Source organism: Pholis gunnellus (genome assembly GCF_910591455.1).
Source record: "Pholis gunnellus genome assembly, chromosome: 9".
NCBI classification, from domain to species: Eukaryota; Metazoa; Chordata; class Actinopteri; order Perciformes; family Pholidae; genus Pholis; species Pholis gunnellus.
Window position 1 is genome coordinate 5,366,923 of NC_136535.1, and position 138,617 is coordinate 5,505,539.

A 138,617-nucleotide genomic window follows, 5' to 3' on the forward strand; every position below is an offset into this window, starting at 1 on the left:
TCCATCCGTCATCCTCACTTCTTCACGCAGACTCAACATCCTTCAGATGGAATTCCCTGATCTCAAACCAAGAGTGAGTTGAGTGAAAAAGCGTCAGACAGCAGTGGCGTTCACTGATGTCAGTCTTTTCCAGTGTTGTTTATATGAACACACTTGTTGGGGTGGCGTGGAGACTTTGGAAAGCTTGGGGTAGAATTGGTTCCCATTGATATATTTGGTGAACAGCTGCTGAGGTGAATCCAGGTGTGAAGTGGAGGGATTTCATCAGTGGGCTCCACTCCAGACAAGGAGAACGGACAAACAGTGTCGGACAGGATGAGTCAAGAGACAAGTGAGACAAGAATAAAAAGTGTAGAAAGTGTGTGAAGATTGTTTACACTAGTGGTGCAACGAATCATAAAACTCACGCTGCTGATCGGATAAAAAATCGGATCAGCACAAAAGATATTAATTGATATATTGGCAGATACAGATCCCGTTGTTTGATTATAGCAGCTGGCCTACAAGGATCCAGGCTTTTTTGCCATCGTCCCAAAAATCATTTCAACCACTCTGAAGTCAGTCAACCATCAAACATTATAAATATTATCCTTTTACTTTGTTGAAGTCATTTATTTTTCATAAAGGCACACAATGCAAATGATTAAGAAAAAGAAGATTGCATTTTCTTTGATTAAAACAAATATGGTCATTAGTAGTTGATGTATAATAATCTGTTTAGAGCTAGTGTAAACAGCTCATAATTCATCTCTAATATCTATTTATGTTGCTGTGAAAACGTCTCCTTCAAACAACTGGATTTATTCAAGTTTCTCACCAACACTACATTTTACGAGATCATACGTGAACACATCATGATAACGTTATAATTTACCTTCGCCCAATAATCCTTTTCACTGAACAGAGCCTGAACGCATCATAATGTAACAGAAAGGAACCATTTGTCCATTAGCCACTTTATTAGCTCTCCTCCTTTTTAACCACGGACTGGTTGCTTACAATGTCACGTTATCAGAGATCGGCGAACAGAAAGCATGAATACAGATGTCCTGATTGCATATTTTACTGAATATCGTCGTCAGTACAACTTTATTTCACACTGTGTAGTTAACGTTAAATTGTGTAATTAATCCACGGTTCACATGCGTGCCATGAGGGGGGGATCCTTACGATCCGTTACACAACTAATATACACGATGTGTCTCCATTGTTTTGTGTACAGAGTGCATGTTTTAGAACTGCTCAGTGTCGGAGTATGTTTTTTCTGTAAATGGTTGCTGGCTTCACGTGAAACAAGCTGACAGTGAATGTGAATCTTTCCTTTACATTTCTGTGGGCTTGTAAGTTGGTTATAAAGCTGTAACACCATCCTATCTATGATGGTCTATATCTGGACAGTTATATATGCGCAAATAACTGGAGATGGAAGGGAAGTTGGGAAAGGTGAGAGCTAGAAACAGAGGCAATGGAGGGAGGTGAGGTAGTGCTGCAGTGTGGCCCCACAGATGCACTCAAAGAGAAACAGGAATGGACACAACCACAAACAGAAAATAGGCTTGTATGCACCCAAGGATCGACTGCAGCGGACTCGCGTGCATAGCTGTGATTCCCTGACTGAGGAGCTATTTGACCTTGGCCTCGGGACTACAAACCGCCTTTAGAACAGAATACAATAGCAAAATCACTCAGAAGACAGAGCTAACACGCAGCCCGGCCTTCACTTTTCTTCCTCTGCTGCTTCCTCCTTTTGCAACCTATTCATGCTCTGATTTCACATCCGCTTTCACATTGTAGTCATTCAGCGGATGCTCTTATCCAGAGTGACTCATGGTACAGTGAGCTCACAGGTACTATCAGCATCTGTTCCTGATAATGTAAGTAGATGGTTTATAACATCCTGGCAATATTATAACTCTGGACTGATATTTTACTCGGTGAGGAAAAAAGCAGTGAAGGTTACGATATTGTAACCCTAGCTCTTTAAGCGCAAGCCCTCTACTGGACTCCATTGGTAATAATCTACTACGAATCGTTAGACTGGAGAAGTTTCGATTCTACTTGGTACTGGGTTATTGTGGATGGTACCTGAAAGGTATCGAGTACCGATACCCAGCCCTCATGGGGATGAAGTTGTGGAAAGACTGTGATGTCACAGGGTTGTTTTCAACCAATCAACGAAAGGCTGAGCGACTTCAGCTCTGATTAAAGAAGGAAGTTCAATCATTCGATCGATTAGATCAAAGTTAAATTCTCTCTGATGGTAGCGCCACAATAATCCCAACAGAAACAGAGACAACAGTGCGTAATAGCTTCACACAGGACTTTGTATTGTACCAAATATAAGACGACCCCGATGTTTTTGGTAACGGTTTGAAGAAAAACACTTTGAACAATATAGGCTGATCAACCTTATTTCAAGTAAATCTTTTTTGCATGATTAATACAAATACAATTCAAAGCACTCTGCATTATAAAAAAACATTTAACAAACAGAAACAGACAAAAGGGAGAAAAGAGCATGAGAGAGCACTAAAAATAGCAGAGACAAAGAAGAGAATATGGAGGAATAACAAGGAGATATTTAACATATTTTCTCGTCGCGTTGACGCAAGAATAGACTAAATCAATAATAAATACATAAATGTAGTTGCTAAAATGAGGTGAACTAAACTGGACAAACATCCTGGGGAGAGAGAAGCTTTCAGACTTTTCTCGATCCACGTTTTGAGTCACACACTCACCCCCCCTCCTGTCAAGCTCTCAGAGCAGTTCTGTGACCACAGAAAGATTTTCTCTTTGGGTCGGGGAATTCTAACAGGCCATTCTTTGTCTCTCTGCACTGTCGACTGACACTGATTGTCTCCTCCAAGAGAACACAGCTCGCCAGGCATAAAGAAAATGATTGTTGAGAGACCAATTTGCTTCCTGATTTAGCCCCTATGTATCCTAATGAGAGTTTGTGTAGATGAGGCAGAGAGTTGAAAAGAGAGTTTAGCCTCCCTTTGTTATTTGTGTTCCATCATGTGAGGCTTCGCCCCAGTGGACACTGGGAGCACCTCAGACTGATGGCAGAGAGATCAACATAATGTTTACCAGTGGTGGAAGAAGTACTCAGATCTTTTACTTGCAGTAATTCCCGGGAGGTCTTCTTTTTCTTCTTCTTTCATCTGTTCCCTTTAGGGGTTGCCACAGCGGATCATCTATTTCCATCTAGCCTCCACCGGTCCATATTTGATTCGGCGCATACGTTTTAGTAGAGTTACTTAGGAACCATTGGAGTTTGATCTGAGAGCCATGGACAGGAAGTCAGAAAGTATTGAGAGACATACTGTACAGACACATTTTTAAAAGACCATGGCCAGCTTTATCCTTTCAGCTTTCCCCCCCAACGTGTTTTTCATAGTAACCCATGTTAAGCCACCTGTGTCTGATGGCAGAAATAGTTATTAAAGCAGGAGTCAGCAACACCATCATTGCATTTAGGAATGGCAGAAACATACATTGCGATATAAAAATTCCATAAATGGCGGTAGAAGCATAACCATTGGAATAAATGGATGTCAATGTCAATAGAATTCATGACAATGAAAATGGAGATGAATCCAGATGCAGTGGTTGGTGTTTACATCATAAGAACAGCTAGCGTACACATGAATATGCGCATGTCTCGTCTGCACTTGAGGTCTATGAGACAAACAGAGAGAGAGGCTGCACTGTAGTGTTGAACGCAAAGGCAGGAGGAGAAACACTGGGAGCAGGTAAAAGATGAGGCAGGGAGAGAGTTCAAGGTGCTGTGGCTCTGCACTACGCAATCAAATTACAAACTGAGTTTAATTAAAATGTCAAATTGAATGCAACAACATGCTTCAGGGACTTCTATTCAACACCCAGACTTAAAATGTGGGTTGAATGACAGTACAAGCACATGTACTTGAAAAATACGTATAGATTGCAGTTTTCAAACAAACTGCCTCATTTTGTGTTTTTCAGTACGGCCTTTGGCATTTTTAACTAGAAGTGTGAGCATCAATCTCTGGAGTGCCAGACAATTAACAATGAATCCAGTGAAACGGTGGGTCCCATCAGAACTAATGTCTCACATAGTGATTGGACCCTCATTGGACCTCACAGGATGATGAATGGGAAAGTGAAAGCACATGCAACCAGGCAGAATTCATCACATTGGTCAACACTACAACTGTCATTCTATTGGTTGGGGATTTTCTGACAGAGTTATTGTACAAAAGAAATTCCAAGAGCAGAGGAGAAATCGGAGAGCCAAGGAGAAAGAAGAAGCAGCCTGAACTGTGGGGAGAAGGGCTGGAGCTGGAGCGTAGGAAATCTGTGCAAGCAATAACATATCTGAGTGCAAGCATTCAGTTTTACCAAAAAACAGAGCAAATCCAAGCGCAAGCAGGGAACATTTGAGTGTGAGGACAGGGTTTTGAGGGAAAGCATTACAAAATCTGAAGTGCAATCAATGAGTCATGTTCTCAAATGGAAAGAATGCACTCTTGAATAAAGATAGGAAAAAAGCTCCATATGGTTGGTGCTGGAGGTGGAACTGTGAACTCTCCTCTTTTTTCAATCGTTCCCAATGAGGAGCGAGTGCATGCAACCTTTTTTTCTGAGCACTTCGCTGTTTTTTGGATTCTAATTTAATATCTCTGGTGACATCACTGTAGCAAATGGAGGAAGAGCTTGTTTTTGCCGTGTCTGTCTATCCTGAGCTTTATATGCCGGACAGACACGACCTTAAGAAAGAATGAAAGGCATTGTGGTGGAAGATCGGCCGGGGCAGACACTGACTGTTGCAGCTGAGTGTCGGGCTTTTATCGCCTCGTTATGGCTCTCCGATTGAGAGGGGGAAAGCTCATCCATAAAAAGTATAAAGCAAGTGTGCCCCAGTTGGTTCTCAGGATGAAAGAAACAATGTCAAATAGATAGATAATAAAAAGCAAAGTGGCGATGCTAGTCCATTATATATTAGAGGTTAGAGTGGGGATATGTGCTCCAGATATTGTTTTTATTGTTTAAGTGCTCAGAGCACTTTTTTTGACAGGATGCTGGGATGAAGCCCTCCCCATCTTTTCTACCAGGAATTGATGCTTTATGGACAATGGCCCTTACTCTCATCCCGTGATAAGTGGAATCTGACTTCTTCTACACTTTCAGTTTGTACTTGTAGCATCCGTCGTCTGACACGCAAACAAAAGAAGCAAAACGACGGTGGGGGCGGTGTTATTGTGTATTCCTGAACACTGAGTACTGCGGCAGGACTAAATCCTACATTCATATGTCAGCTTTTTCAAAGAAATGACTCAACGCTGACTGTACATTCTCTGTTTACTGGTAGCTGCCACGTCTGTGTGAATAAATCATGTTGTGAATGTCTTTCCAAATTCAGGAGTGGCCTTGGTTGTTCTGTTAAATCCTCCAATGCAGCCCATCCACGAGTTCTGTTTGATTCTAGTTTATTGATGCACTCAGCGGAGGTTCTGTGTCAAAGTGTTTTAGCGATCAAAGCAGCACGCTGCGTAATGCTCTCTTCATTAGTTCGAGAGGGAAACATCATAAAAGCAGTTTTCTCAGATTGTATTTAGTTTATCATCCACTGTTTTGTAAGTGTGTGTGTGTGTGTGTGTGTGTGTGTGTGTGTGTGTGTGTGTGTGTGTGTGTGTGTGTGTGTGTGTGTGTCTGTGTGTGTCTGTGTGTGTACCCACTGAGTGTTGCTCAGCAGCGACGTGTCGTTGCCAAAGTGTTGTTTGTCTTGTGCCTTTTGTGAGTTCCCACGAGAGAAAGAGAGATCTGGATAGAGACAAGATTGGTAAAGAGAGAATTAGACAGTGACACACACACACACACACACAGCTGGGTTTGTCTATTGTCTAATTATCTGATTGGTTTGTTCTCAGATGCATGAGCACAGTGGATAAAAACAATAACAGCTCACAGTCACATAACAGGTGCTCACTACACACACACACACACACGTTTATCTTCTTTGGAAAATGATGTATAAGGTGGTAATAAGAGATGTCACAAGCCTTAAAGGGGAACGATCATTTATAAACATTTTGCAAGGTGTCGGAAAGGTGGCAACGTCATCACGAATTTCAACGAACAATTTGCAATATAAATGAATATGCGGTCACTTTGTGAATGTATTTTATGTTAACAATAATAAGACAGGGAAAGTGTGTCATAGCTTTCTGATTTATTTTGTCTTCCAGTAGTTATAGTTTAAGCAAGTGCTGTCCACTGGAGTGGAGGGATGGATGGGACACAGAATGGTAATTGTGTGTAGATGTATGACGGACCGGACATGAAGTGTGTTGCTGTTTGAAAGAGAAATATCTCGACTGAGCATTTTACACCGTTGGAACACTGCTATTAATTAAATAGAGGATCTGATCTTACATATTGTTAAAGAATAATTATGGTTTCTATTCATAGCTTTGGGGTCCAGAGAGGTTGTTATTAAGCAAACAGTTTAGCCAAAATGTCTAAATCCCTTTATTTGGAGGTCAAACTGAAAGTGAGCTCACCCAAAATGTCAGTGCTCAGTGAAACACCAAGTAAACTGATGGATGTGAAAACAGTCTGGATATTGATTTTTACCATTCATCTTAATTACATTTTTCAAATATATTTGTCCCAAGCTTTTACAGCTATTTGGAAACCCCTAACCAAACCTTATGGCACCTCAGGGAACGCAACAATTGTCATATGAGTCATTTTTAGTGGTTTTGGAAATCAATCCACGACCCCGACCTCCACGCAGACACACTTTCTGCTTCATTATCGAAAGGACACGCACACTTTCTGCACTGGCACTAAACTTTGGCACCGGATGCAAGTCATGGATTGTAGAGTCGTCAGGTATGGGCGTAATTCCTACAGATCAGAGAGGTTGCACACACACACACACACACACCAGGAAAGATTGTGAAGCAACTTCATTATTAGTTTACATTAGTTATCATGTATTTGAGAATGTCTAAAGCTTCTTAATGTTTGTAGTTTCGCAAAATGTCTAGTTGCCTGAAGTTAACTGATTAAGTAACATGACTTTATTAACTTACATTAATTAGTAACTGACATCAAATGTACTTTCGCTCTGGTGGTGGTTTGTTCTGCTGTCTCTGGTGTCTTCGGACCTGGTGGTCTTCTTCGTGGATGTTCGATGTTGTTATCATCCCCTTTCTAGCTGCAGGGGTCATTATGGTATCTTTGCAAGATGTGTTTATTTTAAAGCCTTTTCTCTGAAGAGAAAAAGTCTCTTTTTCTTAATAATTGCTGGACATTCCAATATTCATCTTTCTGTGATCATCCGTGTCATCATTGGCTACATCTCTCTAATGTTTCCCCCCTGGCAAGTCAACAGCAGATGGTGTTATATTCACATGTACACACAGGTACACACTGGGATGTTGCTGTTTTTCCTCCCTCCATGTACAGGCGCTGAATCACACATGAACGTCCCCGACAGCCGGGTTTCATAGTCGCCCTCTTGAGAAACACTTCATAATCACTCGCTCCTAGAATTAGTGTCATCAAAATTTAGAGCAGCAAAAGCTCATCACTCCTCCGCCAGCTGGCTGCAGCTGATATTCCGGAGGTGTCTGATGAAGGGCAAACACTCATCAAATTTCCTTTAACTTGATATATGGGACGCGAGAGTGGGCACAGAGGGAGGATGTGGTGTGGAAAAGGAAAACAGATACTGCATTCATACTGTCATCCTCCATTTCCAGGGAATTCTAAAGGCTCCTGAAATAACAGAAAACAATAAAGTGAAAGTCTCGGTTCAACTATTGCGCCAGTGGTGGAATGAAACTAAGTAAGTTTACTATACTTAACTACACATTGATGGTACTTGTACTTTACAAGAGTACTTCCATTTAATGCACCTGTATACCAGAGACAGTTTAGAAAGAAACCCCCCCAATGAGAGTCAGTTCCCTGGATCTGTCTCACATGGGTTTGGCCCTTTAGGAGACTGGTGGCAGGTCCGGAGACTATTAACTCCAATGGGAGGAGTGAACACAAACACAGATTATTACCGCTCCATTATTCGACCCATTTTTCACATATCTTCAGAACATTCTGTCACTAAAATGAACAAACGCCCTAGCTAACTCATTTGTGCAATGCTAAATGTGGCTGTTAGCTCTGTAAATATCTAATATTAGCAAAGAAAATATAATTACATCATGCAAATATAATCCAATGTGCTATCAACATTTTTGCTTGAATCTACTTACATCAAAGATCCTCTGAGCAGCAGCTGAATAAGAACAGAAGAAAACAGCAGTCATTGGAGAAAGAAACTGGAAGCTTAACATCAAAATGTGAGCAGATTTCAAACAGGAAGAGCTTCCTGTTTCAGTGTCAAGTGTTTAGAACAAGCTGGAATATCAACAGGCAACGTGTTGCTTTATCAAAGCTCTTCTTCAAACTTCACAGTAGAAACAGAAGGTTAGTCTAGAGTTAGCACTGTTGAACATCAGCTGAACTAATCCCAGTTTAAACCTCACTGACGCTTTTCTGAAGTGGAAAACAAATTCAATATCCAAATTCAAGAGTTTTCTCCTGCTGACATGGTGTAACAGACTGTTGTCGATCCGTGATCCGTACGCCCCCCTCACGGTTCGGATTAATTACACAGTTAATGTTACATTATGAACAACCAATCAGTGTTTAAATCAACAGGAGAGCTGGTAACCATGGCAGCGCCGAAAATGGTCAACAACAGAAGGCTCTTTCAGTTACATTATGATGCGTTCAGGCTCTGTTCAGTGTTCAGTGTTCACATGTTCACATCTGGTAAAATGTAGTGTTGGTGAGAAACTTGAATAAATACAGTTGTTTGAAGGAGACGTTTCCCTGACAAATAGATATTAGAGAGGAAACTATGTGCTGTTTGCAACACATCTAAGCAGCTTATAATACATCATTAAAACTACTATTGACAATATTTATTTAATCTATAAAAATACAATATTTTATTTGCTTATCATTTGAATTGTGTGTTTTTATGAAGAAAAGAACCCACTATAGATGACTATAACAAGTCCATCCTGTCTATGTCTCTTCATCGTGCACTCACAAATGGCAAAATAGAATTTGATAATATTTGGATGAGGACTTTTTTTGTGTGACAGTAAAATGACCTCCTGCCAGCTGAAGGACAGTTTCGCGGGCACATTGTAGCCAATTTGCACAGTTGGAACGCTTTGTGTTTGTGAGCAACAGAAGAGAACAAACACAGATAGAGAGTGACAGGCTGAAAGGGAGCAAGAGGACAGAAATAGGCTGAGGAAAAAAAACCTCTCCCTTCAAAAGTGTGATGCTGCCACAGCTAATGCTGTCTGCCTTTCAAAGGAGCAGAGGCGAGGCTTTTAGTCTGCTACCTCGGAGCGGCAGGAGTCCTTGAGTCACTGCTCTTTAGAAAAGCAGCATTGGTCATTTGTTGAAACGCTTGAAATAACCAACATTTATTGTTTTGTCACAAATAAACCTCCACTGGTGGTGCAGATAATGACGGGAGAGATCCTCTCTCTGTAGCAAAGGTGGATGTCGTGATATTGTGATAGCGTGATATTGTACCTACAGTCGGATTGAGTTGCTATAGATTTCATTCTGGATGCTGTTGGTCATAGAACTTTTTTCAAGTTTCAGGTTTATTTAATTTATATCGCACTTTAAAAAGCAAAGAGGTTTTGCACCAAAGTGTTTAACAAAGACAGATATACTTGCTTACACATACAAGTATTGAGACATGTATGTGCATAGATGTTGAAATATATAAAACAAGATTAAAATAGAATTCAAACCCAGGTTTAAAACAAGTTAAAGACAATTAAAACACAGAATAAAACTGGGTCCAAAGGTGTATCTTGAAAGCATCAACAGACTCAGCCTGTCCAAAGGCCGCCGGCAGGCTTTTCTAGGGAAGCTCTGAGATGTAGGGACCTGATCATACAAGTTCATATTTTTCTTTAAGCCCCTTTTGTGTGTAACCATAGCAACAGCAGCGGTAGTCACCTTCCTTGTGCTGATTCTTGAAGGCTAATTAATGGTTCTGTGTCCAAATGTCAATGTAGCTATGAATTAGGTTCAGCAGGAAGTTGCATGCTGCTAATCATTACACACGGAAACATCGGTTTCATTAGTTCTTGGAACTGTGTGTTAAGTACACTGACAGCAACTTAAAACTGGAATCAAATTCCTCGTGTGTGTGCGTGTCCACAACTCTCTGGCCAATCAGACAGACCCTTTGGTGTTAGACATCGTCTCAAGCATAGGAGTGAGCTTTATTATACTGTTGCTGTCATTCTACGCTGCATGGTTGAAGGAGGAAAGTGTGACAAGAGGAGTGCAGATGTAAGTGGGAATGCCAGAGAGGAACTAGCGCCTAAAAGTTACAACAACACATCATCCATCTGGCATTTTGTATTCAAGGAGAGACAACGACTGAGTCAAGAACTGAGTGCACTTTAATGCTAGGGTTGGTAATCTTTAGAAACTAGCAAGAGTACGCTAGATTCTAAAAATTATCCAACCATAAAAAACTAGCCCAGTGTTTACAACTCTTCCAATAAAAGTAGCTAGCAGCAGTAACTCCAAAAGCTGTTAAATCTAGCAAGTAAGTCACAAAGTAGGCAACACTGAAAGTCCGTCCCTTCAGGCCTCCCTCCAAAGCCACTCCCCCAAAAATTATCAAAATGAACGTTAACAACAAACATGGCTGTTGTTAGCACTCACAGCTGGTAAGGTAGCATGTGGAAGACTCCGGTGACGAATAATGAGCATGCAGACAGATAGGAAAGGTGGACAGGCAGGTAGGCTGTCCAATCATTACATTTGGGACCAGGCGGCAACCTCCGGTTCTGTCGAGTGAAGCCGATACCTAAGTGTCTTAAAACCTTCATTCTCTCTACTGACCAGCAGGGGGCGACTCCTCTGGTTGCAAAAAGAAGTCTAATTGTCTATGAGAAAATGACTTTACTTCTCACTTGATTTATTCCCTCAGTAAACATTGCAAACACGAGTTTCAAGTCTTCTTCAATACAGCATGAAGTTGATTTACTAAATGATGGTCCTTACAGTAAAATAGAAAATAAAGCAGAGTGTGCTTTAGGGCGGGCTTACTGTGATTGGCACGTCGCTGCCACTACCAGAGACGTATACGGTGTCTCTACGTCACTCTTCCGTATTCCAAATATGGTCACTTCTGTTCATTGGTTGCAAAAAAGCCAAGATGGCGACGGCGGAATCGTCAAACTAGAGGCTTCATAACAGCAGTCCACAAACCAATGGCAGAGATGGGCATTATTTCTATTACTTGTAATTGAAATACGTATTTCAATTACTTTTGAGTATTTTGTAATTTGTATTTGATAAGGCCGATTAAAAATCTAACGTAATTTGTAACAAAATACATTAGAGTGGAGTAATTTTGTATTTAAAATACTCAAAATACTTTCTCCACGAATCAAAAAACAGTTCACGAGTTCAGTCTTCAGATCTTCAAGTTCAACGGATTGTCTGTCAAGTAAAATATTGTAGCCTATTGTATATACATGGTGATGGTTATAATATCAAGCTAGCGATCGATGCTAACATGCTAGCGATCGATGCTAATATGCTAATGACGCTAGCATGCTGTCTAGGCTAGTGCATAGCCAGTGTTTAGCAAGTTAACTTATCAGTCGAGTAGCTAGCTATTTAAGCAAAGCAACTTCACGTGGAGAATCTCCAGAAACTGAGCAGAGTGGATCTGCTTCTGTGTTGAAGGCATAATGATATGAAATGTTCTTATTGTAGAACATATGATGTGTCTTTTTCCTGCTCGCTCGCGAGTAGTTTTTCTTTTTGACAGTAAGTGGGCGGACCCAGTCTCCCTTGTATCTCTACATATAATTGGTTACAAACCTCGTCTTTGGATAAACCGGATATCACTCTGACTTTTCAGATTTTCAGATTGCACTACAGGTCAGGGGCAAATAATGTACATTTTACTGCACGGGTACTTTTACTTTCTGCACATAAAGTACATTTTGCTGATAATAACATACTTGACTAAGGTTTCGATTGCAGGTATTTTAATCATAGTGGATTATTGTTTCATCAGTATGTTATTAGTACGTTTACTGCAGTGAGGATCTGAATACTTTTTCATCCACTAATTACTTGTTAGTGATTTAAGTTGGGTAAACAGTTAATATACAAATAGTGGTCCCTAATCTCGGCTCCAGATCCTTGAGCGGGTCCAAATTGTTGCTCATATTATATCTCTTAACTTCTGTAAACACAACAGTATGATTAAATATGATCATCATGTTTTAATCAATTAAGATCAAAAAGTGTCTTTGAGCTGTTTGTCACAAGAGGTTTGACTATCAAACACACATTGTCTGTAATAGAATGATGGAGTGAATTTAAACCAATCTGAGCAACTTGACTTTAACACATTTTGTATTTAATAACGCTATTAAATTGAATTGAAAACCACCTCTATCAGACCTAGCATCTGCGTCAGAGTGATATCTTTTGCTCGCGCGAGACGGACTTTTGCTCGCGGAGTGATATAGTGCTCGTCAAAGTAAAATACGCTCGCGGCTGTTTGATTTTCGCGCGCGCATGTATCTCATTCGCACTCTCGGATTTTGACAGTGATTTGCCTTCATATGCGACGTGTGGTGTTCAATGTATGGCTCGAGAAGGTCTTGTAAATAAATGATTCCGTGTCGGCAGAATCGATAGCGCTCGTACAGGAAGTCATCATGATGTGATAACGGATCTTGGCGATCTCGAAGAACTCTCTCCTAAGTCAAAATGAAATAAATAAGTGAACAACAATGTGACTACATCCTGTATGGGTCACATTCTTCCCCATATATACATTTCCCCAGATATTAGTTTACATCACCGCAAATATGAATACAAAGCACATCACATGTATTTTACAGCATCCAAAATATGCTTTGCAGGTCAGATCAGAGTTGAATCACTGAATCCATGGAAATATTATAATGCATGTTTGATTCCTATATTTAAAAATGTTTGAAAATTATCATCCCACAAATATGAGTTGCTCTCAAGTGCACCTTTAAAATTTTAAAGTGATATTCAGAGATTAATTTAGGGTTGTAATTGTTTTAGCCTGAACACATTGGTCAATTGTTATTGGGGTGGATATGTATAGATATGTTAATTTATTATAATCTTCTAATAAATTAAGTATATGTACGTATGTATATGTACGTATATGTATATGTACGTATGTATATGTATGTAATATATGGGTGAAGGGGTCAGTTTGTGTTTTCTTCAGGATTTAGTTTGGTTCATTTAAAATGATCAAGATTAAATAACATTTACAATGCACCACCAGTAAACAACATTTTCCTTTATAATGTATCAAATCTGGAGTCGGTTGTTTTAAAACAGTTATGTGAATAGCTCTGAAATGTAATAGTGTAGTTAGTTATGTTAGCAGGTTGTAATTAAGTTATTTTTAAACCTTTGTTCTAATTCTAACTGATGTAAAAAGAATGACTGAAAATACAGGTGGATGGACCATAATAAAACCAACAATAACAACTTAAAGTTAAAAGGAATTGTATTCACAATGTAATACAGTTCAACATAACATGTAACAATATGTTAGAAAATGAACAAGTATTCAGCATTGTACATTCAGCATTATAGATGAGCATTCTACACTTTACATGTGTTTTAAAATAGTTTACACGTGTATAGTAAAGTATGCTCATCTATTTTAATGTTGAAATGTTTACATTATTGTAAATTATGCTGTGAAATGCCGAGCCGACAAGCTCCGCTCCGCCGAGTCTCCAAGTTCAGATGCAAAGTGACAATCTGAGGTCCGCTGACCTTTTATAGCGTCGTGGTCGTGTCGTTTCCATGACATTTACTGAGGCACTCGTGTTAATTTAAGCACAGCAAATGTGTAAACCATTCGCCGTCAAGTCAAGGTTCCGCTCCGCCGTCAACTGCCGACAGGCTCGGCTCCGCTCGGCTCCGCTCCGCCCCGCCGTCAACTGCCGACAGGCTCCGCCCCGCTCCGCTCCGCGCCACGCCGCCCCGCTCCGCTCCGCCGTCAACTGCCGACAGGCTCTGCTCCGCCCCGCTCCGCCCCGCTCCGCCGTCAACTGCCGACAGGCTCCGTCCCGCTCCGCTCCGCCGTCAACTGCCGACAGGCTCCGCTCCGCCCCGCTCCGCCGTCAACTGCCAGGCTCCGCTCCGCTCCTGCCGTCAACTGCCGACAAGCTCCGCCCCGCCCCGTCCCGCTCCGCCCCGCCCTGCCACGCTTCGGCCCGCCTTCAAGTGCAGACAGACTCGACGGGCTCCGCTCCGCCGTCTAGGGCCGACAGGCACGCGAAAAGCCGCCAAGCTCCGCCGAGCCACAAGCTCCGCCAGCACAGGCTGCACCGAGCAGACAACCTCCGCCAATGCCAACAAACTCCGCCGAATCCGACAAACTCCGCCGATGCCGACAGTCTCCTCCGATGCCGACAGGCTCCGCCAATGCCGACAAGCTCCACCGAGCCGACAGTTTCAGGAGACTGTCGGATCGGCGGTGCTGCTCCGCCGAGGCTAACGCTCGGCGGAACCTGTCGGATCGGCGGAGCCTGTCGGACGTTCGGCGGATACTGTCGGATCGGCGGTGCCGCTCCGCCGAGCCTGACTCGGCGGAACCTGTCGGATCGGTGGAGCTGCTCCGCCGAGCGACAGGCTCGGCGGAGCCATTAAGGCAAGGCTCCGGCGTCGGGGCTCAAGGCTCCGCCGTCAAGGATCTGGCTTCGCCGTCTACACGCCATGAAGGCAAGGCTCCAGCGTCAAGGCACAAGGCTTCGCCGTCAAGGCTCAGGGCTCCGCTCCGCCGTCGAGTCAAGGCTCTGCTCCGCCGTCGAGTCAAGGCTCAAGGCTCCGCTCCGCTCGCTATACCGCCGTGGCGTTGACGTTTCCATGACATTTACTGACGTATGCGCGTCCGTTGTCATGCACCCGATAGCAACAGAGACTCTGTTTTTATTTAAAAATCTAGAATCATAGAAATGCTCATCAAAGCACTGAACTTCAAGCACTCTAATAAGAAAGAGTAAATTCTAGAATCATAGAAATGCTCATCAAAGCACTGAACTTCAAGCACTCTAATAAGAAAGAGTAACTTCTCCTCCTAGAACATGATTTATCTGACCAAATAAGTGCTTCCCATGATACTGTGTTTTTAGTGGCAGCAGATGCAGTCCTGTATGTCTGTCCATTTACAGTCAGTGAATGTGTAACATAAATGATGCTAATTGTGAAATCTTTGTGCATGGATGACTTAAGTCCCTCGAGTATAAGATCAGCTTTCTTTAAAGAACCAATGTTCACAGGGTAGGCATTGCCGACATTGTATTTTGTATTACAGTATATATCTGTATAGGAAGAGGGAGATTGGGAGCTTGTATGTCATATGTGATGAATATTTTCTTGTTGATACAACGCCAAAGTTTATGGGCTGTTAAGTCCCATTAATAAAAATATATATATACATAATCAATCAAGTTGTTGTCTTGTAATAGCTTTGCTTAGTTACACTGACATTCCGTGACTGTTCTTCCTTTTTGTGGGGTTCACCAGAGCTTTGTGTACATTATAGCCCAAACCTGAATGCTCTGCTATACCAAATTGTGAGAAAACAGAAAATCCAGAAAAAAGTATTTCCTATATTTTAAATTCAAAATACATGTATTTTGTTACATTTTCTGGCACCAGGATTTTGTATTTTGTATTTTGTTGTAATACATTTATTTGGGGGTATTTTGTATTTTGTATCAAAATACATTTTGATGTATTTTTGCCCATCTCTGACCAATGGGTGACGTCACGATGACTACGTCCACTTCTAATATACAGTCTATGGATTTACCACACTGACAGTGATTATTCACCTTAAAATATCTCATATCTCCTTAGTTATTAATACGGTGGTTTCACTCATGCCTCTTCCTTATCAGTTATTTTGTTATAACAGGCTTAGTACAGTCCACAAACACCAGATTTCTTTTTTTTCTGTCAGAGCATTTGATTAATTGATAGCTGTAGGAATGTGATGAGAATTATGACAAAGAAATATAAAAAATATCTGTTAATGTTTAACAAGTTATATTGTTATTGCGTTATTCAACCGCGTTGACGCATGTTTTCCTCATATAGTGCAGCACTTAGAAGTGTACCGCTGCACGTGTTTCTGTCGCCTTGTGTTGATCCTCAGCAGTGCAGCAGGTCCCTCGTTGCACAGTCCAGCCTGTGATATCGTGGGCCAGAGTACACCAGCTAGCCTCGAGGGCCGACACATAGCTGCACACACAGCTTAGGCACAGTGCGTGTGTGCGTGGGTGGTTGAATGGATGGGTGGATGCACAGAAGACGCATTTCCTTTAGCACATAAAGTGACTCCCTCTGGCGCTGCATAACGCACCAGCTATTACGGTAATAGCTTTAAAACACACCTTTCTTCCCGGTAACCACCAAAAGGAATTAATAGGAACAGAGCTACCAGCAACCGTTGTTTAATGCACTGCTTCAATGGCTGTTTGATGAGCGGCAGATTACAGTCAGAGGCTAATGAAGGCACTTACTGTAATGCGGATGATGGGAGAGCAGAGATCAGATAAACAGGGTGAGCGGGAGAGTCAGCGACAGAGATGAGAGAGGGAGGAGGAATGAAATAGAAGCAGAAGAGTGTGTGATTATATGTGTGTAAAGGGTGTAATGTAATATTGCACAGGCAGACAGCTAATCTAAGCGAATGATCACTCCTCGATTACTTTGTATTCCATCATACAAGCAAAGAAAGTGAATCAATTGGGTCCCACTGAAACCTGGAGCTTAACATTGTTCGCTTCCCTCTGGTGGAATCAGAAAGTTTTATTTTTATGAGAGTCTGAGATTTGTTTCTTTGACCAACTACAATGGAGGTGAATAATACAAATCCTAAATCCCCTCAACAATCTTTGCTGCGATTCATTTTTGGCAGAGCTTTATTTTTCAGGTGATGTCTGAATAACGTCATGATTTCCTGGAAAGAACCGTTTAATGTTACCAGTTGTGGGGAAAATAGATCCGAGGTTTATGTTTGGTACACAATTAGTAACTTGTTTCTAGTGAAACAGTCAGTGCACAATAGTGGAAATATCTAGTTTCTAAAGCCACGTCCACATTACTCAGTTTCCATTAGAAAACGCATATGTTTTGCTACGTTTACACTGAGCGTCCACACTACGCCAGAGTTCCAGAGCACCGAAAAACGGATACGTTTGAAAACTCTGGGGTTGCGGACTAGTATGGACGGTCGGAAACGAATCAATTTGGAAACGATGAAGTAGACACCCACGTTCACTACTTGATTGGTTCTTAGCAGTCACGACGTGTTCTTCCCTGATTCGTCACGCCCCTATCACGTGACCCTTTCCCGGAAATCACAGCCTTGATTATTTCTGCAGAGGAAGCAGCTGTGATTGGAGCGATTAGTGAGCGGCCCTATGGAGCGAACGTCTGAAGTCGCGTTTCGCGGCTTTGAGGATGGACACAAAATGGAGGACTTTCCTTTTTAATGCTTATTTTGTTCTGCACAACTATTGTGAAGTTCACACACAAACTATAAAGGAACAAAAATACTGGCTCAAACCAACTAAAAGCCCACAGGTCCTCTATTGGTACAGGTGGCGGTGAATAACAGACTGAGACAGGATTCCCCCAAGATTACGAAGTTTATTACATTAAATACTTTAAACAGGGTATTAAAATTACAGGAAAGTAATACTGGGACAGAGTACTCGCCACGCAACGGTGCCCCACACACACACACAGCAACAAAAATCTACTATTTAATTTCTTGAGGGAAAGGAAAGAGCACCACGAGGGCAACTGAATTAACTAGCACTAACAAAGATTAAAGAGGAACAAACAGAACAAAAACCAAACAAAACAGCATCTCTCCTGCCCGATCGCCAAGCAACCCCAATCCGGAAAGCGAGGGTTGTGATCGAGTCGGACCCATGCACTGCACAGCACAGCACAGGCACAACCTGTCACACCACGGATCAGAGTTCATCAGTACAGCTTATATAGTGACAAACAAATTGAGAACCAGGAAGTAGGAGGGGCCAAGGCCTACCCAGCCCTACGGTAGCCAAGGAGAGACATTTCAGTACCGGCTACATAAGCAACCAATCTACTTCCTGTTTACATCGGCACTCACCCGCATGCCCAGTGTACGTGAAGCGGCGACTTAAAACCAAGTGCTCTTACTTGGCAGGCGAATTAACATCGTTCGCTCACTCACTTTTTTTTACAAGTACTGGCATGAACGGGGGAATATCGCTGTCTTTCACAATGTGCTTTATCATTTAGTCATTCATTCATCATGATGACTATTAAAACAACAATCTATTGTTCAGCCCTTGTGTGTGTGTGTGTGTGTGTGTGTGTGTGTATGTGTGTCCTCTCTGTCTCTCTCTCTCCCTCCCTCTCTCTCGCTCTCTCTCTCTCTCTCTCAGTCTCTCTCTCTCTCTCTCTCCCACCTCAGCACACACCTCTGGTGATTGATTGTCCCACCCAACCTCTCCCCTGGTCTCCAAGGCAACACCGTGTGCCTGTACCCTGAAAGGCAACTATAAAACATGTTTAGGACTTCCGTCCCACATCGTTCCTGCAATCCTCCCCTTTTTTTATCCTCTCCTCCAGGCTTCCTCTCATTTGTGACTTATTATCCCTCCCTTTGCGCCTCCACCCGTCACCCCTCCTTTTACTCCTTTTTTCACTTGAGTCACTTCTTCTTGTTATTCCTGTCTTTCCTCCTTTGTGTCTTCTGTCCCTCCTATAGCACTCCTTTTATCCTACCGTCCTTTCCCTCAATCCAACTGCCCTCTGCTTTACTTATTTAATCCCATCGTTTAGTAATTTAACCAGGCGTTAAGCCGATGCGGAAGTGTTTTAAAACCTGCATTCTCTGTAATGTCCACCAGGGGGCGACTCCTCTGATTGTATAGAAGTCTATGAGAAAATGACTCTACTTCTCTCCTGATTTATTCCCTCAGTAAACATTGTAAACATTAGTTTATGGTCTCAATCTCTAGTTTCAAGTCTTCTTCAACACAGCATGATGTTCATTTAGTAAATGATGCTCCATTTAGAGTCAAATAGACCATAAAGCAGAGTATGCTTTAGGGCGGGGCTAACTGTCTCAACGTCACTCCTCCGCATTCCAAATATGGTCACTTCCGTTTATCGATTGCAAAAATCAACAACATGGTGACGGCTGTAATCCATGGATTACCACACTGATAGTGATTATTCACATTATATGTCTCAAATCTCCTTGGTTATTAATACGGGGGTTTCCTCTTCTCTTCTCCCATCTATTCCTTGTCCTTCTCTCTTCTTCCGGTTCTCCTGATTAAACTCTACCCTCATCTATCACTCCTACCACATTATATTTCTTTCCTCACCGCTGTTTGGAAAATAAAAATAGATACGATAAAACAGAGGACATGAGAAATACAGTTTATTATTCTTATACATAGACTCGTGAAAATGTCCTTTTGATTATGTGACTCTTGTTTGATGAGGTTGTTCGTCGCTTGTCTCCGCCGATACATCAGTTGAATTGATAACTTCTTTCAAATTGTATTTTCATGGAAAGGGAAATAAATGCAGCAGTCGAGCTGAGTTAATCAAAATCAACTAAACGTAATGCAATTCTGCTGGTGAATGTGAGAATCACAGCGGAGTCCATTAGTCTCCCCACTCATCTTCCCTGTTTCCTTTTCAATTTGGACGCTGTGGCAGCTCCACGGAGACGCTTTGAGAGATGATGAGATGAAATTAATGAAACACCTACATGTTGCTAAACACATTTTTTAAACACCTTAACATCACCGGCACCTCCGCACTCTCCGCTCTATGGGGAATGTCAAATAATTCAAACCTAATATCTGAGGTTCTCTGTGTTTATAAAAGGTCGAAAGAAATGGAAGGAATGTTCTTTGTTCTTTTTTCATTTTGTCTTTCTTTAGAAATTCTCTCTGTATTGTTATGATTCTGTAGCACCTGGAGTTGAAGTTGACCTGCACAAACAAATAAAAGATGTCAGGAACTCCCTCTCACCATCTTTCACCAACCTTTAATCAAGCACAGGTATACAGCAGAACCATTGTTCTGTTTTCAAAATGACTACAAAGGACGACAAAAAGACACAAATCAACAACAAACAGAAGCAAAATGGCCACAAAGAGTCACGTAACGGCTATGAAAAGACACAAAAGGACAACATCGACATGCGAAATGACAAAAAATGACAACAATGACGACTAAATGATACCACAAACACCGTCCTACTTCTTTTTTTTAAATGAAACTATATGGGATATTTCTAAAGATTTATATCGTTAGGAGGATTAATTGTGCAGCTGCCGCAGCTACAACCATTATATTTACTCTTAATTATATTGTTGGTTCATTTCATCCTTTCATTTGAATTCATTCTCATTAGGGGTCTAAGAAAATATGAAAAATATTGGGAGTGCACGATCACGGCCAAAATGATTATCAAGATCATTTTGGCTCAATATTAAGATCAGGATTATTCATTGATTTTAGGGACAAAACATTTCATTGCCCTTTCACATTTACATTACAGAGCACTGCTTTCACTTCCATGGTGTGCCACATTCCTGCTAATTAACAAACCTTTGCATTCAAATAAGACTCGAAATAAGATTCTTCTTCACCTGAATTCATGTGCAGTATCCAGAAGCTCCCCAAAAGTAAAGCCAAAACATCTGGATTGCCCATCTGGCTGTTAGTTTAGGATGCGTCTGATTGGACATGCAGCACAGTTTTGCTATGAGTGGAGCATTTTAAATCGATTGTGTCCATTTAACTGAGGGAAGCCCAAACGGTGATGGCAATTCATACTCCATTAACTATGCAGCCCTGGGAAATAGAATTGTTTTTGTCATACTGTATCAATTTCAAAACTGATTTTTAGATCATTTACATGTAAAGATTAAACAATACTTAAGCTATAACAGCTACGCCTCCTCTCAAAGTAGTGCTATGATGTGGGATGTTCCAGGGACTGTGACAGATGCAGATCCCACTGTTCTGATTGCAGAAACCACCTCAGCTGATAATTGGAGTGCAACGTGAGCCGTTACAATAGTTCAACAGAAGCCTGGAGCTTCTCATCAGATCTTTTTTTCTTTCTGGGCTGACGATGATTCTCAGTTCGTTCCCATCGTGTTTGTTGGCAGACCCCGTCTGCAGCCCGTGGCGTCCTGTTGGCTCACAGGAGAGTAAACATGTTGTCTAGGTTACACAAATCCAAACGGAAACCTGTCGTGTTTGTCGTGTCAGCATGTTTACCGTCTCCGCTTTTGTTGTTGGGCTTATCACATTTGAAGAGGCCGACCTTGGGTTTATTTACTGTGTGAACAGGAATTGTTATAACACGGCAACAGGAAGCTTCTGTTGTTTCTTCTTCTGGGGAGCAGAAGGAAAAGAAAGAAAAAGGCAACGGATGAAATCGTTTGATGTGACGATAAACTGAGATTAGCTGAGGTGTGTTTTTAAGACAGAAGGTGAGAACAGGTGCTTTCGTCCTCACGAACGGACCGAAGCGTGACAGGAAGAGAGCGGTAGAAAGATTATCGTACCGTATAGGAAAACAGGGTTCGGTCCATCTGTCCATCCTTTGGTTTCACGCTGAGGTTTAAATCTCACCAGTTGGCAGACGCATTCTTGCATACTCTAACACACACATACACACACACATACTATGCATCACTTGCAACCGCTATCTGGCCCGTCTTGAGGTGCGATCCACAAAAGACATTGCGATAATTAGAGTGCAAACACGCACATGAAGTTTGAGCAATGTGCCATTCTTTTGCGTCTGATTGCAATAATCCATGTGGCAGAGTATAAATGTTGCATTTGGGACAAGATTAGAGTAGATAGAACAATGGCAGAGAGAAAAAGAAAATTGAAATTTTGGTCCCGACCGACGAGGCGCAAAGGCATTCGTCAACACTTCAGGCGTGGAATTTTTGTCTTAAAACTTACATTCTCTCTACTGACCAGCAGGGGGCGACTCCTCTGGTTGCAAAAAGAAGTCTGGTTGTATAGAGGTCTATGAGAAAATTTCTCTCTTGATTTATTACCTCAATAAACATTAGTTTATGGTCTCAATCTCTAGTTTCAAGTCTTCTTCAATACAGCATGATGTTAATTTAGATAATTATGGTCCATTTAGAGTCAAACAGACCATAAAGCAGGGTATGCTTTAGGGCGGGCTTACTGTGATTGACAGGTCGCTGCTGCTACCAGAGACGTATACGGTGTCTCAATGTGACTCCTCCACATTCCAAATATGGTAACTTACGTTCATTGGTTGCGACGGCCGGGATTCAAGATGGCGACGGCGAAACCACTGAACTTGCGGCTTCATAACGGTCGTGCACAAACCAATGGGCGACGTCACGATGAACTACGTCCACTTCTTATATACAGTCTATGTGCATGTAACGGCCGTAGGTTTGTTAGCGGCTGCTGGAACAAACAATTTAGCATTTAGACATTCGATAGACTTCTGAATGTCTAAATGTGCATTCTACATTTTTGCAGTGAGGGTCATTTACAGAAATAGGGGCACATTTTTGCGCCAAATGTCTGCATCTCATCTTACTTAAATGTTCAAAGAGCACAGGAGTACTGCGATGCTAATTTCCTTGGCAGCGCAGTAAGAGGTGCATTTCACCCTCTGCGGGTGTTTGAGAATTGCAAAGTCTCTCGTCATCTTATTTGTGCAGGTTTAGCAGCAACAAAAGCTGCGCTCAGTTCTTTTTTTCTCTCTCTTTCCCGTCTCTTTTTTCTCTCTGTGCATGTCGTTTGTTGATCTTCCTCCCTTGTTCTCACCTTTCGCTCCAGGTTCCTCTCTCCCACTCTTTTCTTTTTCTTCATCTCCCTCCCTGTGGTATTTATTCCTTCCATCTAAATTTCCGTCCCACCTACCAATATCTTTATTTCTAATCTCTCTCTGATTATCTTTCTCTGTATCTGCCCTCCATCTCTCTGTCGTTTCTTTGTCTCCTCTTTGACGACCTTCACTTTTCCACATCCATCGACCTCCATCCGTCTCTTCCCTCTTCCACATCTTCGTCCTCGTGCTCTTCATCTCCTTCTCATAACCTCCTGCTCTATCTTTCTAGCCCCGCCTTTCTTTCTTCTCTGCCACTTTTGTAGTTTCCTGTGTGACTCACTGTAGAAGCACAGTAGGGATTTCTGACATATGGAGAAGGCTGAAGCCTGAAGCAACACTTGTAGTACAACTTTATTGCCTCAAAAACTTTATTGTATTTTGCTTGTGGCCTTCATCGGGGTAGTGGTGACTCACCACCATGGCGAGAGTGTGTCGGGGCCTTTCATCTTCTCAGAAGTTTGTGTTGAAGTTGAATGCCTAAATACACCCACTTGAGTTGTTACTTAGTGTTCAAGGACCCTCCGCCCAGGTATGAGCCGTGGAAAACATCATCTGAATGGATGTTTATGTCAATAGATGAGTCAGGACTCTTTCTGGTAAACATGGGCACCGTCTTAAAATGGAATTGACATTGAAAAGAAAAAAAAGGGAAAGAGTTGGATGTGAATGGATTTGCAAACAAGTGGATATACTGACGCAGATCAATTTATTGTGTCATTTTTTTATGCATTTCCCTTTAAAAGCAGAGCTGCAGAGAAATGTTTCGAGTTCCTCTTTTTTCAATCACTTTTCTTTATCTGAAACCAGGAACAGTAGCCAGGATGTGGGTGCGTCCTGGAATTTTTAACTTAAGTACGAATTTTAGGCACTTGTACTTTACTTTAGCATTTCCATTTTATTTAACTTTATACTTCTAATCCACTACGTCTCAGTGGGAAATGCGCAGAAGAGAGCCAGCCAGCCCGGCCATTGAGTGTAAAAATATTTTCGGTTCATTATAAAACTGTGGCGGGACGAAATAGACTTGGCGTGGACTGCGTGCCGTCACAGTCCAGGTAATAAATTAAAAACACTGGCTCATGTCCAGTGCTGTTATGTTTGTGCTAAAAAGGTTTGAGTTTCTGTTGCCGGCTCCATAGGTTCTTTGGGTTTGACCTAATTATTTTGAAGTTCATATTTGCTACAATTGATATGTCAATTGTACAGATGTTACATATCGACCGCACGTGTGTCTGTGAGTTAAGACTTTATCTCCTTTTTCCTCTTGTGTCGGCACGATCGTGAAACGTGAGTAAACACGGCTTCAGGATAACATTCTCAGTCTCAGGTGGACATGTCTGGGCCTCAACTCTCTCCATAGAGTCTGCTTTGTGTCCGCTCCTCTAGAATGTGCCCGAGGATTTTAAAGGTGTCTTCAGTGTGACGGCCCTGAGGGATTGTGGGCTTCTTTTCCCCTGGCACACCTTGTGCTATGTTGGATATTTCATTTGTTGTGTACTTTATTTTAACATTACCTCAGTTGACTTGGCAGTATGTTCCCTGCCAGCATCATTTATTAGAATTCACATTTTGGTTACATTTGGTTAACTGGTTTCAATCTTTGTTAAATAAAAGTCTTTATTTAGTTAATCTCTTGCATGTGTTTCCATACTTTGCTATGGTCCTAGAGCCGGACCATAGCATCAGTTTGTCACAAAACCTCATTTCTCTTTTTGTTCTCTTTCTCTCCCCCCTCTAGGTGAGCTAGTCGCACCGCCTTCAGCTCTACGCAGCATCTCCCCCCTCCCACCTCCCTCTTCCTCAGCCTAATCCCGCCGTCCTCCTGCCTCACCTTTTTCCATCCCACTTCTCGTGGGAACCACACACAGCCAAGCCATGTCTCTCTTGGCCTCCCCCGCCCCCTGCCTCCTCCTCTTCCTCCTCCTCCTCCTCCCGCTGCCTCCCTGCCAGCCGGAGTCCAAGCGCGGCGACCCCGGCAGCGAGCCCAGCACGGGCCCCAGGTCCCGAGCGGTCACGCCCTCCATGTTCCCCTCCTCATTCCCCCCGTCCGCGTCCTACGCCAACAGCACCGCGCCGGGCAAAAAGGAGAAGTGCAAGGAAGTGTCGGAGTGCAGGCCCGGCATCATACTGCCCGTCTGGCAGCCCAACCGGCCCGGGCTCGGCGACCAGATCGCCAGAGCGGTGGTCTACTTTGCGTCGCTCATGTACATGTTCCTGGGAGTGTCCATCATCGCGGACCGCTTCATGGCGTCCATAGAGGTCATCACGTCCCAGGTGAGAACGAGTGAATGGAGGGGATATATGCGTGGGACATGATGGAAACTAAATGTTATAAATTCATTTGATGATGGTAAATACAATTTAAAAAAAGCTTGCATGTCTCCAGATAGGGCTGCAATTTACTTTTATTTTTTTTATATCCATTCATGACTTGATTATTTATTTAAAGAATGGTTTAGTCCATAAAATATCTTGCAATTTATGAAACTTGCACAAAGTCCAAAGTCTCAGGAAGCTTTGGACTTTGTGCAAAATAGTTTCAGGAAGCACCTGTCATCATCGACACAGTATGAAAGCACCGGTACATCCGTCAAATCTGTACATTATTTGGGACAAACAGGATCGTTGCCAAGAGGAGAAATAATCATCCTGTAATTCTTACATCCTATTTTGTATCTATATTCTTCAACTGTCTTCATCGTTCTGAAACCATGACACAAAAGATATATTGAGGATGAATACATTGGAAATACATGGCTCAAGTGTCCAGTGCTGTTATGTTTCTGCTCAAAAAGGGTTTGAGTTTCTCCGCAGGTTCTTTGGGTTTGACCAGATTTATTTTTTAAGTCCATAATTTGCCACAGTCGATATGTCAGTTGTACAGATGTTACTCTCTGTAAGTTAGAAAAACAGCATTACTAATCTTGAAACCTTTGTCACAAATGACACAAACATATGTTTATGTATTTTATGTCTATGGGCTTTTTAGATGTTGCCTGTTGATACCATTCTTTCACAAACACAGCCTCTAATATTCCCCCCCGTTCATATAGCACAGGCTTACATCCACAGAGCTAATGGTGCATTCACCATTAGCTCTCAAACTTCTCCGTAATCGGTGGCAGTTGGACAAGAACCATGCTGCCCGACTAAAAATAGTCTTATTGTATATGAACCCATTTATCAGGCGGCGCATGCATATTTAATCACTCTTAAGTGCTTGTTGTGCTCAAGGTTAGTGTGTTTGCGTCATCATGTCCTTGTTTCTTTACTGTCTGATCAGTTCCCTTAATGGAGATTCATTTAGATTTGCCTCTCCTTCCATGCATCCTCTGTATAGTTAACACGACCCTCTGCTGTTTTCAGAGGCAGAGAGAATCATAAAGTGTATCTGTTTAGCTGAACACAGCAGGAACTGCTGAGGTGTAGTCTACTCTCAGTATATAGTTGGGTTGGGGCTGTTTTTTTAATGCAAATATTTATAATTACAAATTTTGAATGTTTGTATCAAACAGCCATATCTAAACCTCTCGGTGTCATTGCGTTGGCCAGGACACTCTCATGTTCCTTTGTGTAGTAACAGTGCCGTTTTCATCAGATGTAATGTTTCCATTTCAAACGTACAGTCGGTTCAGAGACCAGAACGACCTGTTTTGTTTGGATCCTCAGAAGGTTCTATTTTTCAGGTGACTGCCCAAAGTCGCTTTCTTTAACCTTTATTTAACATGTGCAGCTGAACAGATTGGTATTTAACATACAAATACAAAATGTTCAGCCATTCAGATGACTCATTTTGATACTTTCAGTATGTTAAGACATGAAACCAGATTAAACTCCCTCTCACCATAATGTACACTATGGCGAACAAGGACAGTCTATTATCACATGGCTCCTGCCACGCCCTCCTCTCCTCACTGGAAGTGATCACCCATAAGAGCTCATTCACACGCCCACCTGCTTAAAGGTCGACTCCATCTGCGTTCCTTTCTGGGGGTTTTCAAATAACAAAAGCAGTGACGTAGGTTTCCAAAGTAACGAATCATAAGGTTATGAATAATGTGAATGCAAGCACTAGCTGAGTCAACGTTAGCTGAGCTAAGTTTGGAATTAACTGAACTTTTTGATGCAGGGCTGCATGATTAGTCCCGTGTTCTGCAAGGTAGAATTACTGTTTTTGTCAATGGAGTCCTGTGACCTCGGAGAGAAGGATATAATATATACAATATAATATAATGCTTCCTGTTAGAAAGAAAAAGAAAAGTCAGTATCAGTTTAAGTGAATGCTATATGTTTTAACAGCTGTAATTAGTAATTCCATTGCAGTTTGTGAGTATGAAACACACTGTTAGCTCGAGGATTAAGATACATTCTCAATTAAGTATTTTGACTTCAGCAACACCACGAATCACGTGACATTTTACAAGTCACATGCTTTCTGTATTTGTGTATTCTGTGTGAGACGGCACAGTAAAACAGCCTCAGAAGAATCCACGCAAGTAGGTGGGTATTCAGATTTCCTTTGAAAAATGCTAAGCTGATGCACAAACGGTGATATACGAGTTGTAAGTCAGAGACATAGATATAGATACAGATTTGCAGATTGTGTTTGTGAATACGTATGAGACAGTTTTAACACTATAAAGGCAACCTTTCAGTTGAAATGAAAGACGTATTTTAGTTCAAGCTAGAGATGACAATCTTAAGTAACTAGCAAGTGTACGCTAGATTATTATTTTTTTTAAATGATCCAACCGGGAAACCCAGCCCAGTGTTGCCAATCTTTTCCAATGAAAGTATCTAGCAGCACTCGCTCCAGAAGTCACTCGTAGTTCAGTTGGTCTTTAGAGGGGTATTCAGTTGGTTGCAATTTGTAACCTCACCACTAGATGTCTCTAAATCTTACACACTGCTCCTTTAACCTGAGTGGTGTGTGTATGTGTGTGTGTGTGTGTGTGTGTGTGTGTGTGTGTGTGTGTGTGTGTGTGTGTGTGTGTGTGTGTGTGTGTGTGTGTGTACGTGTGTGTGTGTACGTGTGTGTGTTCAGACTGTTTCATCCTCCTCCTCACTCTCCAGTTAGCTTGGAACAAAATGAATCTAGTGACCTGACATACACACCTGCATAGTTTGGACCCAACCTTCAACCTGACTAAAAGGTTGCAATCAGCCAAAATAACTGGACACATCTGTGGGTGTGTGAAGGGAGTTCATCCAGTGAATTAATGTAGTTAGTCAAAAAAAAACGACATTTGTGTGTTTTGGGCCAACAGGAGAAGGAGGTGACCATCACCATGCCTAACGGGGAAACGTCGGTGGCGACGGTTCGAATCTGGAATGAAACGGTGTCCAATCTGACACTCATGGCTCTCGGTTCCAGCGCTCCGGAGATACTGCTATCTGTTATAGAGGTACACACCCGCACACACACACACACACACACACACACACACAATACTGTATCTCTATCACAGGGAGTTATGTGGATTCATTGATGCCGCCGGCACTCTCTTCGTGCTCCTTTTTCTCGCTCCATCGGTCTTAATCATCTTTCATTTCTTTGTTCCAAAGTAAAATATTCCTTTTCAGTTGTATCTGTATAACTATAATATATTCTGCATGTTGTTATGTCAAAATGCTCTCGCGATAAACTTCAGACTGCTTAATCATTTTCAAGACTGCTCAGTCGGCCAAACGAGCCATGTTGTTCAGGGGTGTTTGAAAAGTAACTCTGTGTCTTGAGTTTGTTTCTACGCTCGTCATTGGTTCTCTGTCTCTCGTCACCCCGTCCCTCCCAGGTGTGCGGTCACAATTTCCATGCCGGTGAGCTGGGCCCGGGGACCATCGTCGGCAGCGCCGCCTTCAACATGTTCGCGATCATCGGGATCTGCGTGTGGGCGATCCCCGAGGGCGAGACCCGCAAGATCAAGCACCTGCGGGTGTTCTTCATCACCGCCTTCTGGAGCATCTTCGCCTACATCTGGCTCTTCCTCATCCTGTACGTCATTTCGCCGGGCGTCGTGGAGGTGAGACAGACTCAGAAAGAGCGGCACTGTTCGTCAGCGCAGACACAAAGGCAGCGGACATTTTTGTATGTAAATAGTTTGAGGGGGGGTAATTTGGTCCCAAATGAACCCTCTTAGATACAGGTGGTTGAAGTGATGCAATACATACAGATCAGGTGGCAGCTACCAGGAGGCATAATGGCTCTTGTTTTGGCATTAATCACTTTTTGTTGTGTTGGAAACCTAAAATGCTCTTAGACACGTATTTTAAATTTAAATTGTCTCTGATAGGGATTGAGGTTGACGGTGAAGGTGGAAATGTAGGAAATTAATATTTTTGGAGACATGACTCAATCAACATGTCTCCCTCCTTGGATGTTCATGAATAAGCATCTGCATGCAACCTATTTAATGAATGAAAGGCTTTGTCTTGGTCCAGGCTTTGAGACATCCGTCTCTGAGGTTGAGTTGACCTTTTGAAGAAAAAAAAAAAAGGAAACAGACTGTAAAAATGGAAATAGGTTTTGCTTTGCCTTAGTGTGATGCATTGATGTAGATTAAACTAGCTAACAGGATATTAAGGAGTTAATAACATCTACAGCAGTAAAATGCAACATACACATTAATACAGCAGTAATATTAGTCCAGAAACATTATATACAATAGTAAAACACTGAGGGAACACTACATTGCACTGTACTTTTACTGTATGTACTTTCATTTTGCTGATAATACTTACATACTTGTAATGGAGTATTTTCACAGTGTGGTATTAATACTTGTACTGAGGTAAAGGATCTGAATACTTCTTCAACTACTGCTGAAAAGTAACTTCACCTCCAAAAGAAGGCTGTATTTCAATTTTGAATAACGTTGTCCTCATGACGCTCCATCCTCTCTCTCAGTTTGTGCCACATTGCACCAGAATCACACCACCCAACAATTGGACCTGAGCCCAGTTTCCGGAGTTGTGTGCCCAAAGGGAGGAAGCGATGTCGTAACGGTGATCGCTGAGATATTTAGGAGAATCTGTGTGTTTCAGGTATGGGAGGCTCTGGTCACCCTGCTCTACTTCCCGGTGTGTGTCATCCTGGCCTGGATCGCCGACCGCCGCCTGCTCTTCTACAAGTACATGGGCAAGCGCTACCGTGCCGACAAGCGCCACGGCATCGTCGTGGAAACCGAGGGAGACCTGACCCCCAACAAGGGCGGCATGGAGATGATGACAGACGGCAAGTTCCCGCCGCGGGGGGGCGCCGTGGTGCCTGCCGAGAACTGCGGGGGCGGGACCCAGGACGGCACGGCGGGGGCCGTGGCCAAAAACGTCGGCGCGGGGGGCAACCTGCCCAACTCCAACAGCACGATGGTCAATGTGGAGAGCAGCAAGGAGCTGGACGAGAGCCGCAAAGAGGTGAGACACGGAGACGTTGACAGCTTTAGGAATCTGTATTTCTACTAATCTATATTTTGACGTAACATGACGATTTGACATAAGACACTACAGATTGCCGCCAGACATTCTTGCAAAAATCTCCAAATATCAAAAGTTTATGATACCAAACCACAGCATGACTTTAGCTGTGGTGTTCCTCAAGGGCTTGTAGCATCTCCTGTTGACCTGCCATCTCCCCCTGAAGATCTTGATACTCCCCTTTTGTCAACCTATAAAGAACTCAAAATGTCCCTGAAACGCACCACTGGTTGGTGCTGAACATCTTATCGACATTTTTAAATATGGGATTGTTCACAGAGAGGGTGAAATGACAAAGAGAGCGAAGAAAGTTCTAAATTCACACATAGGCTGTAAGACGCTGTTATTCCTGCAGATTGTGCTCTGTTATGAGTCTCATCTCATTTCACAGGTTTTTGTGTCGCTGAAAAATGCAGTTAATATAGAAAACAGGATTTCTACTGTTACGATTATGACATGATCGGAGTGCAAAACAATGGATCGTTTGCCTGCAGGAGACAGTAAAAATGTCCGTAAAAGCTGCAATGAATGGTTCTAGTTACGATTTCCATTTCCCATCAATGCATGCTTAGTTCTGTGTTTCGCGATACCAGTATTTATGTAAACCCTGTTCCTCTCGACTTTATAATTCAGTTCACACGGAAAACACCGTCTCAAGCTGATGCAGAGGGAATGAAGATTAAATGATCCACATTTAAACCTGACAAGGGATGAGTTGTCTCACCGTTGAGGAGAAGAAGGAGAAGAAATGAGGGTTGGAGAGGTAGTGAGAAGGAGAGGTGTGAGGACGGACAAAGACAAAAATACCGTGATGAGGGTCAGAGAGGTCGAGGAGAAAGGAGACACAGAGGGTGAAACATTCCCAGAAGGAAAGTGAGGAGGACGGAATGAAAGACGAAAAGATCAGTCAGCTTGTAGCCTGTGTGGACACAAGCTGCAGATCTTTAATTTGGCCATTTTCTGAAAATGTAGTGAAGATACGCATTACATTTAGAACACAGAACTTCTTTTTTAGCCTGCATACAGGAATACCAGCCCGTTCTCAGTCCTCTAAAACGGCAGCGTGGTCAGTGGCCCTACGCGTCAAACTGTGGTGCTCTAGGTAAGTTATGGTGGGAGTATAAGGAGGAGGCCAAGTTACGCAGTATAAAGAGCGATGAAGTCTGCGTAGGGAGGAGAGCCTTGGTGAAGGTTGGAGATTCACCGAATCCATTGATGGATCCTATTCATTTTCTGTGGCGAGCAGGAGGTCATGATGGAGGCGGCTCTGCGAGTGGACCGACCATTCGGCGTATCTGAATTTGCACAGTCAGGACTCAACCTCAACTTTATGCAAACGAGGTCCGAAGATCGCAAAATCGGGTTCCGCCACGTCTTTCCGTTGTTTGGTCGGATTTTGTGTATCTCCGAAACGATACGCTCTCTGCCATCATTGCGGTTGTTGTTGATTCAATCCTCCTGCAGCTTTCATTTCATTTTCAATCATAGAACGTGACGTTTGCATCCCGCCATGTGGTGCATTAACTGCTGCAGGGCTCCACACTAACGTTTAAAGCTTGGTTGCCAGGCTGGCATCAGCTTTTGTTTGCAAGAACTGAAAATATGGTTTCCATTTTTAGCCACCAAATATTTTTTCACAGTTACTATAAAGTTATTCGACAGCTTACTAATACAAATGGCACATGTCTTCATGTCATGTGTATGTAGTACATGCTTTGCAGTATAATTTTCCGTCCAGCTCAAAGATACTACTACTCTCGTGATGTCGACGGGTTAGTCGAACTTTTGCCCCCGCCGTTAAACAACTTTTCATCATCGTCTCTAAAACAGACACACAACAACACACGCGCAGCAATATTTCAATATCACTAATGCAACAAATAACAAAATGTGTTTATTTTGGGATGCACATTTAGTTTCTTTTCCTGTTTTTTTATATGTTAAATAGTGTTTGCCACTGATAACAACCAAAGGCCAAGAATCAGTTGTTCATTTCTCAAAATGGTTGCCAATGGCGCCGTGTCAACCCTCACTGTGGAACCCTTATGAACTTGTATTTTCTGAATCCACTCAGCCTCTGAATGTCTTGGATGCAGTTAAACTTCGGCCTAACTCGTCTGGTTGGAGAGCAGTTCATTATATATTTTTTATTTAAGGATGGACATTTTCTTCCTTTTATCCAGTTAGAGGTCTGTATCTTAACATTTTGTAAATGTTTTCAACAGCTGATAAAGTTTGACTTTTTTTCTCCAACCCACACATGAAACCAAGCCGTCATTCAACGGAAGTTAAAACATGAAATTGATTAGAGGTTATTCACTAAAAGGAAATGCCTTTTGAAAGTTCAAGCGTCGTAGGAAGTTGTTGTTGAGCTGGAAGCCGAAGCATAAATTTCTCCAGCCTTCCTCCCCGCCACAGAGAAGTAAAGAAGCATCCATGCATGCCGTCAGTGTGTGTGTGTGTGTGTGTGTGTGTGTGTGTGTGTGTGTGTGTGTGAGTGTGGTTTAGATATTCTGATCATGAGTGCGTCCTCTCGTCTCGTCCTCCAGGTGATTCGTATCCTGAAGGAGCTGAAGCAGAAATATCCGGACAAAGAGCTGGACCAGCTGGTGGAGCTGGCCAACTACTACGCTATGCTGCACCAGCAGAAGAGCAGGGCCTTCTACCGCATACAGGTGTGACACACAAATACACACACACACACACACACACACACACACACACACACACACACACACACAATTTTCATAAATAGTCCCTGAGGTGAAAACAAGGTTGTCCAGACCTGTAGAAGGACATTAAGTAGTACTCATTTGTAGACTCTGCTCATGATGGAACTACAAATGGTTTATGAAAATCAATAAAATTATATAACTATTGTAACACTTTTCCGTATATAATGTAATAATGTAATGTAATCACGTTTGTCCAGGTCAAATTGATCACTTTAAGCGGATTATTATTATTACCAATTTATAACCAATCTTTTTAATTAATTAATTAATTAATTAATAATGCATATTACCGTCTGATTGAAATGTGTGTATTCATCACATGAATATAAAGCTATGAAATGAACAGCTGTTTACTGCTCCATCAGCTGTTTACTGAATTGTGTTCCAACTGTTTCAGAATCCAGCGCCGCTGTTTCAAACACTTTGTGATCACTATAAGCAGAGGATGATGTACATGAAAAGTCCAGATGTCACAAACAGTGGTGGAATGTAACTAAATACATTTACTCAAGTACTGTACTGAAGTACAAGTTTGAGCGACTTGAGTCTTTTCTTTTACTTCATACTTCCCTCCACTACATCTCATCTCTGGACAGCTTTGCTTACTTGAGTTGTGTTTTTCTGCACACAAAATATACAAAAGCTTGTAAAATATGGTGTTTTGTTACTAATGACTCAACATAACTGTGTTCAGAGGTACAGCTGAATGATTAGTCGATTTACAGAAAATGTACTGTTAAATATTGTGATTGTAATTTCTTATGTTAAAAAACATTTAATGGTTCCAGATTTGATGATTTACCGTTTAATGATGTTAATAATGTAAATGTATTCATGACATTGTTGAGGTTTGGACTGAACAAACATAGTGAAGGTGTCACTTTGTGCTCAGAGTCATTGTGAAGAACATTTGTCACTATTTTCACTATTTTTACAAATCAATCAATTAATGGAGAAAATAATCAGCACATTGATCAATAATGAAAAGAATCGTGAGTTAATAGTTCAAAATGAGCTTCAACAACTTCAACAGTAAAACCCTGCTTTACATGAATGCATGAGTAATAATAATCTCATGATAGAATATAAAATAGTAAAACAATTTTTATACTTTTGATACATTTTGCAAATGTTTCTCATTCTTCAGTTAACATCTTCAATGCAGGCTTTTACTTGTAGTGTATCTCTAGTGTGGTATTAGTACTTTTACTTCAGTTAAGGACCTGAATACTTCCTCCAGCACTGGTGACACATTACATTTAAGACATTTCCGTCTATTTCTTGATGTAAATGTTTGAGGAAGAATGATGTACTTTGTTTTATTCTATAACAACTGATCCTCCTCCTGTCTGTCTGTCTGTCTCCATCAAGGCGACCCGCATGATGATCGGAGCCGGTAACGTCCTGAAGAGGCACGCAGCCGACAACGCTCGCCGCTCGGCCGTGACCGACGAGGAGGCGCCCGAAGAGGAAGACCTGGGAGTGTGCAGCCGCATCTCGTTCGAAAGCGCCCACAGTCAGTGCATGGAGAACTGTGGCATCCTGACGCTGGCTGTAGTCTGCCAGGGTGGGTATTCTTCAAATGAACGCTCACATTTCAATGACATGTTTTTATCTGTCTTTGATCAGTTCAAATTTGATTTGCAATCGGAACTTGAAGCAACAAGCCATAATACATACCACACTTCCCCTTTAAGTAAAAGCAAAAGTCCTGCATTTAAGATCTTACTTGAGTTATTTATTCTAGGGTAGTTTATTCTACCGTGAGGTATTATACGTGTATGAGGTATTGTATTTTCTCAGATGATTTTCTAAGAAGGTTTGAATTAAAAATCGAAAGAAATAACGAGTAACTAGATCTGCCAGTTGAATGTAGTGAAGTTAAAGTATAAAGTAACAGACAATGGAAAGTACAAGTAGCTAAAAGAATATTGTACTGCAGTAAATGTACTTTTCACCTCTGGCTTAAAGACACAGTTTCACTATATTTTCACTCAGTGATGGACGTTGCTGCTTTATTTGTTTTTTGAAAGTAAAGCCCTATATTCAGGTCCAATCTGCACTACAGTGTTGAACTACATTCCATAACAAAGGAAACTTCTAGCAGTAATGTTGCAACGATAACACAAAGCACTTTCCTTGTAAATCAGAGTGTGAAAATACAACATTGTTTTACAATCTTCTCATTGCAGAAGAATCTCCTCATATAGCTGAACTGTAAACAGAACATATTATTTTAATAATTGTTCAACACAGGTGCATTCATTCTTTTTATATCAGATCCATTGACATGTTAAATGAAAGCGTGGCGGCGTTATTCTGTTTTTTATTCCTGGTGTTTAGGGGGTCTGGGAGAGAACACCTTCTACGTGGACTACAGGACGGAGGACGGGTCCGCCAACGCCGGATCGGATTACGAGTACAGCGAAGGAACGCTGGTGTTCAAACCCGGAGAGACCCGCAGAGAGATTAAGGTGAGTGAAGAGAAGAGGGACACGTAGACACAGTGAAACACTGAAACCACCACAAACCAAGTCAAGAAGTGAGAACGTCGGCTCCGGCCGGCGGGCGGTGCTTTGCTTTGGCTCGATGGTTTCAACATGACGGCCGGGTAACAAACTTTCTAATTTTACAGCTGAACAGTTCATTAAAAATATATTTCTTAAAACATTTGAGGGCGAGAAAAAGGCAATGCAGTAACTTGATTCATATTTGATGAGCGCTGTCTCGTTTGACAGTTTCCCGAGAGAGTCCTCGGCTCTGATTGGCTGTTTCTTGTGTGAAACCCATTTGGAGCGCTAAACGGAGGCAGAGCAACCTGGTTTTTTCTCCACAGAATATCCCTCTCATGTCCTGATGTCAGAATACAGTGACAGTTTGAGCAAATATGACAAAAGTTACTTTTTTGAAAAGTTTCCAACTGCAACTTTAATGGACGCCCTATTTGCAAGAGCGGATATTGTGGGAAACTAAATGAACACAGTGTCACCACAGATGGTTTCACAGAGGAGTGTTTCGCTACAAATCTACTCAAGTAGTAGTTTTAAGAGTAAATATTGTGCTGCATTAAAACTTCTCTGACACAAAGCAGTCACTTGAGTAACAGAGTCAATTTACTTGGTCCTTCATAATGTCCGGTTTGGGTTCAATTTACAGTAAGGGCACCACACTATTAAAACATTAACTCAAGTTTTTTGCAGATGAGATGTACATTATGAAACAGTATGTGTCATCCCAAAAGCTCTCAGCTCAAAGTTGTCTTTGTTGAAAGCTTGGCGATAGAAAGCTGATGCGTCTTGATCCCTGAACGTGAAGCACATCAGCGTCTGAAAAACACAGGAGACGGATTTACACACAATAAGGAGGAGCTCTGCACTGAGACGGTTTTACGTCACGGAGCTGCACAAACACGCTGCTGTGTGGCTGTAAAATCTGGAAAGATATCGGAGAGGATCAGAGCGAGGGGGTGTGAGTAACGAGAGCCGCAGCAGGAGAGACAGATGTTGAGGTTGAGGGAGAGGACAGAAGGATATCGCTATTACTCATCAAAGTACTTCTAATCTCTGCTGCTACTACGTTAGCTGGCATCTACTGGATGAACCAGAAAGGCCCCCGTGGGTGTGAAGCACAGCTTTTTGGGGATTTACAGGATATTCCTGAAAATCTGAGGGGAGCTGAAATTGTAAACATCTCCAGAATATTAAATAGAAATATTGAAGAAATCGTACTTTTCCAGCCTATTAATGATATTCAAGTTTGATCCTTTGATCTTTATTATCTTTTAATTAAAATGTGTCTTATTTTGTCTCTGAATGTATTTATTACTATATTTTAATATATTGTGTTCTACATTCCACCTTTAAATTTGGGTGTATTTGTTCCATTGTTTTACTGCTCATACTTCTACAGTTTGAACATATCTAATACTACCACAGTTAATTATTAGTTCGCTATGTGTTCCACCAGTAAAAGTACTCCTAATACTACTACCACTGCTACTATCTGCTAATCTGCTAGAAGGGAGAGTGGTGTAAGATAGTTATGATCGGCCTCGCTGCACACTATTATGACGGGTCACTAGTTATGAGGCATATTCACATCATCGTCTCCAACATCAACACACTTATCACCCAGCAATCCTCACCGCTTATGTATATATATGATATATATGTATATGACAAAAATACCAGAATAAGAAAATAGGCATACAATCACAACCACAACCACAGGGCCGGAATTCTAGTTTTAAAAACCTCAAACAGGACGTGATTAATGTAGCGCTTTTTAAATAATAGGAATCCTATGAGAAAAGATTACGATCAAAAACTCAAAGAAAAGTCTGGCACTTGAAATGATTCCAGCACTATTATCTGAAAAAAAAGCTACAGAGTTCGATGATCAGTCAAAGTGACCTGCTTCAAAGTTTGCCGTCTTGTATTACAGACCCTTTTTTTTTCTTCTGCAATCTGAAGTGAAGAAACCGAGAATATTACTTTTCCTAAAGGGCGCTGCGCCGTGTGAAGGGAAAGCATGCAGCCGGGTTATTGCACGAGGTAAGCCGGGAAATCGCTCCTCACATTCTAAGTTTGATGTAAGATCAAAAGAAGGGAAGAGAGTGATGCAAGAGCCCGAAGAGTCTCATAAAAGAAGCACGAAGAGGGCCGTACAGAAGCACACAGTGTAAATTAGCTCATCTACCATGAGCGATTGGATGAAGAGACGCTCAGTGAGTACATTAGAAAAGGTCAGTTGTCATCCGTATCAGCGGCACACCGGTGGATTTCATCCATCACGGTGCCAGAGGTGAGCAGCAGGGAAACCAATTAAACTTGTCTGTCTCACTCCGTTCCACTGTGCGACTCTATCCTCTACTGATTAGACAAAAAGTGATCGGGTCGACAGAACCAATCAAAGCCGGCACTCTGTGTTGTAACCAAGAGTCGTAATTCTTGGGACAAACACGCGTGTGACAGCTGACGTAAAAACACAGGACCGGGTCGGCCTCGATTGGCCCCCGATGCCGATCTTTGAGACCGGATTGTGACGCCCCTCCATGCAGTGCCTCGTGGTAAACAACAAAACGTCGCCTCATCAAAGTTGGCCATTTATGGAGGGCTGTGCATGAAATGAGAATTAAATTGATTGTCGCTACACGTCGACTGATGGAGTAAAGGTGTAAGTAGGAAGATTGACTCCATCGGTAACAGAGATGAGACAGACAATTATAAATAATAATGTTAATTTATAAGGATTTTAATTCATCTATGACATTTTAATAAAATATGAAAAAGATCTAATCACACACTTGTTTCGTCCAAAAGGTTAGAGACTCTGAGATGTTCAGAGAAGCATAAAAAGCATTACATCGTCACATTTGTTTGATTAAAATATATTGTAAACGATCAGCCAATTAGTACATTTGTTGTAGATTAATTTGCTGTTAATCATCTAATTGGTAAGCTACTAATTGATGTAGCACTAAATATACAAACAACAGTGTATGAAATGGCAATGTGAAAGGTGGTCGTAGGGATAAATCTACAGAGAATAATAAACACACGTTTATGATTCTTATGCGTTTTGTTCAGCTAGATAATCTTCACAAATGAACACCACTTTTATGATTTTTGAGGCATTAATGCAATCACCGTAAGTAAAAAGCTTAGTTTGTCAACTAAACGAACTATAACGCCACGGTCACATGACTTCACACCACCACCACTAAGCTACAGGCGGGCTAGTGCTCGGTGGGATGAGGTTTTGTCTCATTTAGTCCTTTTTTACTAATAAAAACTTCAGAAATGTACTAGAGGGGATTTTTCTGACATATTTTATATCGTAGAAAAAAACTATATATTATATAAATATCTTAAACTTGTGTTACCACAGACCTTATATCAGGTATGTAACCAAAAATCCATTGACTTCGAGACGAGGAAACCTGAAGGGCAAAAATGCTGACTCAGTCATTTACGAGTTTTAGGACAAGAGGCTAAATCATCTGTTATCCATCCTAACGTCAAACATTTACCAGGAATTTATATCATATTGCAAAAAGGAATCACATTTTCGCCTATTTCATCTCTGCATGTTGCATCAGTGCCAATACCAACCAGAATATGTTTAAGTCAGAACACACAGCCAGAACGTGGGCTGGCTCATTGGATTACAATGCCAGGCTAATCTGATTTGGGAGCGCCCACCTCTCGGTTAATGCGCGGTGGCATGATTGGATAACAATCTCATGTAGATGAGAGATGTAACCGGAGCCTCTGTTTATGAGCCTGCTGAGGGAGATGCTCCTTGCCCTGCCTCTTCTCTGTATTCAGCACCAGCATCCAGACCAGGATTGATGCCAATTCCCTTTGAATTCTTCAAATTAAACTGTAGTTCACATAATAATCACACAAGTCTGGGATCTTTTTATTCTGCTAGTGTCTTATATAGAAAACATTCAATATTGACTCCAGAGATCCGTGTCTTTACTAAAAGGATTCTGCATAAAACACACGTATATATTGTGCGTGCATACCAGCAAAACGGATATAATTGCATTTATCCATATCTGTTGTACTTGCTACATCATGAAACGCTTGAGTATGGGGTGAACTGACTACAAACAAACATAGATATTTTAAACACAGCTTCTGTTTTACAAGATTGCAACTTCCGGTTCTAAACAGTGAAGCAGATGCGGAAGTGCCTTCAACCTGCATTATATCTGATGGCCAGCAGGAGGCGACTCCTCCGGTTGAAAAAATAAGTCTGATTGTATAGAAGTCTATGAGAAGATGACTCTACTTCTCTCTTGATTTATTACCTCAGTAAACATTGTAAACAAGAGTTTATGGTCTCAATCTCTAGTTTCAAGTCTTCTTCAATACAGCATGATGTTCATTGGTCCATTTAGAGTCAAATAGACCATAAAGCAGAGTATGCTTTAGGGCGGGGCTACCTTGTGATTAACAGGTCGTTACAAGAGCCATATGGCGTCTCTACGTCACTCCTCCACTTTCCAAACAAGGTTACTTCCGTTCACTGGTTGCAAAAAAGACAGATGGCACGGCCAAAATCCAAGATGGCGACGGCCAAAATGCCGAACTAGAGACTTAAAAACCACAGTCCACAAGCCAATGGGTGACGTCACAATGGCTGCGTCCACTTCTTATATTCAGTTTATGTTTTACACACTCAGAAGGGTCCTGATATAGAAAGTACTGGACTCTCGGCGACGCAGCCTGTTTTATTCTAGGTGTCAAAGTAAAGATCAACTTGTGATCATTGGAGACTAAAGATAACGACCTGCCGTCTCTCGGCGTTCTCCAGGTCGGTATAATCGACGACGACATATTCGAAGAGGACGAGCACTTCTTCGTGCGCCTGCTGAATCTGCGCGTTGGCGACGCGGAGGGGATGTTCGAGAGCGACGAAGCTGGCGACGCACCCAAAGCCCGCCTGCTCGAGCCCCTGGTCGCCACGGTGACCATCCTGGACGACGACCACGCCGGCATCTTCACGTTCAGCGAGCGCATGGTGCGGGTGAGCGAGAGCGTGGGCACCATGGAGGTGACGGTGGTGCGCAACTCCGGTGCCCGCGGCACCGTCATCCTGCCGTACCGCACCGAGTCGGGCACCGCCAAGTCTGGCGAGGACTACGAGGACGCAGGAGGAGAGCTGGAGTTCTCCAACGACCAGACCACGTGAGTCGAGCTAGAATTATTGATATTTTTTTTACAGTTTTTACAGTTTTTACAGTTTTTTACAGTTTTTACATTTTCATACATTTGCATCTTGTAGAATCTCTGTACCACCTTCTTTGTCTCCTGCTGTCGGTTACAAAGCAGATGTGATGGAAATTCTTGCTCGATGGACAGAAACACGACTCCACTCGATGCTAATGTTGCTTTGTGACCGATGGACGTGTTGCAGGGGTGACGTATTTTCGTAGGCCAAACCCCAGAAGTTAGCATCGTTCTGGTTCGCTCAACAAAAAGCCAATGGGACTTTTTTTTTCATACGATTTTGGATTTATGCAGAAAATAGTCTGTGGCAAAGTTTATGACACATACGCGGTTTGTTCATATAATCTTGACAAACGAACACCTTTGTTTTATGATTTTCATTAATTGCTGTAACCATAAGTAGAAAGCTAATGTTAATGTATAAAGCAACTACAACACGCTTGAATGAGCGCAAGCACACAAAGATGCTACGAAGGGGCACCAGCCGGCCTGATGGTGTTTTGACGTCTCATTTGAGACACTTGTTTAGCAACCGCATTTTTTAAGACACTGTAAAGCTTCAAAATTCCACAGCTCGATATTTATCCGCAAATCCTATATCGTACAACAACATCTCTTTAGCTTGTGATAACCACAGACCTTATTTCTGACATCTAACCAAAACCCATTCATAAAACACAAATCAACTTTAAGAGGAGGAAACCGGAAGTGCAAAAACACTGAACCGTTTCAGGGTTTTAGGACTCATCCCTGCAACACCAACACATTGAAAATGAGCACCTATCTAAATCTGTATCATCATCCATCTCAAACCTTTTCTCAGGGAATCTCTTCTTTACTTTCCTTCTCTGCTCCCACCTCTCTGACTGAATTATTGATACCGTCTCTCTCTGCATTCGTCTTCCTTCTGCTGTGATTCACACAGCAGCTGGTCCTGATCAGAAAACAGGAGGGAGACCACCATGTGGGGCAGCTCTATGCTGTACTGTATATGTGTGTGTGTGTGTGTGTGTGAACATTACCTATTGATGAAATGCTTTAAGTGTGTGTGATGCTCCCCTGCATACATACTACTACTACTACTACATACTACTACTAAGTTTGTCGTTCATTTGTTTGTTTCTGTGCTTTTGTGTGTGTGTGTGTGTGTGTGTGTGGTGTGTGTGTGTGCGTGTGTGTGCAGTCAGACGTTCCAGGTGAGGATAATTGATGACGAAGAATACGAAAAACATGAAAACTTCTTCATCGTGTTGGAGGAGCCACGCTGGCTTAAGAGAGGAATCTCAGGTATATATAGCAAAACAGCATCAATATCAGTGTAATTGTGTGTTACATTTAGAATATTATAAAAACAAGGCAAGGTAAAGTTGTAAAAATATTCTAAATGTAGCGTCCACTTAAACTGATATTGATTTTGTTCAGGTGGCCATCTGCTGTAATAATAGAGTGACTATGGATAAATAACTCATTCAACCCCACTTCAAAAGAACTGAACTATCCCTAGAAGAGCAGGATTCCCAGTGAAGAAATGAAATATGTATTTGTCATCAGGAAGTAGTCCCAGTGTGAAACGTGTTGGATCTAAAGTAGTTATTATTAATAATAACTCACACATTCATGGTTCCATCCATTCACCCGTTAACTGTCACTGCAACGATACACATTTCTTTGTAATGTGGAGAGAGAGAGAGAGAGAGAGAGAGATAGAGAGAAAGACAGAGAGAAACATTTGTTTATTTGAATTTCAGAAGATTTTCTTAGAAGTCAGACACATTGCAGTAAGAAGCCGTCGCCGCAGTGTGTTATTAACTCAGAGATTAGAAAACGCCAGCAGCTGTCAGACGGCGGGATGAGAGGAGAGGCTTTTTGTTAATGGCAAACACTTACAGTGAAGCCGTGTATGCAGGAACTCTCTCCGAACCGTGAGTTTGTGTTAGTGCTTTCATCCGAGCGGAGCGTGGAGTTTGATGTGTTGTTATATGTTGCTGTCAGGCTCAATGTGTGCTATTACTCACTGCTCTTCCCTCTGTTCTCTCCACAGCTCTGCTGCTCAGCCAAGGTGAGACCATCTGATTATTCCTCCGAGTGGATTATTTTCATTATTTGTTGGACGTGTGTTCTGTAGAATGTCAGAAAAGGATGAAAAAGTCAAAGAAGATGTCTTCAGGTGTCTTGTTTGGTCATTATTGAGTTTCTAATGCAATAAAATGGTGAGAAGCAGCAAATCGTCATAACTCAGAAGCTGAAACTAACACGTTTGACGTCTTGTTCTTGAAAAATGATTTGATTACGAAATAATGGCGGATTAGTGAACTGCAGCTCTAGCTCGGAGGCTGATCTGAGCTTAACATTATCACAAACCCATTTTTCAACTGAGAGATTTTCGGAGCCGAAGCATCAGCACATTCACAAAGAGAATGATATATATTCAGCCTGACTCGGCGCTTTGCTTCCCGCTGATTTGCCAGAAAGAGAATCAAACATTAAAATGCACAACCCTTCTGCACAGCAGTTCAGCCTCTTAAACGTGCACATTTTATGGGAAGCAACCCATGTTCATACCGTCTCATCACTTGATGTTGCTTCATCAGTTTCTGGCCTGTAATCATCCAGAGAAGCTCGCTGAGTCTCACTCACTCAGTGGTCGTCCTTCGCCGGCGGGCCTCATTTACATAGTTTCTGTTAGTAATAACAGTGAGCCTTATTAAATACTTAATAGATGATTTCTAAAAACAGCAGGAGCGTTCTGGTGAAAGATAAATGTTTAAAAGCGCCATTCATTGGAAATTCCTTGGAAAGTCTTATTCGATGTCTTATTCACTCGGGTCAGCCTGCTTGGCCTGCTGCCACCGCAACCCGGCCCCGGATAAGCAGAGGAAAATGGATGGATGGATGGATGGAAGTCTTATTCGATGTTCCTGTGAATATCCTTATTGTCGAGGACAATGCGACCGTGTGACTTTCAGTCATTTCATTCCATTAGCAGTGCATCTGAACAGCGGCCTGGCTCACAGCTCTTGGCCTTGCTTCGGGGGGAGCGATGGGTGTTTGTTTGTTTACAGTTCTACAGTTGGCTCGCAGCAGAACTGAGCCCGCGGATTCTCTCAGCACAGTTTTAGAAAGAAACGCTTACAGATGAGTCGCCGCTCTGCACTCGGGGCTCGGTCTGCTTGCTGATGCAGAGTAGACGGCCGTGTTTTGACAGACCAAAGTGGAGCCGGGGCTGTGCTTTATCACACACGTCATATTATACTTTAATGTGGTATCGCTTTTCATTGCTATTTTGGAGCCTTGTGTGTGGGAGTATGACTGTAAAACCTGAGTTCGGGTGTGGTTATATGAAAAGTGCGCTTGGATTTAAAAGAATATGGAAGAGAACAGAAGAAGGAATGGAAGTAAACATTGAGTCTGGGATGTGTTTATTGATCTGAAATAGCATTATATATCATGTTCTCTGGTCAATAAATAGCCTATATAACACAACTACAAGGTTTTATATATAATACATGACAAATTAAAAGAAAATGATTATTTCCTCATTTAATTAAGAACTTAATGAAGAACTTTCAGATTAGGAATTTAGGAATTGTGATCACTTTAGACAATATAATTGTGTATTACAATATCACATATACGATTCCATATTGAATTATCGCCCGGCTCTAATTTGAAATAGAAATGCAGCTAAATCTAAATTAATAAGTAATCCTGCAAACTGACAACCGGTTTGAGATCCGTCTTTGAGCTGGAGCTTCTCTGAGCTCGGGACGAATCAAAATATACAAGTGTGTGTGTGTGTGTGTGTGTGTGTGTGTGTGTGTGTGTGTGTGTGTGAGTGTGTGTGTGTGTGTGTGTGTCTGTGACAGCTTGAAATAGTGTCAATGAATACTGCAGGGATGGTTGCCATATGCTGCTTTACTCCTAAAGTCTTTTCCTCATTAGACATGGGCCATCTTTGATGAGAGGGGGAGGGCTGTAATCACACACACACACACACACACACACACACACACACACACTGTCTCCATACCTCCTGGTCTCTTTATTTCCCGACTCGAAAAAATGCCACTCGCTCTGGCTAGTAGAAGTGTTTCTGAAGCTCTTGCTGGAAACAGCGGACTGTTACAACCCTTCTTTGAGGGGATTGAAATGTCTCTTGTCTTTACCGGTTATTTCTGTGAGATGAACTCCACTGTTGCTACATGCATGACAGGCGGATCAATGACTCCAACTAATCTGTTTGAAACCTCCTCCTCTTGCAAGTTGTTGGTAGCTCTCTATCTCAGTATGGAAGCCCACGAGGAGAGACTCAAGTGGATCGATAGTATCAATAGGCACACGGTTAAGCTTTGCGTAAACTCGTAACTTCACCTCACCTTGTTTTTAGCATTTCAAACCAGCTGCAGAGAGCTCATTAGCTCATTTACAACCCTGTCTCCTACTAAATGAAGTTCCCATTCAACTAAGCTGCAATCTCAAATACGTTTTGAGGGAAACACGTGGTTAACGTTGTATACGAAAAAAAAAAAAAAAAAGTACTTGGTTAGGTTTAGTAAAAACTTTACAGTTTGGCTGAAGATAAATATGTTTGTTACGTTTTTTTAAAGCTACTACGGGGAACTTTCATTTTGTGTTGATTTCAGCGGCCCCTGTGGACGGAAGCGGTAGTGTTTCAGAATCATTTTACTGAGTCTGCCCCGCTCAGTCCTGGTTCTGGTTCTCCCGCGCCTCCCTTCCCTCCAGCGGGCTCAGCGATACGGCCTGTGTCTCCAGCAGCGCGGTGTCGGTGTTGGACACAAACAGTCCCCAACCTCCTCAATACGTGGACATTTATTAGAAATATATTTGTGATACAGCAAAAAAACAAATCTAATCAGTGAGAAAATCCCTCTAAACGTATTGACTGTGCAGTCTTGTTGTCTGGGGAACGTGAGAGCCAGAGCCCAGGCTGTCATTTCTAGCAAAGTGAGTTGTGTTTGTTTTTAGCAGACAGGAGAAGAAGCCGTGCCATGCAACGTTTAGGTCTGATGCTGGATTACATCATATGTAGCTTAGCTAACTGACCCAGCAGGAGGCCCCCACTATGTAGATTTTCCATTTGTCAGCACCAGCCATACAGTGAAGCAAAAATGAACAATCAACACATTTACCTCAAACTGACTTAGCACAGAGAGCTGCCAGCATTGTGTCCCGCGCTTGTTTCTTGTTTTTGCAACATTTTGTGCAGTGCATCTCTGTTTTGTTTGTTTGTTTTTCTGTTTGCATAGCAGCAGCTCCGCCTGTCCGATTTTAGTTTTTGTTTTAAACACATATAATTACCAAATCACAGCCCGTGTATATAACCTATACCTTTAATACAATATTTTCTGTTTGATTCTGAACTTCAGCTCAGTGGTCAACCAACCGAATAGTGTTAGTGTTTAAACACCTGCTCTGTGTAGATCAACCTCTCTCATCTGTGTGTGTGTGTGTGTGTGTGTGTGTGTGTGTGTGTGTGTGTGTGTGTGTGTGTGTGTGTGTGTCACAGCGTTGTTGTTTTTCTGCTTCCTCACACACACACACACACACAGATATCATCCATCTGTCATCCTCTCATGTCTCTGTCCCACGCTGTGTGGGAGCACACGCACCGACTCGGGTACATATTTCATGCGTAGATGCGGCGCAGCTCTAAATAACATGCTCACTCACAATCTGTCGTTGACAGCGACGGAGCTTGGTAAATATCTGTGACACGCACCTTGAGTTTCACTGTTGGTGTCCTCCTTGTTTCCCCCCCCCCACAGAAGGAGCGGAGGGGCAGATGAGCTCCGAGGAGGAGGAGGCCCGGAGGATAGCTGAGATGGGGAAGCCCATCCTGGGGGAGCACAGCCGCCTGGAGGTGGTCATCGAGGAGTCGTATGAGTTCAAGGTGCACCATTCATTTATTATGGTCCTCACGTGGTTTCTCTTTGTGTTTTGTGCTTTTTTTTTTAATTCAAATGTCCTGAAGGTGAACGTGTGGATGACTTATTGATGATAGCAGAGGTGGCTGCGTGATCCAAACAAATTCTAATAACGGCGATTATTACATTTATTAAAAGAAAATAAATGCAATTACTTCCGACATTCGTAACAGGTTTTCATCAAACGAAATTCATTTTGAATGTCTATTCATACAAACAATGTATTCAAATGAAATTATATTTACGTATTTCCACAACCAGAATAACAAAAGTTGAACAAATGTTCCGCTCTTAACAGTCGCTTTAAGGTTTATTACTCTTATTTTATTGTAATTAAACATAATAAAAATAAGACCACAAATATGATTTGAAGTAGCAATCTAATGGCAGAGATGTGGGATGTGAACACTAAACATCTAACATATTTATAGTAAGTCATTCAGCTAAAGACAAAAGCCCGAGCAGGAATATTTACTGCACTGTAGGTCGTGTTTGGGGCCCTGATGTTGTGGCCATAAGGGACTGAACTGTGCTCTTCTGGACTTGTTATGTAATCCACTAGTACACTTTCTCTCACACTCGTGAGCCCTTAGCCCTCTCAGCGAGCAGGCCTAATACCTGTTTGAATTATTGAAAATGCATGCGTTGCCCTGGATGCAGCAGATAGCTTGAAGCGTGCAGAATTCAAACTCGATGCACAGAGCGTCTGCTCCGTCTGCCTCTCGGGTTTCCACCGAGCTCCCCCCGTGTCAACACGAGCAGAATCGTAGGAAGAGGACTGCGAGCAATTCAATTATATGAAACGTGCACTGGGCTCAGTATTTCAAGCAAATAAAAGACGGCAGTAAAATGAGCTCAGCTCATTGGCATAGCAATGAGTCTCAATTCACTGAAGGTCCAACACACACACAAGGATGCTTGAATGTAAATCCATCTGTTTTATATGCTCTTAAGAAAAATGTAAAAGACGGATTCTAAATGAAGGAAAGTTCCCTCGTGTGCGGTTTACTCTTTGGGAACTAAATCGCATGCTGTTTTACCGGCAGCACTGAGGGGAAGTATCGTATTGTTTCTAGGCCTCTGAGTCCGTCTAAATGCACGGAATACATTATTTAAATATCAACATCGTGGGTGTTTCAAAGATTCGAAAGAATTCATGAAAAAGCATACCGTGGTCCTGTGTGTGTGTGTGTGTGTGTTTTTGTCAGGACCTAATAAGCCCTCTTGTGCTCATTCCCACTCCTTAAATAACACACGGATGAGTTCAGGAAATGCATGAAACCCCCCATCTAACTTTGAGCCAATTAAAAACCAGCAGCGGCATGGATTGTTTGGGAACTCATTTACAGCAGGGGAGAGAACAAACAACGTCAACAGAAGAGATGAATGAGAGCCCGTCGTCCTATCATCGCTCCAAAATTCAATATTCTCATCATCCATCTGATTAGGGAGTCAATAGACCCCTCGCAGACATATATTACAATTGACCTTGTCTCTTATGATTCGCGGGGAGTGGGAACCAGCAGGGGAAAATAATGCAATTCTGTATGATTGGCATTTAGATTAAGTACACCGGAGATCAATGTGTGTGGACTGAGGTTCTCTGTTTGGTAGGTGGGTTGTGTTGTCTGCTCATGTTCGTATTTTGTTGTTCATCTTACTGAAGTGTGTTTCTCCTACAAAATGGGAAAAAGCACTGCATATCTGTTCTTATGTCGATGTTTTTTTAATGTTGTTTTTACCTTAAGGCACTTTAGAGGTTTTACTCCAATACAAATGAATTAAAAATCCTCTGCAAATCAAACTGCAGCACGGCTGGATAGAGCAGTTGTAACGCATGGTGAGGAACATGATGAGGAACATGATGAGGAACATGGTGAGGAACATGATGAGGAACATGGTGAGGAACATGATGAGGAACATGATGAGGAACATGATGAGGAACATGGTGAGGAACATGGTGAGGAACATGATGAGGAACATGATGAGGAACATGATGAGGAACATGGTGAGGAACATGATGAGGAACATGGTGAGGAACATGATGAGGAACATGGTGAGGAACATGATGAGGAACATGATGAGGAACATGATGAGGAACATGGTGAGGAACATGGTGAGGAACATGATGAGGAACATGATGAGGAACATGGTGAGGAACATGATGAGGAACATGATGAGGAACATGGTGAGGAACATGGTGAGGAACATGATGAGGAACATGATGAGGAACATGGTGAGGAACATGATGAGGAACATGATGAGGAACATGATGAGGAACATGATGAGGAACATGATGAGGAACATGGTGAGGAACATGGTGAGGAACATGATGAGGAACATGATGAGGAACATGATGAGGAACATGATGAGGAACATGATGAGGAACATGGTGAGGAACATGGTGAGGAACATGATGAGGAACATGATGAGGAACATGGTGAGGAACATGATGAGGAACATGATGAGGAACATGGTGAGGAACATGGTGAGGAACATGATGAGGAACATGGTGAGGAACATGATGAGGAACATGATGAGGAACATGGTGAGGAACATGATGAGGAACATGGTGAGGAACATGATGAGGAACATGGTGAGGAACATGATGAGGAACATGATGAGGAACATGATGAGGAACATGGTGAGGAACATGGTGAGGAACATGATGAGGAACATGGTGAGGAACATGGTGAGGAACATGATGAGGAACATGGTGAGGAACATGGCTTTGCTCGTGCTTTGGGTTAACTTGAGTTAACAGTCCGTACGGATTATACAAACTAGATATAATTTAGAGGCGCCGTTACCCATTAACCCATCAAGGCCAGCTGTTTCTGTATGCTAAGCTAAGCTAACTGGCTCCAGGCTGTAGCTTCACGTTTACCGTACGGATATGAGAGTGGTGTCATTCCACATCTTAATCTTCTGCCAGAAAGTGAATAAGCCTATTTACCCAGAATGTCAAAATCACATATTTATGGCCTAGATGTGCCAACTTTTCCTACATTTCCCACAATGCAACAGCACAGCAAACAAGCTCGGTCTCACCTGAGTGACCCCTCTCACCTGTCCTATAGCTGGTTTGCTAATGAAGGATGTGTTGTGCCCCTGATTGGCAGAGCACCGTGGACAAGCTCATCAAGAAGACCAACTTGGCGCTGGTGATCGGCACGCACTCCTGGAGGGAGCAGTTTGTGGAGGCGGTCACTGTCAGCGCAGGTGAGCTCCCTCTGTGTGTGTGTTTGTGTGTGTCTGTGTGTGTGTTTGTGTGGGTAGACGTATTACTGGAACAAACAGCTGCACAAGGAGACTCTGGCACCCTTTAACTACACTCTCAGCCACTCCTAAAGAGTAACTAAAAAACATGGGCGGGGCTAGAAGAGGGGAGGGGCTAATGCTGAGAGCGAAACGCCCACCTGATGACTAGTTTATGACTACCTGATGGCAAATTTGTGGTTTGTAGTTTTAGTTTGTTGCAACCTCACCGCTAGATGCCGCCAAATCCTACACACTGCACCTTTAAATAGTTTGGTTTATTTGATGCTACTTTATACTTCTACTCCGCTCCATCTCAAAGGGTAATATTGTACTTTCTACTCCACTACATTTGACAGCTTTAGTTAGTTTTTAGATGACAGTTTTTCATCCTCTTCCCGTCCAGTGAAAATCACGTACCTCCAGATGTTGTTGATGGTGCATGTTTGTGATGAACTGAAGGATGAAGTGTTGCTTTATGTGTTGAGAAAATGTTCCTTCTTCTTCAGATAGAGAACTATATAAAAAAAGCCTCTTGGATCAGCTGGAAAATACACATTATTTGTGACGAAGGCTTTTGTCAGGAAAAGCAACCAAATCGGAGCTTAAAATTGTAAATACAATATTAATGTGTCATCTCAAAGTTTGCTCAAATTAAAACCAGATTCTGTGAAAAACATCAAATTCTGCGCTTCTCAGGCGCAGCTGGGAAGCCACGGTTGAATCGGCTGAAACCAAGAGTCACAGTGAAATTCTATTTCACCAAAATTGGTAACACAAACAATGTTGGATATAAATATAGCCATTGTTTTTACATTTTTGCAAAACAAATTATCAAATATTTTTTTGATTTATGGTATTATAACTGTGTTATACTGCACAGAAGACATTTTTTCTACTTCAAGGCGTGAATGTTTCCATTGAGATGCAGGACTTTCATATTGCAGTGATAAAAAACAACAGTGAGTAAAATGTGGGTTTTACTTTGACATAAGTCAGGTTTTGAATGCCGGACTTTTAGTGGAGTATTTTGTTATTCGTACTTTCACTTTAGTAAATGACCTGAATACTGAATAGTAAATGCAGCCTGAAAGCAATTTTTATCATAAAAACATGCTAGAATTGAACGTGAGACAGAGAGACAACCGTAAAGCACAAAGTTCTTTGTACTAAACATACGCATGAACGCTTGTTGGATGTGTAATTCAAGGCCACCCTCTAGTGGCAGTGAGAGTCCACTGCAGACAGTAATTCTTCAACGTCCCCCCCCCCCCTCCGCAGGTGACGGCGATGACGAGGAAGAGGGCCGCGAGGAGCGCCTGCCGTCCTGCTACGACTACGTCATGCATTTCGTCACCGTCTTCTGGAAGGTCCTGTTCGCCTGCGTCCCGCCCACGGAGTACTGGAACGGCTGGGCCTGCTTCTTGGTCTCCATCAGCTCCATCGGCCTCCTCACCGCCGTCATCGGGGACCTGGCGTCGCACTTCGGCTGCACCGTCGGCCTCCGGGACAGCGTGACCGCCGTGGTGTTTGTGGCACTGGGAACCTCCATTCCAGGTGAGTGAATGCGCTCTTTTCACTGAGTGAGAGTGTGTGGAAGGTAACATGTCCTGAGAACCATCAATTAAATCAATCTGCAAATCCAACTTCTACTCCCCCCCTTGTCTTTAAGAAGGTTAGGGGATCTTTAAATAGCTTCTATGGAGACTAACATCACATATAAATAACTCCTCACTAGTCTTAGCTTTCCTGTCATACCCAATGTATGCAAATCCAAGACTGTTTAGGGACCCCAGCATGCAGAAATATTCAAATACACCATTTTTAGAATCAGCTAAAATAACCCATTGATACTGAATGCATTATCCTAAAGTGGGCGTGTCTGTAAAGGGGAGACTCTCGGGAACCCACAGAATTCAAGGTGTCAAGGGAGCACTTTGAAAATGGCCATGCCCGTTTTCCCCTCGCCAGATTCAGGATAAGATAAAAAGGAACCAGAGACCAAACGGGTTTCAATTCACATTTACATGAGAAAGGCACTGAACTAACACACGTGAGGGTGTGAGGGTGGTCTCCTCGAAGCCTCCACCTGCCCTCAGCAAACAAACGCGTCTTGTTTAACCGGTTTCTCAAAAGCTTTTTATTGCTTTGAGAACAAACGGCGTCGGGTAATTCAGGACGTTTGGGTTTCTGCGGTTCGGCACGTCGCAAACATTTTTTATCCGCATCCACGTCTGTGTTTTGGACCATTCACACCCACTTATAGAGCGTTTCAGTTGCGTCCCAGTTCATTTCCTGTTGCAGTGCAAGAAACCTATGAAAGAAAGAAAAGTCAGTTAACTCGCATTGTTGCCGAGCTGCTAGTGTTCTACATGTATTATTTTGTAAGAGAGCATCACTGTTACCAATTACCATCAAACTGTTAATGATATTAAATCATATTCTCACCATGATGTTTCCTATCATTGTCAGGAGGTGGCACTAATTGCCAGATTTGAATTGCCTCTGTAAATTATGGACCTTTATACCGCAAAAAATATATAAAATTGGTGTCACAATGACATAACGGCCCCTCCTTCTTTTATATAATCCTTGTATGTGAATGACAACAGCGGACAGGAAGTAATCACGGATCCAAGCCGTTGCCTAGCAATGTAACTTCGTTTACACCTCTTCCTCTCGTTTTCAGACACCTTCGCCAGTAAAGTGGCCGCCATGCAGGACCAGCACGCCGACGCGGCCATCGGCAACGTCACCGGCAGCAACGCCGTCAACGTGTTCCTGGGCATCGGCGTGGCGTGGTCGGTGGCCGCCATCTACTGGTCGGCCAAGGGGAAGGAGTTCAGGGTGGACCCGGGCTCGCTGGCCTTCTCCGTCACGCTCTTCACCATCTTCGCTTTCATCTGCATGGGCGTGCTGATGTTCAGACGCCGACCCTCCATCGGCGGCGAGCTTGGCGGCCCGAGGGGCGCCCGCGTGGTCACCAGCCTGCTGTTCCTGGGCCTGTGGTTCCTCTACATCCTCTTCTCCAGCCTGGAGGCCTACTGCCACATCAGCGGCTTTTAAAAGAAAAGGGAGACGAGAGGAACATTGCACAGCAACATACACATATACTTCAACACTCAGCGGTACACAGTTCCACATGAAACAAGTGTTTGATAGGGCTCACTGCGGCCCCACCCCTGGTCTTTGACGCTGGGATACTAAGACACTACATGTTCACACACACACACACACACACACTATATGTACGCATGTGTAAACAGATCATGACAAAACACACGCACCATGACGACTGGGCGAGAGGAAGTGTTAGTGAGGGGTACTGCGGCAAAGTCAGCGGAGAAGAGGGGCGAAGAGAGCGATCGTGAAGTTGAGATTTTAAAGGTGAAGAGAGGGGTCACCCATCAGACCCGTGAGAGAAACTGGAAGCGGCGCGCCGCAAAAAACTCAAAGCGTATCCATCCGAGTCGCGTCGAAGGAGACAAAAGCTCTCCTCTGTGTCGCCGTCTTTACCCGTGCGGCTTCACGTCTCTTCTCCACTGAGGAGGCGGAGCGCATGTGTGGACAAAAAAAGTAATTTACAAAAAAGGAGTGGAATGTTTACAACAACATTATGCTTGTTTACAACGGGAGGTTTCTCATCTAATACACCGTTTAGATGAAGGCTGTTCTCCACACACGCTGTAAATAGCCAGTGTACTTGTTTGTATATATAGAGTGTAGTGTTTTCAGCAGCTACTGTTCTGTACAGAAAATCCAGTTACAGAGAAAAAGAAAAGGGGAGGAAAACTCTCTGTTTTTTTTAAATCCACACACAGGCAGGAACGCCACACATTCCCAAACATTAAGAAAGTGCAGACAACGTGGGTCGATTTTTTTTTTGCAACATGCCATTAGAGACTAAAGTCTCAGCTGACCAAACCAATAAACGATAAGCTGCTGAAATGTTAAGTTTATGAAGAGCCATATCTCCCCAGCACCCCGCGTTCCTCTCAGATGCATCTCTGGATTTCATGGCAACCAGAGCATTGCTCTGACAGAGACGTTTGTATATCAAACTTTTTTTTGCATGTATAGACAGAGCAACTTCACACGAGTCACAAATATATTATGTAATAAAGGGGAATGATCAGGATCCACCTGTAAATTCCATCCCTGCATTTGTGTGTCAGCTTAAATGTTCCTGTGTAAAGCTGAGTGTGTGTGTGTGTGTGTGTGTGTGTGTGTGTGTAGGCATACAGGAAGGAGGAGAGATGTTTGGTCTGACATTTTTCCAAACATGTGCTCACACACACACACACACACACACACACACAGACTTGCTGTGTGGAGTGCAATCAAAATGCTTTTTGCTCCCCATCCAGAGGGACTGTGATCTGAGTGCAGACTGACCCACAGTCAGTCCTCACCGTGTCAGGACTAATCCATTACTCTGGCATGTACCCCAACAGACTGATCCTTCACCTTTAGTGAAGGCAGCTCGGGTCACACAAACATGGAAGCGTGGACTTAACAGTGTTAGTTTACTCACAATAGCGAAGCCTCTAAAGCCACTGAATTACAATTAACGTCATTTAAAAACTGATTCCAGTCATCAACATTCAGTCTGCAGCATAATGAGCAACACGTTTAATTAGGACGCAGGACTCCAACACACTGATGCTTCAGCGATGGCACCCATTCAATGCCTTAAGGAAAACTCTCAAGTAAAAAATCTAGTATTCAAGCTTTCAGCTGTACAAAGCTGCACTTTATTTTAATGTGATGTAAAACGTGCAGTGTTTTTTTCTGCGGTCGACAAACTGTTAAGTGTGCAATGAACAAAGGTAAAACTATGAGCTGTCTGAAGTTTCCACCGGACTGACTGACGTACTCCGTTTACATGGAGAATCTGCACACTGTTGAACTAACTAACTTAAGGTCTATCGTCTAATGCTCCCCAGACTTTGTTTACAATCTGCGGGTCAGCAGACAGTCATTGAAGTCATAGTACCACAGCACAGGCAATGGGGAAACCCCTTTAGAAAACACGGCCCTGCAGGGGCATGCACGTGTCGCTCAGTATTGCATGGCAGAGTTGGAGCATACGGTACAACATGTTCACAAGCTACTGAAAAATGGCCGCTAAGTAGACGGTAAAAACATAACAGTGCTGTGACATTTCCACATCGAAATTTTAGGGTTTATTACTTTTTAACATAAAGCTGAGAAGTCGGTGCGTGAAATAAGATTTTTTTTTAAATCAGTCACAGCGAATGTAGCGAGCAGTGTGGTGCGCTAATATAGTAATTAGCTGTTAGCTTAGCATCGAGAACCCACCATCCTTTTTCTACACGAGGATGCAGTCGACATTCTAATTACCGTAATATTCCATATTGGTCACTTTAAATACATTAGGCTTTGTGCTACAGTTACGTCACTGTCATATTCACCCACAAACGATAAGCGCTATATAATATTATCAGAAATGTTTGATTTGTTTCACCCTGAACTAACTATACTTTGTGAAACTTTATAAAGCAGATTTGTATCTTTTACTTGCAGATACAGCCAAGGCAGATTGTTTTTTTACTTCTAAACAACGTTTAGAGAAGTATCAATATATAAGTATCAATATATACACGTAACTGAGTTTAGCGGATTAGATTTTGATACATTTTCCACAGCGAGGACGTTTCCCGCCGAACTGCTCAGACAGTGTAGTGTAATAGCCCCATCTACATTACCGTAGTGCGTTTGTGTCAATGTTACTCATGTTATTTATTTAGATACATATTTATTTACGAGAAGAGGATTTATCGATGAATAAGCTGGGCCGCAGGTTCTTAAGGCGAACAGCTTGGGAGCTCAGTTTCGAGGAGTGTGCTTTCGATGTGCAATACGGAAAACAAGTACACGTTGTGGTTAGCTTTTGAGACGAGAGGTCAGTTCACACCTTTTTTTCTGCTCCATTGTTTGTCGTATTCCTCCGCCGACGCTCATTTCGTCGTTCGGTTCTCTCGGAGGAGGATGGGTTTTTTTTTTAGTGTAAGTAGCATGTTTACATGAGGAAACTGTGTGGGACATTTGCCAACGAGACTGTCAATCAGTCTCGGGTCTTCATTAGCTAAATAAGCTGAAGAAGAACTTTCTGTAGATATGAATGGTGGCCGGTGATGTTGTAACAGTAGCCTCTGTAGTCTACTCACTGAACCACCCGGTGGGACCTATAGTACACACACACACACACACACACACACAGAGCTGCGGTGTAATCAATGACTGGGTGACGAGTTATCAGCACCGACGTCTACTATCAGATTGTGTACCCGGCCTCGTCCCAGTAGGTGTGGCTCCGCCCCCCGAGAACAGAACACTGTCCGGACTGTTTACCATTAACTTCTGTTACCACTAACTGTCTGGCTTCGGCCCCTTGCTGTTCTGTAGCTAGATGTGACGCCTCCCCATCCAGCATCTCCTCCTCGCCCTCCCCCCAAGTGTGCGTCCGTGTTTGCCTCTCCCCTCCGTGTCCTTCTGCAAGATGCATGTTGAACCCTCCGTGTACGTGTGTTAGTAGCATGGTCTACTGTGGTGGACGCCTTGTAGGCATTATTTTACCCTGTGGGGTTAATGCACCACAGTTCCAATCCCAAACACCAGAGGCTCTCTGTGAGATTAAAAAGAGCAAGCGGCTCCATCCAGATATAGAAGAGACACACAGAGACAGTGTCTGCTGCTCTTTAGTTACGTTACCTTCAGAAGCTGTGAAAAGGGAGCGGGCTCTGTTGGGTCATCTTTTTTTGTTTGTTGGTGTACAATATTTCTGTGTCTGTGTTAGTGTTACCCTCTTCTTCTTCTTCTTCTTCTTCTCCTCTTTTTTCTTCTCCTCCTTCTCCTCCTCCACCTTCTTCTTCTCCTCCTTCTTCTTTGTCTCCCTTTTCTCCCTGTCCTTCTCTCTCCTTCTCCTCCCATTCCCTCCCTCCCAGGTCTTGCTCTTCAATGTGTCTCCCTGTGAAGTTTTTCCCTGTGATGATGAAAATGTCTCTCTCTCTCTGCCTGAACCTTTGTAGGGAAATAACGACTGAGTTACAATATCATGTGATAGACATAAACATTTATTCAATACTGTAATAAATTATTAACTTGAAGATGAGATTTAAGTTTTTTTATGAAATGAAAAAAACATTTGACAAACTTGTTTTTGAGAACATGGCATGAGGTGTAATGTGTTACCGAAAGAAAATGAAGGTCTTGAATTAAATGAAATTGACCTTATTTGAATATAGTTTATTTATTTTCAAGGCGTAATGTGTCTGAGTCATTATTTTTGCACTGAATGAGCAAACGGCAGTTAAACCCAACATTCACCGAAACACCTCAGAGGTTAACTATAACTCTAAAGTTCTGAGAAAAATAAACAATAAGAAAAGTAAATAGAGCATTGGACTTGACATGAGCAGAACTCCAAGAAGAACGATCAGGATATTCTACTTTTGACCTTTGACATTTTCTACACACAATGTTATGTGTCATAGGTATCACCATGAAACCTCCTCAGTTGATTATTTACATTTAATTCTTTTTTGCATGAGACTTTTTCTGAAATTGTGTGTTTGAATATGAATATATCATACAACATTGGATAAAGCCAGGTTCAAAATGAATGGTTCATTTTTTTATAGATACAATTACATATATTCTGAAGACAGGTGAATATGATAACAAATATATGATAAAAAATATAGATATCACCATACAACTTCCCCAGTTGATTAATGTCAGGGCAATTCTTTTTCGTAATACAAGTTTTATGCAAATATCATATGCTAATGAGGCATTATCTTATGCTAGCTTTTGGTGAACTTAGTAAAACTCTACAGAAGCAGAAGACGAAATAGTAAAATAAACACCTAAATGTGTATTTAGGATGTTTTCTTTCCACCAAAACCAAGTTTTTTCTCATAGTGTCTCACCTTAAAACACAATTGCAGCTCTGGCTTCAGAAACCCCTGACCTTTGTCCTATGGGACCATGAGTTCCACGAGGGACACCGGCTTGCCCTTTCAAAATATAGTGACCAGACTGATACAATCAGATATGAATTAGAAATAGTGATGAAAAGATAATTTTAATAACAGGTTTTTCAGAATTAGAAACCACATTTTTCATCTTGATGTATCGTGTAGATATTCATACTGATATTAATGTGTTTACTGCTCTCCAGTGGTCACTGATTACTTCAGATTTATATTGTTTGATAGCAAATGGCACATTTATACGGATAATCAGCATGTCCTTCTTTATTATTGTTACTGGGGGATGTTGTTGGTGTTTCCGGTGGTGGAATGTAACTAAGTAGGCGTACGTTTACTCAAGTGCTGGACCAAATCCGAGGTACTTTGATCTGAGGGGCCAGTTTGGTCACTGTAATCTGAAAGTATTCACCGGAGGTGTGCCTTTTTTAAACTCAGTGCGCAGATGCGGATGTGACGCAGTTAGTTCGGGGGGGGCTGTGTTCGCTTGTGTTTCGTTTCTAGTGGATAACCCGGCCAACCTGTGGGACAGGCATGTGGAATAGCCGTTAATGTCCACGAGAGTGGCAATTTAGCAAGATAATTCTGGGAAAAAACATTGGTAAATTGGTTTAATACCACCTCGGGTTTATGCTGAATTTCACCTCTGCGTGGAACTGAGTCGGTAATCATCGGAGCAGCGGCAGAAGGTAACGTTAGCTAGCGCGTGTGGTCGCCATTGTTTTTGAGCAGGCGGAGAGCGTGGCCTTCGGCTAATTCTCCATGTTTAACCAATTAAATACATGTTACGGTACATGCACACACAAAACAGATATATTGTGTATTTGAGTCGAATAGTTGTCTATTAAAAAGTATGTCTATATATTAAATTAATATTTAGTGGTGATTGACTGTGGGTAGATCAAGCTAACGCGACACAGACTAATCCGCGCATATCATTTAGTTCAAGCGGAAAACAGTGCGTCCTCCGCTGGTGTCAGACAACGTGTAGCGTTAATCATCATAGTAAGGTTTTATAGACTTATTGGCCCCAATGAAAGGTGCCCGGTTAGAAAATAACTGCTCTGTGTCTAGTTAACGGACACGGTTAAATACAACGCGGGTATTGTTCCGCTATAACGGTAATACTATAACGCAAAGTCCGTCCTCTGTGCAGATAAGGTTGACACCACTGAACAGGACGTGGTCGGTCATGTTTTAAAAGAGATTGCAGGAGGCCGGTGCTTGGCGCGCGAACAGGCGCTCGTGTGACCAGCGTGACGCTATTGTACCTGCTGAGCTCACGTGACCAACCGATATGTTTTCTAGCCCCTCGTCCACAAGTGCAGTGGTGGAAGAAGTATTGAGATTCTTTACTTAAATAACGGTGCTAGTACCGCATTATGAAAATACTCCACTGCAAGTTAAAACAAATATCCTGCATTCCAATCCTTACTAAAGTAAAAGTATTATCAGCTAAATGTACTCAAATAATATTAACATTATTGATTGTGCTTTAAAATGTTCCATGTCAGCGTTTTACTATTATATACGAAGTTTCTGGATTAATATTACTGCTGCATGACTGTGTAAGCTGCATTTTAACTCCTTTATTAACTGTAATCTGCAGCAGCGCATCATATTCTACACGATACTCCGATGTTTGTAGCATTGCTGTCCTGTGAGAGCCTCTGATCTGTAGAAAGGCAGCCATCATGAGCTCAGAAGATCTCTCTGAGAAAGTGAAAAGGTCTGAAACCAGTAGTAATGTGTAAGAAGGGTGTTTGTGAGAATTGTAAATTGCTTTGGACGAAAGGGATCTGTATTTAAACAGCACAAATGTAATGTTTATTAGGCTGAAGGTGGGGAGAGGGTCACAATTATTTCCTGTAATAATTAATGAATCAGATTAGTACATTTTCCCAATGCTTGTTTTTCTGTATTAATACCAGGGGATTACAATTTTGCTTGAAAAATGACTAGAGAGTACATTTTGTAAATTAACTTATTGATTAATGGACTAATTTATGCACATTTTCCCAACAGGCAAATGTCGCACCATTCCTCCTCCCGTAGTTCGTCCCGGGCCACCGACTGTAAAGTGTATGTCGGCGACTTGGGCAACGGTGCCGCCAAAGGGGAGCTGGAGCGAGCGTTCAGTTATTATGGCCCCCTGAGGACCGTCTGGGTGGCCAGGAACCCACCCGGGTTCGCCTTTGTGGAGTTTGAGGATCCCAGAGATGCAGAAGATGCAGTGAAAGGCATGGATGGAAAGTAAGTTGATATCCTGTAACATTGTCCTGAAATATTTCAGCAGTCCTCTGTTTTGTAAAATAGATGAAGCACAAAAAATAAAAAAACTTTACAAAAATGACCCACTGCTGTATAATGTACAAATCCCATCTACAAAAGTGTATGTGTAGCCCTTGAAGGGATAGTTTGCATGTTCTTAAGTGGGGTTGCATGAAGTACTTATCCATATTACTACCTACAGTAGATATTTCAGACACTTAAAAAAGAAATATCAGTGTATTAGAAATATAGAATATTTTCACCGCTTTACCTGACTGAAGGCATTGTTTAAGCTCTCGTTAAAGCCACCATCCCTTTTGTAACAGACAAAAGGAACACAAATATGATAGGACTCTAGAGGACAACGGTGTAATATTGTTCAGGGTTTCTGTCCCTGCAGCCTCCCTCACTGACCGTTTCTTCTCCTTAGGCTCCTCTGTGGCTCACGTGTTCGAGTGGAGTTGTCAACCGGCCTCTCCAGGAAGGGCCGCGGGCGCCCCAGCCGACGCCAGTTCGACCCCAGCGATCGGTGTTACCAGTGCGGGGACCGGGGCCACTATGCCTACGACTGCTACCGCTTTAGCAAGCGAGGAGGCCGTCGCAGCAGGTGAGGATTTACTGTCCGTTTTGCATGTGGTTGTGGCTGAAGCGATGCACGTTGACACTAGTCCCGCTCATCCTTCTTGTCCCATCAAAAGACGGGAGAGAATAAGAGATGTTTGTGTGTTTCCCTTCCAGGTCTCGCTCCCATTCCCGATCTCGCTCCAGGTCTCGTGGACGCCGTTATCGCTCTCGTTCCCGTTCTCGCTCCCACAGCCGCAGCCGGTAAGTCAGCACCGAAACACAGACACTCAGTGACTTTTTATTTGACATTTTTGGCACGTGGTGCATCAAATAAAATTGATGTGAGCTACAGGGGATCCAACCACATTAAATCAGAATATTATCTAAATCGATCGTTCTCACTGCACATAAAAATCCCGGCCCTGGTTTACAAAACTGTAATTGCGCCCACTAACATCACAAGACTCTATTCACATGCACACAATTGTTTAAACCTTGAATAATAAATGATATGCTGTGTCATGTTTATTCATGGGAGCCAGGTCAACAGATGAGCCTTTTTATACTTTTTTGTTCTTTTCTCAGGAGCCGTCGTCGATCTCCATCCTATTCCAGACGCAGGAGCAGGTAACAATATAATTAGTTGATCTATAAGTAACTGTTATGGTACTACAGTGCTTTTGGTATTGTTGGAGATACACTGTATGTGACAGCGTTGTTTATCCGGTTCTGCGGCAGAAGGGCAGTACCGATGATCAGTACATTCCCTCTGGGATCACTTAACTACGAGCGCGGTGTGCTTGTCGTTTTTTTCACCCCCACTCTGGTCGTTGGATGGCTCAAGTGTTGCCATCGTTTCCACCAGAGCTGTAATTAAATCCGCTGTGCTTCCTGTCATGATAGGTCCGGCTCCCCGGCCCGCTCCAAGTCCAGGACTCCAGTGAGAAGGTAGGTCGTGTGCGCAGCAGGCTTTCACGCCGCAGCTGACACGCAGCTTGTTTCTGAAACTCATCATTGTTGTCGTCGCAAAGCTGGAGACGCGACTGCAGAGTGAGACGTGGAAAGTACAACAGTTCTGCTTTGGGATGTTCTCTGTTGAAACATATTTTTGGTCAGGACGTGGGCCTAAAAATTACGATTCTCTGTGTTGATTGTTAGAAAATACAGAAGAACTCAGTAAAAATAAATTTAGTTTCACTCTGGTGAAAAAACACTGCGTCTACAACAAACCACAAAGAATTTGGATTTGTCGCCCTGAATCGACAGGACAGTGACAACATAGGCAACCATATAACCATATACCGGTAAGTGCTGTGAAGAGGAATTTAGTTTCCAGAGCTCTAAAAGAAGATCTCATTCTACTGCACAATGTTGGATCGACCGATCGGGGATTGCACGTTGAGATTTGGGAGTTGTGCACGTCTGCAAGCTCGTGCAATCTACCCATAACACCCATCTCTGCTTCGGTTTGCAAAGATGTTCATATGTATTTCTGCAGAAGCATAATTCCAGCTTCCTCATCCAACAGCGGAGCACGTAAATGTTTTCTCCCCCCTCCCCTCCTCCAGTCGTTCCAGGTCTCGGTCTCGGTCCGCCTCTGCGCCCAGAAGGCGCTCCGCCCCCCGTTCCCGATCACGATCCCCGGCGGCCAATCACAAGAGGAGCAGGTAAACCCCCATTCTAGATGTCTCTCGTTCACTGAAACAGGCTTGTTTTAATACATTTCTAGTGCTTAGTCCTGCCAGCTGTCAGTGTTTTACCAAGACATTTTAGACGCATGTAGCACCTCAGCAGTAAGAAGCTCCAGTAAGGTCTAGATCCAACCACTCTAGATTTTGTAGATATCAAAGTTCAGACCACAACTATGTTCCCGTTCCAGGAGAGGGTCAGTTAAGTTCTTTACAGAAGTAGGTGCTCCATCCTAGTCAGGGAGTGACTGTTTCAGTAGACCCTCCTTCCACCCGAGAGCGCCATGCTGCCGCCAGACAACTGCCACGAGACGGACGAGCGACGAGACCCCCTTCGCCGCTGAGAGATCTGCGTCTTCTGCCTCTGCTGCTGGACAGCAGTGGAGTGGGGGAGGGGTAGAGGACAGTGACCCGGGCCCACTGTCCGGTGTAGGGAAGTAATGAGTAGAAGAAAGATTAGACCCCTCTCTCTATCGTGTGCTCCCTTTTCCACCTCTTGACGGCTCTGCGCTGGTTAACGCTGTGCAGCTCTTTTCTCAGTCTGACTGGATCTTGAAAACGGAGCATGCGAGAGAGACACTCAGCTTATGAACTGTTGAGCCTGTTAGCAGCTAAAAACCAGTGAGATGCACCCATATCCTCTGTACCCTTTCCTTTAGATCTCACCCACCATAGGTGTAGCTTCAGTCTACAGGAAATGAATTCAGGGCTTTCAGAGCAAGAGGGACAATTGTATTTATTGGTTTGACGAGTGTTAAATAAAGACTGTCTAAGTAGGGCTGGGCGATTATTCAATATGATCATTTATTTGTTACCGCTATGAAATTGAGATATCGCAATAAATCGTCTAAATTGATAATAACGAGCACATACTGACTCAAATTTACCTGAGAATCTGGTCAAACTATTAACTTAATCTGAACAATCTGTATTTGTGTGAATGCGTTTAAACATAGTCGATGTATAGCTGGAAACTGTTTTCTTCTTCATATTTTCACTTGAAACTTTTAGTTCTTAATGAAATTACTTTTTAATTCACATAGGAGTATACAAAGGCTTTACCAAATGTTTATTTCATATAGTCTACTTATTTATTACCAGAAAACATGCTGTTTTGTGATGTACATCGTTATCGAGACCTTTATCGCCATAGAATATTTTGGCCATATCGCCCAGCCCTAGGTCAGAGGTACTATTGTAAATGTTTTTACGTTTTTCTTAAATTTAAATGCCCTCTGCTGAATTTGGCTATTTCAAGTGAACTCTCCAGAGAGACATTAGCTGACATCAGACAAAAATAATAATAATACGACACCATTGGTGTGATATTTTTTTTTAAGTTAAGCATCTTTGCAGCACAGTTTTGTTTATTTTTCATATTTTCTTTAAAGCGTGTGGTGGGAGCTGAGCACTGCACTGACACCACAGCTGACACCAGGCCCAGGGTCTGCCAGCTGGCGGTGTGTACGTCCTGCGGGAGGGTGACTAAGCGCTGACCTGAGATCAGCCTTCGCCTGCATCCGGTGTTAGACAGCGAGAAAGAGGTCGACCTACCGACCGAACCCTCCCACGCAGTGAATGGGCGACCCCGTCTGTTCGACCGACGCACACGCTCAGACGAGATCCGTCCTCGCACACATACAGTAGCTCTGCTAGAGTCACCCAGCCAGCCAGCCAGCCAGCCTTCAGACGTACCAGAGGGCCGACCCACACAGATCAGAGCTCGACCACTACGTTTAAAATCCATTACCTACCTACCAGACCCCCCTACCTACCAGAGTTCTTCGGCCTCTGTCTTAGCTTCTGAAAGTGAGAGAAAGAGAGCTGGCGAGAGTGATCAGTCTTCAAGAGCCTTCGCAGCGCAGTGTCTCTCCGAGTTGTAGTCATCCGTCCTACAGTCCTTTCATCCTTCGCTTCTCTGTACTTGTTGTTTCTGCCACTGTCTCCAAAGGTAACCAAAAATCAAACCCCCTGACAAGCTCATGTAGTTCTGGGATTATAACTGGTGATTGTCGAGCTAAAGTTGAGCCTTTTTAACAAGCATGCTCAGAGTGTGAGTGAGTGAGTGAGTGAGTGTGTGTGTGAGTGTGTGTGTGTGTGTGGATGAGTGAGTTATCTCTTTGTCAGATATGTTTTTATTCTTCTTGTGCCATCCATGTTTGCAGCATCGTTACTGTTTTAGGCTTCTCTACCAGTACAGTGGAAACCGCTTATGTTGGATCAGAAGCTCGGGACCCAATCATTCCTATGCAGTAGCTGCTTAGATCATTTGCTTATAGTAACCAAGAAGTCCGCTTTCATTTGACATACTCTGTATTGGGACGTACTAAATCTTTTTCTGGCATACTAAGTACTATATTAGTATGGGTATTGGAACGCACAGCAGGTTTTCCTCGGGCTACGTTGCGTAGTCTAAACGCACAAATAGAAACGGTCGTGGCTGCTAGCGATGGAGACGGAAAATTAATGTGCACGTTAAAGCCTCCCCTAACACTGCATTGTGAGAGTCAGTCAAATGAATCTGTGTGTTTATGTAATATATATTAAGAAAGGAAAAAAAATATTATAATAATAATCACCCACTTGGTGATCCAAATTGACCCGGAGGGACCTGATCACTTTTAAGAGGTTTCCACTGTACGTATTTCAGTTCTCAAACTTGGTACAATAATAATGATGGCTTTTAAATATGCTGTTGGTATAGAACAGTTTCTATTCAACTTTTTGTTTGTGTTTGTAGACGGAAGGGTTAAGCAGTAACTATGCCAACAGTCTGTTGTAGTTAGTTATTGTAGTGTTTGGGGTTTTTTTGCCCTAGGAGTTCAATTATGTATTTAGCTTTCTCACCGTAGACAGTTATTTCTTCTTTGAAATGCAAAGATTAGTTGCCTAAAGACGGCGTTAAAAAGATCTGTGGTTCTTGGCATGAACCTTTTTTTTTTTTAGAGAGGCCAAAAGAGGTTTTCAGCACCCATCCAGTCAGGGACTCTTAGAAGGTGTTTACTGTGTCAAGATGTTGAGTAATGTGGTGTTTGTGTGTGTGTGTGTGTGTGTTGCTCTTCATTCCTCCCCTGCAGCGAGCTAACCCCTCTCCCTTTCTGTTTCAGTCGCTCCCGTTCAGCAAGTCAACACCGAAGCCCTGCGCCAGTGAAGAGTGAAGAAGACTAGTTAGTTTAACAGACAGACCCCCCCCCGCACCCTGTCTGCTTTTACAGCCCTACAGCAGCTTTTTTTTTTTTTACCTGTCCGTCTAGTCCCAGTTTTTTTTAGTTTCCTTTCTTTCCCAGGACTGTAGTTTTCGTGCAGCCTCAGATTGTTGAAGATTTAGTCAATATAGCAGACAGAAATCTGTTTCCATTTGATAAAGATTGTTTCCGGTGTTTCTGCTGCTGCATGTCTCATTTTTTTACATTTTGAAGTTTCGTAGCATGTGTAAGAAGAAACACCCGCGTTAGGGCAATGCCCAATGTTGCTGTTGACTTTGAGCAGCGATTAGAGCGGCTTGTACAGCACACTTTCAGTGGAAGACGGGCCCAGTCGATGCACTTCTCGAGGGTGACGACGCTGCGTCGAAAAACTTTTTAATCCCTAAAATTTCTAAACCTCAAAATATGTTTTTCCCCCATTGAGAATCCTATTTTTTTTTGTTTCGCGCTCCAATTTGATTGAGTTCAAATGCTGTTATCAGTCGCTACTCGGCATAAGGAGGTAGTTGCTGGCCCGCATGCCTTTAAATGTGTCACATTCCTACAGTTTGTTGTTTCTGTGCTGCACTGCCCCTTGATGAGTCTGTTCACCGTGTGCTGAATAGATTTCCCCCATGTGTTGGTCTCCGATTTGTTCCAATGTCTTTTTAATTTTAAGATATTATACAGTGCTGAAGTTTGATTTCTGTACGGGCTGCTTTAACAGTTGTGTTATGTTCCTGGTTATATGGTGTGGCAGTTTCATTTTTGAATAAACCTCTTCAACATACCTGTCTTAATTTTTTTAAGTCTATTTTGCGTAATTTAAAAGAAATACTGTATTTATTCTCATTTCTTTTGATATGTTCTGTGAAAGATGTCATGGTATCAGCAGTTTTTCGTTAGATATTTTTACAGTGGTGTACTAGCTCATCTGCATTTCTAAAGAGTGCACATTTTGAAACTGCAGGCGTAAACACGGCATTACAAACTTAAAATACATGTCTTTGGTGACTGTTTACTGCAAAACAGCTCTATAACTGACTTTAACAAATTACTAACGCTGAAAGTTTAAGAATCTCTTTTATTGGGATATGGTATGTTTTATTGTTCTCTGCACGTACACAGAAATGGACATCCAGCTAAAAAGAGGAAAACAAAGCTGGACAAAAGTATAACATTGAACTACTGTGTACAGACAGAAATAACTCACATTTAATTTGAATTTAAAAAAGTGTCAATATTCAATCAATTTAAACTAACACACAACTCATCACAATACAATGTGGGATACAATTGTAAATATATATCCTACACACTACACAGTAATCTTTGCATGTACATAATCATCCATTCATGTCTATTTCTTTGCACTATTTATATTGTTTGTTCTTGTTTTATAGTTGGTCATTGGTGCTCTATCTATAGATGTATTTATTTATATTTATAATAAATCAGATTCTGAATGTTTCCATCTTCTATGGTTCTAAATGTAAAGCTCGTGAACGCGTACCGCACCCTTATTGGCTGGTACTCAAGTCAACAGATAGATCGACGGCTGCTTGAGCCAATCACAGCCCGCGTTACCGCTGTACTGGGCGTGGATACAAGAGCCTCGTTTTTCTTGACTTTTCCGTCCATTTCAGTTTAGCGTCACTACCACCATCCTTTTTAACCGGGACAACATGGCTACTGCAGCGAGCCGTTACTACAGCGAGGACGGCAGGGCAACGAAACGACAGAAAACCGACGGAATGGCCACGGTGAGTCGTATGCGCGCGAGCCGCAGTGGAAGATTAGTATAAATTACCGAACGAACGCGTTCGTTCGTGGTTCAATTCATTCAGATGCGCGTTTGGCAAAAAATAGTGTCACGGCGGGTCACAGGTCATTTTTGAAGGTTTTATCGTGTTTTACCAGCTTTGTCACGTAGTTACACAACCGGGCCTGTCTAAGATGCATCCAGAAACACACTCTGCACATGTACCCGTGCTGGGCTGTCCTGAGAGGGATCGTTTGATCGGTTGCTCCGACTGGGCCTCGCCTGAGCCCCGCTTTGTTCTGCTACACGGTATCAGTTAGCAACATGCTAGCTGTGAGCTAACCGTCTGATAATGGGACTGTCCCAGCGTCCGAGCAGCCGCTAGATCACGCGGGGTAACATTTTAGTGTTACTGTAACGCCACGTGTAGGTTTAATAAAAAACATTAATTTTCAGTAGGATAAAAGTTTATTAAATTAAACATTTAAATAATGCACGGCGATTAGCTGCCCCTTCCCCCAGCGGCAACCAGAGGTTAATTAGCATGCTTTGAGGTAAATTCAGGACAAACAATAAGCAACAGCATCTATTTGCCCTGTAGTCTCTCTGAATTGTTTCGGGCAACTGTTACTCGTGCAAAGGATGCGTTACACACCATCCAGAGGTGGACAAAGTATTCTGATTCTCTACTTGAGTAAAAGTAACGTTGCTAATACCACACTGCGAAAATACTAATACAAACAAGCAAAAGTCCTGCATTAAGTATACTCGGCACAATGTGCTTTAAGTGTTAAAAGTAGAACTCATAATGTAGTCAAATGGTGCCATTGTTTTACTACTATGGTGTTTTTAGGATTAGTGTTAATGCTGCCTTGTGTATGTAGCAAGTTGAACTACTACTGCTCAGAAAATACGTAGTCCTAGGGTAAAGAAAAGCAAAGAGAAGTGTCGTGAATTAAAACATTTACCGCCTGACGCTTAGTGGAGTTAGTTTCATAAAATGGAAATATTCAACAACAAATTCCAGATGTTTGTACTTCAGTAAATGTACTCGTGTACACATAAACACCCCATAATACATATGCACAGAATGGTACAGCAATATGGTCGTTTGCTACAAAATACTAGTACGGTATGGTTTATTCTATATATCACTACTGTAAACTAGGGCTACAGCTAACCATTATTTCCATTATTAATGAATCGGTCCAATCAATTTCTAGATACGTAATTTGGTCTATTTTTGCATTAAAAAAATACCGTTTAATCTGTAATCGATTAGGCAACTAATCAAAACAAAGTGAGTCAAAACAACGATGACACCGGGTGTTTTCATAAAGAAATGTTATCTTATACCTGTATTTTTCCACTATTATATCGAGTATTGATTCACATTTTTATAGTTGCATGTTTTTCTTTTCATACATTTTGTGGTAGCATTGTTGGCAGGAGGTGTGTGTGTGTGTGTGTGTGTGTGTGTGGGGGTGTGGGTGGGGGTGGGGGTGGGGGTGGGTGGGGGGGGGGGGTAAATATTCACACTGAACAAGTCCGCTAATTCTCTGTTTTCTTCTCAGGGATATGAAGACCCACACAAGACCCTTCCATCCGTTGTGGTGCACGTCCGGGGGCTGGTGGACGGCGTTACTGAGGCGGACCTGGTGGAGGCCTTGCAAGAATTCGGAGCAATCAGGTAGAGGAAGAGAGCAGCTCCACTTGTGTGGAAAATGTGTTCGATTCTAGCACAGCACAAATCATGTTGGGTTTAGGGGTTTGGCAACTTTTAACCTTTTTAACTGCAAGATATGAAGTTACAGGTAAAATTGTGACACACCTCAATGTTGAGTTCACAGCATCGGTCCCTTCATTGAACCACTTCTTGTTTTGTTTTTTTAAAGCTATGTGGTGGTGATGCCCAAGAAGCGCCAGGCACTGGTGGAGTACGAAGACATGAACGGAGCGTCCACAGCCGTGACCTATGCTGCAGACAACCAAGTATACATCGCCGGCCACCCGGCCTTCATCAACTACTCCACGAGCCAGAAGATCTCTAGGCCGGGAGACTCCGATGACTCCCGAAGTGTCAACAATGTTCTTCTGCTCACCATCATGAACCCCATCTACCCCATCACCTCGGTAAATGCACACATTTCAACTAGATTTGTGGAGCTTCATCGCATTTTGTGACTATATGTTTTTAAGTCCCACACAATAGTGGCACCAGTGTGAGGGCTGCTTCTTGGGACCTGGGTGTTGAAGTCTCAGCACTGTTGGCATTAAACAGAAGCCTGTGTGCAAAAGTCAGCTGGCTAATGTTTTTAGTTATGGCGTGTAATGTCTTACCCTACTCCTCTGCCGCTCCTCTGCAGACTGCTAGCAGAATTTGAGGTGCTGAAATATTTAATAACATGACTACACTTGTGTCTGTCAACGGCTTGGTATGAGCAGCGCGCACACACACACACACAGGGCTGCCAACATGAAGCAAACCCCTGCTTTTCTCTGGCTGATATTGTGGTCTATCACAGGGCTGCAATCATTTTCATTGTTGATTAATCATCTGATTGTATCAGAAAATCGTTAGCTTTGTTAGACGGGTGCGTCCATAATTCTTATTATCAGCTTTGATACAAATTAGGATTCTGAATTTTGGTTGGTGAAAACCAGGCTTGAACTTTTGGTACAACGAGCCGTTATCGCTCCTCCGAGGTTGTTGCTCCATATATATTCTAAATGTGTGCACAGTCTTTATACCTTTTGTTATAGTTTGCATGTTAAACCAAGATCAGATTTACACATGCTACAGTGTTATGTTAACTTTTTAATTTTAACATTTGCCCCTGTGTTGTATGTATATTGTTTGTTTTTTCTAAACCCGGTATATTTTCACAGGACGTCCTCTACACCATCTGCAACAACTGCGGGCCTGTCCAGAGAATCGTCATCTTCAGGAAGAACGGCGTCCAGGCGATGGTTGAATATCCTTTTTCGCGGGTGCTATCTGACAGGCGGCACAATCTGATAGTTGACTCCCAGTATTTTGAACAAACGGTTGTCGCTGTAGTTTTATTGGAGAGAACGTGTCTGCTGTGTTGGTTCAGTTTGAAACCCCCGTTCTCTGGTACAAACCTGCTCTAAAACATGTCATAATGAACTGGTGATTGGCTGGCGGTGTCTGTCACTCATCAGGAAGCACATGCACATGCATACTAAAAACACCTGCACACTGCTCCTCAGTTGAAAAAGTACCCTTTTGTGGTTTTTGGTTGTCTAAATCCATCATTCCTGTCATGAAGATATGCTGCTACTCCCCCGTCTTGTCCTTAACTCCCGTCATTACGTTCGACTCCGTGCAAAGCGCCCAGCGGGCCAAGGCGTCCCTGAACGGAGCAGACATCTACTCTGGCTGCTGCACGCTGAAGATCGAGTACGCCAAGGTACAGCTGCAAAGCACCCCCGTGTTCATCGATGAGATGGGCGTGGTGGACACAGAACAACACAAACACCTGCACAGTAACATGCCAAAGCCCTGCTGGGAATGTTGCCTTTCTGGGTTGACGTAATGCCTCACAACTAGATTCACACATGCTTTACACAGCTTATTGCTTCCAAACACTTCATTTTCATATCCGATCCTTGTGTTACTGTCTCAATGTGTGTGTAAATAACCATACATATTTTGTTGAACCGTTAGTTTGTATCTTCATGCTTGTATTCATATCAATGATGTCCCCTCAGCCCACTCGTCTGAATGTGTTCAAGAATGACCAGGACACCTGGGACTACACAAACCCCAACCTCGGCGGGCCAGGTAACACATCCACACACTCCCAAACGACAAGCCTGACGTTGAGCATCCTTGCTGCTACTGTGGGGAGTTTCAGCAACACTCTTCAGTGATAATGCTACTAAATAGATTTAAATTGTGTCCAATATGCTGACATGTAGTGTTTTTTTTTTTTTGGGAAGAACTTGCGTGGCATTATGACTGAAGTGTTGCTCTTGGTCTCACTTTAACACTTGTCGGTAACACACTGCGGTCAGGGTTTGGGGAAGGCAGGGGCGCCATGACAATAATATTCAGGTTCGATTGCTCAAAACAATCCAGCTGTTTAAAGCTCAGTGTTTAAGAGCTTTGCAGTGTGGCAGGAATGGCAGGAAGACATTTGCAGACATAACGGTGACATTAAACCAACGTAAACTGTTACTCAAGGTGTAACTGCTGTCTGGAAACACTACTTTTCTTTATAGCTTCAGGCTAGCGTTCTTTTTGTTTTGTTCTAAACACAAAACCAATGTAGCGACGGACTGCAGAATGGAATCTCCTGTAAACCGGTTTCAGCTCCTTCATATCTCTCGACATTGTCTTAGCTGCAAGTCACTGCCAGTAAGTAAATGTATTCTTTTTTTAATTTATTTGAAACGTTGCAGTAAGAGTAGGGGAGTGTCAAATATTCATTCTCTGCAAAGGATTGAAGGTTTTGCTCCAGGGCAGCAGAGTCTGTTGAGCATCCTGTCTGCATATTCCAGTCAGTGTTCTTTTAACCAGCGTTTGCTCTTCCTGCCTTCCTGACCACACCTCTAAACGTTGCATTAAGTTCAAAATGTTAGCAATGTTACTAGTCTTTTTTTATTTTTATTTTTTTAAGTCACAGTCACTGGAGACACATTTCCTTGCCACCAAGACTGATCCTGGTCTTTTCCACTGTCCTCTAACTTCTGCCTTTTTAAATTCTGCCATTTTAGTTGTTTTTCAACTTGACCAACAACATGCTAAAGTCTAGCACGTATCAAAAATGAGTTTGAGATAAAACAAAGTGGCTCTGACACCAAACCTTATTTTGAAATGTGATTTGTCTGAGAAGTGAGAACAGAGGCAAGGACCAGCGTTGGTAAACAGAACATCTGCAACGTCATGTAACTCTTATCTCCTCCTGATAAATCGGTGCTATCAGCAAGTCCAACAACAACAAAAAACACGCACAGGAGGGAGAGGCCGATACATGCTGACAACATCACCACCATCTCAAGTATCCACTTCTTCAGTGAGGACACAGCCACTATCATACAGAGGGCCACATGTCCCCCGAGACACGAGGGGACAAACTACAAGACACCACCCATTCACCATGCCGATGTAGGACTGATATACCACTCATTCCTCGTCTCCGCATTCCAGCACAAGGGCCACGAAGAGCCACTTCTAGAGGGTGGTGGTGATGGTGGTGGTGGGGGGGGTTTGGGCACTGAGCTACACTTGGGCCCTTCCCCCTGTTTTTTTTTTCGAGACACAAGCGAATGACACATTGAAAGCAGGCCAAAGCTTGCATCTGCAACCCCCCCACCCAACGGAGACTGATACCAGAGAAGACACAGCATCCACCCAGTCAGAAGGTAGAGACTGACATCTCAGTACAACCAACTGACTGCATACTGATACTAACCAGTCGACATTTGCAAAAAGCCTCGGCCCTTCCTGTACGAAACAAAACCCCATTCAAGCAGCACACTCTCTCTCTGACACTCGCTGGCGACCAACTGATCCAATAGATGACTCACACGCCCGAATCAAGCTGTAGCCAGCCTCACTGGAGTCAACACAAGACAACTGATGAAGACGAGACACTGCTGACAACACCATCAAGCACACTCAGGCCCATCTTTTGGTTTTATGTGTTTCTTCCCGAGTTAAATTCAGCTTTTCTCTCTTGCTCTTTCTCCTCATCCCTTCATCTTTTTCTCCCTCTGATTTTCTTCCTACATGCATCCCTGTTTAGCTATCCCTTCTCTTCTTTTTTGGAGTGCAGTTTTTTTTTTTTTCTTCTTTATTCTAAAGTCTAGAACCTGTGTAACGCCTTCCATGTGATGCAGGTTTGGCTATGTGCGGCTAAGAGGAGCCAGCTTCCCAACTGAACTGTGCTCTATGGCAGCCTCACGGCCTACCAGTGGGCGCTAAGCGGACTATTCCAAAAAAAGGGACAAAAAGGAAGAAAGCCCAGCCAAACGGCCGACCGACCAGCCCACCAATGGGGCGTTTCAGCTTGATAAAACCAGGGAGTCGATCCTGAGGTGGAGAGTTGTTTCCCCCAAAAGAGGAAATGGATAAAGAGTGTGGGATGGATGGAATGAAATGAGTGGTGGAACTGCTGCAGCAAATATCTTCCTCCCCACTGTTTGTAAGCATGCAGTAAGTAAATCGAGCCCCTCCCCGGGGAACATACCTGCACAGCACCACATGACCCCAAAGCCCCAGCACCCAACATCGCCACACAAGGCTGACATGACTCCATTCCTCCCCCCCTCTCTCATACAGGCTTAATCTTTCTCTTTCTGGAAGAGGGTGTTGGTTGGGGTTCAGTCGGAGCCTGCGTTTTCTAATGTCACTCAAACCTGCTGTTTGTCTGTTCACTATGTCATGTCTCAGGAATATCATCTCTACACGGTTCCCCGAACTATTCTTTGGGGATGAGCTCATGCTTTTTAATGCGGGGGAATGGGTGTGAACTTGATATGATGTAGGATGTGCTTTGGGCAAAGACCAACCCTGTTCATCCACCAAAGCTTACAAAAGAAGCTTGTTGCCAAATCACTTTTACATTCTGGTTGCTCACCCGCTGAGGTACCAAGCCAGCCACATATTCAATACAATTATTTTAAATCCTGAAACGCTTCCCAAGTGAGCACACAGACTGCACCGTCCCGACATTCTAACCGGGGTGATGTTACATTTGCCCGGGGGTCAAACAAAAAGAAGATGTACTTTGTTGATTCTGATTGTGTGCGACTATTGTTTACCTGTACAGATGGTGATGGAGATGGCAATGGGAGCAATCCAGGTGTGTGTGAGCGTACAACCTTTTACAATTTTTTTTTAGCCATTTGTGATTTCCTAGATCAGCGTCCACATCCGTGTTTGCCATTTCCCCCTGTTCCACTTTATATTCTACAAGTTCAGTTATTGATTATGGTGTGTTTTTAAAAGGGACCGTAAAACTAGTTTAGTTTGTACAAAGCAGAAGTAGTGGTCATATCTTCCATGGTTGATGGTGGAAATAAATGGCTTCGTTGACGGCTCTATACATGCAAGATGACTCAATCTTGCAATGCATGTTTTTGTCTCAAATACGAAGTCCTTTTAATTCACGCATGCATATATACAAAGCACAGAATTACTCCACTGTATCTTAACATAGACAATAGTTTACTGCTATATTACTGTTTATAGTAATATAGCATATTACTATAATATACAGCTATATTATTCAGCACCTTTTTTTAGTAAAGTTACCTTGACAAATTCTTTATCTACTTCCTGGTGTGCAGTCTGCCAGCTCGTTGGTGTCCAAGTGTTGTCTTGTTCTCGTGTAGAGATTTACAGCCAGTGTTTTTTCTCTTATCACATCTGTCGCTTTTTTTTCTGCCTTTTCCTTCCCTCTTATTTTGTCTTCCTGTTCTCAGAGGATGTCAATGCAAACCCCAACAAGCGCCAGAGACAGCCTGCTCTGCTGGGCGACCACCCTCCAGAGTACGGTAAGAACAGGCTCTGAAACAAACAACTGTGCCTTTGTCTGCTATACTCTGAAAGTTTAAAGGACTACTTCTTTTACCTTAAGTCTGTGTGGATTATTAAACTTTTGCTGTATAAATTGGTCCTCCATACATTTTCAGCTGTGACTAAACATATTGTGAGCAAATCTTTTCCTCCAAGTAGTTGACCTCTCCTTGTGTTATCTGTTCCCTCATTCATCAGGCGGCGGCTACCATGGCTACGACGAGAGCTACGGTTCCCCGCCCTACGAGGGTCGCCGCATGGGTCCACCAATGAGAGGGCGCGGCGGCAGAAGCTACGGGCCGAGCTACGGGCCCCCTCCCCCTCCCCCCGGCGAGTACGGCGGTCACGCCGAGTCTCCAGTTGTCATGTTGTACGGCTTGGAGCCCGTCAAGATGAACGCCGACCGCGTCTTCAATATCTTCTGCCTTTACGGCAACGTAGAGCGGGTCAGTATCTCCACAGTAGACGTGTCTTCTTGCCCCAAGCCGTGATCTCAAACCCAACCATTGTGTCTCTCCAAATGAATGTTTAATGTCTCTTTAAGGGCACCGGTCAACCCTGTCTTCTGTCGCTCTCCACAGGTGAAGTTCATGAAGAGTAAGCCCGGGGCGGCCATGGTGGAAATGGGAGACTGCTATGCAGTGGACCGCGCCATCACTCACCTGAACAACAACTTTCTCTTCGGACAGAGACTGAATGTGTGGTGAGTCCCTCCCGGCCAGTCCCAAGAACAATTCTGTTGTCCAGAAGGTGTAAGCCATGCTGTCTAGAACACGATGCCTCAAGCTGTCTTGTGATCGTATACAACCCCTTTGTTAGGGCATGATATATGTCGATGCTCCAGCCTCTACCGGTGTCTATCCTTGACTGTCTGATCCTCCTTCCCCGCAGCGTGTCCAAGCAGCAAGCCATCGTCCCCGGTCAGTGCTATGAGCTGGACGACGGCTCGAGCAGTTTCAAAGACTTCCACGGCTCCAGGAACAACCGGTTCACCTCGCCGGAGCAGGCGGCCAAGAACCGCATCCAGCACCCGAGCAACGTGTTGCACTTCTTCAACGCCCAGCCAGACGTCACGCCAGAGATTTTCAATCAGGTCTGTAGAAGGAGCTAATGTGCACGTTAGCCAATGAAAGTATCCTTAGAGAAATGTATAGCGCTGTGCTGCACGCAGTCCCCAATAATAAACGTTGTGTTCTTTGCAGATTTGTGATGAGCTCGGTGTCAAGAGCCCCGTCAACGTCAAAATGTTCACAGGAAAGAGTAAGCTGCTTTGATTCTGCTCATTGGGATGTGTTTTTAAGTTTAGAACTCTGAACATGTTAAAGATTATAGCTCACGTCAAATGTGGCCGCTGTTACATCCGACAAAAGGGTCAAAGCCTTAAAAATAACTAATTAGTAGCCGAGCTCGGCGTAGACAAACATTTGAAACGGGGCAACAATGTATCACGCTCAGTCCACTTAACGCTGCACATGGATACTTTCCTGTATCTGGAATGTGGTGTAATTGTGACTCCTAACCACCAGGCGGCGCAGCCCCCAGCGACCGCAGTGCCTCGGGTCTGCTGGAGTGGGAGTCGATCAACGATGCCATGGAGGCGCTGGCCCTGATGAACCACTTCCAGATGAAAAATGCAGGTACGGGTAAGACACCAAAACTGTTCCCATGATCCTGATTCAACTCTTAACTGAAATTCGAGTAACAGACTGTGCAGTGACAGGCCTTCACATTCACCAGATAGATTAGATCTAACAGCTGTGACGGTGGATGAAGAAGCACTCAGACTTAGTTTGAGGGTAGAAGTAGCTCAGTGTAACCCGCAGGATGCCTATGGTCTGTACTATTTGTACATTTTAAGGTGAAGTGCATCAATGTTACCTTTCGAGGGTGAAATACAGAGGTTAATCTATGTATTGTACTTAAGTAAAAGTTATTTAGTTGGAATCAATCTTGTACTAGTTCTACTGTTTACTTACTGACTCAAACGGGTTAGTGGAGTGACTTTGGCGGTAGCAGATTTATACTGAGCACGCGTTCTATAAAGTATATGAATAATCCATCTGACAGGTGATGTTTCTTGTAGCCTAATCCTTTGTGTCTCTCCTCTCTCTCCAGCCGGTCCTTACCCGTACACCCTCAAACTGTGCTTCTCCACCGTTCAGCACGCTAACTGAGTGGCCCGTCGTAGCCAGTGAGAGACGATTGGCCCACCATTCCCACGTCCACATGTACTTAGACCATGACTGCTTGTATCACGCCCGGAGAAATCCCATTTTCAAAAACGCCTCAAAATACTGTGAAACCGTTTTCACAATGCAATTGATCCCTAAAGTGTAGGCTCCTCATATTTGGTATAGTAAGCAGATCTAATGAATGCTAACAGGCGTCACAAAGTATTGATATTTATGCCCCAGATGTGGTTTCTAGAGTATCAGTACCTGTCTTCAATATTAAGTTGTCCTTTTTACTTTTTGTATTCTGCTTCTACAGTAACCTGAGATGTGAGAAAGCGTATTTGAGTGATTTGGTTTTATGCTCGGGTGGTTCAGTGGCAGTGGACAACATGGTTTTGTAAAAGAGTTTTATTATTATAGCTCACTTTTTCTTTGTGTTATTTTAATTGATGCCTATTCAGTTCTGCGTTTCCGTGTCAGATATTCAGATGGAGAATTGTTTTGTTCTAAGAAAATAAAAAAATCAACTTAATATTGTGTTTATTCTGCCGTCCTCCTGGACGGGTTTCCTGTTCTGTCGATGTTTCTGGGATGTTTTGAGTTTTCAGACGGCTTCCCAGCACCGACCGTAAAACAAACTACAGTTTAGTTCATCAGGAGAAGAGCGTGGTGTTGATCTGACCTGGTAGGAGCAGTAGGAGCAGCGCTGGCTAACTGTAGGAATAATAGACTGCCGGGTGATGACAAGAATCTGGACCATTGGAGCTGCCGTCTGTTCTTGAACGTGCACAATGTTATGATATACCTTTTTAAATACTTTGATAAAATACTATTGTAATTTTATTACCAAAGAAATGAAGGACCGTGAGCTTCTTAATCTGATAGTAAGTTAGTGTTTACACTCGGCCCTCTACAGGCGTTCACCCTGCAGCGTCACTACAACTTTGAAGTCTATAAACCTCAACTTTAATGTTTTATGGCGGAATCAAACCTCACTATATCAAATAAGCCATCACTGCCAAAGACTCTGGATGTGGACTTAAGGAAATAGATTTTGAATGCATGAATGGAACTTGGAACACTGAACTGGCTGAAACAATGTGTTGAATCCCTCCGCCAGTATGTGGCCTATATTCTCTCTCGAACCATAGTTAAGAGATGGCTGGGATTGAATTTGTTTTGAAATGTGATTACAGAGTCACCTGATTTCCTCTTGAGCTGTCTAAATGCCAGACTGGGGTCTACTTCTTTTGTAAATCATTTTACAACCACAACTTCACACCTCATAATACACCGTTCTGGAGCAACAGATATGTACTTCCTAAAAGAAGATGTCTTCTGGATGAAGAGGAATATTTGGTATATAATAGGCCCGTTAGACGTGTGACCTCAGTGATCTTTGACTGCAACCACAATCAATTTAAATCTCTTCTAACACACGTAAAGGGTGTGGACTTTTTGTTTCTCATGATTGCTTTATTATTTGTATCCTTTTGAACCAAAAATAATCCCGGTTGGAGTAAGCCAGGATTCCAGTCCATAGATTTCACTTTCTCGTCTTCTTTTAAAGAGCCAGTTCCTCAAAGGTTCCTGATTGATGTCTTTCAGTCTTTGGTTTTCCTCCCCGAGGTCATTACAGTCCCTTTGTAATCTCTCAATCTTTTCCTTGCATGGTCTGTTGTCACACTGTTGTTGTTCGTCCTCAGCATGAGCCACTGATGACCGTACGGGGAGGACCTCCTCTGCATCTCGCTCCTTCATCTCCGCCCCCGGATCATCAGATTTGGTGCCGACAATGATAGAAGAGAGTTTCGGTCCAACAAGTTAGAAAAGACGTCAGTGAAATGTGTGATATCATTTCTGCAAACTGGCCGAACCCTCTCCTCCCCTAAACTACTGCTGAGCACCCTTCAGACTGTAAATGAACCGTTCCTTTAACTATGACGCACTACAACCTCAGTTCCCAAAAAGTTGGGATGCTGTGTGAAACAAAAACAAAGTGCATCAGTCTGAACATTGTCTCTGTACTGTATTCAGCTGAAAATAGGTGCAGAATGATTATTAAATCATTTATTCAGATCTAAGGCAGCATCCCAACAGTTAGTGTCACTCATCAAGGTTACCAAGCAAACCATGTCAGAGCAATTATGTAAGGATATGATTTATGGCTAAAAATACAAGAGTTAATATACCCAGTGTTTACTTGAGAAGTAAAAAAAAAAAGATCCTGAAAGTCATGACGAGAAACTTTCTCAACATAATTACTTATCTCATAATTTGACTTATCTCATAATTTGACTTATCTCTTAATTTGACTTATGTCATAATTATGACTTCTTATCTCATATTTATGACTTAGCATCACATAATTATGAGAAAAGTCATAATTATGACTGATCTCTTCTGACTTACTGTCTCGTAAGTTTATGGCTGCGTGCTCATTGACATCCCGTGGTTGTGGTGACTCACACTTTATTAAAACACCTTATTGTTTGTTTTACACTGCCACTGACTGCCTGCTGGCTCCTCCCTCACCACGCCTAACGGCCCCCCAGCCCGTCGGTAGGGGCCTCTAGTGATAACACAGCTGAGGGCATCGCTGACCCACCAGCCGCTGCTCTGTGGCCAGAGACACAGCAGGGGGAGAAAAGCACAGACTGTATGTCTATGGGGGAAACATTCTGCCCACGTTTATTGTTTTGGACGGAGCGTTTGTTTCTAAACAGGGCACGTTTAAAAGAGTGAAAGCAGAGCAAAACATTGTATTCATCATATTTATTCCACATTTTAAAAATACATTTCCACATGTTAAAAATGTAATTTAGTGTTGATCAGTGTTAATGCGTTTTCATGATAGGACCAGGTTTGTCCCAATTCTCAAGAATATGTGACCTGTATGTATGATTAGCCCAGATAAAGTGAGGATATTCAAAATACAAACCATTAATGTTATATAACAAAGAAAAAGAGGCCGACCAAGAAACACGTGGAGAGGAACTGTGGAAAAGGAGACGCAGAGCCTAAACCATCCAGCGACCCGCCCAGGACAGACAGGAGTGGAAGACCTTTGTTGCTGCCCTACCGGCCAAGAGGCATGAAGGGAAATGATGATGAACAAAGGCTCTATAACAACTAACAAGATTGTGAGTGTGACTTTTTCGTCTTGTCTTCATCATTCATATCTATACACAATGTCTCCGTGATTAAATAGTTTACTAGAGCACAACGTTCTTCATAGATCTAGCCTCTTGATTTTGACTTTATAGTTGGTCGAACAGAAGGCCCTGTAAAGGTTTTTGTATTATTATTATATTAATAATTACAGGCGATATGTTGATAGTTACGATTTTCCATAGAAGATAAGACATCTATAAAGCTCATTATGGGAATAAAGGGCATTGTAATAAGCATCCATTCGTCTAAGGCCATGTCCACACTACTACGTTTTCGAGTTAAAACGTCCAGACATTTCGTGGAAAGTTGTAGAAGTTTTATTTTTCAGACATAACGTTAGTTACAGCGCTGCGGGTCTCTCTCTCTCTCTCTCTCTCTCTCTCTCACACATCAAATTTACTTTGAAATCAACACTTACACATACAAGTTTGCTAGATTATGGGTCATAAATGTGATCAACACACGTCTCTCACTCTCACTCTAACTCGTTCCCTCTGCTCTATTACTGCTTTTGTTCCTTTACATTTGATCTGCAGACTTCACAATAGTTGTGCAGAACAAAATAAGCATTAATAAGGACAGGAAAGTCCTCCGTTGTGTGTCCATCACCCTCCCTAAAGCCGCTAACCGTGACTTCAGACGGCCACTCCGTAGGTCTGATAAAGCCGCTGGTCACGCTGATCGCTAATCGCTCCAATAACAGCTGCTTCCTCCATAATAATGCAGACTTTCACTGGACAACAGCTAGTAAAGACAACAAGGTCAGCAACACCTGTAATCAGTTGTCCATGTTGAATTAACCTGGTAGCCGATCAATAATCAATGTTGTTGTTTATAACGTCCGGGGAAAGGGTCACGTGATAGGAGTGTGACGAATCAGGGAAGGACACGTCATGACTGCTAAGAACCAATCAAGTAGCGAACGTGAGTGTGGCCGTCATCGTTTCCAAGCGTATCCTTTTTCGACTGTCCACATGAAAACGCAACCCTGGCGTTTTCAACCTTATCTGTCCTCGGGAGCGTTTTCAAACTCTAAAACGCCGGCGTAGTGTGGACGCTCAGTGTAAACGTAGCAAAACATATGCGTTTTCAAATGGAAACGGAGTAGTGTGGACGTGGCCTAAGATTGTTGTGAGAGAGGAAGAGAAAAGAAAATGTGTTCTGTAGTCTCTGAACACGAGTACAGAAAGTGCACGGTTGTGATATGAATCCATAGTGTTTCTGCAAAACTTCCCCAACTAAATAATATGATATATGATTGTATGTTCAAATGTGTGAAGTAGAGTTTAGTTAAATCACGAGCCAGTTTAGCTGCTGTTACTGTAACAGTCCCAAGGGCGGCAGCAGAGGACCCTTTATACATTATTTATTCCCTGTAAAAACTTCTCAATTTGTGTATATATATAATATATGTATATAATCTGTGTTCAGGGACCACCTCGCCGCCAAGCACCTCAATTCTTGTGTCAGACAAGGTCGCTCGGTAGTTTCTGTGATTCACTATAAAGAACCACGTATGAACAGACTCATTTTTATGCATAAACATGCATGAACATAACATACATGAACATACATGAACATACATAAACATGCATGAGGTGCTTTGGCTGACTGTGGGCCTATGAGGCTCACCCACGTGTGGGCAGTCCTAAATTGATTTGGGATTTATAAAAGGAAATTGCGCACTGGCAGGTTTATTAAACGAGGCCCTGGCGAGCAACAGTGGCTCAGATCATTTGATGTTTTAAAAAACAGATTTGACAGAGTTTGATTACATTTCGTGCGATGGCAGACGTTGCCGCTAACAGGACTTTTGTACATGTTTACACGTGTCTGTACAGTTATTCTTCCTCTATATTGAGGAACAGAGGCGTCATAATGCGCTACAGAGGTCACCGCTACGTTATACCAGACCCACTGGCTTTAACGGAGCCTCAATTGTGTTTTTGAAGTTTCATCTGGACAAAGATTCTTTTTTGTGGATTTTTAGAAAAATACCCGTGTTTGTAAACGGTAGATGGACTTGTTCTTGTATTTTTCTAGCGTCAATAGGTCGGACACACGTCTGGTTATGATCATGATGAAGCTGACAGAGACATCTGTTTGGAGTCTAATAACAAGGAAAACTAATTTAGATACAAAATAGCAGTCAACAAAACAATGTGTTTTTTTCATGCCTGCTCCATTAATTAATTAGAAAAGTCAGCGATTCAAAATGATGACGTAACGACCCTTCCGTCTTCTACATGTTCCGTGTTTGTTTTTAGGAACCTACAAAAAAACGTCATCCCTGCTGCACTAGAACTCGTCTCCTTAGCGACCCGTCGCTGACTCGGTTGCCATGGTGCTTTGCCGCAATCTCCCGGATGTAGTATTTCCCCCCTCTGTTCAACCAACATGGCGTCGGGAAAAGTGATACTTCAGTTTGCCCAAAGTTAGCCCGCGTCTGCTTTTTTTGAAACAGAGGGAAGTTTATTTCCGCACCGGGTTGGCGGCAGAACAAACGTTTTCCTGTGAGTTTCAGGGTGAGTGAGCACATTTTGTTTTAATTATCGTAGTTTACGGTGCGCGAGCTTGTGGCGCGTATCTGCTCCCCGTGCTAACAGTGGCTAACTACCGCTAGCTGCTCTCAGGTCTGGGTTTAGAGGAGACCAGAGTAACTCCTCCGGTCTCTCTGTGTGTTGTTTGAAGAAGACTTCACTGTGAGTGGTGTAACGCTGGTAGTGTTCACGGTGTAGCCACGTTACAAGGCGATGAGTCACTTGTGAAAGTTGTTAAACAATTAAAAGACTTAGCTGTGGGCACATAACAAGCTAATTTAAGGTAAGGCTGTGTTTCTATGCTAACACTCTAAGCTCACTGGACGGCTTAATGGCAAATCCAGAAGAAAAGCTGTTTCTGGTAACACTGGCCTTTCTTATCAGTCCGCCAGCTATCACGAATAACCGCAGCTCAAGTTACTTTTAGTCTTCAAGTTTCCTGTTCAGTGAAACCCGTAAACTGTTTAACAATCTTCTCGGATCAGCTGGTAAAATGCATCGTCACAAAGCTGTTTTTCTAAACTCATGAAAAGTCGACTTCTTTTTTAGAGATACGTGGTTCTCACAGGACAGAGACGCTACAAACTACTAAAACTTTTCTTATAACTTTTGGTACTGTTTGCCGATAGTACTCTCATTACATTTACTTAATAGCTGGTCTAAATGCAGGGCATTTACTTGTAATGAATTTCCACAGTGTGGTATTAGCACTTTTACTACGTAAACTACTGATTAATGGTATAACAATGCTCTTGCAACTTTAACCGGTCACAAATGTGGTAAACCTTCATTTTCAGCGGAGAAGCAGGTGTGTGTTTCTGGCCAGACTGGAGGAGGAAAGAGGATATTGTCTGTCTGAGATTTTATTAAGTTGCTCTCTCCCCTCGTTGACCCCACTCTTTATTGAAGTCACTGCTCCTCTCCTTTCCCTCAGCTGGCACGCATGTATGTGTGTTATTCATACATGTGTGTATGTGTTATTCATACGTGTGTGTGTGTGTGTGTGTGTGTTATTCATACGTGTGTGTGTGTGTTATTCATACGTGTGTGTGTGTTATTCATACGTGTGGGTGTGTTATTCATACGTGTTTGTGTGTGTGTGTTATTCATGTGTGTGTGTGTGTGTGTGTGTGTTATTCATACGTGTGTGTGTGTTATTCATGTGTGTGTGTTATTCATACGTGTGTGTGTGTGTTATTCATATGTGTGTGCGTGTGTTATTCATACGTGTGTGTGTTATTCATACGTGTTTGTGTGTGTGTGTTATTCATACGTGTGTGTGTGTGTGTTATTCATACATGTTTGTGTGTGTTATTCATACGTGTGTGTGTGTGTTATTCATACAAGTTTGTGTGTTATTCATACGTGTGTGTGTGTGTGTGTGTGTGTGTTATTCATACGTGTGTGCATGAGTGAGTGGGAAAGAGGTTTTGCGTGCAGATGGATAGTCGGCAGGGTTGTGCGATTAGTGCTGGGCACACCACACATTCTTGGGATGCCAGAGCTGTATGGAGGGGTCACCTTTCTCTCTCACGTATACTCACCATACCCCAGCAGTGAGCACTCTTATGAACACCCCCCATCTCTGCATCATGCTCTGCAAGTTATTCAGCAAGGATGACTGTGTCAGGAAGGAACTGGGTGTCGGCTTAGAAAATCACCAGGAGCTCCAGGTCTCCAGGTTAGATGGCAAAACAGATCAGCGCTGTTACAGTTTGACAAGTTACGTATTTGTAAGAGAAGATTATAGCTCATTGGAAACAAAAAAAGGGGATGGTTGCAGATTGCAATTAAATAAACACTGTTGATTGTGTTGAATTTCCATTGTTGGGATAATCGACGAGTGACTTGAAAAAGCTGTCTAGCTTGCTACCACGGAAGAGAAGTGAAAATGGATCCTGATCTAACATCTACAGGTGTTATCACGTAAGAAGGAACAGACTCAGACAATATTGCTATTTGGTGTCATTTATTTCTCCTTTATTTGTGTATATATACACACCTATATATATGTGTATATATTTGTATACATGTTTTGATGAATAATATCATGCATTGCAATTATTTTGCAATCAAAGTGAGGGATGGACTTTTACGCAACAAGGTAACTAGGGAATGGAATTGGTTGTGATAATTTAGTCGATGTTAAAATATGAATCTCTAAATCCAGTTTTACACTCGTGAAATAAACTCTACATTTTGCTGGTAGTTGTGGAAGCATTCAGATTGTCTGCTGTGTGGTACATGTATTTAAAAGTAGTCATTTAGACAGTCTGGTGGGGATGCTGGCTGTACCTTCTGCAGGGCACTGTGTGATGGTCATAAACTAGGGCTTCAATAGCAATATGGATCTTTCTCAGTTAACGTTTCCTGCTATCTAGTAACAGTGGTGAATGTGAAGGGACCCGTAGTACCCTGCAGGCTGCAGAATAGACCTGAACGAAAAGGCCTTTCTCTTCTCACAACACTCCAGCTAGTCCTCAAAAAAGTCGTATACGATTGTCCACTCCCAAACGTTTATGTGCGACGAAACGTTTGATCGGCTTCTGTTCAGTCGGAGCACTTGTCAGGTATACCTGGCAGGATAAAGATAATTAGCAACAGCTGATTTGATTATTTCGTGGCTTATGGGCTAAGAAGCCGACTATTAACTCAAACGTCTCCAGTTTGATCGCTCGCTCCTTCAGTTCCTGTCATCTCTTTGTAATAATGGCATAAAATATAAATTAAAAAAAAATCATGTTGGTCAACAGTGACAAAAGTTTAACAACACTGCTAATCCTTGACTATTCTTTTCACTTTCTGAAATAACATCTCATACTGGTTGTATTTTCAAGCTGTAGCTTTTTGTAAATAACAGAATTGACAATATTTAACTGAAAGTAGGGCGGTCACTTTTTATGGTGGATCACAGTCAGAAAGACAGTCAGAAAGTCAAGTCGTGAAGGCAGAGACAATCAGGACGGATGTTGGAGAGAGAGAGAGAGAGAGAGAGAGAGAGAGAGAGAGAGAGAGAGAGAGAGAGAGAGAGAGAGAGAGAGAGAGAGAGAGAGAGAGAGAGAGAGAGAGAGAGAGAGAGAGAGAGAGAGAGAGAGAGAGAGAGAGAGAGAGAGAGAGAGGCTGATCAGGCGTCTTCCATGAGCTCCAAACAGCTTCAGTATCGACATACGAGTTGGCAGCTAGAGTCTTATTAGCAGTGAGCATTGAGAGCCAGACATTTGAGGACCTGTGTACCAAATGTATTGTCCAGCATTCAAAATGTTGGTGTCTTTTTATTGTTCTTGTTCCATCCTCTCTGTGTGCATTCCTTGCTGGTTGAGCGATCGCTGTCGCGGATGAGCAAGCACTGGAAATATTAAAAGCCTTGTCTTTCTCTGCGTCTCAGAAGAAAAAGAAGTGGGGGGGTGAGAGAAAGTGGAGAGATAGGGGGAAGTAGAGCAGTGGATATCTTTTGTTTTCCTACGTGCAGGTAGGTCTGAGTGTCCAGAGGAGGAGCAGCTACCGGCTAACAGCCAAACAACCACATCTGCAGAGAAAACGCAGCAAATATTGACTCCGCCTCTTATCAGGGGAGAAAACACTTTTAGTGTGGATGAACGTTCTCTTTGTTCTGTGCTTTGTTTTTGGTTATTGTGGGGGTTAGTTCCTTGTACCCATTAGCGCATCAAGCCATACATATTAAGTCATTTCTGTCTGCAGTCTATGGGAAACCCTAAAACGGTGTGGAAAAGGGTCCAGAGAGTGAGGATGAAGCTAGGCTGACTGGTAACAGATTAAAGAAGCCCTGGTGGGTCATATCAGAGCCCTTTTTTTTTATTCTTCCCTGTAACGGGGAGGAGAGGCCCGGCTTATTGCCCCAGAGGAAAGCAAATCCTCTCAGGAATGACTGCAGCAGCCAACATCAACACAGCCCTCTAGGTGCTCAGTAACAGAGGCAAGAACACCGTATGAATAACAGAAATATTCACAACAATAACTCACTTCTGAGACTTACGTTTCAACCACCCGCTCTGGGTTTCAGGACACCGCTGTGTCCAGCCGATAAGGAGTTAATAAATATTGTGAAAAAGAACTTCTTGCTCAACATTTCTTTAGTTTCTGTCTCATCATACTTTTGATTCTGACCACACTCTCACCAATTCTGTTGATATTCAGCTGTGTACAGTTCAATCCCCCCCATAAAGACTTTCCCTTATACAGCGAACTGTCAATGATAAGATTCCTGTATTTATCTTAGAGCCACGATGTGAACGTGTTAAACTATAAGTATTTAATGGAAACATATTTATTATTCATCTTCTGTTCTGACAGAGATTGTGTGGTTAACTATGAGTCAATCAACAGAAATTAATTGGTAACTATTTTGAAAATGTGTTACGCAAACATGCTGTGATGACTTTCCTCTTTTCTCTTGTTTGTATTATTGTAAAGTGAAATATCGTTTTTTGTTTTTGGACTGTTGGTTGGACAAAGCAAGACGTCACTTTGGGCTTTACCGAGTTCTGCTGGTATCTGGCGCTATTTTCTGAAATTCTAGAGATTAATTGACGAATCAAGAAAATAATCGTCAGATACAAGGTCTGAATTAAATGTCCTACCTCAGCTGCCACTGTGGCCGGTCACTGAAAGCCACTCAATGTTATTGTCTGCCACTTCTAAAATCTGTAGAGCACTTTAATTATAAACAATGAGTTAGTGGTAGCAGGCAATAGAAATATGGAATATCATGTAATCGTAATCCCCGATGGCAGGTGACCTGGAATTCGTCTACCTAATTTCACGACCTCGTCAGGTTAATCGATAATGAATATCGTTGCTTCCACAGCTGGTAATGTGTTTCTTTTTACTTTGCACACAGCAACAGAGTGAGGAGTTTCGTTCTTGTGTTTGCGTGTGCAGTTATTTTAATCTCGCCCGATGAAACGAGTTCAGGCCTGCACAAGCATGGAGGTTTCACAAACAAAGAGAGTTCTGGATGCTGTCACCTCCGTTGTGCTGGTGGTGTTGCAATGCTCATCAATGCATGTTACAGTGGGAGGGGCAAAGGCTCTGTTTTGTTGTTGGTTTTTTGCACTCCTAACTCTGGAATAATCTGGACGACAGAGGCAGGACTGTTGTCGCAGTCTGTAAATAAGTATGTTCTCCACTCATGCTCCACTTAAGTGCTCTTAAACTGTCCTAAATAATCAAACTACATGAATAAATGTTAGTTTTTGATCAACTTTTTTTAGGAAGTTGTAGATTTCCATAGTTAAGAACAACTGAATGCAACTTTTTTTCTTTTTTTTTGGGCATGAACACGTCTGAATTTAAATACTTGTTGTCCCTGGCTTCCACACCGCAGCAGTAGGTGAATCACGATCACTTCCCACATATTTTCACAGATCACAATAACTCACCCTGAATAACACTCACCAGTCTACTGCTGTATTTGGCAGTGATGAGCGGCCTCCCTAATGACCGGCAGGTTGATGTGACGTGTGACCTCGCTTCACTACGACATCACCTCATTGTGCCACGCTGACATGCCATCAGCGTGTAATGACGGTGCTGCACTGAATCCTGTGTTTTACAGTATGTTTGATGTTCAACAAGACACTTAACGTTGTGTTTATGGAGCACCAACAAGTTATGACGAGAGTCGTCGAGTACAAGTGGTGGAATGGAAGTATATTTACATGTTCAAGTAGCTCAAGTTTGTACTGAAGTACAAACTTGAGCTACTTGAACTTAACTTGAGTATTTCCATTTGATCTCAGAGGCCAATATTGTACTTTTTGCTTTTTCCATCCCCTTCCTTCCCGTGAAAACCACGTATCTCCACATTTTGACAGTGATCATATTGTCAGACTGTCTGTGTTTTTGGATGCTGGTCTTGGCTTTAGATATAAAAAAAGAACTGGTGGTGTTGGGATTTCTTTTCATCTTGCACCCACAAGATGGTACATAGTGTTGCAGCTGTGCTCAAACTCAAAGAGCATAACAACTTTGCATAAGCATTGTTCTGTGTCCCTGATCTCTCCCTCTCCCTCTCTCTCTTTATGTTTATAGTGTTGTGTGTGTGTGGGGCAACTTTTAACAGCCCGTTCATCCGTGAACTTGCAGGCAGCTCATGAACTTTTGTGATCATGATATTTCTGTCAGTAGGTGAAGCAGAAGTCTGTCTGGGTATGTGTGCGGTGAACTATGTGTGCTCCGGCTCGTGTGATCTACGAAGCGCTCTCTTTATCGTTGACCTTTCCACATTCCACAACCTGCTCCTGGAAGTCAGCCGTCATTGGCTGCAACACTGCATGCTTTGTTTGAACTGAGCCTCGGGATTGGCCGGTTTGTGTGTTTGTCTGGCTCTGATACGTGGAGTGGACCTGTTCCTGCTGTATTTTGACTCTCAAAGGAGTGTCAGCAGGCCTTTTCCTCATTGAAGCTGAACCCTTGGGAGTCTGTTGGATGGTAGATGATAGATAATAAGACAACGGCTGGCTTTAATAAAGAACTCTTATTATTAACTGTGTTTTATTGTTAAATTGCTGCCTTCTGATGAAAGGGGAAAGAGTACTGAGGGTTGTTTACATTTTACAACTGCTCGCATATTCGTTCAGTTATTCATTCACATTAGGCTGAAACATCTTCTGGGATGTTTGTAATGTTACATATTACAAGACATTCATAATGTTTCCAGTTTGTCATATGCACAACAACAATCACAGTGAAGCACTTGTTCTTAGTGACATTTTTACTTCTCAGGCTCCTTCCAACAGAGATACAAATAAAGAAAAAAAAATGTATAGATAGACAAAATGTGAAAAAAAAAAAAAGTTAAAATAAAATAATTATATATATGAAATGATATTTTGTAGTAGCTGTGTAGTCAAATGTATTTACTACATTTAGTTTTATTTAGGAAGGCACTGACATTATAAAATGTAGAAGAATAGGTCTGTGATCATGTGTTTATGACAGTAAATCTCTTTGAAGTATCCCACTGGGATAAGCTTTTATTCAAATTGAATGTGTGTTAAAACGTTGCCACTATTTCAGCTGTTTGAGCAACATAACAACAACACAGTCTCAGTATTTGGCCCAGTTCCGTAGCCAGTGTTGCCCAACGGTTTGTTGTGTTTAAGACGCGTTTAGCCTCGACTGTCTCTGTGTCCCGTGTCAAGATGGTGATGGATCTGTTTGTATTAGCAGGCAGACATGGCATTTCACAGCAGCCTGCCTTATAGCGCTATAAATAGTAATAATTTGAGCCATAGTGTCACAACCTGCTGTGATACAAAGTGACTCATACAAACATGTCGTGGAAAAGCTTTCGTGTAAAACTTTCCTCACGAACCTAAATGACTTACCGGAGATGCAACAAAGACAAATCTTTCCTTAATTTTTGCTTTATTTATCATTGCAAGCTGAAGATCCTTTGGTTTAGGACTACATTAAGTTCTTCAAGGTACTTGTACTGTGTAGTAGAAGTATTGCTACTTTTGCTACTATTGCTACTAGTAGAGCTACTTTTTACTCCACTACATTTGTCCGACAGTTTGTTACTTTACAGTATCTCCAGATGTGTGGATTTTGAAGCCTGTTGAATCAGCTGGAAAATACATCAAAATCTGAAAACAGCTGTTTTTCTTCATAGAGATATGTGCTTCTCACAAAGGTATGAGGATCTTATAAAATATGATGTGTTGTTCTAGATTGAATATAAAGGATTCAAAAACATCTACAGCAGTAAAATATATTTAATTAGTGGAAAAAGAAATAATAAGACCATGTACTAAACTAAAAGTATCACTTGGTTCATTCGTATTGATGCATTCATATGTACATCACTCACATGTTGGAACTGGTAAAAGTAGCTTGTGAATTTCTAATCAAGTCAATGAAGTTTTTTCTTTATCTATCACATATTGCATCATAATTTATTTGTTAGTTTGGATTTTGTTAGTACTGTACGTATAGTTTGCTTATAGGCTACTTTCACTTAAATAAGGTGCTGAATCCAGGACTTTTACTTGTAGTGGAGTATTTTCACATTGTGGTATTGGTATTTTTACTTCAGTCAAGGCTCTGAATACTTCTTCCACCACTGCGGCCCAGGTAACAGTGCACCTGTGAGAGCGAGGTGTGTTACGTGAGACAGGAAGGAAGAGCGTCGAGAAAGGTCCTTTGTCTGTTACGTTCAGCCTTATCTGACAGCTCATGACGTCGCTAATAGTCTCGCGCTAATAGTTCCCGCCCTCCCTCCGGTGACGTCATGATACTGGCCCAAATCTAGCTGAAACCGTAGGAATGCGACACACTTTTTTTGTATTTGCAGCCCAAAGCTACGGTGCGTTTCTGTGTTAAAATATACTCACGTCTATGTTGTACACGCCGACCGTCGTTATCCGTCACCGGGTTAGTTTCCTTCTACGAAGACGTGACGACGAGTGAGTTTAACTTCTTCACGGAAATAACTTTGTTGCTCCAGAGTCTGTTTTCTCCTCCCGAGTTCTTCCTCAGCGCCGACATGAGATCAGGTGGATAGCGTGTCGCTGTACCTGTGACTGCAAAGTGAGTTATCCCGACAGGAAATGGTGACTCTTCACACACGCTATCGCTGTATTATATATTTTAACTCCAGAGTTTTCTCGTTACAACTTCAGGTAACGTCGCGGCTGCTGCACCGAGCGAGGGTTTATCTGGGCCACAACAACACTGTTGTTAAAATCTCACCGCGTGGTTTAGCTGCGAGTCAGGGGAGAGAGACATGTAACGTTATTGTTTTCCTCGTGTAGAGGGAGCGAAGAACGATCCGGGTTTCACATCGACAGCTGGGAACGGTTCGCTCTCCTCTGACCGACACTCACCATTCAGACCTGGTACAGACTCTCGTATTGGTGACGGTAGAGGCAGCTGTTGCACTCCCGGGCTTCCGTCTCTCTTTGCACAGGTGTTGGTGACACTTGTGGTGGTGGGGGGGGGGGGGGGGGGGGGGTAGCTTGCGATTCACTGTTTGTCACTGTGTTCAAACTCTGTAGGAAGTTGTGAATTTAATTTAATGAGGAGCAGATGTGATTCAATAAAAATGATCTAATCCAAAATCTAAATCGCAGGTCTGGATGTTACACTAAAGAATACATATGCAGAGATTAAATGATAACGGCTCCTTCAAATTGTAAACATTTAACATACCTGGGGCTTTGTTTCTTCAGCCATGAGTCGTGTCCCCTGATATGAAGTCCTACCTTTACGTGAAATGCCTCCTGTAGACTAACTGTTTGGACTCCGTATGATCAGGAGTATAATCCATAAATGTATGATATTCTGTTTTGACCAGATCTTCTTCAGCATGTATGTGCTCTGATGAAATGACTGAGATCTGTTGTTACATCTGAGATCTCATAATATTAAGATTAGCTGGGTGATGCAGTTTCATGTCATGTGAACTTAAATAAGTGCAACCACCAGCTCTGTGTCTGAGCCACCTAATTTACTATAATATCAGTCAGATGTCAGCAAGTCTCATATTTTGAATCTGACACTGTTACACATGCACAGTTTTGTTAAGAATTCAGATCTTAACAATACAACGATGTAAAATTGCTCCATTATTAGTAAAAGTCCTACATTCAAAATCAAAACATATAATCAGCAAAGTATCAAATAATTAAAATGTCTCATTGTGCTGTAAAAGGTTCCATATGACTGATTTAGTACATGATATGACTACAACATTACAATACTGATGCATCAGTGCAGGGGAAGCATTTTACAGTTGTAGTCGCTTGAGCTGGAGCTAGTTTCAACTCCACTTTAAGCTCATTTAGTCCTCTCCAGTAGAGTAGAAGTATAAAGTAGCATGGAATGGAAATGCTGAGGACTAAATACTAGAACAAGCACCCGACAATTGTATTTAAGTGCACTACCTGTGCACTTCCCACCACTGTTGTGAGCAGGCTGATGGTTGTCAGAGCAGTCAGTACCGAGGTCACAAAGTGTTCACTATGTTTGCACAGCACTTTGTAAATCTGGGAGGTGCGTGTGTGTGTGCGTGTGTGTGTGTGTGTGCGCGTGTGCGTGTGCGTGTGCGTGTGCGTGTGTGTGTGTGTGTGTGTGTGTGTGCTGTAGTGAGAGAACAGGCAATTAATTATCACCCCTGATTCAGCACTAGCAAGTTAATGTAAGAGCAGCACAACAACAATGGTAACCTTAACAGCCCTATTGTCTGCTTTTTAGGCATCTCACTTTTTGATTTGGTGTCTACGTGAAGAGCTAACACCTGTGCGTTCATTTTGTAGCTTTGGTGGAGGGACCAAAAACAGCTCTATATTAAATCTAGCGTGAGAGATTCCCGCCTGGTAATGTTAAATGTTTTTTTGTTGTTTTTTTGCCTTAGCTGGGGACTTTGTGTACTGTTGTTGGCAGGTTACGAGCCGTCATTGAGAGGCCATATACTGCCGTACCTCTGTAAATGTGGTCAGCTGTAAAATGTAAGGATGTATCCCTGTTGTGGCCTCTATGTGAACAAGAGTGTTTCTATGCATTCATTCAAGTTTTTTTCATTCGACAAAGGACACTTATTACATCTTCCAACTTATAGTAATTAAAAAAAAGTGTTCAGAATACTGAAGTTAAGTATCGGTATTCAGTCCTTGAGCTTTTTAGGTATTTTGTAAATATTAGTTTTTATATGGAAGAATGATTTGCTTCACAAGAGCAGGACTGATGGTCTTCCTCCCTGATTTCGCTTTCATGAACGACTGTTTGTTACATGGTGGCATGAGAAAGTAAGCGAATCACCCGGTGCCATAAAGATTTATTTTGGCTCATTGAAGTGTGTTTGTATTGGCCGAGTGTTGTCAGTGTTTTCTTAGGGAGATAGTTGTGCACGGTGTGGCTCGATGGAGCCGCAGACAGAAAATCATTAGAACAGGGGGAGGAGCTGTGTGACGCTCTGAGGTGTTTTCTTAGTGTGGCTTTTCCCACAATGTATGACCGGGTGGATCTGATGTGATCAGAGGGTTATTACTGGTAATTCACTTAATGTGAGGTTATTATCGACCACTGGGTCGATGATAGGATAACGTTTGTAATCAGCAGGTGCTGTAAAAATAAAAAAAATCACCAAGATGACAGAACATGTTCAGTTTTATCTGCCGTGCTCTGAGAAGCTGTAATTATATTTTATATGTGGACAACTTTAATGCTTGAATAAAACATTAGAGAGAACAAACGTTTTGCTCGTGTTAAGTTCTCCAAACATGTAACTGCACTGTAGAAAGTCATATTCTTTTCTTCATTCATAGTAGTTCAGATTTTGAATACAGTAATTTTGAGTGTTGGGAAATTATTCTCATTGTTATCTTGATTTCAACCACATCACGGAAATGTAGTGTTTTGTTTTTTTACAATTATGTTGAAAGAAAACCATTTTTTTTGTGTTTACCGTTGTCATAAATTACTTTGTCATTGCTTTTGATCCTTCGTACCTTGCATGAATTAGTTTCTTATGCAGTGACAACAATGTGTTCGACGTTCTCAAACATACTTTTGAGAAGTCTGTATTTCTAACACTCTACATTGTGCTATGGTAGCTTTACAATTGCTCTCTGGAATCAATAAGTAGAATCACAAAGCATGTTTCCTCTCAAATTCACCGCCCTTATAAATCCAATTCAGACCCGTTTCATTCCCGACTGTATCATTACAGCTAAATAGTGTTGTTGTGACTGACAGTGTGTTTTTCCGAGCGTGGACCACCCATGTGCAGTACTCAGACCGGAGGACAGCAGCTTCATCCAGGGCTCATCAGCCTGGCTCTGGACCCACAGACCGGACAGGCTTTCTCACTGTTCAGCCAGGCATACAGGGAGAGAGAGGAGAAGTGGGAGGAAGGGGGAAGGAGAGCAGAAAGAGAGGTCGAGGGGAGTGGTGGGATAGTGATGGATATTGAGTGGGAGGGTAAAACACAGAGGGAAGCTATGACTACAGTGACTGCTGTGTTCAGGGAGGGGTTGCTTGTTGTGCTCTGTGAGAGGAGCGGTCCTTTTATAGCTTCTGGTTGACTCTGCATGTATGTGAGCATTAACTCTGTTTGAGTGGGCGGCACGGTGCAGCAGTGAAGCTCTGCTTCTGTTTCTATCCTCTAGTTTCAAAGAGTGTGTCCGTCCAAAGCCACGCCCCATTTGTACACTATTTTACTTTTGCGGAATCTAACTTGTTTTATCGTCACACCTCACTATTTTTTTTTTTTTGGGTGATATTCTGTGAGGTTTCAGTAGTAGTTCGGTCAACTCTAAAAACTGTGATTGATTCACGGTTTGTATCTTTGCTGTCTGAGCCATTTGATGCTTCAGTCTAGTGCTGGGCGGTATACCGGTTTCAATTTCCCGGTTTCAATTTCCCGTATGATATGAATTTCCACATACCGTCATACCGGTGCATGGCCAGAACACTGCTGACAGTCTTCAACAGGCTGCTAAAAATGATGTTCGCTACCGAATGCGAAAGCGGTGGAGCTAGTTATCTTATCTGTATTGAGACGGACCCCTAGTCTTGGTCATAACTTTATAACTTTATAACAATTAACAACCTACAACTAACGCTCTTTAAGAGAGCAAAACACCACAACACAACAGTCTGTGACACAAACAATTTCTAACACGAATAATTGTACATTTATAAAATTTCACCGCCGAACTGCATGCTGGGTACAGCCAGAGATGGGCAAAAATACATCAAAATGTATTTTGATACAAAATACAAAATACCCCCAAATAAATGATTACAACAAAATACAAAATACAAAATACTGGTGCCAGAAAATGTAACAAAATACATGTATTTTGTATTTAAAATATAGGAAATACTTTTTTCTGGATTTTCCGTTTTCTCACAATGTGGTATAGCAGAGCATTCAGGTTTATATAATGTACATAAAGCTCTGGTGAACCCCACAAACAGGAAGAACAGTCACAGAATGTCAGTGTAACTTAGCAAAGCTATTGAAAGACAACTTGATTATGTATATATATATATATTTGTATTAATGGGACTTAACAGCCCATAAACGTTGGCTTTGTATCAACAAGAACATATTCATCACATATGACAAACAAGCTCCCAATCTCCCTCTTCCTATAGCTAGCTACTCCACTGATAAGCTAACTTGCTAAACACTGGCTATGCACTAGCCTAGACAGTATGCTAGCGTCATTAGCATGTTAGCATCGATGGCTAGCTTGATATTATAACCATCACCATGTTTATACAATAGGCTATGTAGCCAGACCAAGACATAAATTATACATCAAGCTAGTTGACATCTGTCACACTCAGATACAATATTTACCTTGGCAGACAATCCGTTGAACTTGAAGATCTGAAGACTGAACTCAGTGAACTGTTTTTTGATTCGTGGAGAAAGTATTTTGAGTATTTTAAATACAAAATTACTCCACTCTGAAGTATTTTGTTACAAATTACGTTCGACTTTTAATCGGCCCTATCAAATACAAATTACAAAATACTCAAAAGTATTTGAAATACGTATTTCAAATACAAGTAATAGAAATACTGCCCATCTCTGGGTACAGCTCACTCGCCTGCTAGCACAACAGTCTAACAGCTGGGAGAGGCTCCGTCCTCCAGTAACGTTACATTACAGAACAGCGATGCAGGATAAACATAGACAGACCGGAGATGCACCGATAGAGTTTGACACATATGCAACGCTGATTACGTGTAATATGTGTGGTATTTGTTATGAATGTACTTTGGTACGTAGAGGGTGATAAGAAGCTGTACTTGGAGGGGCTTAGGACCCAGGGGAATGTAGGTGAAGGAAACCGAAAGAGACGGAAGACACGCCACACAAACAGCTGTTCACCGCTCGTCACGATCCTGTAGAACAGATTCTCAACTGGTGGGTAGTCGCGGACCCGTTTTCAGTGGGTCGCGGGCCTTTGCCTTAAACCAGCGGAGTTATTCACGCTCCTTTCCAGCATTTACGGCACTTGTTCAGCGGTGCAGGAAAAACACAGGCCAATGCGTTGTAAATCACGTCACGTGATGCAGTTTAGCCAATCAAATAAGGGTATTCTGATACGACTCCAGTGAGATGTACCCACACCGTGACACAGGGAGGAGAGTGTAAGGGTAAGGGAGTGACCACACCCTTACTGCAGCTCCTAATCACTGTCCTGGGCTCTGTGCCTGGAGCTCACCTGTTCCTCTAACACCTGTCTGACTCTCTGTCTGTCAGTACAAATATATACCTTTTTGTGCATTTTGATAAACGTATTTTATAGAAGCAAAAGTAGTGACAATCTCCAGACACAAATCTTCAGTAGTGTGCATGGCTGAATGGTTTGTGTAACTGGCACATTTCTATTACATCTATCATTTTTGGAAGTTGGAAGGACGTTTTGGAAGGACAAAACCAGAAATGCGCTACAGACTTTAAATCAAGTTTTTCATTGGAGACGACGTCGGATATAATTTTTTTCCTCCACACCATAAAGACTCCGGAACCATTTGGCCATTGTAAATAAGAAGAACATATTCCGAAGATGATAATCCATCAAATCACACTTCAGGACTAATGATTCAATTCAGAGTGACAAAAAACGTAGCCTACAGAAGTAAAGTAGCCGACTGCAGAAGTAAAGTAGCCTACAGAAGTAAAGTAGTCTACAGAAGTAAAGTAGCCGACTGCAGAAGTAAAGTAGCTGACTGCAGAAGTAAAGTAGTCTACAGAAGTAAAGTAGCTGACTGCAGAAGTAAAGTAGTCTACAGAAGTAAAGTAGCCGACTGCAGAAGTAAAGTAGCCGACTGCAGAAGTAAAGTAGCCTACAGAAGTAAAGTAGCCGACTGCAGAAGTAAAGTAGTCTACAGAAATAAAGTAGTCTACAGAAGTAAAGTAGCCGACTGCAGAAGTAAAGTAGCCGACTGCAGAAGTAAAGTAGCCGACTGCAGAAGTAAAGTAGCCTACAGAAGTAATGTAGTCTACAGAAGTAATGTAGTCGACTGCAGAAGTAAAGTAGCCGACTGCAGAAGTAAAGTAGTCTACAGAAGTAAAGTAGCCGACTGCAGAAGTAAAGTAGCCTACAGAAGTAAAGTATTCTACAGAAGTAATGTAGTCTACAGAAGTAAAGTAGCCTACAGAAGTAAAGTAGTCTACAGAAGTAAAGTATTCTACAGAAGTAAAGTAGCCTACAGAAGTAATGTAGTCTACAGAAGTAAAGTATTCTACAGAAGTAAAGTAGTCTACAGAAGTAAAGTATTCTACAGAAGTAAAGTAGCCTACAGAAGTAAAGTAGTCTACAGAAGTAAAGTATTCTACAGAAGTAAAGTAGCCTACAGAAGTAAAGTATTCTACAGAAGTAATGTAGTCTACAGAAGTAAAGTAGCCTACAGAAGTAAAGTAGCCTACAGAAGTAAAGTATTCTACAGAAGTAATGTAGTCTACAGAAGTAAAGTAGCCTACAGAAGTAAAGTAGTCTACAGAAGTAAAGTAGCCGACTGCAGAAGTAAAGTAGTCTACAGAAGTAAAGTAGCCGACTGCAGAAGTAAAGTAGCCGACTGCAGAAGTAAAGTAGCCTACAGAAGTAAAGTAGCCGACTGCAGAAGTAAAGTAGCCGACTGCAGAAGTAAAGTAGCCTACAGAAGTAAAGTAGCCGACTGCAGAAGTAAAGTAGTCTACAGAAGTAAAGTAGCCGACTGCAGAAGTAAAGTAGCCGACTGCAGAAGGAAAGCCCTTCATAAACGCAGACTTCACTTCTCTCTTTCAAGAAATATAAATCATCTCGCCTAGATTTTTTTATGGTTGGTTTGAAGTTGTGTTCCAGATTTATTTATTTAAGGTATTATTACTTTGACTCAGTTGGTCAGTTCAACGGTTTGTAATACAGTCAAAGATTGTTTGCTGGAAACTGGCGTTATTTTATTGGTGTTTAAAAATCCACTCTGGGTCGACCTCTAGTTATTACATCCTGAGCCTTCATGCGCATTTATCGGTCACAGAATTGCACACCCAAACTCACATTGTGATGTAAAGCCCTCCCACACAGTTCTGTTTATTCGCACTACAAACAAGTCATCTACGTGCCACCGAGCAAATGAAGTTGCTTCTCAAATAAAGCCCTGTGAGGTCAGAGCTCTGTAATCTTTTTACCACACAGCCTTAGTTACAGTTCAACTTTTTATCACGTCTTGGCTCTTGACAGCAGCAGTAAAATCTTGCACCCACTCGAGCTAAGAGTCCCAGATATCTCCAGATGCAGCCTAAAAGCCCCGGATTTAATGGCCACAAACCTCCGCGGTTCACAGCCAGACTGCTGTCTCTGACTATGAGACGCTCAGCGTCTCAATCCCCTCGTGGCCATTTCTCATGCTGATCTACGGTTTGCTGAAGGTCCTTATGCTTTCAATAAGACATCACCACCAACAGCCCTAACGGTTCCTTTCTTGCTAATAGAAGACCTAATCATTGGGTGCATGACATATTGGTTTATGTTATTGGGCTCTGTAGGTCATATGATTTCTTCAGCCACCATTCATTTTGTACTCTCATGAGCCAGTAGTTACTAACTGTGTCCTAGAGTTTAGATGCATTGATTTGTGGGCCTCTTCTCTGTTGTCACCACACTCATTATGAATGGAAAGAGGCATTTATCACCAGTGTTGTAACCTCGTAACTGAACATGTACTTTAAAGATACTGGCACTACGTCAATAGTGAAATATGTGATATGATTTATTAAAGGTCTAGATGTGATGAAAAACAAGCTCAAATATTTGAGGATTAATGTGACTGCAAAATGATAGATTGACCGGGTTGCTGCTCTGTCACTTTTAAAAAGTCCCTGGAACACATTGGGATTTATATTCTCATTATGCGTTCTCATTAAAAAGCTATGACATCTGATAGTAATTCATAAGCAACGCTATTAATTTAGCTGTGCCATAGAAACCTCATGCTGAGGATAAGTGTTGCTTCACTGACCTGTTGCAACGTGCAACAACACTGGTGCAATATGTCTCTGCAGATAAATCTCCACATTAGCAAAGTACCCTCATGTCTCTGGCCTGTCTTTAGTACAACGCTGCGTTGGAGCTCCGTGTCGGTGCTGCCATTGTTGGCCGTGAACCTCACTTCTCTCAGCGTGTTGCCGGGCGGGTCCGGCTCCACTTCAAACACTCGTGCTGTGAAAGGCTTCACTAACGCTGCAGACTGTGAACCATGACTCATGACTTCTAACTCATGACCCACCCAGATCGCCCTCTCACTCTGTTTTTTTTTGTGTTGTTGGTGAAGAATTTTGTAGAAAAACCAAGAAGAGAACATTGTGTTTGTCCCACCACTCCTGTTGCCCCCTCTGGTCTTCTTGTACCACACCAGCGGGCCTCTGTTTGAGGACTGGGAGTGTCTCTTTTGATGCCCAATGACAAAGCAGCATGGTTGAGAGGCTATTTACACCAAAGCCAAGAAATGCTGAGCAGTGCTTCACAGGATACTTTGTAAACTCAGAAATCCTCTACCATCTGAGGTTTTTTTTATTCCAGCCAGCCACAATAGCAGCAGATTTTAATATTTATACTGATTAGATGACTTTGATGATGCACTTGTTCCTGTTATGGACTCACTGTAGAACAATATGAGGCAGTGAGTCATCTGTTGAGTGTTTGATGGTTGTTTTTGGGCTTTAGAACGTACCCACCATGAAACAATGAGAGAAAAACGTGTTTTCTCTCATCAAGCCTAACTTTACTTATGTTTTTAAACAAAGAAAAATGCTCCCCTGCTCCAAATCAATACGAGAGTACGTCCTCGTTTTATGAATAAAGCAGTACGCTGTTTAAAGAACCAATCGGAGACGCTCATGCCTGCAAACCCCGACCAGAAAGATCCTGTTCGACCAGGGCGGGGGGGCAGTACTTTGTCTTCTGTGCAAAAAGACCTGCATGTCAACAAGTTGTTTACTCAATCTGAGGCTGCCTTCTGTGGTGACACTGTACTGTGCTGTAGTCATTTTAGCACGTCTAATATTTTGTCCCCCTGTCTTGTATACAGGAGTAAAGATATTATTCATACTTTAAGTCCTAAGTCTTTTTTTAAATCTATCCATCCAGCTTTTTACCTACTGTGTCTTTCTTTCTTTCTTTGGGATTCCTAGCACCCCATTATGGATGCCAGTCCTTTCGCAGCCATAAAATGTAAAGTTGTTATCAAAGAGAAACGTCACCAGGCAGTGTGTTTAGATACAAGGGCTGGGGAAACAGCGAGACGATCGTAACCGTGAGTTTTGTGACCTTTGACCCCCTAGTCACAGTGTGGCTGAGACGTCTTTGAGGGCGCTGCTCTGATGTCTGGGCTTGTTGTGTTGTCATTAGGAAACGCTGGAGCAAATCTTAAATACTGATTCATATTTTCAAATACTATTTGAACAGGTGTGTTTTCAGGTATAATATGTGTTTTCTGAAGTTGTCTGTGCCCGTCTGCATGCATGTGTTACACATACCACTTGGAAGAATTACAGTTTTCCTCCGTCTTTCCTGCTAACCCTCCCTCTCTTTCCTCCTTCCTCCCTTGCAGGTCTGATGCTAGGCTGCAGCTGCCACGGCCACCATCATGTTCACCAAAAAGAAGAAGTCTCGCATCCAGATCTCCGCTCCGTCCAACTTTGAGCATCGCGTGCACACAGACTTTGACGAGCAGGAGCAGAAGTTCGTTGGGCTGCCGCGGCAATGGCAGTCGCTCATCGAAGACACGGCCAAACGGCCCAAACCCTTCATCGACGCCACTGTCATCACTACTGTAGAGCCGCGCAAGGTGGGAGGAGCCAAAATAATTTATAATCTAAGCAACAATCAAGTTGTTGGCAAAGGAAAATAATGCCTCGAATGTCACGAATTATGTTTATTAGTTTGTGGATTTTGACCAGGCTGTATTTTGACTGATTATAATTCAAGATACTGATGTGTAGCCACCCACATTTTAACACAACATGGTCACTGCAGTGCTTCGGTCTTCAAAAGCCTAATTTTTAACAACGGTCAAGTTGAACAGCTGCGTTGACGCTGAAAACCTGTATAGAACTACTTTCCTTCACACAGAAAATCTTTCAGGAATCATTAAGGGAATTGATAAAGAATGGGACCGATAAGCTGATTTGATGATGGCATTGGTTTCAATAATATCCTCTGGTTCACTCTTCACTGTTTTCCCTCCAGACAATTGTACGTGGCAGCAAGCTCGGAGTGGACGGCTCTCTGACCTGGCTGCTGGACGAGTTCGACACCATGTCCGTGACTCGCTCCAACTCCCTGCGACGGGGCAGCCCCCCCATCCAGCCCCGCAAGGACTCTAGGTCTTCAGGAGGAGGCGGGCAGGAGAACGGAGACCCTCACCACAGACACCCAGATAGGTGAGTAGTTCAACCGCAGCGCGTCAGCATCATCATCATCAAAGCAAAGAGATTCTGTCAATACAAGCCAAGTATGTGCACTGACCTTTGCATCGCTCTGCTTCTAGAGACCAACCAAGACCGGAGCCCCACCAGAGCGGAGGTGACCACCGCCAGGGTCCACGCGCGCTCCGTCCTCAGTGGGATGAGGGAGACCAGGGCCGGCCCCAGCAGCAGCCCCGGGGCCAAGAGCCCAGCCGGGCCCCCAGGGACAGGCCTGGCTCCGGCCCTCCTCCTCCACCTCATAGAGACAGAGAGCATCGGGACCGGGGTCAGGTAGGGACTCAAGAAGAACCCAACAAGATGTATTATTTGCTGTTCAAAGGACTCATCTGGCTCTCTTTCTTGCAGTCATGATCTGCCAGACCAATACAGTCTTAGACGTGTGGTTTCCTGTCTGTTTTTTCTTTCTCACATCCTGATAAACTGTCCATCTCTCACCCAAACCCTGCCCCTCTTCAGGAGCAGGTGGCTCACAGGGATCAGCCCGGGGACCTCAGGCCAAAGTCCAGCTACACGGTGCGGGACGGCAGCCCTCAGTCTCCCAGAGACAAGAGGCCTCTCTCCGGGCCCAACATCCGCACCCCAAACCTGCCGGTGATGGAGGGCGTGATGAAGACTGCCCAGCAGACCACGCGGCCGTTTAACACCTACCCGAGGACGGACAGCGAGGGCGGACGCAGCCCCACAGGACAGGTGGGGATGGCAGCATGAACAAAGCTATTGACCGAGAGAAAAAGGCAGACGGGTGCTAATTGTGCCGCAGGCTGCTGGATGGTAGATCTTATCACTTTGCTCTGTGTTCTCCAGGTCAGAGTTAACCAATTATCTCCACTGAAGGCTGGTGGTGGTGCTTATGTGATAATGTCAAGCAGGTAGTTCAGGACGTTCTTCACAACAGAACAACAGTATGATTGGCCATGTCCTCCACAAAACATTGTTAAATATAATGAGATATTCTGTGACAGAGGATTAAATCCAAAATATCAATATTTTCAATGATGCACGTTATCAATATATAACTTGTTGCAGCTTTAACCCTGAAGAGTGAGTTTCCTCTATATTATATTAATTATACATTGTTTGTGATGACTCTTTCTTTCTTCCAGCCGGTTCGACACCAGGACTCTTCCCCTAAAAACGGCCCCTCTGGCGGCTCCAGCCGAGGCTCCTCCAGCTCCAAGCCCCCCATAAGCCACCCGCACCCTCATCACACCTCCCACCCCAGCCTGACCCCCGACGCCACCCAGCACCCTCACACCCAGCACCCCAACGTTCCGGCCCCGCGGCCCCCCGTGCCCTCTGGGCCCCCGGCGTCGGGTGCTCCGTCTCAGGGCCGTTCGCCGCAGAGGGAGCCGCAGAGGGTTTCCCACGAGCAGTTCAGAGCGGCACTACAGATGGTGGTGGACCCCGGCGATCCGCGGACCTACCTGGACCACTACATTAAGATCGGGGAGGGGTCGACGGGCATCGTGTGTATCGCCACAGTGAAGACCACCGGGAAACTGGTGGCCGTGAAGAAGATGGACCTGAGGAAGCAACAACGCAGAGAACTCCTCTTCAATGAGGTAAGAGTTCAGGATGTAGTCCGTGCTGTGACTCGGTTTTGGTACTTGATACCTTTTTAAGGTAAATAAGTAGCAAAACTTCTCCCATCAAACGATATCAATGTTTAAATTCAAATAAATACTTATTGCTGAGGTCATAGTTGTTCTGGACCACATTATATTGAGGGGTGTTTTTTTCTTCCCTATTTACATAAATGAGTGAGCCTTTTTTAAGATAAGTACTATTTGTTGGACAACATGTTGCTACAGAGGTAATTGCAATGAATATTAAAGTCATTTTGAGACCATTTTATGCCACTGATGTAATGATGATATAACGGCATAATAATGCAAGTACACCCTCCCTTTATATTGATAAAATGGACTCTCAGCCTCTGTTGGGTACAGAGAGTCATTCATTCATTAACAGACAACAAACAGTCATTCCAGTCGACATACAGGCCTCTTCATGTAAACAGGTTCTTCTCTCTCATTGGGTTTAAACCCCAAAATGTTTTTCTCTGCTTATTTGGCTTTAGTGCTAAACTGTTGTTGACAAACATGCATGTAAACACAACGGGCAATATTGAATATTAGAAACTCTCAATACAATGCAGTTCAGTACAGCACCATCCTTACTTATGACCACGATGTAATCAACATGTAATCAACATGTAATCAACGCCTCTATAACTCTGAAAACAACAAACTGAACATAACAAACAGATGACCGGCCTGTTTTTTTTTCGAACTAGTCTTTAAACCACAATGAAATAACTGCTTTATCGACATATATGTCACATATGAAGACAGCAGAGCAGCAAAACCAAAGAATCAATGAATTACGTACTCTCGTGGAACGAGTTTGATTTGTTGTCAGTATAAATTACTTTTATGTAGTAGTGGTAGTAGTAATAGTGGTGGGGGTGGTGGTAGTAGTAGTAGTGGTAGTAGTAGTAGTAATAGTCGTAGTAGTGGTGGTGGTGCACACAGATCCATTAGTTGCCACTTTACATGTAGACACTTGAATCCGCTGAGTCATCAGTTGTTTCCGACGGTTGTTGATCGATCGCAGCATCGACCCGACAGACACACGACAGTCTCTCTGCCTGCAATGCCAACATAAACATACCTGTCTGTCTTTCTGCTTCCATGGTATCTGTAGGTGGTGATCATGCGGGACTATCACCATGAGAACGTGGTGGAGATGTACAACAGCTACCTGGTGGGAGACGAGCTCTGGGTCGTCATGGAGTTCCTGGAGGGCGGAGCGCTCACCGACATCGTGACACACACCAGGTGGGAATCACTTATGTAGGGCCTCGCATATGACCTTTTATTCCATGTAATCAATATATCATGTGATACATTTTATGTTTTTATTATTACTGTCTCTCCATTACTCTGTATCCTGCTTTAAATGTGCCTCAATTAATCCCTAAACCACAAAGACTCTGTTCCTCCACAAGGGGGCAGTGTTGCCCAGTAGAGATATATCATCGTTTGTGGGAGAAGTATTTAGATATTGTACTAAATACAAGTAGCAATACCAGAGTGTAGAAATACTCTTGTGCAGTACTTGAGTAAATGTACTTTCCCATGACTGACCACAACGACCTGTGTGTTTTTACATATTTTCACAACACAAGTTACAAAATGATTATTATGACAGTTTTGCAGATTCATGCAACATGTTGGGATGACTACGTCTTCATGAAACATTGACACAATGTCCAACGGGTTGTTTTTCTGGGTGCTACATCTCATCAATATGGTGTCAGACCTCACTGTAGAGTTAGTTACAAGTGTACTAATACAAGTGTAAGAACAGAGGTGGTGAAAAGTCTGAATCTCTCTGGTGTCTGCAGGATGAACGAGGAGCAGATCGCCACGGTGTGTCTGTCTGTCCTGAAGGCTCTGTCCGTCCTCCACACACAGGGTGTGATCCACAGGGACATCAAGAGTGACTCCATCCTCCTCACTCATGACGGACGCGTACGTACCAAACACTTGACGCTACTTTATTTATGCCTCCACGCGACATTACTAATAGGATAAAATGATGAAGTGATGACATTTTGGACAGACCTGGATGTAAATTGCAATTGACTGGTTAGTGGAGGTTTATTACTGCGAGGTGACAACAGCTGCATCTTTAGTTATTTTTAGGCAGGAAGAGCCCTTTATGAAAGGCACTATAGACTCAATAAAGCTGTTAAAAAGTGTCCTTTTTAACAGGAGAAACTGCTTTTACATGCTGATTCAGCACTTTACCAGCGTATAAGCATTTCCTCTCTGCAGACATCTTGACTAGTCATAGCAGTGTGTTTCTCAGAGGATGCACAAAGCTAAACACAGAACGTCACCCAGTGTTGCAAGAATAAAGGCTTGTAAAAAGGATCTAAGTGCCCGTCTGTTAACCGCTACTGTAGAACTAAGGCGGGTGCCAAATCACTTCCTGCTTGTTGGCAAGCAAGTTTCTGCAAAAAGGAACTGTGCTTTACATGTTTGGCAGTCGGCACACACACACACACACACACACACACACACACACACACACACACACACACACACACACAAGCGGTCTGAGTTTGCTGGTGTGTCAGCCGTGGACACAGAAGACAGCGACTCTGTGTGTCAGAAGTTGCTGAATCCGCACCGATGTGTGGTTCTGCTGAGCGGAAGTTTCAACCGCATCTTTACCATTTCATCAAGGCCGATACAATGAGGCAAGCATTTAGCGGAATGTCTTGAGCGTAGCTCGTGACTTTGTCCACATTGGTCACTCCCTATTGTGTAAACGATTCAGTGAATTTAAGGGAACAAATTAGTCGTTTTCTCCACAGCGTACCACATCCTACTGACCGCCTTCAGTCAATCGGCAGATCACAGATGTGACGTAATCCGAGGCTTTCACATCTGTTCTTACAGCTGCGAGGACGCTCTGTGCTTGTTCATTGATCAGAGTTCTGTCTGCTTTTGAATTGACACGAATGCAAGCTCCATTAACTTACATGCTGTCTGCTCATTTCATTCTTCTTCGATTAAGGAGTTAATCTGCGGGCCTGGTGTAGCTTTTTTGCTGCGTCTCTTATACGAACACACCCTATGTGCAAGTCACACAAGTGATGCTAAGATGAGCTAACGTGTCAACCACAGCGTCTTTGATGATGGCTGCTGAGTGTTTGTGGTTTGTTGTCTTTATGAGCGGTGGCCTGCAGCAGCAGGTTACTGAGAAGTGCATTGTTGTGCTGTCTGAGGCAGAAAAGAAGCCCCTGCAGGGTCTTCTTCATGTCGCTCATACTCCTGCTCATGAGTTTCTCGGAGGACACTCGGTGTTTCAGAGACTCTGCTCTATGTCAAAGTGATCTCAGGAAAGGCCTTTAAACACTGGGGGCGTGACTCGCCTGCATATATGATACGTCCAGTAAGAGCGGTTTGTCAAGGTCCAAAGGAGTGATAACGTCTTCGTGTTGTTTTATAAATATAGCCGCAACTCGTGATTGGTTGATGCCTTTATTTCCAATGCAAAGGCTCAGAAAAACCAACCTTGTTTACTCACACTGCTTTCTTCGCTGCATAATTCTGTGTGTCTGTAAAGGGTGTTAAAGCTGCATGGACAAAACTGGTTAAATCAGATGTAGGGATCTTTAAATGAACGGCCACCTTAACGTGGTGGAGGTGTCTGTGTGCCCCTGGGAGCTGTGTTGTTCGCGGCAGTAGCTCCTGGTAGCGTCTCCCAGGACTGTGTGCCGGGCGGCAAAGGTGGGGACCGAGGCATCGCAGACTGGCTCTGGGGATCTGGAATGTCACCTCTCTGGTGGGGAAGGAACCAGAGCTGGTGCTGGAGGTGGAGCGGTACCGACTAGATGTAGTTAAGCTCACCTCCACGCAGAGCGTACCTCAGGTTTTACGAGCCATACAGTCCTTGTAGAAACACAACGGGAGCTGTGTCTAACTTATTATGCACATAATAAGTCACAGCGTATAAAAGAGTGGGATCTGTAGCAATAGTTATAAATAGAATAAAATAATATTGAACTAGGAGCAGCTCACTGTGTTTCTTTATGTCCTTTTGTGTTGTTTAGACGTGCATTTCTTTCCAAACACTGAAAGATGACCTTTCTGATTTCAAGCTGTTCAAATTCTTTAGTTTTATCAGAGAAGAAGACTTCTGAGTTCACGCAGAGGGCTGGGTTGGGTTTGCGGTTTGGACTGACAGGGGAAGCAGACTCAGCCGAGCCTGAAGTGTTTCTCGTCAGCAGGGTGTGTTTCTATCTGAATGCAGCTGTGTGCTGGCCGATGAAATGTGTGTGTGTGTGTGTGTGTGTGTTGTAAAATAGTGTTGAGACATTGCATCTCTCTTCTGGTTCACTGTAACGTCAGAGTTTAGATTCATGTTAAAGTCTTCGGTGTCGTCTGTGAAGCTCACTCCGGCATTGCTAGCCATCATATAACGACGTCTCATCTGTGAGTTGTTGGTACGTGTGTGCAGCGCTTCTCATCGCAGGTTTGTTTCATTTCTCTTTCTGAGGCTGAGAGTCGGCTTCTCTGTGTAGATACCCAGCCATGCACAAACCTTGTCAGAAGGAGGGGTGGATGGTAGCGAGGAGAGAGCAGTAGGGACTGGACCCTCGACTATTGAAGCATACGCTGTGCCTCACATCCCCAAATTCAATATGTATTGTTATGCTGCTGAAACGCACCTTTTTCTTTTTTTAGAAAAGAAGTTGCTTTTCTCCATCTGTCCATAATCTAAAGTGAAATTCACTAAGCTGAAATCATTTATGATCGTATGCACTCCTATCAAACCACCTGCTCAACATATTCCTCCAAAGTTTGGACACCTTACTGTCCCATTCTTCAAATATGTTCACAATCTATGCATCATTCTGTCATCCGTCTGTCCTGAATTGTACTGTTGGTGTATTGTGGAGGCTCTGAGGACAGAGGGCCCTTTGCTTTGTGATGTTAGGCTTTGAGGAAAAACATGACCTGGCTTTGTTTTTTGGTGGTGTAACAGCATCAGGGAAGTTTCTGACTGTTAATAAATGTATATTAAAATGTATACATAAAGTAGATGCAGAGAACTATTGTGGTTCTCCAACCTCAAATACACAAACGGGATGTTAAAAAGTCTTTGTCACTGTCACCTTCTTTTGTACTTTCTGTAAAAAATGATCCTGACATTCATTCCATTTCTCCTTTTCATCCATCTCTCTGTTTGTCTCTGTCTCTCTGTCTGTCTCTCTCTCTGTCTCTCTCTCTCTCTGTCTCTCTCTCTGTCTGTCTCTGTCTCTCTGTCTGCAGGTGAAGCTGTCAGACTTTGGCTTCTGTGCCCAGGTGTCTAAGGAAGTGCAAAGAAGGAAGTCTCTGGTGGGAACACCATACTGGATGGCACCAGAGCTCATATCCAGGCTGCCTTATGGACCGGAGGTAACACTCTCACTTCCCTCAGGATTTCACTGCTATTTGTCACGTAAACATCTGAACGAGGACATCTCTTCTGCTTGTTGTCCGTCTCTCTGTCCAGGTGGACATCTGGTCTCTGGGTATCATGGTCATAGAGATGGTGGACGGGGAGCCGCCGTACTTCAACGAGCCGCCGCTCAAAGCCATGAAAATGATCAGAGACAACCTGCCCCCCAAACTGAAGAACCTGCACAAGGTACAAAGACAAGAAGCTTGAGTTTGACAGAGCACTTTATGTGCAGCAGGTCTCAGGGATGTCGTCATAACAACACACATTTGAGCTAAAGCAACAAAATCAGTCTTGTATTATAAAATGACTCTTCAGCTTCTAAAGACCCAACCGGCCGCGTTGATTGTAAGCTGTGTACTTTTTTTTTATTGCACCACTTATTTAGTAGCCTGGTTTCGAGAAGTGACACACTACATTAAGGGAGCGTTGAGTAATCTGTAACCTTTCATTATCGTCCTCTTTATGGGCTTCTGTGAGGTCATCTCAAGCCCTGGCACAGATCCCAGCACTGCTGCCACCGTCCTCACTACTGCTTTAACATTCAACTCATAAAAGCACTAAGACACCTGAATGAAGTGTGTGGCATAGATTACAGAGGAATAAGTCTGCTCTCCAGCCTTTAAGCCAGTGAAAGTGAAGGTTGTTTGGGTGGATTGTGTGGGTCTATATGTTTTGAAACGCAGTTTGCAGGAAGAGAACAAAAATCTGTTTAATTCCCCATTAGTTATCCTTTTACAAACCGGCATGATGGTGTTTATAACACTCCCCCTTCTCTCTTCTCCCAGGTCTCCCCTCTGCTCAAGGGCTTCCTGGACAGGATGTTGGTGCGAGACCCGGGTCAGAGGGCCTCGGCCAGCGAGCTTCTCAAACACCCCTTCCTGACGAAGGCCGGTCCGCCGTCCTGCATCGTCCCTCTGATGAGGCAGAACAGGATGAGATGAGACCTCCGGACCCTGGAGGGGCGGCGTGCGCAGGTTCAGATGGAACAGAATACTCCTGCACACAGAGAGGTGGCCCTCAGAGGTCACGGGGTGAGAGGGCTGCGCTTCAAGGCGACGCTCTTGGGAATGAGCCGTGAGCTGCAAAGCACTGGGTGTGCAGGAGTATTCTTCTTTTTATGTGAATCACTGAACTGTGGGGAGTGTACTCCCTTAATAAGAGGCAATAAGGCGGTGCGTGTGTGTGCGTGTGTGTGCGTGAGTGTGAACATGTATGTGTATAAACATAGTTGGCAGCACTGTTAATGACAGTGTTTCATGGCTCACTCATGCGTGTGCGAGCAGAGGAGCCACAACTTGCCCGTCGAGTGATTTAAGCCGATTTCATTCAAACATTTGGGTTTTAACTGAAGACCTGGAAAGATTGCGGCTGGTTTTTATTTTTGCTTTTGGACCATACCTGGATTTTAAGTGTGAAGTTGGGGTTTTGCACACCAATCGGATGCTTTGAAGGAGCCGTGAGCCCGTTGGCTGATTTTTAGAGACTGGCGGATCGTCATTTTTAATCTCACTGTTATGACGGTTTGGAAGCCGGATTTTCTCACTACAAGGACTGAGGCCGCGGACGGATCCCAGACTCGGACACTACCCTCGTCACACCCACAACCTACTACTGAGGGACAAACACTTTTGACTCAGTGATGAGTCAGACAGACTTTATTTTGTAGCCATATCGATTCTAGCTTCCTGTTGTAAACAAGCAAACATACACTAAGTCAAAAGGTAAACACTGGAGTTGTGTTTTTACAGATGAAATGTCCTCTGATTTCCTCCTTATTTTCATGTGTAAGTACAATGAACATAGAGAGATACATCAGTTTTGCTATCTCAAGTTTGTGATTGTTTTGTTATTATTATTATTATTATTATTATTATGATTTGTTTCCTGGTTTACGTTAGAGAGAGATGTGATGAATTTTGAAGCACTGTCGACGAGAGGTGGAGGCGGCTCTCCCGGTTGATTCCAGCACGCAGATAATCAAAACTCTGCATTTAATTTAGTTGTTTTGTAACTGAGTCCAAGTGAGGCAGTGGACGAGAAAGCAGGAAGATACAACAACACACCCACTTTAAACTGAATAGATCACTAAATCCTACCCCTGTTCTAGCTTTCTTTTAGTTTTAGTTTTACCGTAGTGTTTTTACCTGAACTATTCCAGCTGATAGAGGTAACTGGCTTCTTCTAGGGTAGGAAATGAACATGAGCTGCTTTTGAGGCAATCAACGAGTTGTTGTTGTTTTTATTCTGTTGCTTCCTCATCACGTCGTCGCTCCCTTCAACAAACACACAGAGCTGTTTCCAGTAAACGGCCTATTGAACGGATTAATGTTTGATTTCCTAGTTACTGCATCTGGCAGAGCGCTCCTGGAGCCACCTCGTGCTGCGAGTGTTTCATTTTGAAACGATAACTCGGCACAACACACACAGGAAGGAGAGTAACAGATTAGGAAAAGAAAAGAGGCTTAGTTTAGATTTAGACCTCCCATGAATAGAGTTATGTGTGTGAATGAAGATATATGCTAATATTTTAGGGTTCATGCTTTAGTCTGCGTGAAAATCCATTCTGAACACTAGTGAGCAGCTTCTGATAATGCGCACACACACACACACACATTCATGAGCTAAAAGTCATTCCTGTCACTGAAAGTTAAAGTTCATTTACCCACCAAAATAAATAGATTTGCATCAGGCCTCAGTTGATTTCATGATGAGAGATATCAGCAGTGTGCTGCAGGGTGACGTGTTTTTGTAGTTCCATCACACCGGGTCCCTCGACTAAAAGCAAACGTGTTTATGATACTTCCACCTTTTGTTCATGAAGATAATCATTTGAAGCGTGAGGTAAAAAGCTAACGTTGGTCTCCAAAGGTCACATGGCTTCACGTCAGGCACGTCAAAGCTTCAACATTCACAAGAACGGTTTCTACTGATGCATTTTATGTAATCTTGTGTTAGCCACAGACCTTATTTCAGGCATCTAACCAAAAACCCATCGACTTCAAGACGAGGGCACCAGAGGTGAAATAACGCTGACTCATTTCTGGGTTCCTGCAGCTTTCTATAATAGGATTCTGTTTGTTGTCGAACACAAGAACTCCAAATGTGCTGAAACCAGCTTTCAAGTTGGAGTAAATACACCCTGTTGTTGTTTTTAAGGTCAGAACATTCAGATCAGTCCCTGCTTTCAAATACCCAAAAGAAACCGTAGAGAGTTGATCCGTTCAGGTCGGGCTGTCGGTCCCACTTGTGCCCTGAAGGAGGCGTCTGTAGGCTCACACTGAGGTACACAGGAGATGACACTAGAGATAAGGCTCTGTTGTACTTCAGCATTCTCCAGGTGATGTGACATAAACACGGCCTGCGGTCTGTTTCCATTCCTTCTATGTCTTCCAGCTCAGCTGCTGCAGAGCGCTCTCTCATCGGTCAGGTTTGTTTTACGATGACTCCACCCTGAATGCTTCCTGCTGACGTAGCGCTGCTCCAGAAGGAACACTCAACACTTTTGAATGTTTACATGATATACATGCCTCAGAAAGGTTGTATGTTTTATCGATTGATAATTCAGACACCAAATCTATTCTTCATATTTTAGTTTGGGCCCAAAATGAAGATTTAAATGGTTCAACCTTTTCGTTTCAACCATCTTTTCCCCCAAATAACTTTAGATTTTGAGAACGATGTGAACTCGAGTCACTATGACGGTTTGTTGATGTTGTGTAGCTCCACTACTTAGAGCAGGTGAAGAAGAAGTGCATCAAAGCAGCGGTGCCCTTCAGAAACCCCGCCTCCTTCCATCGCCGTCTGTAACCTCGAGCCGTAGTGATGAACCCTGTGGTCTCTGGACTCCTCTGTGTTTCAGAGGAAACGTAGTTTCCACTTCTGAAAACATGTTATCGTGTTTACGGGCTAGTGAAGATTTGAGACGCTGCAGGCTGAACGTTGGTTAATCATAACATTGCCACTTCACTGAGAAGACATTTCTGGTGGGCGTTTTTGTACTTTGTGTCCTCGGCTACTTACCAGACAGTCAATTTTCAGCTGTGTCTGATGTTTCTGGGTTGTGTGTGTGTGTGTGTGTGAGTGAGTGAGTGAGTGAGTGAGTGAGTGAGTGAGACGAGCCGATAGTGACTCACAGATTACGAAACGTGTTGTGAGGATCCATGTTTATAATCAGAGCTGAATGACAATCAGATGTAGTCGAGGTGATTCAGTTTGGGCTGAGATATTTCAAGCTGAGACACTTTCTGTTTTTCTTCACCGTCAGAATCTCATCTCTATTTTGAATAATTAAAAAGAATAATGTGTAATGAAGGGGAGAACCTACCTCCTGCTAAATGCTGGTAAATTGGATCTAATGTGTTTATAGAGACCAAAGCAGTCGGTGAAAATGACTGGATCTCTACATTTGACAGTTGGAGTAATGGCAGAGTAATGGGACCACTGATGGAGGAAAAATATCAGAGCATTTTTTTAAAAAAGTGGTTATTTGGGAGGGAACTAGTACTATTATCTCCCACAGAATAAATATGAATGTGAGAGTAAAATGTCGTCATAGAATGAAGTCTGTTGTTTCAAGAGCAGAAACGTTCGGCTCAATGAGGTTAATTGGATTAAAGGCATGTGTGAGCGGTTCCTTTCAAAACTGGTGTTTGGATCAAAACAGATCGATGGATCCACGCATCATGTACCCGAAATAGTTTTATTTCTATGTCGACAGCCTTGAAGCTGTGTATCAAACATATTCTTGCTCACCTGGTTAGCCTCTACTAAAACAGATCAAATCTCATAATATTGAGCCTCCAACTTTATTTACCAAAAAAATATTTTTTTTATTTAATTCTCTAAATAAAATCCCAGATTATTTATTTTGCTCTCAGTGGTTGAAGGACTCGTTCCTTTAGTGTTGTCCTACCTGCCTGTGAGTCCAAGTGTGAACTAACCCACGCTCTGGTAATGCAGACTTTGTTGTTGTTCCTCATCAGTTCTTCTTTGATTATTAATGTGACAATCCTCAAAGTGTGTGTGTGTGTGTGTGTGTGTGTGTGTGTGTGTGTGTGTGTGTGTGTGTACATGAGTTCCTGCCTTACATTAACAATCACTACTTGACGGATTACGGTTGTGACTCGACACTACGACTGTTAAAGACGACCTGATAAAGTCTTCAAGTTATTTGTCTCACGTGGTGTTTGGAACCTTTTCTGGCGACACAGTTTGATGACTCATTGAGATTCTTCAGATTGAGGACGTTTCATTGGTCGGCCTCGAGGTCGCCGCTCTTCTCACCTCGGTCTACCAGAGATTCCAGAAGTTGCCTGTTGATTTGTTTAATCGCCGATGAGCAGCTCCACTGCTGCTGTCCAGGGTTCAGTGCCTTGCTTTGCAGCATGTAGACAGTTGAGCAGACTAGCAGGACTTGCATCTGTTTCACACAGTGATCATGTGGTTACTGAGGCTCGTTGACCACTATTGACCAACCGGCCTGTGCTTTCAAACATGTGACAGAAACACGTTTAGATTCTCACTGACTCGCCTTTTTAAAAGCTGATTTTGTTGCAGTTTTGATATGTTTTTTGTCAAACATGGGATTGCAACAACTGTTCCTCCGCCATCTTGTTCTTGTATATTTCACTGGTGTTGTAAAAAAAAAATACAAAAAAAACATAAGACTTCACTTTGCAAATTTTACTTTTTTCTTTTCTTTTTTTTTTTCTTTGCAAATACAGATTTTGTAAAAGTAATCCACGGAGTGTGTTTTCTGTTCCACTTGTGTGCTCTCAACAGACGGACGAGGCGTTCTTCACTCAAACCTGAAGAAGTCAAACGTGGTCACACATGAAGGAAGGTTATCGTTGTACCGAGTGTGCAGCGTGAGGATGGACGTTACTTATGCTGTCTGACTCTGAGGTCTGGTTACTGGACGGCGGCTCAAAACGCAAAGCAGCTCTTTGATCGTGAAAGATGAACGGCTCAAATCTGCTGATGTTTCAGATCTCAAATCAGATCTCAAACTACTGACAATTGGGTATATCGGTATATGCGAGATTCTCAGTGAAGGACTCAGTGAACCAACGTGACACTCGTTTGAAAAGCTTTTTGCACCGTAAGCGTCGGCATCCTCTGGAAACCCTGGAATGCTCGGTGTGAGGGTTTATAATCACAATTCATAAGCAAGTAGACATTTAGCTAAATGAATTCATCGGTTCAAAAATATGACTTACATGCGCTAATCCAACTTTGTGATGTTAGTCATTGCATGATATAGAAATAATCAGATCGGCGTCAACCAGCACAGCGGCAATCAATCAGTTAGACAACCATGAAATCAATCTGCAGAAAAGAAAGAAATGTCAAAAATCTCTAATTCCAGCTAAATGTGAATATTGTCTGGTTTCTTTCCTCCTGTGAGGGTAAAATGAATATCTCAAAATACTTTTGAGGAAGTAAAGAAAGGAGTAAGTGAGGACATTTCATAGACCAAATGATTCTTTGAGAAAATCATTGACAGATCAGTCGACAATGAATGAGACAGGCCCAGAGGTGCAAATGACACCATCAGCTGAAGTGATTGAAGGGCATTATTTATAGTGGACATGAGAGTTTAGCACACTGCACATGTAGCAGCAGATGTACTATATACAAAGTGGGCACACTGGACATTTTGGCATGCAGCGTTTGACGTGCATGTCCTGAGCCGTACAGAATCTATTGCACCGCCCCCCGCTGTGCTTTCTCTTTCTCTCAGTGCTGCTGTGCTTCTTTCCTTTTAGGAGTCATCAAAGGAAGCGATGCACCACCAACTTTTATGTCCATATGAATTTGGCTCCACGGTGTCGGATGATGAGTCATCCCTCACCTTCCTGACTAATTACAGGTCTGAACGAGTTCCCCCACATGAGCTGCAGATTAAGCATCAGTGCGAACCCTCGTTCTCTCTACTGTATCACAGCAGCAGGCGGCACACTTGTATTTTTAGCACTTCCGTCAAGGCGGTGGAAGCAACTGAGCTGCGCAGCTCTGCAGCTTTTACTGTAAACGGTCGGCCCGAAGGGTGGGCCCCCTCCAAACAACGAGGGCTAGCACAGACCACAGACCAGCTGTGTTTGTGGTCCGTGTATCTGTGTTTGGATCTCACGAGGTTAGAAAGTAAAACGGCTGCTATGAAGGTGCAACAAACAAAACACGGAGGACAAAGTACATCTGCTTTACTAGCTGGAACTCAAAATGAAAAGCTGTAATAAATGCATGTTAATGTTTTGATTATTAATACGTTAAAATATCTGATGTCTTGAGTAACCACCCCTTTAGTCCGACTGAAATATCTCAACCACTATCAAAGGAATTGATGTGAAACGTTGTGCAAACGTTCATGTTCCCCAGAGGATGTTCCCTGTTGACTTTGACGATCCACTGACTTTTCCTCTGTAGCGCCACCAGCTGGTCAAAGCATTCACTTAGTCTGTGTCGTATCTCTATCTGCCGGAAGGATTGACTCAATATTTTGTACAAACTTCCGCGATCTCCAGACGATGAGTCCTGATGATCTTGGTGAACATTCATGTGTGTTATAATCTAAACATGGCACTAATATTCAGGTTGAATTGGTAAAGTCTGGCGCCATCATTGAGGCAGTTTATTTGATGGTCCAACTCTTTGCAGGTATTTGGTCATAAATGAAATATTATGACGTTCCCATCAGCCTCAGCTTTACTTTGTTTACTGCTTATAAGTCACTGGTCGCCTGAAGTATTCTGATCTTTTACTGAAGTAAAAGTAGCAATACCACAGTGTGTAAGTACTCTGTTACAAGTAAAAGTACTGCAAAACCTTAATTTAAAGCCCAAAAGTATTAGCATCAAAATATATGTGTGTATGAATAGTACAAGCACTCGATATGCAGAATGACCCAGTGCAGAATAATATAATAATACTGGATTATAATGATTGATGCATCAATGTGTTCGTCACTTTAATTTTGCAGCAGGTAAAGATTGAGCTAATTCTAAGTAGTGTATATACTTGCTGGGCAGCTTAAACTATAATAACATCATTTATTAGTTTATATTAAGAGTTTTAAATCTCAAAAGTAACTAAAGCTGTCAGACAAATGTAGTACAAAGTACAATGTTAACCGCTGAGATGTAGTGGAGCAGAAGTATGAAGTTGCAGAATGTGGAAATACTGCAACTACCTCAAAATTGTTATTAAGTCAGTGCCTATGAATACTTCTATTTTAATGACTGTATATGTTGTATTATTTATATGTTGGAGCTGTTTCCTCTTTCTGAATAACTGTGTGAGAGAGCGAGAGGGAGGAAGTAATTGGTTAAACTGTTGGGTGTGTGTGTGCATGTGTGTCTCTGTGGCGTGAGATAAAGAGAGCCTTTCCAGAACATGACGGAGCCGCGCAGGTGGGCGGTGTTTGGCGGCTCGCGGCGGCCAATCAGAGGCCCCGGGGCGGTCGGTGTCAAGCACAGCTGATCGATGAGTCAGGGGGCGAGAGCAGCCGAAAAAGGTCCCACTTGTTGCTGCGCAGTAGCGGAGCGGCGGCTGACGGACGGACAGAGAGTTCCTCATCGATCCAGCTTCACTTCGCCTTTCCTCGGATCTGAAACCGTAAACAAGCAGCTCTCCTCTGCGCCTCCACAGCCGATTGGCCGCCTCAGAGCTCGAGCTCACCGCTGCCGCTGCCTCATCCGCGGCTCTCAGGTGAGACATGTTTAAACCCGCTTGATATTTAGTCCTTTCACAGAGAGGCGGCGTCGGTGTTTTAACTCTATCGATTTAAATCGATCGACGAATATATCGATTATTCCGCCATCCGATCGTCTTTGTGCGCAGTGTTTTTATGTCCGTTTGAGAAAGAGAGATTGCATTATGGGTCTTATTGGCTTCATATGTGGATTTGACAGCCGGCTATTTACAGTATGCTCATATTTATATGTGACTGATGAGATGTACATGTTAAACAGCCTGCTTTCAAACTATATACAATGTGTCATTGACGTGCAGGTACAGTGGATTTTTTTCCTGATATCTCATAATCACATGTAATGTTGTGGTGGACTCATGAAGCTTCCACTGAGGAACAAAGCAGCTCTCCACATAATAACCTGTGTGACTGTATGCAGTGCAGACCACTGAGGGGGTTCCCACAGGTCTTTGACTGACGCGGGTCTCTGGAGGTTTTGTGTATTCCAGGTGTTTGCGGGATCATTGGAGGTGGTTTCGGGGTGGTTTCACATGTCTGAAGGAGCTTGCAGGAGTCTTTCACTGTGTCTCTTTCTTAAAGCAGCTTGCCGAGGTCTTTTAGTGTTTTTGGCGGTGTATTTTAAGAGTTTATTTTCCCTATAATGAAACCTAGAGTCGGCATTTAGTCGGTCAATCGATTAGTCGGCCGAGAGAGTGATAATCTGCAACTCTGTTAATAATGTTCCAGAAATCCCTAAGTGTGCATGTGTATGCTTCTTTCATTCATCTTTATTGGACTTTATGATTTCATACGCTTCTATAGTTTAACCGGCACAGACTTTGAACGCAAAGTGCTTCATGGATTAAAGCCACGAAGGCAAACCTGTGGCGGCACCGTTACAACACAAGCCTCCCTGTGACTTGTTCAGCAGCGCTTCCACCGAGTACATTGTGTACGATGCTGTTCAAAGCGTTAATAACCACGACCATCGCATCAATCACTCACACCAAGCAGGTGGAGGTATGAAATATCATATATATATATCTATATATATATATAGATATATATATATATAAAATCAAACATAAGAGGATATTTTGAAGGCACGGTCTGCAAAACCTTATTAAATCTCTTGTATGTAAAAAAAAAAAAATTAAAAAAAAAAGTGTTGAAGGTTATTTAAAAGTGAAACTCCGACATCGAAAAATACATATTTGGGAAATAATTCTTCAGAAAGTTGTGAAGTATCAAGGTGATAAAACAATGTTAAAGAGGGTCTCAGAGATTAAGGTGTACTTAAGTAATATCCCGGTATGGTACTATTAAATGATGTTATATTGGTATAAATTAAGCTACGCAGCAGTATCAGTAATTAAAATGAGCTGCACCTTTACCAGCTCCAACATTAAAGTAAAGAACATATTAATGTATCAATATTTATAATCGGCATATCCAAGACTTCTGGTACTTTAAGTATATTTTGATGCTGATGCTTTTGTACTTTTACTCAAGTAAGAAAGGGTTTTTCAATGCAATACTTTTACTTATAACAGTATTTTTGTGATGTAGTATTGCTACTTTTACTCTAAGATCTGAGTACTTGTCCCACCACTGGAGACATTCCGTTCTTTCTGAAAGAGTAAAAATAAAACCATGAGGCTATAAACTTGAATCACTCGACAGGGTTTGTAGCCGTCGGTTTCAGAAATACTGTGAAGCAACAGAACAGAAAGAGCAAAGTTCAACATGGCAGAGCCACCATCACAGCTACTGATCAACCAGCCTGTCAGATGTGGTTCAGTGGGTGAAGACGCTCAGTCTGATATGAACTTTAGTGTTCGGTGTTTCATCTTCACCGCGTCTTGCAGCGGGTGTTTTTCCCCCAGTGGAAGTTTGTGTCTGTGGACGCTCCAGCTCCTCCTCTGTTTTCATGAAACAAGTCGCTGTTGTGGCTGGAAACAGAAAATGCATCACTTCCTGTGTGCCCGAAAATAATTCCAAGAAAGAGCCACCTGAGTGTTTACAGCTGCGAAATGTTACTTTACCTCATTTTACACGACTTCACGTGTGACACCGTTTGTGTTCACAGAACCGGGACGGGCTTCTGTTAAACGCAGTTCAAGTTCTTTATTGTCACGTTTACAGTGGTGGAATGTGGCTCAGAACATTTACTCAAGTACTGAAGTTAAATACTAATTCGAGGCACGTGTACTTTACTTGAGTATTGTCATTTTATGCTACGTTCTACTTTTACTCCACTACATCTCAGACCTAAATATTGTAATTTTTATTCCACTCCATTTAACTGACAGCTTTAGTTACTTTTCAGATGACAGTTTTTCCTCTCCTTCCTGTCCAGTGGAAACCACGTCTCTCCAGATGTGCTGATGTTGCATGTTTGTGGTAAACTGAAGAATGAAGTGTTTCTTTATGTGTTAAGAAAAATCCTCCTACTTCCTCCTACTGAATAAACTCTTTAAAAAGCCTCTTGGATCAGCTGGAAAATGCATCGTCACAAAGCTGAAAACAGGACTGTTTATCTTTTTTAGAGATACGAGGTTCTCACAGGACAGAGACGCTTCAAACATGTGATGATCTAATAGAATCCGATGCATTGCTGCAGATTAAACTAACCAACAGGATATGAAGGCGTTAAGAACGTATCCGCAGCAGTAAAAAATACAATACATTAAGTTAAGCCAATGCACTAAAAACAAAGTGCTCTCTGCTGTTGTAACTTAAATCCCCCTCAGTCATGAAGGGAAGCTGTCGATGATGAGAGGTGACAATCTGCATCTGCAGCAGAGGACAGACATCCAGCCCCCCCCCCGAGGTGTGAAGTCACCTGCGGTGAAGCTGAAACATGTCAGTCATGTTTCCTTCAGCCCTCCCCACCCTGCAACAAAAGAAGTGCCAGATTGTGACATTTAAAGGCCTGACAGGGTGATGTTTGTGGTGATGCCGATTGCATTGATGCGTCACATCGTTTAACTTTTATTCATGAACAAAAAGGGCTTAATACACAACTATGTAATGTCAGCAGTGGTGGAATGCTTTACCAGCTGCAACATTAAAGAGACCAATATTTATAATCCAGTAATACAATATGTATTCTGCATGATGAGTACCTTTTTACTTTTGGTACTTTAAGGTTATTGTGATGCTGATACATGTACTTTCACATAAGTAACACTTTGAATGCAGGACTTTTACTTGCAGAGTATTACTACACTGTGGTAAATGATCCGAGCACTTCCTCCAACACAGCCAAAAAAAAGGGAAGACTGTCTTGATTGAACAACACCACAATGTGCATTTATAACACAAAAAAGAGCCATTTTAATTTTCTCCGGTCACAATAATTCCAACTTTGCGAACGTTACAGCAGAAGTTATAATATCACAGAGAGCCACGGTGACTAAGATGCAGACCTCCCACGCAGATTGTGGTCACATAAGATGGAGAATATTAGTGTGTGTGGGGGGGGGGGGGGGGAGAGGTGGGGGGGGATCTCCCTTCCCTCACTGCTCCAGAGATGACTGGCATCTCTCTTGAGATGAAAGCACAACACACACACACACACACACACACTCACACTCACACTCTAACACTCTAAAGACAAGAAAAGCTACACTTACACGCACTCACATTTTCGGAGACCGAAAAACACACTGTGGCATTTAGGCCGACACCTCAGCAGAGGTCTGGCTCAGTTGGCAAGAGGAAGCACAGGAAGTTGCGTGCTTCGGGAGGCGCTCGCTGCAAGTCATCTGGAGAAGGAGTCTGGGTCGCTGTGGTGGGGATCGGTTTCTCTTCTGCACCGTCGGCCGGTGTTGGGACAGTAAACAGTGTGAGGGGACAGTCTCACTGTGGGTCGACTGAGAGGTTGACGACAGGTTCACAGTCGTGGTTTGATGGGGAGATAAGAATCAGTTTAAGATGTTGTATAAATCAGGCTCCGAATGATACTGTATATGAACAAACCCCTCTGTATAAACCTCAAGAATACAGATGGGAATGAAAGTGGAACGTTTGGTGTATGTAAGAGCTACTGAAAAACCAAACTTATTTTGATAAAACAGCCTTTAAAGATATGAATTGTAAAATTAAAAAACATTTTGAAGGCACTTCAGGTGACACGGTTAACACAATTTTTAGGGAAAGGATCCCCGGACAGGTCAGAGCATTATTTATAATGTTATTAATATACATATAATATTGATATCATATTATTTTTAATAAAGCTCAGGAACCTGACCATGAACATGGTTGCTTTGTTGAAAATGTTCACCTCACGCTAACTCTGTAATGATCCTCGTCACTCACCAGGTCACGTCAGGCCGTTGTGTGCTCTGACGTAAGGAGCCTGTACGGGGGTCGTGCTGGTGTACCATGACAGAGATTACCGAACACCTTCCACTTTGTCTGGCAGAGCAAAGTTCACCACTTTAAACGAACCTTACAAATAGTCAGAACCTCTTTTTCTTTATCCAACGACATCCGGGCTAATGGTCTTATTATGTAATCTATTTGATTCAGATGAGTTATTATTAGAGTTGATTGAGAAGAATATAGAAGCCAAGGATTTGCATAATGCAGAAAAAGGTACATTTTATTTCTCACTGCTAACGTTAGGTTCTGCAAAATGGGAAACTGACAACTATATTAAAGCACGTAGGGTATTCATTTATGTTTTAGCATATTGTAAGTGGAATATGAATGCATTAAATCAAATGATTCTCATTATGCACGCACATTAACATCCCTGGTGGTCACCCGAGTTAAAACATTTCGAACCATTTAGCCTGAGAGACGAGAAGTCACTGGTTCACAGTTTGTTTTGAAAATGGACCTGAAGACTTTGATCAGTGCAGCTGCTCGCTGGCCAACAGGTGAAGCCAGCGGAGGTGTGGTGGCGCTCAAACCAAAACACAGTGGTGTGGATGCAGCCTCAGCAGCTGACTGGCGTGAATGAACACGACAGCTGGAAATACATTCAGACTGGGAAAATAAAAAGTTTAAACCAGAGCTGCTTTCTAGTGAGCGAGGTGTGACTTCTGCTTCCTGTTGAAGAACACTTTGGTGTGTGTGTGTGTGTGTGTGTGTGTGTGTGTGTGTGTGTGTGTGTGTGTGTGTGTGTGTGTGTGTGTGTGTGCTGCTTCTGACTCGTCATCCCTGTGCTGTCTTCAGGAAGTCTGGTTTGATGTCTGCGTCGGTCCCGTATCCATCGCCCTGTGGACGCGTCAGCCTGGTGTGTGGACTCCTCCTCCTGGCCTCCTCACCGCTCCTCACGGCGGGTAAGACCTCTGACCAAACCCCAACGTTCAGAAATACTGAAAATATCTTTTTCGGACTGCGAGAAGCACACACCATCAGAAACTGTTTCCAGGGGACACTAAATACTGATGCACACGGCTCGGATACCATTGTTGTTGCCACGGTTTGGGGCTTATGAAGTTATTGAAGTCGGCTATCTATTGGACGTTTCCTGCGGTGGCTCCGAGAGCTAAACACACACTGAGAAACAATAAGACATTTAATGTTCATGTTGCATCATTTATTCAGTGTGTCTTTGTTACATTTCGTTAAGAAAACGTTGTTATATTGATTTATCCTCAAAGAAATTGAGTATCACAAAATATACTTTATTTTACTATAACCTCTCTGATTTAGTGGCGACTTTATGCTGACTGCAGCATATTAGTAATACATTGAGGAACTGAATAACGTAGGGAATCCTTTGAAAACAGTGTAATCACTTTGATTGAGATGTTCCACAGCAGTGAGATACTGAAACGAGCTTTAATCACAAACGCGACCGAGAGAAGAGTTCATTTTGTGTCACACAGTGTTATCATCCCACTTTTATGATGACTGATTGTGAAACACGAAATGAACTTTAGGCAGCGCGCTGCAGGATGTAGACACTGTTCTGTTTGAGAGGTTGGAAACTGAACGGCCTTCCTCTTCTTATCACAACATCACAGTTTATATTAGGATCGCCTTTTTCTGGAGCCACAGTCAGACGTTTGTTTGGGGACTGCTGTCCATCAAAACATTTGGCTGAGACTTCCTGTTTCCAACACAACCCTTTGAATCATGATTTATTTTTCTCTCTGATATTGTATGAAACCATTTGAGACTTTTCTAGTGGAAGCGTCATTACCAGTGATTTTCCACTCGCGGCCTCACACTCGACCTACTCTGCTCGTGTTGATGTTTGGGGTTCGGCAGCATGTATACGGCGGCGCAGTGGAAACCACGATTCTTGCAGACGCAGACTTTTATGATGGAGGGTGAAGATAAAGAGGAAGTGGGTAACGTTGTCGGCTGCTCTGCCCATTGTGTCCAGGCAGAGGTTGTTGTGGGCAACATTTTGATTTTGGCAAAGAGCTCCCAGTACGCAGAAGGCATTTACACACTCATCCAAACTATCCAAACCAAATCCTAAGCCTCCATAGAGCCGTTGACTCCCTTTGTTTACAGTAACAACATCACCTTGCTCTCCCGTCACACTGTCCTTCCCCAGCTGGTGTCACACTCTCCCGTCGTTGATCACGTTGGTCATTGTGACCAGGATCATTTACTCGTCCCCTTCCTCTCCAGTGGAAACCACGTATCTCCCGACGTGAATGTGAATGTTTGTGATAAACTGAAGGATGAAGTGTTCCTTCATGTGTGGAGAGAATCCTCCCACTTCTTCATCTAAATAAACGCTTTAAAAAGCCTCTTGGATCAGCTGGAAAATGCATCGTCACAAAGCTGAAAACAGGACTGTTTATCTTTTTTAGAGATACGTGACGAGACGCTACAAACATATGATGATCTAATAGAATATATAATGCATTGATGTAGATTAAACTAACCATCAGGACATGAAGGAGTTAAAACATCCACCAGCTTGTGGAAGCAGAGATGTTTATCCTGTTCTCTAAAGCCTAAAGAGAACACATGCATGTGGAGCAGAGATGCATGAGTTGGAAAGGAAAGGAAAGGGATTTATGCTTTTAATTCAGAGAAATGAACTATAATGGTGTGAGGTAGAGGCCACCAACGACCACTGTGTTCTGTGTCTCTACAGGCCGACTGAGTAATTGCACTCACCCTCTGGTGCTAGAACATGGAGGGTTCCGCTGTGATCCGTCGCCGTGTCGAGGTTTCCCCCACAAGAGCTCCATTCACTTCTTCTGCGAGCCCGGATACCACGTCAACAACAAGGTCCGGTTCTCCAGGTGTCGCCACGGGAGGTGGCAGCCCCCGATTCCTGCCTGCATCCCCGTCAGAGGTAAGAGCTCAGAAGACTGAATCCACTGGAGTCTAACCTCTAGCATGGTGTCTATGTTTGCTGTGTGATGTTGAGGTCGTTTTGCGCAGGGTATGAAGGGAGTTCTCTTCACCCATAAAAACTATAAATAAAGGTAAACTACGTGACTGGCTCAGCATTTGTCTGGGAGGGAGGATGATGAAAACTTTCACATGTTATAGTTTTTATATTTCAATATAACAACAGGTCAGTTATTGAGGACAGTGAGCTCAGAGTTCACCTGGATCACTTTATGACATAACGTGGCAGACTACCTGGTTCCACTTTGTGTTCTTCACAAAAGTGAGGAATAACTGTCCCGTTAGCCAATGAATAATGATCTCACTGGGTCCTGGACACCAGTGGTGAAATGTAACTAAGTACGTTTACTCAAAAAGTGTACTTATCTACAAACTTAGTAATTTCATATTTCATATTTACATTTTATGCTTCTACTCCACTACATCTCAGAGAGAAATATTGTACTACTTCTACTCCACTGCATTTAATTGACACTAATAGTTACTTTTAACATGAAAACCTGTAACATGATACAGTACTATACTGATCTACACCGTAGTATACAAGTATCAGTATAGTATATAAGTATCTCAAATTGGCTCCTCATTGACGAACTACAACAGTAAAATGCTCTTTTGTGATAAAAACAGAGAAATCTAATGTTCCATATTAATATAACACTTTGCATAACGAGTACTTTTGATACTCTCCCTATGTAGATATGAAGGGCTCATTCCAAGCTAATGAAAACGAAGGTTACAGTATTGTTACCAGAGTTCTATAAGCACAAGCGGAGCCTTCTACTGGACTCTATGGGTACTAATACTCTCCAACGACCACGAGCACGCGTTCGTCTGAGTGTAGCCGCGCTACGGTCACCACCAAGCAACAAGCACCTGGAGGGCTCAGAGCTCAGACACGTGGGACACACAGGACTTTCAACCAGGAGACCGCTGTTAGTGTCATAAAGGGTTGTTGAATTATTTTGAAGTTACGTGTTTTCTGTACTTAACGTACGTTTTACTTCCTTCGCGTACTATTTGTAAGCCCGGCCATGATGTTGTTCCCTGGGTTGAGAACGTGTTGCGAAAACACAACAATTCCTAGTTTCTGGCACTTTAAGTGAGATTGGAATGCAGGCTGTGTACTTGTAATGGAGTCGTTTTTCTACTTTTACTTCAGTAAAGGATCTCAGTACTTCTTCCACCACTGGTGGTCACAATTAAAACCTAGTGTTGTGTGATTCCGTTTTGTGGGTGGTTCCGTGTTCCCCCCCCCCCCCCCCCCCCCCCCCCCCCCCCCCCCCCGGTCATCACAGCGTTCCTCAGTGATTAGCTCAGTTTCTAATGTAGTCATGACTCAGAGCAGCGCCGGCCCTGACACTTTGTAGGCTGATTCGTCATTTTATGACAGTTACTTAGTTACTTGATGTTTTGAGTGTTCAGGAAGCAGACGCCGTGTCGTTGTTGTTGTTTGGTTATGGTGTTTAAATCCCAGTGGGGTGACCTTTACCTGGAACATGTGTGCTATGGATGACTGCAGACATGCGATGTAGTCTCGCTGTGTTCGGGTCAACCTAGACTACGTGGTCCTCTGGGAGTTTTGTAATACGTAAAATGTGACTAAGTTAACTAACACAAAAGTACTGTACTTAAGTACACATTTTACTTCAGTCTTTTCTTTTCATGCTACTTTATACTTCTACATGTCAGAAGCAAATATTGTATTTTTTACTTCACTATGTTTATTGGACAGCTTTAGTTTAGATGTTTACACTCAAAACATTCATCGAATTTCTAAAATATCATGTTTGCTGAGACGAGAATAAACAAGGAAAGATGATTCATTAATTCATTGATGAAACTTTTGATCATTTGACTGGTTTTAATGTATAATTGATACTGTTGAGGTTCGGACTGTTGGTCGGACAAAACGTAGACGGTATATAAGAAGTTTGGAAGCCTCGCTATCGACATTTTGATTTGCTGGAACCAGAAGTGACACAAAAAGTTAAAAGCCTAAAAACCAAAGCGAAAAAGTTCGACTGAACTTTCATGAACTGAAAACAGAATGTAAAAGTGTTAACACGAAAACACGAACAACTACCAGACACGACAACGCCGCGTAGCGACCTGTCAATCACCTGGTAGCCCCGCCCTAAAGCACACCCTGCTTTATGGTCTATTTGACTCTAAATGGACCATTATTTACTAAATGAACAGCATGCTGTATTGAAGAAGACTGGAAACCGAAGGAGTCGCCCCCTGATGGCCAGTAGAGAGAATGCAAGTTTAAGGCACTTCTGCAATGGCTTCACTTCTCAGAACTGGTTTGCTGTCTGGGACAAAACAAACTTTGGGTTTTGGGAAATTCTGACGGCATTTCTCACTATTTTTACAAATCAACCGATGGAGGAAATCTACCTCAACCAACTACTACAGTAAACTGCTGCTTTTACATGAATACACATTGATCTAATGACACAATGTATAATAGTAGAACAGTCACAGGGGACATTTTTATACTTTTAAGTAGTACTTAGATACTTTTCCCGAAGTAACAATCTTCAATGCAAGACGTTTACTTGTAGTGTAGTATTTTTATGGTGTTTTATTAGTACTTTAACCTCCGTCTCTGAGTGTAGCACTGTTAAAACACTGCAAGTCCAAAACGATTGGTGTATCTGAAATGTATTTTTGCTTTTGTTCGTATAGTTTTTGCATCTAGAACTGGACTTTCCCTCTGCAGTCCATGGAGATCGAGTTTTGTCTCGATGAATCAGACCCGATTCTAAAAGTTAATCAGCACTAAAACGTTAAACCTGTGCAAACACAGCAGCAGCTCGCGTTCATCTCTTGACCTACTTAACAGAGAAACTCAAGACTCTCTGCAGCGGAACTAGAAGCTCTATACTTGACAGACCAGTTCCGACTTCCTCTGTCGCCATTCACTCAAACTCGCTGCGACGGTAAGTCAGAGCGCAGAAAGAGGAAGCGGGCGAAGCCGCCAACCTAACCATTGAACGTTTCCTCTGTGTTGCTGCTGTCAGCCTCACGGAAAGCTGCCGTCGTATTGTCAAGAGCTCGGAGAAACCACACAACTAGATAAAACAACTTCCTCTCATGGATTTTGTGTTTGATAATCTATTTCTGCAAACGGAACACTTTTTTTTTTTTATCCACAGAGGTGCATCACAGCGGATTGTTTTCTGTCACAGCTTCAGCTCATAGTCTTAAATCTACACTTTTGAATTTTTTATATAAATACCAAATCTCTGTTTTAACACTTAACACAAGCTACATGCTAACACATTAATTCCCCGTCTTCTTTTTCTGTTCTATAATTGCATCATGAGATTTTTTTTTATGCAATTTCATGCACTTACTGATTTTCACTACTGTTTCTAGGTTTATTTATCCATCGAAGGATTCAGTGTTTGTTGTTGTCATTATACAAAACAGAATTGCCCAATGCAATGTGCAATCATAGTGCAAATGGAAAACCTTTGTTCCAGTGTGAATAAGGGTCGTGCAAACGGTGGTCTGGTAATGTGCAAAACTAGCACATAAACATAAAGTTTCAATGTTATTCATTGATGGAGGAGTCAGGAGATTAAAGGTGAACACAAAATGATCTAACGTACATTTGTCTGCTCTTCCTCCTCAGAGGGTCCGAACATGCGCTCTGACGACAGAGTGAACGATTCGATGCCCAGCATGGCCACAACGGCGGTGGGCGTGTCCATCTTCCTGCTCACCACCACTGCCTGCCTGGTCGTCAAGTCCCGCCTCTACCCCTGTCAATCACACAGGTGAGAAGAAGATACATTTCTAAAACATCTAGTTTGTTATAGATTGTGTGTGAGATACTCTGCGGAACAAACCTACATTTCATATTGAATGCAGACGACTGAGGTCAGGAGATTCACCTGTACAGCACACCTGCTTCTTCTCCATGAGCTAATTCTCTCTGTGTGTCCCGGCAGCCGTCGCTCCTCAGACCAGCTGGACCTGATGGTGGACGGACTCCCCGTCTCCCTCCCGTCCTACGAGGAGGCGGTGTACGGCAGCTGGGGGCAGCGCCTCCCCGCCTTCTCGGCCCCGGGACCCACCCAGCTCCTGTTGGCTCAGGAGGCTCCCAGCTGTCACCCGACGTCTCTCAACAACCAATCAGACGGCAGCAACCGCCCGCTCCTGCCCAGCCCTGACAACCCCCCGCCTGCCTACGAGGAGGTCCAGTCGTCCCGACCCAGAGACAGGATGAGCGACGGGGACGTCCGGCAGCTACATGTTGAGTTTTCGGACGACAAGGACGCTTGATTGACAGACTGCGGGGGTTCACATGTGACCACATGTTGTTTAGCAATGAAGGGTTTTGATTGACAGCTGCAGCGTTTGCTCTGCAGATGACACAAATAACACCAGACTGCACTTTTCCTGATCAGCTGCAGCTCACCAGCATCAAACGCTAATTTAGACGAAGCTGATAAGCTCTGATTGGCCGGTTGTTGGGTCACAAAGACCTGAACCATTTACACATGAGATATTGATTGTATAGTGTGTTGTATGAATGTAAGTGACAGAGGAGGGCGCTGGTGTGCTGTATGGTGAAAACCTTTAGATCCTAAATGCCTTATTCTTAGTGTGATGACAGTATGTTTTAGATGAGAATCCGTCTGTCTAGATATAGAAATCACCACACAAGCTGGAGTTCTGAGGTTTTCACAGCATCGATATAAGAGTGTGTGTTTCTGACGTTGCTCTGGAGACATCTCCCGTCAGTGACGGTGCAGATCGTGCTGTTGCACAACGAAAAAACCCTGTGCGTTTCCACGGCAACAGACTATTCCATCTCTATCCGGTTCTTTTGTAAAGCGTTTCTCTGAGTGGTGGTGTTGATTTGAAGCCACCGTGGTGTTCAGACCCAATACTTCAGTCAAAGTACTAATGCCATGCTCGTGTGCCGACACTGGGGCAATGGACTGTGACAACGAGCAGCATGTTGTGATATTTATTTAGTGTATTGCAGATATTTAGAGCCGTGAAAATATTTTTGATTGATTTAAATGTTCAGTAAGGAAAATAAGAAATAATTGTACATTTATTTGCCCTGGAGGCCTCGGGGCAGACACACAAAGGTGCTTTTAACATCATTCCACAACCTGCAAAGAAAACCCCACAGATGTAGGACCAAATAATCTGAAACTAATCTTACATTGTGCGTGCGTGCGTGCGTGCGTGCGTGCGTGCGTGCGTGCGTGCGTGCGTGCGTGCGTGTGTGTGTGCGTGTGTGTGCGTGTGTGTGTGCGTGTCCTCACACAGCTGGTTCCCTCTCTGTCCCTCTCTAACCTCTGCAGAACGACTGACGCCTTCACAGACCTTGAATGTATTTCATGTTTCATATTATCTTAACTATGGATTGTAATATTTACTGAAAGATTATTTGTACATTGTATTATTGCACAGAATTATATGATGAATAAATGTTGAGATGTTGGACATCTTGGCCTTGTCTGTGACTTTGTGATTGAAGTTCATTTGCATCACCTGTGTTTGTCGTCAGGACACACCGGCTGTGTTGTGCAGAGCAGACGGACGGGATTATTCTCCCAAAGTTAAAAGAATCTTTGGTTTCATTTGGGAGTTCTGGCAGCATTTGTAGAGCAGCTGCTCAGATTTCAACTACAGTTTTTAACACAGTCCTCAAACAGCTCATCAATTATCTCATCTGAAAAACAGTAAGAAATTACTAAAACCCATAATAATGAAAACAATATTCAGACAGTCTGAATATGTTGCAATGATTTAAAAAAGAAATGTTTCAGCAACAACTCAAAGGTGCTAAATTCCAAATTCTATTGCAGCCACACAGCTCTCCACATGGCCAACTATCTATATATATATATACACACACATATACACATATATATATATATATATATATATATACACATATATATGTGTATATATATATATATATATATATATATATATACACATATATATGTGTATATATATATACATATATACTGTTTTATAATATACTATTTCATGGCACACTACACTATGACCTTTTATGACGTACTATACTATGATGTTATTACATTTATTACATTATTACATTTCTTTATGACACTGAGTTTTATATTGCATATTTCTTTATATACTATACTGTGACATTTGTAATGATTTTTTTAAATGAAATATTACACGAGGATGTTTCTATGACAGTATAAAGTGAGTTTTTATGACTTTCTTAATGACGTACGATACTCTGACTTTCCAATGAATTCTTCATGACATATTTATGACATTTGTTACTATATGATCACTCTTATGACATTTTCATGATATGCTTAACTAAATCTTTAGGACAATAGTATACAATCACATGTTCATGACATGACATACTGTGACTTTTTTAAATGACATTCCCTGGTGCTTCTTAAACTCTTAACAGCTGATCGGAGCATTAATATACTAAACTCAATTTAATTTACATTTTCATGAAATACTATGCTGTGATATTTATTGACGTATTATAGGAGGACATTTCTTGGCACACTATGCGTTTATATTTTCATGGCATTTTTATTGACATATGTCCCGTCTTCTGCCTCCAGCGCCGTGCTGGCGTCAACAGTCAGATAAACTCTGAAATGATAACGCTGACAACAGTTTCCAAGTTCACTCTTTTACAGAAGCCACTTGGAGTTAAAAGCAGTAAACATCCAGATCATTCAGCTCTTCCATTACAAACGCCTGTGCAAAATAAACACTTCGCATACACTCTGAACATGCACTTCATTAACAGAAATGTTCTTTGCAACTTAGAGTACATACCAACAATGCCTTCAAAGACCAAAGACCAGGGAATAGTGGTCCACTTATCAAAGCCACAGCGCCCGTCGACCCTCACTGATGACATCTTCTAACAAGGACAGATTCACAAAACCTGTTGCAGGGACATATTACTGCCAGAGGATAGCGCCAGATAAACTGTTTTCAAAAGAGGAAACAATTGAAATACATTAGTAACACATAACTCCCTGTCTGATACCCAGAGGGTTTCACTACTTTACCATACAAACTCAAGCATTTCCCATCATGACCATCTGGGGGCATGAGTAAGACCATTTCATTTACAGGTCTGAGGAACAACTTTTGTTCATCTTTTTTTGGTTCACTTGCCACACCCTTCCATCTTTACTTGGGTACACATTGGTGGTCATTTTTCTTGCACTGACCGTCCTTAAGAAGCACCACACTTCCTTGTTTCAGTGCGGGCTGGTCGAATGGACTCTTTCTACGGGCTTGCAGTGTGTCTTTGGAGGCGCCAATGAGATTGACCTTTATCAGGGCGTATGAGCTTCACTGGTCCTCGGATCACCAGGAACCTTCTGAATGCATTTATAAAGCTAGAAGAGACCAAGCACTCAATGACCTCTATCTGTCCAGCTGTGACACATAAACAGGTGAAGAGAACCGCCCACCTCTTCTTCTCATCATGACCTCCTCTAGTGCGCCCTGCAGACACAGACCTGGGCCTGAACACATTGAAGCCGACATTAGTGAGTAAAGTGACTTTCCTGATGTTGTGTCTGCTCATGATGATGATGGCGCACTGAAAGGGGTTGCCCCTTTGGAATGATAACATTGGATGCAAGGCACTCTAGCCATTTCTCATAAGCCTCATGCTGGACTGCTCTATTGATGGCTGAAGTGCCCTTTCCTTTCTTGAAACACTGAATGATATACAAGAGAACATCTACACGAGAAGTGGTTGAAGACGTGTGTTAGGATGTTGTTCTGGCCCGAAGACATATACTCGTATTAAACTACACTCTTTTATGGCACATGTGACGACCCATCCACTCCACTAGGTGTCCCCGTGCCCTTTACTTACTCGCTCCTCACTGTCGTCCTGGATCTGGTCCTGGATCTGGGCCGTCAGCTCCGGGAGCCTCAACCGGGCCCCGGAGTGGTTCCTGATGTTAAGGCCCAGACCTTCACATGGAGTCCCGCTCTCTTACCTTGCTGGCACAGCTGCTGTTCTGTTTTGTCTGCTGCATGTTTCCACACATGCTTGGCTGATTACTGACTTCCATGTTTGTTCCGTTCTATACTGTTGTCTTGGAGATAAAAATCCTTTTTTTATTACTTTTAAACTTGTCTTTTGACTTGAGAATGACAATAGCTACTCATTTATTTTCTGTGGATCGACTCAACATCAACCGCACAATCTCTGTAAGAAAAGAAGACCACTAATAATGTCTCCAGTAAATCCTAATGATTGAACACGTTCACATCTGGGCTCTGGAATCTTCTTGACCTTTTGAGGGTCAGTCAAGTCTCTACGTTCAAACACACAACAGCCTGATTACTTAAAATAACCAGCAAAGCATTTACCAAAACAACCAAAACAAAGGGGAGGAAGAACTACATTTGTACTATGAGGTTTTGCTCAGTTATTTATATATTTGAAGGCAAGGGATACATTGAACTGTATACAGCTGAATGTCAGCATCATTGGTGAGAATTTGGTCAAAATTCAAAAGTATGACACAGAAACAAAAGAATATGTTTTGCTTCAATAATCATAAAGGTTATATTCATTCGCCAAGATTATCTTGCTGAACAAAACATGTCGGGATCATAAATGTTTGTTTTTCACAGAACTTTTCTGCAATAATCCAACGGATCACAGTGCAATGCTAACTTCTGTGGTTGTCCTACAAAACGATGTCGTCCCTGCAGCACTCCTACGTGGCTTCATAACAACTCTATTATGATTGGTTAATTACAGCATTCTATGGTCTGTTATGTCTTCATAGCAGTCAACTGATATGAATAAAAAAATTTTTTTTATCTCTGCACTATAGGCAAAGTTGTCATGTAAGCAGTGTAATGTACAGCGAGTGGGTCATTATTGCAAAATGAACCCGTGCAGGGTGATTCCAGACCCCTCAGCCTGCTCACCCTGTTGGGCTTCATGTCGCAGTAATGACCCGCTCACTACATTATTCCTAAAATATATTATAACACATTCTTTACATGTTAACATAATGCTTAAGAACCTCCTTCCATCAATACTGAAAGCAGCAGCTGAAGTTGTCAGCAGTCGTTCTCCCCTGAAGATGAGCCTCGCGTGACTTAGAGCTGGCTCGTGTTCGGACTGTAGCAACAACCAACGCTCTGCTGCCGTTCCAGAGGTTAGACTCGGCTAAATTAGAAACCAGTAAGAGTTCCCTCGGTTCAAATAAAATTATCCAACCGGAAAAAACCCAGCCCAGTGTCGCCCACTTGTTTTCCAATGAAAGTAGATAACAGCACTGGCTCCAAACATTGCTAAATCTAGCAAGAAAGTTGGCAACACTGACATTTCGTACCTTCAGACCTCCCTCCAAAATGATCATAATAAACGTAACCAACAAACATGGCTGTGTTTAGTACTCGCAGCCGTTAAGCTAGCAGCTTGTGGAAGTCTCCGGTGACGAGCAGAACATGTGCAGGCAGGTAGACCGTCAGGTCGCCTGTCCAATCCCAGATTAAATGATTGGATAAACTTGTTAGCCAGAGATAGCTAGATAATGACAACTTTAATAAATACAACAAAAATAATTTTGGGGAAGATTACCAACCCTATCTTTAAGTAGAAGACATGAGTTCCTCTTCCACCGCTGGCTTCGGGTCTTCATTCCGCCCTTTAGCCTCGGCCCCTGCTGCGATCCTCACACCTCAGAGCACAATGAATGCATCTCCCTTCTGCATTCATGGAGTCTTCTATTGGGGGGACGGGGGACGACATTAAACTCTTTCTCTCTCACTTTTCTTTTTTTTAACCATCTTCACAAAAATCACACTTTTATCATATTCCGTATCATTAGAGCAGTATATTGCAGTGGATCGACTCTTTAGTGAACCGTCCTCTTGCACTAGACGCCATCTATCCGGTCTGCAGTTTCACACTGTAGGAGAACAGAGATGCATGAACTCTTCTGAGGTCAGTAACTCTAAGTCGCTGAATCAACACAAAGCTGATTTCCATTTCAGGCCTCCGAACTGCGACGTGACAGGAATGTGTTTTAGATGAAGAGCAGAGGAGCTACAGCTCAGCGGTGGTAGAACTACTAAGATCTTTCACTTCAGTAAAAGAACTGCAAAAATACTAAACTAAACGTAAAAGTCCTGCTTTCAAAACCGTACTTAAGAGAAAGTATAAAGTACTAAAATTACTTAAAGTAAAAGTACTCATTGTGAAGTAAAATGTCCCCCGTCTGTGTTTAACTATGATGTTTATGGATTAATATTGCTGCTGCATTAATATGTGTTATATTTTACTGCTGTAGATGTCCAATTTTGGGCTCAAGTTAACTCCTTTATATACTGTTGGGTAGAACCTCGTATCTCTAAAAGAGAAACAGCCCGGTTTTTAGCTTTGTGACGATGCTTTTTCCAGCTGAACCAAGAAGCTTCTTAAAGAGTTTATTTAGCTGAAGAAGTAGGAGGATTTTCTCAACTCATAAAGGAACACTTCATCCTTTAGTTTACCACATTAAAAAAAAAACAACATCTGGAGATACGTGGGTTTTCGCTGGATGGGAAGGCCATAAAAACCTGTAATCTGAACAGTAACTAAAGCTGACATCAGCTCGGCCTTTCCAGTGAAATGTCCCGTCTGTCACTTCATACAAACGACACCACGCGGCACAAACCTCAGTCACAATGAAGACACACACAGTGGAATAAATGCATAGTTTATCATATCATAACAATAAATTCTCAAGGCTACATTGTAAATAAAACAGTCTAGCAGATTTAAGGGACCGTAGCCTAAATTATGAACAGGAAGTGAGGTGAACAAACCGTGTCATCGAGAAGAGGTACAAACGTGTGACGTTGCATTTGAATATTGATGCTCATCCTGTGAGGTGCTGAAAGATAAAAGTTGCTCTAAAAAAAGGTTAAATTGCTGCAACTACTGAGAGTATACTGAGTGATCGCCTTGCATTTTTCATACAGCTACGAGCTACCAGAGATCACAATTTAGGCTACTTCTGCTACAGTACAGTATCGCTTTAAATTCCTCTAGATACCTGAATGAAAACAGCATCCTGCTGTGCAAACAAAGCAAAAGTCAACCATTCACATTGGTATATTTAAAAAACAAAGTCTCAGAGCAGTGTCAGTGCAGAGCGGTGGCTCTCGTGGGGCGGGGGGTCCTCGAGGGGTCTTGAGGTGAGATCTCGAAGTTTTTTTTGGGGTTGGAAGGGGTTCTTCGGTGGGGGGTTTTTGAGTCATTTGGGGTATCAAGAGTTCTTGAGGGGTCTGTCTGTAGACCTCCATAAGAATGTTCTTAAGGGTTCAAAAGTCCTTGAGAGGGTTTAAAAGTCCTTGAAAGGGTTCAAAGGTTCTTGAAAGAGTTCCAGGGGAGGTTCCTCAGGGAATTTAAGGTTTTCAGGGGGCAATCAGGGTTTCTTGAGGCGTGGGCTTAAGTATATTAAGAGGTTCTTATGTAGGTTCCAGGAGACACCGAGTGGGTTTCTTGAAGAGGCAGAAATCTTATTTTAAAATCACTGCAAAGTGGAAGTGTTAAAGGATGTATGGATGACTTTCCAGAAGAACCAACATGTTCTCCCTCACACTCACACTCACACACACAGGAAAACACCAAATCAAGAGAGAGAAAAATAAATAAAAACATCCCTTAGAGGTTACTGAATGGGAAGCAAACATCCTTCAGGTCTCGTGACAAGAACATGCTAAAACATATAGAGCCCCTCAGGACTGCGTGTTTGGGTAAAGCTGGCAACAAACCCCCCCCCCCACCTCCCCTCCTCTCCACCTGCATGCGGAACACCGATGCACCCCGGCAGCACTTGGCCCGCTCTGTTCTCCCTCACGTCCTCGGTCAGCACCCCAAACTCTGGATGCAGTCATGTTTCTCCATCCGCTTCCATCCGTCACTGCTGCGGCCGCGTGTCAGGTGCGTGTGTGTGTGCGCGCAGTCACCCACAACGTGTGCAGATGTGGCGCGCGCGTGCGGTAAAGTCATCCTAAAATCTACAAGCAGTCGGTGCGGTTCGGTACGGCGGTGCTGGTGATGTTGTGCGGAGGGTCTGGTGTCCAGAAAAACACGTAGTAGATCACCAGGATGAACGCGGCCACGGACACGCAGAGGAAATAGGTGATCGCCATCGCCACTTTCACCCAAATCTTAGTTGACATGTTGGCGTGCTTGGCCCGCAGCTCGCCGGGATAGCTCGGCCTCCGCATGTCCCCGTTCAGCTTCTCCGCGGTCGCGGGGACTTGCCTGCCGGCCGCTTTCATCTTGGCATTAACGCTAAAACCTTATTCGACGATTTTTCTTCTGCGGAGTGTCGCGTGTTCATTTGAGTCCGGGCAGCAGAGCCAGATGCGCCCCCCCCCACTCTACCCTTCACGGCTCTCCTCTACTCCGGCCCGGGTAGCTATAGGAAGTGGTCTAAACCGTAGGGGCAGCAACGCGGGTCCAGCAGCCTCCTCCGGTGCCGAGATCCACAGTAGCGTAAAGATCTCTGACCCCTCTGAGTCCTCCGTGCGCACCGGACAAACTGAACTCAAGGAGGCTGTCTCTGGCATCAGCTGGATGGGACTGCTGTCATGCTGGCCATGGCTAGAGAGGTTTGTTTCCGGTAGGGCTTTTCAAAATAATACAAACTGCAACCGCGAGAACGCAAAAGTTTGGTTGTGGAATAAAGTAAAATCTAGAGTTAATATCTAGAAGGGCTAATTAAACAAACAGTAGCATACAGGTGGTGTTGTACGTTTTTTAATCAACCTCTATAAAGACAACATGTTTCTGCAGCATACTAGCCCATCTTTAACATGTTAATTTTACATTCATTTAAGACTTGCTTAACCAGAAAATACACCTGAGTAAAAACAGTGGTGGAAAGCAACAATACAATACTACTCAAGTACTGTAGGAAACCTACAATTTTAAAAAGGTG

At 42.8% G+C, this 138,617-nt stretch overlaps 5 protein-coding genes across 13 annotated transcripts; all 5 read left to right on the forward strand.

The window, feature by feature from the left end:
- Positions 1 to 24,940: 24,940 nt before the first annotated feature.
- slc8a2b (solute carrier family 8 member 2b) lies at positions 24,941 to 53,281 on the forward strand (the record flags this gene model as incomplete). Of its 3 annotated transcripts, XM_079165600.1 has the most annotated exons (14): positions 24,941 to 25,339; positions 28,333 to 28,470; positions 28,858 to 29,085; positions 30,107 to 30,475; positions 33,085 to 33,210; positions 34,642 to 34,837; positions 35,614 to 35,744; positions 40,597 to 40,970; positions 42,196 to 42,299; positions 43,054 to 43,071; positions 46,799 to 46,923; positions 50,080 to 50,179; positions 51,497 to 51,772; positions 52,905 to 53,281. In XM_079165600.1, the coding sequence occupies 14 exons, from the start codon at positions 24,941 to 24,943 to the stop codon at positions 53,279 to 53,281; spliced, it is 2,961 nt and encodes a 986-aa protein (XP_079021726.1). The 3 variants fall into 3 exon arrangements, with proteins under 3 accessions (XP_079021726.1, XP_079021727.1, XP_079021728.1); XM_079165601.1 differs by lacking the exon at positions 43,054 to 43,071 and having other exon boundaries at positions 25,169 to 25,339; positions 42,196 to 42,328; positions 46,759 to 46,923; XM_079165602.1 differs by lacking the exon at positions 43,054 to 43,071 and having other exon boundaries at positions 25,169 to 25,339.
- Positions 53,282 to 58,705: 5,424 nt separating this feature from the next.
- On the forward strand, positions 58,706 to 66,728 carry srsf7a (serine and arginine rich splicing factor 7a). 4 transcript variants are annotated; one of them, XR_013767232.1, is made up of 10 exons: positions 58,706 to 58,919; positions 59,840 to 59,959; positions 60,256 to 60,483; positions 60,932 to 61,108; positions 61,240 to 61,326; positions 61,651 to 61,692; positions 61,969 to 62,013; positions 62,634 to 62,732; positions 64,145 to 64,704; positions 65,861 to 66,728. XR_013767232.1 is itself a non-coding variant. In XM_079166592.1 (9 exons), the coding sequence occupies exons 2-9, from the start codon at positions 59,925 to 59,927 to the stop codon at positions 64,236 to 64,238; spliced, it is 807 nt and encodes a 268-aa protein (XP_079022718.1). In that variant the 5' UTR covers positions 58,706 to 58,919; positions 59,840 to 59,924; the 3' UTR covers positions 64,239 to 66,728. The 4 variants fall into 4 exon arrangements, 3 of the variants coding, with proteins under 3 accessions (XP_079022718.1, XP_079022719.1, XP_079022720.1); XM_079166592.1 differs by having other exon boundaries at positions 64,145 to 66,728; XM_079166593.1 differs by lacking the exon at positions 64,145 to 64,704.
- Positions 66,729 to 67,596: 868 nt separating this feature from the next.
- LOC306701305 (heterogeneous nuclear ribonucleoprotein L-like) lies at positions 67,597 to 78,306 on the forward strand. 2 transcript variants are annotated; one of them, XM_079166579.1, is made up of 14 exons: positions 67,597 to 67,701; positions 69,275 to 69,390; positions 69,596 to 69,833; positions 70,590 to 70,675; positions 71,038 to 71,134; positions 71,436 to 71,508; positions 74,501 to 74,533; positions 75,156 to 75,227; positions 75,448 to 75,695; positions 75,831 to 75,952; positions 76,141 to 76,342; positions 76,452 to 76,509; positions 76,776 to 76,892; positions 77,365 to 78,306. In XM_079166579.1, exons 1-14 carry the CDS (start codon positions 67,624 to 67,626, stop codon positions 77,421 to 77,423), a joined length of 1,599 nt encoding a protein of 532 aa, XP_079022705.1. In that variant the 5' UTR covers positions 67,597 to 67,623; the 3' UTR covers positions 77,424 to 78,306. The 2 variants fall into 2 exon arrangements, with proteins under 2 accessions (XP_079022705.1, XP_079022704.1); XM_079166578.1 differs by having other exon boundaries at positions 67,600 to 67,701; positions 76,776 to 76,886; positions 77,365 to 78,302.
- Positions 78,307 to 82,988: 4,682 nt separating this feature from the next.
- On the forward strand, positions 82,989 to 112,303 carry pak4 (p21 protein (Cdc42/Rac)-activated kinase 4). Of its 2 annotated transcripts, none has more exons than XM_079166583.1 (11): positions 82,989 to 83,122; positions 101,714 to 101,950; positions 102,352 to 102,545; positions 102,653 to 102,860; positions 103,047 to 103,280; positions 103,694 to 104,152; positions 105,297 to 105,430; positions 106,000 to 106,126; positions 109,442 to 109,567; positions 109,665 to 109,799; positions 110,399 to 112,303. In XM_079166583.1, exons 2-11 carry the CDS (start codon positions 101,750 to 101,752, stop codon positions 110,552 to 110,554), a joined length of 1,974 nt encoding a protein of 657 aa, XP_079022709.1. In that variant the 5' UTR covers positions 82,989 to 83,122; positions 101,714 to 101,749; the 3' UTR covers positions 110,555 to 112,303. The 2 variants fall into 2 exon arrangements, with proteins under 2 accessions (XP_079022709.1, XP_079022710.1); XM_079166584.1 differs by lacking the exon at positions 82,989 to 83,122 and adding an exon at positions 91,491 to 91,690.
- Positions 112,304 to 118,146: 5,843 nt separating this feature from the next.
- On the forward strand, positions 118,147 to 131,110 carry LOC306701060 (sushi domain-containing protein 6). 2 transcript variants are annotated; one of them, XM_079166293.1, is made up of 5 exons: positions 118,147 to 118,319; positions 123,497 to 123,599; positions 125,384 to 125,587; positions 129,293 to 129,437; positions 129,612 to 131,110. In XM_079166293.1, the coding sequence occupies exons 2-5, from the start codon at positions 123,506 to 123,508 to the stop codon at positions 129,943 to 129,945; spliced, it is 777 nt and encodes a 258-aa protein (XP_079022419.1). In that variant the 5' UTR covers positions 118,147 to 118,319; positions 123,497 to 123,505; the 3' UTR covers positions 129,946 to 131,110. The 2 variants fall into 2 exon arrangements, with proteins under 2 accessions (XP_079022419.1, XP_079022418.1); XM_079166292.1 differs by having other exon boundaries at positions 118,181 to 118,319; positions 123,493 to 123,599.
- Positions 131,111 to 138,617: the final 7,507 nt, after the last annotated feature.

Excerpts from the sequence above, each read along its gene's own strand:
- srsf7a (XM_079166592.1), top strand. The coding sequence starts at position 59,925 with ATGAGCTCAGAAGATCTCTCTGAGAAAGTGAAAAG. Across the intron at positions 61,327-61,650 it reads CGCTCCCACAGCCGCAGCCG|GAGCCGTCGTCGATCTCCAT; the intron begins GTAAGTCAGCAC and ends TTCTTTTCTCAG. Across the intron at positions 62,733-64,144 it reads GCCAATCACAAGAGGAGCAG|CGTGTGGTGGGAGCTGAGCA; the intron begins GTAAACCCCCAT and ends TTTTCTTTAAAG.
- LOC306701305 (XM_079166579.1), top strand. The coding sequence starts at position 67,624 with ATGGCTACTGCAGCGAGCCGTTACTACAGCGAGGACGGCAGGGCAACG. Across the intron at positions 67,702-69,274 it reads AAACCGACGGAATGGCCACG|GGATATGAAGACCCACACAA; the intron begins GTGAGTCGTATG and ends TTTTCTTCTCAG. Across the intron at positions 71,509-74,500 it reads CCCCAACCTCGGCGGGCCAG|ATGGTGATGGAGATGGCAAT; the intron begins GTAACACATCCA and ends TTACCTGTACAG.
- pak4 (XM_079166583.1), top strand. The coding sequence starts at position 101,750 with ATGTTCACCAAAAAGAAGAAGTCTCGCATCCAGATCTCCGCTCCGTCC. Across the intron at positions 102,861-103,046 it reads AGCATCGGGACCGGGGTCAG|GAGCAGGTGGCTCACAGGGA; the intron begins GTAGGGACTCAA and ends GCCCCTCTTCAG. Across the intron at positions 104,153-105,296 it reads GAGAACTCCTCTTCAATGAG|GTGGTGATCATGCGGGACTA; the intron begins GTAAGAGTTCAG and ends TGGTATCTGTAG.
- LOC306701060 (XM_079166293.1), top strand. The coding sequence starts at position 123,506 with ATGTCTGCGTCGGTCCCGTATCCATCGCCCTGTGGACGCGTCAGCCTG. Across the intron at positions 123,600-125,383 it reads CTCACCGCTCCTCACGGCGG|GCCGACTGAGTAATTGCACT; the intron begins GTAAGACCTCTG and ends GTGTCTCTACAG. Across the intron at positions 125,588-129,292 it reads TGCCTGCATCCCCGTCAGAG|AGGGTCCGAACATGCGCTCT; the intron begins GTAAGAGCTCAG and ends CTTCCTCCTCAG.